The 125,413-nt window shown below is 43.6% G+C and overlaps 3 protein-coding genes across 24 annotated transcripts in view; 1 reads left to right on the top strand and 2 right to left on the bottom strand.

The window, feature by feature from the left end:
• LOC125372576 (fibrinogen-like protein 1) overlaps positions 1–1,208 on the bottom strand; it is a 15,894-nt gene extending 14,686 nt beyond the window's left edge. Inside the window, exon 1 of the mRNA XM_048382994.1 lies at positions 981–1,208. Within this exon, the coding sequence (XP_048238951.1) occupies positions 981–1,208 (228 nt within the window). The remainder of the gene's footprint in view (positions 1–980) is intronic.
• Positions 1,209–14,370: 13,162 nt separating this feature from the next.
• On the bottom strand, positions 14,371–41,925 carry LOC124151157. Of its 18 annotated transcripts, none has more exons than XM_048383038.1 (18): positions 41,837–41,925; positions 38,764–38,849; positions 37,543–37,758; positions 36,786–36,905; positions 35,688–35,912; positions 34,359–34,583; positions 32,961–33,185; positions 31,564–31,788; positions 30,225–30,449; positions 26,277–26,501; positions 23,774–24,103; positions 23,334–23,439; positions 20,712–20,830; positions 20,153–20,377; positions 19,270–19,485; positions 17,877–18,101; positions 16,004–16,219; positions 14,371–14,818 (listed from the first exon to the last, which is right to left on the bottom strand). In XM_048383038.1, exons 2-18 carry the CDS (start codon positions 38,827–38,829, stop codon positions 14,762–14,764), a joined length of 3,246 nt encoding a protein of 1,081 aa, XP_048238995.1. In that variant the 5' UTR covers positions 38,830–38,849; positions 41,837–41,925; the 3' UTR covers positions 14,371–14,761. The 18 variants fall into 18 exon arrangements, with proteins under 18 accessions (XP_048238995.1, XP_048238982.1, XP_048238980.1 ...); XM_048383025.1 differs by having other exon boundaries at positions 19,270–19,389; positions 20,712–21,041; positions 23,215–23,439; XM_048383023.1 differs by having other exon boundaries at positions 20,712–21,041; positions 23,215–23,439.
• Positions 41,926–43,751: 1,826 nt separating this feature from the next.
• Positions 43,752–116,723, top strand: LOC124151156 (telomerase reverse transcriptase-like). Of its 5 annotated transcripts, none has more exons than XM_048383009.1 (34): positions 43,752–43,856; positions 47,780–47,909; positions 65,142–65,251; positions 66,538–66,655; positions 67,672–67,722; positions 68,307–68,419; positions 71,737–71,822; positions 72,582–72,698; positions 73,143–73,308; positions 74,328–74,398; positions 75,181–75,355; positions 76,846–76,961; positions 77,484–77,584; positions 80,360–80,447; positions 86,121–86,194; positions 86,771–86,884; positions 87,736–87,832; positions 89,182–89,219; positions 91,092–91,220; positions 92,290–92,346; positions 93,701–93,804; positions 96,707–96,797; positions 98,533–98,703; positions 99,485–99,559; positions 100,663–100,873; positions 102,001–102,102; positions 103,473–103,550; positions 104,333–104,402; positions 105,744–105,786; positions 110,745–110,871; positions 111,426–111,481; positions 113,002–113,057; positions 114,267–114,372; positions 116,497–116,723. In XM_048383009.1, the coding sequence occupies exons 2-34, from the start codon at positions 47,853–47,855 to the stop codon at positions 116,575–116,577; spliced, it is 3,249 nt and encodes a 1,082-aa protein (XP_048238966.1). In that variant the 5' UTR covers positions 43,752–43,856; positions 47,780–47,852; the 3' UTR covers positions 116,578–116,723. The 5 variants fall into 5 exon arrangements, with proteins under 5 accessions (XP_048238966.1, XP_048238967.1, XP_048238968.1 ...); XM_048383010.1 differs by having other exon boundaries at positions 86,124–86,194; XM_048383011.1 differs by having other exon boundaries at positions 73,152–73,308.
• Positions 116,724–125,413: the final 8,690 nt, after the last annotated feature.

Raw genomic sequence — 125,413 nt, forward strand, 5'->3', positions numbered from 1 at the left:
CCGACCGTCCGAGACGGGTTGATTTCAACTCGGGCTGTCAGATTATCAAATCCCCCTGCCCGACGGTCGGGTTATATTTCATAGGTGAAAATATTCTAAATATTTCTCGATGATAATCATTAATTCACATGTAAAGATGAATGATAAAATGTAACCAAAAAGAAACCCCGTTAGCTTTTAGACAACCTAACATTTAGCGATGCGCTTATGCTACAAGCAATCAGTTTTCATATTTTTAATTAAATTATCCTGAGAAACATATGATTATAGTGGGCAGGCAGGTTTTGGTCAGGGCTGGCAAGCATTTCAGCTAGCCAGTCCCGTGGTCTGGCTGAATCTTTTTGGAGTTTCATACCCTGAGAAAAAATTCATTCGCCTCCATGGTAATCTTCTCCAACTATATCTGCTCCTTCCTTTCTCAAACAATAAAATACAACCTTACTTTTAAAACTTTGACAAAACATTTCTTTGTGTAAAATAGCTGGGGGGAATACAGAACATTTTGTAGTCTGTATTTTTCCTGTATGTGTCTGTCACGTGAAATGTGTTCTCCTCAGGTATGGCACATGCATCAAAGTACGATGCGTGCTCGAGCCTGGCTGGCCCCAAACAAACATTTCATCAAACAAAATTTCAAATCATTCACTTGATTGTCAAAATAGTTGTGTCACAAGTGTGCATTAATTGAAATGGGGGTTCAAACGATAATGAAGGCATAAAAAACTGACAGCCTTTTGTCCAATCGAGGAAATTAGATTGACACAACAGAACGTCACATATGTGTTTCGATGTCCTGGTAAAACCTCGAACAGGTATCTGATCCACGCAAATCCACGAGACTAATCACGATGACAGCCCCATGGCTGAAACTTATGTTTTTCCTTTCCTGTGTTGATTGACCAATGATTGAGCAATACCAATAAATCGACTGAAAGAAGACTTAGGGGAAAATACATTGGAGACATTTAACAGTTACTCACCGGCTCCAGATGGACACACAAAACGGCGGCCTGCAGATTGGAACACGACCCGTTTGACGTCTCAGGTAGTCTGTGACACACCTGTCCACTCTGGGGATCCTCACAGAGGTTGACGGACACGCATCTGGAATCTTCAAGACAGTTTGCCAAACATTGAATTGAAGATGCCACAACATCAGAGTCGACAGGAGTCACCGGAAGCATGAAACCTTCAATACATCCGCGCATAACTGTGAACAGTTCACTTCGGAAATAACCTGAACAGGCACAATAACTGATAAATAGCAAAATGACAGATATATAAAGTTGCATTCTGTCCTTGTTTCCAAATCACCGTCAACTGTACAAGAAAAGGCTTCTGAACTACTTCACTCTCCTCTTGTTGCAACTGACACCAAATTCTTCTCCGACCATGTCTCTGTTGAATCACAGTTACTCTCTGATCATATGAATCCAGCTCGTAACTATTGGTCCAATCACAGAGTCAAACAAACACCCTGATGGAAACCAATGGGAACTATCATAGAATACCTTTTGACGTCCGTTGCCAACACAATTAAGTTCTCTGATTCAAAGGAATATTGGAAAGAAAATAATAAAATCTCCTGTTCTAAGTATGGGTGATTGATGTAATTGTGATGTAAATGTGATTTTTGAAAATAGTTTGTATACATCAATCAAGTTTCAAACGGACTTTGAAAGACGGTTTGATGAATGTGTAGTACTAATAGAACGGAGTTGTATAATTTAACAATTTAACAACATTGTGTCATGAGACATGTCCTTCCATTGGTTGGAGGCATCTAAGTATTCGACGGCGTTAGAAAGTCACACCAGCGGCCGTATGCAGATTGGCCCACGCTCCATTTGATGTCTCAGGTAGCCTGTGATCCACCTGTCCACAGTAAGGATCATCACACAGTTTTACGGGGGCACGGGTGGCCCAGTCGTCTAAGGCGCCGCAATTCGCTGTGCAGGGTTCCGTCCCTTGGGCACGCCAGAAACCTATGATTGTGGGTTCGAATCCCGGTTCGCCCCGATTATGTTTCTAGGTTTGTCAGCACCATACCCGTGCTCGTGGCTTTCACCGAAGTGGTAAACGTCTGAGACCTGCATTACTTCGGGCTTTCCTCCCACATTAAGCTGACACGCCGTGATATAACTGGAATACTGTTAAAAGCGGCGTTAAACCCAACTCACACACTCACTCACTCACACAGTTTTACGGACTTGAAGCTAGAATCTCCAAGACATTTTGACAAACCTCAGGATGCCACACCGAGGTTAACCCTGAAATATGTTGGCCAGAACTGAATTATATAATTAGTAAATGACCACTCAATATCAGTGAATGATCAATAAATTATATTCAAACAAAATTTTGGCACTGTCGAAGGTTGTGAAACAGTCATGATCTACACAATCAATCATGACCCCCTTGAATGGCTCTTCAAACGCTAGGTATTGTCTGATTATGTTTTCGAACCACATGATCTTCAAAACAAGCCCTTGGTGTCTACATTTCACAACTTTTGAGGTACAATCAAGCATGCTCAATCTACCAATATTTCAGAGAGCATCATACAACTCTTGCTCAAAAGTTGTTTGATCAAGGATACAACATTCAAGGCCTCGTCAAAGCTTTCAAAACATTCAAAAAGTTCTATGGTAGGTATGTGGAGCACCTTTCCAAATTTGACGCATCAGCGACAAAACTTATGCCCGATGCATTCCCTATTTTGACTTGTACCACGTGTTCCCGTTTTTTTTAGGTGAACATTTGACTTGCCTTTGTATGTGTTTGTGATAAGTGACGGGTTGCACCGGTTGGGCAGGAAACGCTCACCTTTTCTTGAAGTCTTGGTATCATCACTTTTTGGTAGTGATTCATGCTAATGAATCGACCAATTAACTGCTTTAAGGAGAAATTTCTTATGATTCGAGAAAGGGTTTCGTCTCTTTTGCTTTAGTGAGTTTTTAACTTTAGGCATGGTATTCATTTAGAAATATTAATAACTATTTGACATAATGAAACAGAACCTGTACTAAACGAAGTGTATAGAGGGGGGGGGGGGGGGGGGGGGGGGGGGGAACTATTCTTTTACCAGCGACAAACACTATTATCTCCAAATAGTCACAAAGTATTTATTTGAAGTTTTTTTAAACCGATACTATAAATTAATTAATTAATTGTTTCATAAACGGAATACTTATCATTGCGCTGTTTGTAACGGGAGATGGATGACGAGCGCCACTGGTGGGGCAGGATACGCTAACCTTTTTGTTCACACCTGGTATCATTACTATTTGATAGTGATTCATGAACACATGCTCGTGATATGTTGGAATCGTACAATCGACTCTGTTTTGGGCAGATGTTTCTTATGAATATGGAAAGGGTTTTCTCGCTTTTATTTACAAAACTGTGACACATCCTGACACGACATCTATGGGGAACCAAAATTTGGTGAAATACTTTCCACTTATTTTCATAAAAAACTTCTGGATGTCTCTATTTTCTCATCAAAACAACGTCTTGGTAGTCGCGTTGGAAGAAAGTGCTCGTCAAGCATATACTTTAATTTCAGGATTGTCAACATACAAAGAAATGAGATACGTTGAACGTGTTCAGAGCAAGGAAACCTCGAAACAAAATGACTGAGCGTCTCATTTTAAGTGAAAGTATCCTTAAGAGAATCCTGATGGACCCGAAACCCAGTCACGCTGTAGTCGCATGTGTTTGTGACGGGTGCTACTGGTGGGATCGGATACGCTCAACGTTCCGCGAAATCATCACTGGTTGAGAGTGATTCCTAAACACATGCTCATGATAATGTCAGAATCGTACAATCGACTCTGTTTTTGGCAGGGATTTCTTATGAATATGGAAAGGGTTATTCACACGATGGTGCATTTTCAATTACGTCTGATGGCACTTTCTTACCGATGTATTCTTCTATTTAACTGATTTTGCTGGGACCATATGGTCGTACTAACATGTGGCACACAGTTAGAAGTGTCAGAGATATTTATAAACTGACCTCCAAAAGAAACTTTACCAGAGTTTGAAATCACTCTTGCGCTAAAACAACAAAACATACATGCATGAAGTAAAGTGTATTGAGAAGATCAATATATCAACACTTAAAATGACAATCATACCGGGGCCGAGAATGACGTCAGAGCCCCCCAAAGTTGGGTGTGGTGCAAAACTCGAGCTTTCAGAATCATAGACAATAGGCAGAGTACATAAAAAAATCGCTCACGTTCAATAAAAAGTCATCAGTAGCGTGTGTGACCACTAAATGCCTCAATACACGCAAAAAACGCAAAAAAGTTAGTCGTCTGATGAGGTCACGTGGGATTTGACGCCATTCTTTTTGGTGGGCCAAGATCAGTTCTTGCCGGTTGGCTGGAGAGTGCGGTCGTTGTCGAACACGACGATCCATCAAGTCCCAGAGTTGTTCTTTGGGGGACATGTCGGGTGAGCGCGCAGGCCACGGCAGGACGTTGACGTTGTTGGCTGCGAGGAAGTTAGTGACAATTCTGGCTGTATGGGCTCTAGCGTTGTCATGCTGATAAATGACACAACGTGGTTGCTATTGGAGAAATGGTAGGACAACTGGACGAAGAATGTTATCCATGTAACGCTGAGCTGTCAAGTTTCCTTCAACGATGACCAGCGGTGTCCTCTCCTGCCGACAGATCGCTCCCCACACCATGACACTCCCTCAACCATATGGTACGGCCTCCTGCACGCAATACGCCGCCGTTCGTTCACCCCTTCGGCGGTAAACACGTTGTCTTCCATCAGCCCTAAACATACAGAATCGACTTTCGTCGTTGCAAACGTCGTACAGTCCGGGCCCATCTCAATCGCAGACGACGATGTTGCGCTGTCAATAGCTGTCTTCTGTATGGTCTAAAAGCCCTGTTTTCATTAGCCCTGAGTCTCCTCGCCACTGTCTGTCGACTAACCCTGTGACCTAAGGCCTTTGTTGCCCATGACGTCACTGTCAGGAAGCGATTTCGGAGGTGCAAGGTACGCAAGTACCGGTCATCAAGGGGCGTGGTCACCCTGGGTCTGCCTGTTCTTGGCCTGTCAGCGGTCCGCCCTGTCTGTCTGTAACGTTGCATCAAGTTGGTAACGGCAACACGGGAGCAACCGAAGGTTCGTGGAATATGGGCGTGGGTGGCTCCCATCTGTACCATACCCAAGGCTCGTTCACGTTGTTCGACTGTGAGTCGTGGCATTTCTTTTGTGTTTTTTTATCACTGTTGATGACTGACTTGCCGTTGCAATCGTTTTATACCCTTACCCGCACGTGCATTTGCAGTTGTCCGTGCTGCACGTGTTTTTCACTTTTTCGCGTGTTATCTCGCAAACATGTAACAGACGATTAACATTTTCTGCATACACTATTGTTGTATTTAGGTTATGTGTTTTAGATAGACTTCATCGAAAAAAAATTCTTTTGGACGTTAGTTTATATAGCTCAGACCGTTCGGATGAGATGTTTAAGCGTTTCACTCACTCTGCTCTGAGTGGTCTTCAAGTGGCACGTGCATTACTCATGGGCGACTCCCACAGGTAACAATGGAGTTCTTTTTAAATGGGGTAAAAACAACATAGATTTAACATTTTTATGCTAGTGTTCTTTGAATGAATGTTGGCCATGGTTCCAATTGATAAGACCGAGTCGGATCGGATCCGATATACCATCGTTGAAATGTTCAGTTAAACCCCTTTGCGCCTTGATGTTAAACTGAAAATTTCAAAAATTAAACATCAGAATGGAGTGGTCTAACCTATACATAATATTTAAACAATCGTTTCACACTTCACTCGCATGAAAAAACAACAACTAATGATAAAATATATAAATTATAAATAGCCACACCATACATTCACACGATAGTTTAGTTGTAATCGTTTAATATTCAGCAATTGCATTTTCAAGGGTCCTCTACAGTGATGATAAAGACCATTCGTCTCTGTAAACGACTCAGAATGATTCGGGTTATAATTGGTCTTCACCAACCCATGTTTTTCGAAAGAGGCGACTAAGGGGAGATCAGGCTCGCTGGCGTGTTTGTCATCGTATCCCAATTGACTAGATCGATGTTGATGATGTCAATCGTTTTGTCCAGACTCGATTATTTACAGGCCGCCGTTATATAGCTGGAATGTTGCATTAACAAAACCATACACGTTTCTTTAAACACACTTTGAATGCAAACTTCAAAATCTTCACATTGTTTTCATCCTCTGAACTACGAGCAAACAGAAAACAACATTCGTTGAAGTTGTGATTGATTGGTTTGAAAGGTACTTGTTAGATGGTTCGTCAGTTACGTTTGATTGCTAAGTCACTTTTACATCAAAACTGTTTGTATAAAATGAGGCGCACTGGTCTGTAGAAAGTTCAGCGTGATGCAATTGAAATCATGTGACTTCACCAAGTGTCTTTACTGTTTCAGAAAAAAGTTCTTATGGGTATTTAAATGTAACTAGTCCTATGCGTTTACTACTTCACAGGGGAGAAGAAGAAGAAGAAGATACGTCGAGTGTAAATATTTGTATTCAATAATATTGCCAGTATTTTTAGAAAGACCTGATTTGATGCTTCGAGGCATCTATCGACAAAACTAAGCAAAGATTCAGACAGTACTTGTCGTGACATCCATTTATATCGTAAAACAGATGTAGCGTGTGTCGTCATTTTATTGGTTGAAAAACGTTGTAAAAGGGATTTCAAACTTTGGACAAAGTACAATTCTTCAACAATATATCTTTTGAAGTTGTTATGGTTAAGGTTGTGATTCAAATATTGTATTCATTATGTATTCAGTTTTGTTGATCTTTGAAACAACTTTTCCTGTATTTTTTTGTCTGCTTACCAGAAGATTTGGTTGTCAAGGGAACACGATAAGTCATCAATTGTTTGACAGTGTCACTGCATTTCAGGGGTGACGGATTAATGAGTATTTTAGAGGAATTTCGGTCATACAGGTTTAGAAATAGAGCGCATTCGCATAAAGACACCACTTGTGAATTTTATTTAGACATAATAATAACTGCCTTTCTATGATTTGGATATTTTTACCATGAAAAGATATATTAAAATCATCCAGTAAAAGTTATCCATCTATTGAATTAGTTAACACTTTTGACAAACTGTTAATTTTAATACTAAATAAAAGACTGTCTTGTGGATCAAGCTGATCCTGATTTTAATGATCAGACAGGGAAGAATCCACTCGGACTTGAAATTGCCTATCTGTTAAAAACTTAGATATAAAATGGACAGACGGCCTCTTAATCCAAAGTCATGAAGATCTTTTAAAACACTTTGATTCCATGTTTCATCTAAGTCGAAAAAGGTCGATACAGCTTGTTGTCTATTCACAATGAATTTTTTAATGAACGATTCTAAACGCACTAATATAAATGATCGATAGTATTCCTGGGTTTTTTTAGGAAACCGCATTGTGAATTGGAGATAAGATCATGTGTTTCCAAGTACCACACTAATCGATTATTTACCATGCGTTCCATAGTTTTACAAACACAGCTAGTGAGAGATATAGGTCGGTAATTTGATGGATCAGAATGATCCCGCCCAGGTTTTGGTATGGGGATAACAATGGCATTATGCCATGAAGGTGGAAAGGTCCCTGATGTCCAAATATCATCGAATATTATTCAACATAGTATCAAGACATGATTCGGCAAGTGTTTGAGTAGCTGATAATGAAAATTATCAGCGCCTGCTGCTGTATCATGAACTTGCCCTAAGACGGTATATAGCTCATGTAGTACTTCATTGTAATCTTCACCATTATCAGGTGTATTGTTTCTTCTTATCCTGTTGGAGATATTTTTTTATAATTCAGGAACGTAAATAGATGAAGATGAATGTTGAGATAAAGTTTTCCGAATTCTATTGCCAATATCAGATTTATCAGTTAGCAAAGTATCGCCATCCTCTAGATAGTTAACTGTAGACTCCCTTGCCTTTGATCATTTTAATCATGTTCCATACCTTGGACATTGGGGTACGCGAGTTTATTTTTAAGACATAATTATTCCATGATTAAAACAGTTTGGATTTTGCCGAAATATGTACGAATTGTTACACTGTTTCCTTTTGTCGCTGTGTGTACATTTGACTGCACTTCGTAACGTTATGACAGGACAGGACGGGCAGACCCTACACAAACGTGACGTCTCATAGACTAGGATTAGAGTAACTTCCTTTTGATAAAGGGCAGTTACTCTAATGGACTGATGGATTGCCGCGAAAGGTTAGCACAAACAATTTGTGTAGACAAGTGTTGTTTTGCCCATATGTTGCTACGCTGCTGTATAAGAAACAGGTTTCAGATGGAACGATATTGACTGTTGTCACTGTCCGACGGACTCGTAACCTACCTTCTGTTGTATCATACATACTGAACAACAAAAGTTCCTGTGACATTGAATAAGATTTAATGCAAAGTTATGTTTTTTACCAAATCTGAAACAATTTCGGTTTGCAACAGATAAAAGACTCCTGTAAGTGTTCAAGTGGTTTAATTTGCCATACAGAAAATGCGTGATTTCATTAAAAAAAACATGCCAAAATGTCAAATTACAAATCAATAGCGTGTGTGTCCACCTCTGGTTGCGATGCAAGCAACACATCTTCGTCTCATGGAATGGACCAGGCGTCGCACAAAGTCCTGTGGGATATCTGTCCATATCTGCTGGAGCATGTTTCGAAGTTCCTGGTCGCTTGGTTGGTTGCGTTGTTGTTTTACGCCGCACTCAGCAATATTCCAGCTATATAACGGCGGTCTGTAAATAATCGAGTATGGACCAGACAAATCAGTGATTAATATCATGAGCATCGATCCACGCAATTGGGATCGATGACATGCATCAACCAAGTCAGTGCGCCTGACCACCCGATCCCGTTAGTCGCCTTTTACGACAAGCAGAGTCACCTTTTACGGCAAGCATCGAAGTTCCTGGAGTGTCTATGGAACACGTGGTCGACGTCGAAGGCGCCGATCCATCTCATCCCGCATGTGCTCGATTGGTGAGAGATCAGGGGAGCGAGTCGGCCAGGGGATAACATTCACGTTGTTTTGTTGAAGAGATCTTCTTCCATGACACAATGATTGAGGTAACGTTCACCTCGACGTTAGTAGACTCGAATCCGTCCATCGCTGTGGCTGAGGTGAAAACGAGACTCGTCAGTGAATAGAACTTGTCCCCACTGCATGGCCGTTCAGCGTAGACGCTGTCTGCACCACTGTAGAAGTGCTTGATGGAGGTTTCCTGTCAAAATGGGACGTCTGGCGGGTCTTCTGGCGACAATCCCTGCACATCTGAGGCGGCGACGTACGGTGTGTGTAGATATTCGTCGAAAGCCAGGGATGCTTCTTGCAGGCACTGTTGCTGGCTGGAATCGATTTCGCAGGTGTGTTGTTCGAATCCAGTTGTCTTGTCGATTATTGTTTACCCGTGGCCTGCCACTCCGAGGATGGTCTCTGACTGCATTCGTCTGTTGCCAACGTTGCCATAAAAACCAAATGGTGTTTCTGTGGACGTTAAATTGTCTTGCAACATCACGTTACCTCGATCCTGCTTCAAGCATACCAATGGCTCGCAGACGCTCATTTTCGGACAGGCGTGGCATTTCGTTATGGTTGTCAGCACGATGCTCACCAATGCATATGGAATCCCGTTAACGCACATGTTTTTATTCTTGGGTAGTGAAATGCATAAAAGTCAACTTTTGCATGGAATGCATGCTTTTCTATAGCAGTTGCGTTTTTGTGACTTGATTCCATACATGTACTACAATATTGAAAACCAAACTTTACTTGATTGAAAAATACACTAAAATATTGGTGTCAGAGGAACTTTTGTTTTTGAGTATATATACTGGTAATACAATCATATTTTCTAAAGGAGTGAGCAAATTGTTCCCATTTCAGGGACACATTTCAGCCATCAAGTGCTGCATAACCTGTTGGTATTGAATGTTCCAGTACTTTGGTATAAATAAAAGCAACAAGACACTTTCCTTAATTATAAGATAGTGTATGATTCTGACTATATCATAAGCATGTGTTTATGTTTCACTCTCAATGATGGTACCAGGTTAGCCGAAAGAGGGGTATATCCTGCCATCACCATTTCCCCATCCACAGAAACAAAGACACCATTTTCCTGCACCATCTTGTACAGCCTAGGCTTACTTTCTCTCCCACAGGAGTCAAATCATTAAGATCCCTTGATATTTCATCCATCATTGCTCTCTGTTGTCCGAAGCCTCTTTGGTAACTTTAGATGTTTAACCTTTTTCTCCAGCCGTTAAGGGGCTCCTTTCTTGGCCGCCATGACTTGCAAAAAACGTATTCAAGGTGAAATTTTAAAATTGTCATAACGACTTGAAACTCGCCATGCGGGTCGGCCTTGACCCTCCCACCATGTTGGCAGTCGAATTTTAGTTGTCTCCCCTTTTTCTCCAGGGGTTAGGGGGCTGCGTTCTTGGAAGCCATGACTTGCAAAAACGTATTTAAGGTGAAATGTACTATTTAATGGCTATCGATTTACAAGTTAAACTTCTTGCCCTAATTACCTTGTTTTGACTTTGTCAATCCGAGCAGAAAGTCCGATTCATATGCACAAAGAAACGGATGAGCAAGCAAGGGGGGCACAATCGGTAACCATGGGGATGTCTAATGCCTAAATGTCTCACCCCAAATAATTACATAGATGTTGTCAATGAGGAAGTCCAGCATTTCAAATATTGTTTTCTCAGTAATCTTCAGGTTGAATTTGCTTTATTTCTTGACAAAATTACTTAAACCTCTGAAGATAGATATGTATAGTTCGTTTGCTGCAAAATCGTACAGATGAAATGCAAAATACATATATACCCGAAGTAACAATTCGTCTGAAATGGCTTTAGAGTTATTTATTTGTTCATACCAACTAGAAAAGGTTGTTTACCAAACTCTCATGTAATTGTTGGTGTTTTAACGCTTGTTGTTACAAGGGGGTCTGCGCAATACACATAGCAGATGAAGGGCCTCGCGGACGACAGTCACCATGTTTTTTAACAAAAGCCCCATTGGATCAAGGAATGAAGTTTTTCCTTAAGTGCGTCATGTGGGATAGTTGTGACAGACTTTAACATTGTTCTTTTCTGAGGTTTTAAAAATTCAAGCATACCCTTTGAGTCTTTGAGAATCTACATGGAATTAATTTGACTTGTGTCAACTACTTTCTGTGAATATATAGAAAACCGTTTCTTGATTGTAGTAGTGTTAATCTTTGAGACAGGGATTTGGTGGTATATTTGTTGAACCCAGCAACATATCTCTTTTTGTAAGAATGTTTATGGAGCTTTGGAATCTAGTACAAAGGAGAAATGTACATGTCAAGCCACAGGTTGATGAAACTGATGCTTGGTTTGGGCAGAGTTCTTCCTTAGGTAACATACTGGCCTTCCACGTGGCATTATGTGATATATCATTCATACCAAGTTGTTTTTTCAAACTGTTGGGTTTACTCCAATTCTGATTCCTCTTGTCCAGGTTGTGCATTCTACCAATGACTCATTGTTTGGCATATGCTTCGACAGCATCCATAATGATTTTAAAGTCATGTTAAAGTGATTTTAAATCCCATTTCGTAGGAGGCTGCTCGCAATATTTTGGTCCCAGAATGAACATTTACAATTATAGCTTAAAATGTGTTAAATGTAGACACCAAAAGCTTGGGCTGCTGTAATTTTGTTCGACATTAAGGGAAATGTGATTTAATTATAAAAAACCTTTTCCGACAATATACGTCCAGATAGAGTGATGTCCAGACCAACGGGTTGTCCGGATAGAGAGGTGTCAAGTCTAGCGATATTTGTATTTTACTTCTGTGTTAAATTAACAGAACTGACTTACAAACTGCGGCTTTGCTGGGAAACTCTCCTTTCTAAATACGTCTATTCTACATATGATTTGTTTGTTTGTTGGTTTGTTGTGTAACGCCGCACTCAGCAATATTCCAGCTATATGACGGCGGTCTGTTAATAATCGAGTATGGACCAGACAATCCAGTGATATCAGGAGCATCGATCCACGCAATTGGGATCAATGACATGCATCAACCAAGTCAGCGAGCCTGACCACCCGATCCCGTTAGTCGCCTTTTACGACAAGCATAGTCACCTTTTACGGCAAGCATGGGTTGCTGAAGACCTATTCTACCCCGGGTCTTCACGGGTCTCATCCATGGTGGTAATCTCCATTTGAGGTTTTGGCTTCGAACACCCGCTCGTGTCCCAGCTTGATCACACGATTACCTTTCCCTGCCGGTGACTGATTTAGTACTTTACCCTGGTGTCATCACTGTGGAACCCAAGACTATTACACTCCTTAATTGATTGGAGGTGAAGTGGTCTCAGAAGAAAAATGGAAAAGTTAGTAGAAGTAGTAGTAGTAGTAGTAGTAGTATCAGTAATAATAATAGCAGTAGTAGTAGGAATAGTACAAGTCGTAGTAGTTATAGTTGTAACAGTTATAGTGGGAATAGTAGTAGTAGTAGTAGTAGTGGGTATAGTAGCAGTAGTGGTAGCAACAGAAGTAGAAGTTGTAGTAACAGTAGCAGTTGTAGTAGAAGTTGTAGTAGTAGCAGCAGTAATAGCAGTAGTAGTAGTAGTTGTAGTAGTAGCAGCAGTTGTAGTAGTAGTAGTAGCAGTAGTAGTAGTTGTAGTAGCAGCAGTAGTAGTAGGAATAGTACAAGTCGTAGTAGTTATAGTTGTAACAGTTATAGTAGGAATAGTAGTAGGAATAGTAGTAGTAGTAGTAGTAGTAGTAGTAGTAGTAGCAGTAGTAGTTGTACTAGTAGCAGCAGTAGCAGTAGTAGTAGAAGCAGTAGTAGTAGAAGCTGCAGTAGTGGTAGTTGTAGTAGAAGTAGCAGTAGTAGTAGCTGTAGTATCAGCAGTTGTAGTTTGTTTGTTTGTTTGTTTGTTTGTTTGTTTGTTTGTTTGTTTGTTTGTATGTTTGTTGTTTAACGCCGCACCGCCTCCGTGGTTTAGAGGTACTTGTTGATACCCTGTCTGGCGCTCGGCATTAAGGGGCTCAAACAAGGACTGGTCGGCTCGGAGTCGGCATACTGTGTCTGAGTGGTGTGTTCATGTTAAACTGCGGCATGGTACCTCAGTGAGCTAGCACGATAAATTGGCATCAGTCCGGAACACACACACACACACACGCACACACGCACGCACGCACGCACGCACGCACGCACGCACGCACGCACGCGCGCGCGTCGCTATTTAAGTGCAATAATCATGGACGCGATGTTAAACCCAATTTCACCTCACCTCACCAACGCCGCACTCAACAATATTCCAGCTATATGACGACAGTCTGTAAATAATCGAGTTTGGACCAGACAGTCCAGTGATTGATAACATGAGCATCGATCATCACAATTTGGATACGATGACAAGCATCAACCAAGTCAGCGAGACTGACCACCCGATCCCGTTAGTCGCCTCTTACAACAAGCATAGCCACCTTTGACAAGCATAGGTTTCTGAAGACCTATTCTATCCCGGATCATAGCAGTTGTAGAAGGAATACAGTAGCAGCAGCAGTAGTTGTTGTAGCAGTAGTAGTAGTAGCAGCCGTAGTTGTAGTCGTAGTTATTGAACTGTCTCTGGGTTGACCTGCGGTGTTTGGTAAATATACACCATTAGAAGTGATGTAAGTAGAAGCGCTGGCGTCTGCCGTAGTCGCAGTAGCTGTAGTTGTTGATGTAAAAGTAATACTTAGATATACGGTCGTCCAAGAATACTCTAAAACGTATGTCTTCATCAGGGTTAAAAGATCACGGAGAGATGCTGTGATACAATTATGTTTAATCCGCTGAGAAAGTTGTGATACAATTATGTTTAATCCGCTGAGAAAGTTGTGATACAATTATGTTTAATCAACCGAAAAAGGGATTCCATTGAAGAGAAAGCTGTTCTGAATACAGAGTGAGCTACATGTAAATCGCCTACTTTTCACCCTTGTATTCAAACATATTATTTTTTTAAAAACAGTCCATCGTTAAGTCTAACCATAGTCCGATGACTTGACTGTTATGCAGAAATGAATCAAGTTAAAGGTCGTGTAAAATAGAATACCTTTTAAACCTCAAGCTTATGCTTTTGTCAATCCACCATGCATGTTCAGAAGGGGTATATCTCCTCTGAACTATATCGATCTTTTGCAAGTGACATCTCCTGTGGAAGTCGGTTTTGGATATTAAATGGCTCAGCAAGCCCCTTAACCATAAGAGAAAAACTTAGGTTTAACCGCTGCTAAATTCATTACACAGTACTAAAACCAACACCGTGATCTGTGAGTTTATTGCGATATAGCGTGAATCATAATTACAGTTCCTTCAAAATAAAATTTAGAAGCATGAATTGTACTTATATATCAGAGTAGTTTTGCAGTGTCCATGTTGTTCCCCTTAACTGCCAGAAAATGCCGGCTGATAACGGCTTCTATTGACCAACAAATAGGTCATACAATCACACAAACATAAAACGTACAGTGTTGTTCTTGACTGGCGTGGGCACTCGGCTACCTGTATGAATAAAAACTTATAAACGATCTGACGTCAAACAAGCTATGCATAATTTTGGTGGAGGTTATCGTAACAGCGTGGAGATATAGATCGATTCCCCGTGCGTTGGGGCAGTCCCCCCGGGGTGTCAGTTCGTCCATCATTCCAGTGTGTATACCACGGGTGGACCACTTTGGTCAGCTGCGTGTCCAATGCCCTGAAAATATTTTTTTTAAAGTTGTATATATTATGACACCACGCACATGAGAACTGTTCATGTTCCTAAATTCGAGACATTAGCGCAGCCGTTAAAAATCAACTCTATCAGGAACATTCAACTTTGTCAGGTCACATTAGCGCAGCCGGGAGTTAAAAATCAACTCTATCAGGAACATTCAACTTTGTCAGGTCACATTAGCGCAGCCGGGAGTTAAAAATCAACTCTATCAGGAACATTCAACTTTGTCAGGTCACATTAGCGCAGCCGGGAGTTAAAAATCACTCTATCAGGAACATTCAACTTTGTCAGGTCACATTAGCGCAGCCGGGAGTTAAATATCAACTCTATCAGGAACATTCATCTTTGTCAGGTCACATTAGCGCAGCCGGGAGTTAAATATCAACTCTATCAGGAACATTCAACTTTGTCAGGTCACATTAGCGCAGCCGGGAGTTAAATATCAACTCTATCAGAAACATTCAACTTTGTCAGGTCACATTAGCGCAGCCGGGAGTTAAAAATCAACTCTATCAGGAACATTCAACTTTGTCAGGTCACATTAGCGCAGCCGGGAGTTAAATATCAACTCTATCAGGAACATTCATCTTTGTCAGGTCACATTAGCGCAGCCGGGAGTTAAATATCAACTCTATCAGGAACATTCAACTTTGTCAGGTCACATTAGCGCAGCCGGGAGTTAAAAATCAACTCTATCAGGAACATTCAACTTTGTCAGGTCACATTAGCGCAGCCGGGAGTTAAATATCAACTCTATCAGGAACATTCAACTTTGTCAGGTCACATTAGCGCAGCCGGGAGTTAAAAATCAACTCTATCAGGAACATTCAACTTTGTCAGGTCACATTAGCGCAGCCGGGAGTTAAATATCAACTCTATCAGGAACATTCAACTTTGTCAGGTCACATTAGCGCAGCCGGGAGTTAAAATTCAACTCTATCAGGAACATTCAACTTTGTCAGGTCACATTAGCGCAGCCGGGAGTTAAATATCAACTCTATCAGGAACATTCAACTTTGTCAGGTCACATTAGCGCAGCCGGGAGTTAAAAATCAACTCTATCAGGAACATTCAACTTTGCCAGGTCACTTTGTTATTTGACAAGAAGAGACATACTGTGTGTACCCGGCCGTGAAGGGCTGTCTTAATATTCAGTATACCAACCTGAGGCACCTCAACCGTCTTCACAATCCCAACACCCTGTGGTGCTACCGATGTACACTCCTTGACAACCACATCTCCAACAGCATTGACAGCGACAACTTCAACAGCATCCTGAGGCGCTGATATGATTCCGCCTCCTTTCACGCAAGAAGCTTTGATCTCCTCAACAATGACATTGCCCGTGGTGACTTCTACAACAGCGACTTCAACGGCGTCCTGAACACAACAGAGCTCCAGATAAGCTTTTGGTGTTGTGGGTATTTTACGCATGCATTTTAAAATCATTGGGTATCAGTAATTCTATCTGCGTATTCAAATTTCTGTTACCCACTAGTTTTTACACATCTGGGTATTGAAGTTAAATATTTAAAAACACTATTCATCTAGTCCCTGCAAACTGGTGTCGTGTGGGTTCGAGAGCTTTATAGGACTCAAAAATACCACGATACTTCCACAAGAAAGTGTGATGGCAAATGATCATGATGTGACTGTCATCGTGGAGTTTGGCAAGGTTGACGGAATGCCCGTTTATGATTTCAAAATAAGTTGCTGATTTGCTAATCGAATACGCAGGGTTACTTCACAATATTTTGATGATACGCACAAGTTTGATTTTTGTAGCGTATCTGTAATGTTCGTTGCGTATTTGATACGCTTGGATTATTTTTTACTGCGTATTTCTGAATTTCTGATGCGTATTTCACGCAGATACGCAGCTTATCTGGAGCTCTGCACAATATGTCTTCCATTAGTATGCAGGATTAAATTCAATCTGGGTTAATTATATTAGTGAATTTGATGTCTTTTCAACAATTACCAGCATCCGCCATCTCCTCCATCATCGTAACTCGCGGAAACAAAACCATCATTTTATCTTTGTGATAATGTGATTGACAAGTATGAAGGCAGCATGATTTATTACTCAATACCCTAAATCTAAATAAGTTGTTCTAAACATAGAAAGATAAAAGTTGTTTCAATTCAGAGGGTATCCTGAAGTTGTCATATTTACCAAGTGCTCTGGTGTCAATGAAGCAAGCCCTATAGTCTATGGTTTAGGATGAATGGTTGTCTGACACAGTAACATCGCATTATTCTTAACCCTGTTAGTCCGCACACTCGGCCTTTGGACGATTACTGGTAGGAACATGTATATACATACGTCTACTAATAACAATATTCCCTATCCAGCATCGTTAATCCAGACATTTGTTAATCAGGGTGATTCTTGTGTGTGTAGTTATTGTACCATACCTTTGGTTCCAGATAAGTCCGGTTGTCTTTCACAGCATGGAAATAGATATCAGTACATAGCTAACATTAGAGAAACCCAGTTGTCTTCCGGATTATTACATGCATGCGGTTCTAGAGAAATCCTTTGTTTTCCAGTGCCTAAATTAGGTTCTTCCCAACTTGTTTTACCATTACCACATTACCACCGAGAAATTCGGTTGTCCTCCAGGGCGTGGACATACTTATTATCACATACCTTTGGTTCCGGATAAGTCCGGTTGTCTTTCACAGCATGGAAATAGATATCATTACATAGCTATCATTAGAGAAACCCAGTTGTCTTCCAGATTCTGGATATACCTATTATTACATGTATGCGGTTCCAGAGAAATCCTTTGTTTTCCAGTGCGTAAATTAGGTTTGTCCCAACTTGTTTTACCATTACCACATGGGGTTCTAGAGAAATTCGGTTGTCGTCCAGGGCGTGGATACAGCTATCATTACATAACAGTACCGTCCAGATTAACGGGGTTTCACGAGATTTTAAATTGGTATGTTTGGTATAGCTGTAGGTAAATACCTGTGGTCCTATTGAAACCAGGTTGTCATCCAGAGAATGGATATAGCTATTGGTACATACCTGTGGTTCCAGAGCATTGACCAGGTTCATTCCAGCACGTTTTCCAATACTCCTCCCAGCTACCCTCCCAATGCTTTTTCTTCCACCGATGTCCTTTACAACGGCAACTTCAACGGCATCTTGTGGCGCTGATTTGATTCCACATCCTTTTACGCCAGCAACAGTGATCTCCTCGACAGCGACATTTCCCACTACATCCTTGACAACGGTAACTTCAACGGCATCCTGTATAAATGTTCAATAATTTTTTTTATGTCTTTCCATTGGCAATACATGGATGGATTTAATATGGGATCATTAATATACGTTGCGTACATCGAGTAAGAGAAAGGATGCCTTGGACAACAAGAGCATCGATCTCTGCATTTGGCATACGGTGACACGTTGCATAAAACCAGGTCAGCTGATCCAGTAAGTCACCTCGTGCGACAGTTGTGGGTTCGTGACCCGGATCTTCTTAGGAAATGTGTAAGATGTAGTAAACGATTATAGTAATTTCAACCCAAGTGTGAGCCTTAAAGTTACTCTGAGATTTTGTTTGAAAAAAATGTTAAACCCTGAGCGAGAGTTTTACATTTTCAACAAAACCGAGGAAGATCGTTTTATCCAAGTTATGAACCGTCTCAATGCAAGAAATACTGGCAAAAATAAGACAACGTGAAGTATGCATACAACTGAAGTCATGACATGCAAAATTGAACAACCTGTCATCACCTGCCCCGGTGGCTCAGTTAGAAAACATAGGGTTTTACAGCTTCTTTCCCACACCTTTGGTTCTGGAGAAGCTCTACTATTCTGCTATTCGAAATAGCCATTAATTTATACGTACAGCGAACACCATTCCTTACCCAACGATCATTAATCCTGAAACTTCTTAAACAGGACGATTTTTACAAGGAACAGTACCGTCCAGATTAACGAGGTTTCACGAGATTATTTTTTTTATGTGGTATAGCTGTGAGCAAATACCTGTGGTCCTATTGAAGCCAGGTTGTCATCCAGAGCGTGGATATAGCTATTATTACATACCTGTGGTTATAGATAAACTCGGTTGTCTTCCACAGCATTGACTAGATTCTTCCAAGCCTGTTTGGGCGGTCGGGTAGCCTAGTGGTTAAAGCGTTCGCTCGTCGCGCCGAGACCCGGGTTCGATTCCCGACATGATTACAATGTGTGAAGCCCATTTCTGGTTTCCCCCGCCGTGATATTGCTGGAATATTGCTAAAAGCGGCGTAAAACCATACTCACTCACTCACTCCAAGCCTGTTTTATCATTACATGCATTTGGTTCTAGAGAAATCCTGATGTCGTTCAGAGAGTGGATATAGCTATTATCACATACATGTGATTCTGGAGAATCCCGGTTGTCAACCAGGACGCGGATGTGGCATACCTGTGGTTCCAGAGCATTGACCAGGTTCATTCCAGCACGTTTTCCAATACTCCTCCCAGCTACCCTCCCAACACTTTTTCTTCCGCTGATGTCCTTCACAACGGCAACTTCAACGGCATCCTGAGGCGCTGATTTGATTCCACAGCCAGCGCCCTTGATCTCCTCAACAACGACATTCCCCACGGCATCCTTTATAATAGCAACTTCGACAGCATCCTGAATAAAAGTTCAACTTTATAAGTCTATAATAGCTAATGCCCCCCAACAGGAAACGTATGGTTAATTTTCAATCTGGGATAATTAATATGAAATGCATACATCTATCAAAAGAAATTAAGAAAGTTGGATATTTAATCAGGAAATTGTTTGTTTCAACCACCTGATACTTTGGCTCATTCTTAGTGTTAAATGTGCAAGTGGGATGCCAACTTTATCGTACTTATTGAAGCAGGTATGACACACGATAAAATTATTTATCACTGCATAATTGGAAGAAACATGTCAATCTTTACACGTTTGTCATGATTTGAAATCTGATTCCTAAATTACGATTAAACTTCCATGTTTTCTAGATCTTCTGGATGCAAGAGATGTAAAATGTACCACAATTTCAATTCATTATGGCGCTTGAAGTTTCGAAGCCTAAAGGGCTTACTTTTTATACAACAACATGTTGTGCGACCAATGTGGTAAACTTAGCTTCTTAACTATTGTGCAACACCATGAAACCTTTTTAATTGTGGAAACTCTGTTTTTGTGATTTTTTCTATAGTCTACATATCTACAGGTAATGTACAAATGTACATTTTCCATTATTTCTCTATACAGAATCTAATAAGACTTGCTGTACAGTATGCCCAATGTGCGTGTGAAAAAGATGTACCTGTGGTTCCAGAGCATTGACCAGGTTCATTCCAGCACGTTTTCCAATACTCCTCCCAGCTACCCTCCCAATGCTTTTTCTTCCACCAATGTCCTTTACAACGGCAACTTCAACGGCATCTTGTGGCGCTGATTTGATTCCACATCCTTTCACGCCAGCAACAGTGATCTCCTCGACAGCAACATTTTCCACTTCATCCTTTATAACGGTAACCTCAACGGCATCCTGTATAAAGGTTCCATACATTTTTTTATGTCTTTCCATTGGCAATACATGGTTAGACTTAATTTGGGACAATTAATATACGTTGCGTACATTGATATTATTGACAGGAATTTCATTTCAACGGTAAAGTCGTCGCCCGCTGCTCACGTTCGGCACACACTACCGACTGACAAAACATGCATTTTGTATAGCCTGATAGGTGGCTTGTTTCCACTACGTAACAACTTCCGGTGTCTCTAACTGCTGCTGTACCGATGAAATCAGATATGATTAAACATAGTCCCTGCCTTACCCAGTTGTCGTCCAGGGTGTGAATATAGCTGTTAGTACATACCTGTGTTTCCAGAGCATTGACCAGGTTCATTCCAGCACGTTTTCCAATACTCCTCCCAGCTACCCTCCCAATGCTTTTTCTTCCACCGATGTCCTTTACAACGGCAACTTCAACGGCATCTTGTGGCGCTGATTTGATTCCACAGCATTTGATACCGGCACCCTTGATCTCCTCAACTACAACATTCCTGACGCCATCTTCGACAACTACAACTTCAACAGCATCCTGAGGCGCTGATTTGATTCCACATCCTTTCACGCCAGCAACAGTGATCTCCTCGACAGCGACATTTCCCACGACATCCGTTTGAACGGCAACTTCAATGGCATCCTGTAAAAAGGAAACAATACTCTGCCTTACTGACAAAATAAACAACTTTGCCCTACTGAGTGAAACAACACCAATCGACCCCAATCAACTTGTCGAATTCTGATGACACAAATGTTCCACAATCATTTGGGCAGTCGATGTCACAGGACGTATTTTTAAATTGTATTATATACGGTGAAATGTTAATACTCCTGACGTGTGCTGGTACAAACGACAACATGCAGAGCTGATATTGCTCCCTCCAGGCAACGTCCGGAATTACAGACTTTTGCTGACCTTTTACTTTGTGTGTGATATATAGCTTCTATCCCATACCTGTGGTTCTGGAGAAGCTCCTCTATATTGCAGTTAAAAACGTCCTGTATTTACACGTATAGCGAACACAACTCCTTATTCAGCACTAATTAATCCTGAAACTTACTGTTAATCAGGACGATGTTATAAGTGACAGTACCGTCACAATTGTATGTGGTATTGCTATTACTTAAATACTTGTGGTCCCATTGAAACCAGGTTGTCTTCTCAGAGCGTGGACATACACTCTTCAAAAAGAGTTCATTTAACCTGACTACACAAACAAACTGGTATATTAATTGGATATATCTTATTGGAAAATGTTGCTAGCCTAATATTCGACAAACGGTGCGACAAAACGCGGCCATTGTCGATTTCCAATGTCTTAAACGGCATTGTTTTCACACTTGTTCAAAAATTTCATGGAGGAAAACAGTAAAGCAAAATGTGCGTGCAAGTTATGGTATTCATAACTCGTGGTAGTGGCTATAGAAAGGAAAGCATAAGCCAATAATTTGTCATTCAACTGTCAACAATTTTCAAGTCCGAAAATGCCGAGACTCAGCGATGCCGATCGGAACATCGCCATAGGATGTATCCAAAGAGGGGAATGGCAGTCTTCTGTTGCACGCCACTTCAACGTCCACCACAGCACCATTTGCCGCCTTTGGGACCGATACACACAGTTCAATTCCAGTGCAGACCGCCCAAGAACCGGCCGACCAAGAGTTACCACCCCTGCACAGGATCCCTACATTCGACTGTTCCACCTATGTCATCGCAATGCCACAGCTTCGGAGACTGCATGAAGCATCCCTGGTTTAAGGAGAATATCAGACCAGACTGTCAGGAACCATCTTCGCGAGGCTGGAATCCGACCCAGAAGACCAGTTATATTCCTTGTTTTGCACACAGATCCATCGACAGCAACGATTGCGTTGGTGCCATTCCTTACAACCTTGGAATTTGAGAAACTGCAGACGAGTGTGGTTCGGCGATAAATCAGGATTTCTTCTTCACCGGCGAGATAGAAGACAATGTGTTTATCGTCGTCGAAATGAGCGTTTTGCCCTTCATTGTGTACGTGAATTGGACAGATTCGGTGGCGGTGGTGTCATGGTATGGGAGGTATATCCTACACCACGAGATATGACTTGATTGTGGTTAAGGGAAATTTGACAGCAAAAACACTACATGAATCAAATTCCTTAACCTCACCTTCTTCCAATCATTGACCGCCAGAGGGAGTTGTTTCAACAGGACAATACTCCACCGCACACAGCTAGTGTCACGGTAGACTACCTTCATAATATCAACAACAACGTTTTGCCCTGGCCGTCGAGATCTCCAGATCTCAACCCAATCGAACACCTCTGGGATCAACTCGATTTACGTGTACGTCAACGTCAGACCTCACCGCAGGACAGAAATCGTACACTTATCCAGTCAGTGCCGAGGAGATGCAGAGCCGTGATTGCTGCCCGGGGCGGTCACAGGAGATACTGAGTTTAGCGCAACCTTGTGGCCTTATGTGACATGACAATGACCAGTTTTCAATGCCTTTGAACAACGACTACATGTGACTATCGAGCTCCAAAATTTCTTATATGATATTAAATTAAATATATCGACTTTATAAGGTACAATAAATTTACTAACAATCTACCTGTCGTTTCCTTTTTTTGAAGAGTGTACGTAGTATCACATACTTGAGGTTCCAGAGAAACCCGGCTGTCTGCCAGACAGGTTGTCACAAACCTGCTGTGCCAGAGACGTCTGCTTATCTTCTCAGAAAGTGGATATACCTATTATCACATACCCGTGGTTCTTGAGAAACCCGGTTGTCGTCCAGGGTGTGGATATAGCTGTCAGTACATACCTGTGGTTCCAGAGCATTGACCAGGTTCATTCCAGCACGTTTTCCAATACTCTTCCCAGCTACCCTCCCAATGCTTTTTCTTCCACCGATGTCCTTTACAACGGCAACTTCAACGGCATCTTGTGGCGCTGATTTGATTCCACATCCTTTCACGCCAGCAACAGTGATCTCCTCGACAGCAACATTTCCCACTGCATCCTTGACAACGGTAACCTCAACGGCATCCTGTATAAAGGTTCCATACATTTTTTTATGTCTTTCTATTGGCAATACATGGTTAGACTTAATTTGGGACAATTAATATACGTTGCGTACATTGATATTATTGACAGGAATTTCATTTCAACGGTAAAGTCGTCGCCCGCTGCTCACGTTCGGCACACACTACCGACTGACAAAACATGCATTTTGTATAGCCTGATAGGTGGCTTGTTTCCACTACGTAACAACTTCCGGTGTCTCTAACTGCTGCTGTACCGATGAAATCAGATATGATTAAACATAGTCCCTGCCTTACCCAGTTGTCGTCCAGGGTGTGAATATAGCTGTTAGTACATACCTGTGTTTCCAGAGCATTGACCAGGTTCATTCCAGCACGTTTTCCAATACTCCTCCCAGCTACCCTCCCAATGCTTTTTCTTCCACCGATGTCCTTTACAACGGCAACTTCAACGGCATCTTGTGGCGCTGATTTGATTCCACAGCATTTGATACCGGCACCCTTGATCTCCTCAACTACAACATTCCTGACGCCATCTTCGACAACTACAACTTCAACAGCATCCTGAGGCGCTGATTTGATTCCACATCCTTTCACGCCAGCAACAGTGATCTCCTCGACAGCGACATTTCCCACGACATCCGTTTGAACGGCAACTTCAATGGCATCCTGTAAAAAGGAAACAATACTCTGCCTTACTGACAAAATAAACAACTTTGCCCTACTGAGTGAAACAACACCAATCGACCCCAATCAACTTGTCGAATTCTGATGACACAAATGTTCCACAATCATTTGGGCAGTCGATGTCACAGGACGTATTTTTAAATTGTATTATATACGGTGAAATGTTAATACTCCTGACGTGTGCTGGTACAAACGACAACATGCAGAGCTGATATTGCTCCCTCCAGGCAACGTCCGGAATTACAGACTTTTGCTGACCTTTTACTTTGTGTGTGATATATAGCTTCTATCCCATACCTGTGGTTCTGGAGAAGCTCCTCTATATTGCAGTTAAAAACGTCCTGTATTTACACGTATAGCGAACACAACTCCTTATTCAGCACTAATTAATCCTGAAACTTACTGTTAATCAGGACGATGTTATAAGTGACAGTACCGTCACAATTGTATGTGGTATTGCTATTACTTAAATACTTGTGGTCCCATTGAAACCAGGTTGTCTTCTCAGAGCGTGGACATACACTCTTCAAAAAGAGTTCATTTAACCTGACTACACAAACAAACTGGTATATTAATTGGATATATCTTATTGGAAAATGTTGCTAGCCTAATATTCGACAAACGGTGCGACAAAACGCGGCCATTGTCGTTTTCCAATGTCTTAAACGGCATTGTTTTCACACTTGTTCAAAAATTTCATGGAGGAAAACAGTAAAGCAAAATGTGCGTGCAAGTTATGGTATTCATAACTCGTGGTAGTGGCTATAGAAAGGAAAGCATAAGCCAATAATTTGTCATTCAACTGTCAACAATTTTCAAGTCCGAAAATGCCGAGACTCAGCGATGCCGATCGGAACATCGCCATAGGATGTATCCAAAGAGGGGAATGGCAGTCTTCTGTTGCACGCCACTTCAACGTCCACCACAGCACCATTTGCCGCCTTTGGGACCGATACACACAGTTCAATTCCAGTGCAGACCGCCCAAGAACCGGCCGACCAAGAGTTACCACCCCTGCACAGGATCCCTACATTCGACTGTTCCACCTATGTCATCGCAATGCCACAGCTTCGGAGACTGCATGAAGCATCCCTGGTTTAAGGAGAATATCAGACCAGACTGTCAGGAACCATCTTCGCGAGGCTGGAATCCGACCCAGAAGACCAGTTATATTCCTTGTTTTGCACACAGATCCATCGACAGCAACGATTGCGTTGGTGCCATTCCTTACAACCTTGGAATTTGAGAAACTGCAGACGAGTGTGGTTCGGCGATAAATCAGGATTTCTTCTTCACCGGCGAGATAGAAGACAATGTGTTTATCGTCGTCGAAATGAGCGTTTTGCCCTTCATTGTGTACGTGAATTGGACAGATTCGGTGGCGGTGGTGTCATGGTATGGGAGGTATATCCTACACCACGAGATATGACTTGATTGTGGTTAAGGGAAATTTGACAGCAAAAACACTACATGAATCAAATTCCTTAACCTCACCTTCTTCCAATCATTGACCGCCAGAGGGAGCTGTTTCAACAAGACAATACTCCACCGCACACAGCTAGTGTCACGGTAGACTACCTTCATAATATCAACAACAACGTTTTGCCCTGGCCGTCGAGATCTCCAGATCTCAACCCAATCGAACACCTCTGGGATCAACTCGATTTACGTGTACGTCAACGTCAGACCTCACCGCAGGACAGAAATCGTACACTTATCCAGTCAGTGCCGAGGAGATGCAGAGCCGTGATTGCTGCCCGGGGCGGTCACAGGAGATACTGAGTTTAGCGCAACCTTGTGGCCTTATGTGACATGACAATGACCAGTTTTCAATGCCTTTGAACAACGACTACATGTGACTATCGAGCTCCAAAATTTCTTATATGATATTAAATTAAATATATCGACTTTATAAGGTACAATAAATTTACTAACAATCTACCTGTCGTTTCCTTTTTTTGAAGAGTGTACGTAGTATCACATACTTGAGGTTCCAAAGAAACCCGGCTGTCTGCCAGACAGGTTGTCACAAACCTGCTGTGCCAGAGACGTCTGCTTATCTTCTCAGAAAGTGGATATACCTATTATCACATACCCGTGGTTCTTGAGAAACCCGGTTGTCGTCCAGGGTGTGGATATAGCTGTCAGTACATACCTGTGGTTCCAGAGCATTGACCAGGTTCATTCCAGCACGTTTTCCAATACTCTTCCCAGCTACCCTCCCAATGCTTTTTCTTCCACCGATGTCCTTTACAACGGCAACTTCAACGGCATCTTGTGGCGCTGATTTGATTCCACATCCTTTCACGCCAGCAACAGTGATCTCCTCGACAGCAACATTTCCCACTGCATCCTTGACAACGGTAACCTCAACGGCATCCTGTATAAAGGTTCCATACATTTTTTTATGTCTTTCTATTGGCAATACATGGTTAGACTTAATTTGGGACAATTAATATACGTTGCGTACATTGATATTATTGACAGGAATTTCATTTCAACGGTAAAAACGTCGCCCACTGCTCACGTTCGACACACACTACCGACTGAAAAAACACGCATTTTGTATAGCCCGAAAGGTGGCTTGTTTCCACTACGTAACAACTTCCGGTGTGTCTCACTGCTGCCGTACCGATGAAATCAGACATGATTAAATATAGTCCCTGCCTTACTGACGGAAACAACACTGTCTTACTGACGGAAACAACACTGTCTTACTGACGAAAACAATGCTGCTTAACTGACGGAAATAATACTGTCTTTGACGGAAACAACACTGTCTTACTGACGAAAACAACACTGTCTTACTGACGAAAACAACAATGTCTTACTGAAGGAAACAAAACTGTCTTACTGACGGAAACAACACTGTCTTACTGACGAAAACAACAATGTCTTACTGAAGGAAACAACAATGTCTTACTGACGGAAACAACACTGCCTTACTGACGGAAACAACAATGTCTTACTCACGGAAACAACAATGTTTTACTCACGAAAACAACAATGTCTTACTGAAGGAAACAAAACTGTCTTACTGACGGAAACAACAATGTCTTACTGACGGAAACAACAATGTCTTACTCACGGAAACAACAATGTCTTACTGACGGAAACAACAATGTTTTACTCACGGAAACAACAATGTCTTACTGACGGAAACAACACTGTCTTACTGGCGGAAACAACAATGTCTTACTCACGGAAACAATGCTGCTTAACTGACGGAAACAACACTGTCTTACTGGCGGAAACAACAATGTCTTACTGACGGAAACAACAATGTCTTACTCACGGAAACAACAATGTCTTACTGACGGAAACAACACTGTCTTACTGGCGGAAACAACAGTGTCTTACTGGCGGAAACAATGCTGCTTAACTGACGGAAACAACACTGTGTTACTGACGGAAACAACACTGTCTTACTCACGGAAACAACAATGTCTTACTTGCGGAAACAACACTGTGTTACTCACGGAAACAACACTGTCTTACTGACGGAAACAACAATGTCTTACTGAAGGAAACAACACTGTCTTACTGACGGAAACAACACTGTCTTACTCACGGAAACAACACTGTCTTACTGACGGAAACAACACTGTCTTACTGACGATACAACAATGTCTTACTGACGATACAACAATGTCTTACTGACGGAAACAACACTGTGTTACTGACGGAAACAATGCTGCTTAACTGACGGAAATAATACTGTCTTTGACGGAAACAACACTGTGTTACTCACGGAAACAACACTGTCTTACTGACGAAAACAACAATGTCTTACTGAAGGAAACAACACCGTCTTACTGACGGAAACAACACTGTCTTACTGACGGAAACAATGCTGCTTTACTGACGGAAATAATACTGTCTTTGACGGAAACAACACTGTGTTACTGACGGAAACAACACTGTCTTACTGACGAAACAGCGTTGCCTTACTAGTGGAAATATAACCATGTCTTTGACGGAAACAACACTGTCTTACTGATAGAAGCAACACCGCCTTCCTGACGGAAACATAACTGCCTTAATGACGGAAAGAAATGCTTCAGTAAATGTTGTCTTGTGTAAAAGCTTAACGCCGCACTTAGCTGTATTCCAGCTTTATGACGGCAGTCTGTAAGAAATCGAGTCTGGGCCAAGACTGTCCATTGAGTAACCACAAGCGCATCGTTGTATACATTTGACATCAACCAAATCAGCAACCCTGATCACCTGATCCAGTTAGTCGCCTCGTACGAAAGGCATGGGTTACTGAGGATATATTCTAACCCGGATCTTAAGGGGGGATTGAGTCGGATTTGGGAAATGTGTGAGATGTAGAAAACGATTATTGTTATCACAACTCGGTGTGAGCCTTGACGTGCGATGGCGATATCGAGGCGTCACCCAATCCACAATCTATCAAATTCTGATGACACAAAATGTTCTGCAATCATGTGGGCAGTCGACATCACATGACATATGTTTTTAAGTTTTCTTATATGTGGTGAAACGTCGTTAATATTGACGTATGCTGTTACAAACGTGAACATGCAGAGCTGATATAGCTCCCTTCCCAGCAACGTCTGGAATTACAGACTTTTGTTGACCTTATAATTTGTATGTGATATATAGCTTCTATTCAAAACCGACCGCCTCCGTGGTCTAATGGTAGAGCGTCTGCCCAGAGTGCGGAAGGTCCGGGGTTCGCGTCATACCAAAAGACGTTAAAAAATGGTACTTGTTGTTACCCTTTCTGGCGCTCGGCATTAAGGGGCTAAAACAAGGACTGGTCGGCTCGGAGTCAGTATACTGTGTCTGAGCGGGGTATTCATGTTAAACTGCGCCATGGTATCTCAGTGAGCTAGCACTATGAATCGGCATCAGTCCGGACTAGTACAAGCAGCCACACACACAAACACACACGTACATCCTGCATAAAAAGTTCAATAATAATTGTATGCCTTTCCATTGGCAATACATGGATGGATTTAATATGGGACAATTAAAATACGTCGCATACATCTAGTAAGAGGAAGGATGCCATTGACAACAAGAACATTGATCTGTGCATTTGGCATACGGTGACATGCATAAAACCAGGTCCGCTGACCAAAGTAGTCACCTCGTGCGACAAGTATGGGTTGCTTACCTGGATCTTCTTGGGAAATGTGTAAGACTGTTGTACACGATTATAGTAATTTCAACCCAGTGTGCGCTTTGAAGTTACTCCGATATTTTGTTTTAAAAAATGGAAAATCCTGAGCAAGAGTTTAACATTTTTCAACAAAAGCGAGGAGGATCGTTTTTTCCAACTTATGAACCGTCCAAATGCAAGATATACCGGAAAAAATAAGACCACGTGAAGCATGCACACAACTGAAGTCATGACAGGCAAAGTTGAGCAACCTGTCACCACCTGCACAAATGGCTCAGTTAGAAAACAGAGGGTTTTATAGCTTATTTCCAACACCTGTGGTTCTGGAGAAGCTCTACTATATTGCTGTTAGAAACGGCCATTACTTTATACGTACAGCGAACACAATTCCTTACCCAGCACTCATTTATCCAAACACTTGTAAAACAAGACGATTTTACAAGGAACAGTACCGTCCAGATTAATGGGGTTTCACGAGATTTTAAATTGGTATGTGGTACAGCTGTAGGTAAATACCTGTGGTCCTATAGAAACCAGGTTGTCATCCAGAACGTGGATATAGCTATTATTACATACCTGTGGTTCCAGAGAAATTCGGTTGCCTTTCCAAAATGACGATATACTTAATTTCTCAGATATATGGTTCTAGAGAAGTCTGATTGTCTTCTCAGAGCGTGGATATACCTATCACCACATACCTGTGCTTCTAGAGAAATCTGATTGTCGTCCAGGGCATACATATAGCTATGTATAGTATATACCTGTGGTTCTATAAAAACCTGGTTGCCGTTCTAAACGTGGATATAGCTATTATCACATACCTGTGGTTCTATAAAAAGATGGTTGCCGTTCAGTGCATGGATACAGTTTATTATCACATACCTGTACTTTATGTGGTTCTAGAGAAACACGGCTGTCGTTCAGAGTGTGGACAAAGCTATTAGTACATACCTGTGGTTCCAGAGCATTGACCAGACTCATTCCAGCACGTTTTCCAATACTCCTTCCAGCTACCCTCCCAATGCTTTTTCTTCCACCGATGTCCTTTACAACGGCAACTTCAACGGCATCTTGTGGCGCTGATTTGATTCCACATCCTTTTACGCCAGCAACAGTGATCTCCTCGACAGCAACATTTCCTACTGCATCCTTTACAACGGTCACTTCAACGGCATCCTGCATAAAAGTTCAATAATAATTGTATGTCTTTCCATTGGCAATACATGGATGGATTTAATATGGGACAATTAATATACGCCGCATACATCTAGTAAGAGGAAGGATGCCATTGACAACAGAAAATTGATCTGTGCATTTGGCATACGGTGACATGCATAAAACCAGGTCCGCTGATGCAGTAAGTCACCTCGTGCGACAGGTATGGGTTGCTTACCTGGATCTTCTTTGGAAATGTGTAAGACTGTTGTAAACGATTATAGTAATTTCAACCCAGTGTGAGCTTTGAAGTCACTCCGATATTTTGTTTTAAAAAATGGAAAACCCTGAGCAAGAGTTTTACATTTTCAACAAAACCGAGGAGGATCGTTTTATCCAATTTATAAACCGTCTTATTGCAAGATATACGGGGGAAATTAAAACCGCTTGAAGCATGCACACAACTGAAGTCATGACAGGCAAAATTGAACAACCTGTCACCATCTGCACAAGTTAGAATATATAGGGTTTTAAAGCTTCTTTCCCGCACCTGTGGTTCTGGAGAAGCTCTACTATATTGCTGTTAGAAACGGCCATTACTTTATACGTACAGCGAACACAATTCCGTACCCAGCACTCATTTATCCAAACACTTGTTAAACAAGACGATTTTACAAGGAACAGTACCGTCCAGATTAATGGAGTTTCACGAGATTGTAAATTGGTATTTGGTATAGCTGTAAGTAAATACCTGTGGTCCTATAGAAACCAGGTTGTCATCCAGAACGTGGATATAGCTATTATTATATTTATTACAAACCTGTGGTTCCAGAGAAACCCAATTGTCTTTCCCAAAGGTGGATATACTTATTATCTCAAATCTGTGGTTCTAGAGAAGTCTGATTGTCTTCTAAGAGCGTGGATATACCTATCATCACATACCTGTGCTTCTAGAGAAATCCGATTGTCGTCCAGGGCATACATATAGCTATTTATAGTATATACCTGTGGATCTATAAAAAGCTGGTTGCCGTTCAGTGCATGGATACAGTTTATTATCACATATCTGTACTTTATGTGGTTCTAGAGAAACACGGCTCTCGCCCATGGTGTTGATTAAGCTATTAGTACATACCTGTGGTTCCAGAGCATTGACCAGGTTCATTCCAGCACGTTTTCCAATACTCCTTCCAGCTACCCTCCCAATGCTTTTTCTTCCACCGATGTCCTTTACAACGGCAACTTCAACGGCATCTTGTGGCGCTGATTTGATTCCACATCCTTTCACGCCAGCAACAGTGATCTCCTCGACAGCAACATTTCCCACTACTTCCTTTAAAACGGTAACTTCAACGGCATCCTGCATAAAAGTTCAATAATAATTGTATGTCTTTCTATTGGCAATACATGGATGGATTTAATATGGGACAATTAAAATACATCTAGTAAGAGGAAGGATGCCATTGACAACAAGAACATTGATCTGTGCATTTGGCATACGATGACATGCATAAAACCAGGTCCGCTGATGCAGTAAGTCACCTCGTGCGACAGGTATGGGTTGCTTACCTGGATCTTCTTGGGAAATGTGTAAGACTGTTGTACACGATTATAGTAATTTCAACCCAGTGTGAGCTTTGAAGTAATTCCGATATTTTGTTTTAAAAAATTGAAACCCTGAGCGAGAGTTTTACATTTTTCAACAAAACCGAGGAGGATCGTTTTATCCAACTTATGAACCGTCCAAATGCAAGAAATACCGGAAAAAATAAGACCACGTGAAGCATGCACACAACTGAAGTCATGACATGCAAAGATGAGCAACCTGTCACCACCTGCACAAATGGCTCAGTTAGAAAACAGAGGGTTTTATAGCTTCTTTCCCACACCTGTGGTTCTGGAGAAGCTCTACTATATTGCTGTTAGAAACGGTCATTACTTTATACGTACATCGAACACAATTCCGTACCTAGCACTCATTTATCCAAACACTTGTAAAACAAGACGATTTTACAAGGAACAGTACCGTCCAGATTAATGGGGTTTCACGAGATTGTAAATTGGTATGTGGTACAGCTGTAAGTAAATACCTGAAGTCCTATAGAAACCAGGTTGTCATCCAGAACGTGGATATAGCTATTATTATATTTATTACATACCTGTGGTTCCAGAGAAACCCAATTGTCTTTCCCAAATGTGGATATATTTAGTATCTCAAATCTGTGGTTCTAGAGAAGTCTGATTGTCTTCTCAGAGCGTGGATATACCTATCATCACATACCTGTGCTTCTAGAGAAATCCGATTGTCATCCAGGGCATACATATAGCTATTTATAGTATACCTGTGGTTCTATAAAAACCTGGTTGCCGTTCTAAACGTGGATATAGCTATTATCACATACCTGTGGTTCTATAAGAAGCTAGTTGCCGTTCAGTGCATGGATACAGTTTATTACCACATACCTGTACTTTATGTGGTTCTAGAGAAACACGGCTGTCGTTCAGAGTGTGGACAAAGCTATTAGTACATACCTGTGGTTCCAGAGCATTGACCAGGTTCATTCCAGCACGTTTTCCAATACTCCTTCCAGCTACCCTCCCAATGCTTTTTCTTCCACCGATGTCCTTTACAACGGCAACTTCAACGGCATCTTGTGGCGCTGATTTGATTCCACATCCTTTTACGCCAGCAACAGTGATCTCCTCGACAGCAACATTTCCTACTACATCCTTTACAACGGTCACTTCAACGGCATCCTGCATAAAAGTTCAATAATAATTGTATGTCTTTCCATTGGCAACATGGATGGATTTAATATGGGACAATTAATATACGCCGCATACATCTAGTAAGAGGAAGGATGCCATTGACAACAGAAAATTGATCTGTGCATTTGGCATACGATGACATGCATAAAACCAGGTCCGCTGATGCAGTAAGTCACCTCGTGCGACAGGTATGGGTTGCTTACCCGGATCTTCTTTGGAAACGTGTAAGACTGTTGTAAACGATTATAGTAATTTCAACCCAGTGTGAGCTTTGAAGTTACTCCGATATTTTGTTTTAAACAATGGAAAACCCTGAGCGAGAGTTTTACATTTTTCAACAAAACCGAGGAGGATCGTTTTATCCAATTTATGAACCGTCTTATTGCAAGATATACCGGAAAAAATAAAACCGCTTGAAGCATGCACACAACTGAAGTCATGACAGGCAAAATTGAACAACCTGTCACCATCTGCACAAGTTAGAATACAGAGGGTTTTATAGCGTCTTTCCCGCACCTGTGGTTCTGGAGAAGCTCTACTATATTGCTGTTAGAAACGGCCATTACTTTATACGTACAGCGAACACAATTCCGTACCTAGCACTCATTTATCCAAACACTTCTAAAACAAGACGGTTTTACAAGGAACAGTACCGTCCAGATTAATGGGGTTTCACGAGATTGTAAATTGGTATGTGGTACAGCTGTAAGTAAATACCTGAAGTCCTATAGAAACCAGGTTGTCATCCAGAACGTGGATATAGCTATTATTATATTTATTACATACCTGTGGTTCCAGAGAAACCCAATTGTCTTTCCCAAATGTGGATATATTTATTATCTCAAATCTGTGGTTCTAGAGAAGTCTGATTGTCTTCTCAGAGCGTGGATATACCTATCATCACATACCTGTGCTTCTAGAGAAATCTGATTGTCATCCAGGGCATACATATAGCTATTTATAGTATATACCTGTGGTTCTATAAAAACCTGGTTGCCGTTCTAAACGTGGATATAGCTATTATCACATACCTGTGGTTCTATAAAAAGATGGTTGCCGTTCAGTGCATGGATACAGTTTATTATCACATACCTGTACTTTATGTGGTTCTAGAGAAACACGGCTGTCGTTCAGAGTGTGGACAAAGCTATTAGTACATACCTGTGGTTCCAGAGCATTGACCAGGTTCATTCCAGCACGTTTTCCAATACTCCTTCCAGCTACCCTCCCAATGCTTTTTCTTCCACCGATGTCCTTTACAACGGCAACTTCAACGGCATCTTGTGGCGCTGATTTGATTCCACATCCTTTTACGCCAGCAACAGTGATCTCCTCGACAGCAACATTTCCTACTGCATCCTTGACAACGGTAACTTCAACGGCATCCTGCATAAAAGTTCAATAATAATTGTATGTCTTTCCATTGGCAACATGGATGGATTTAATATGGGACAATTAATATACGCCGCATACATCTAGTAAGAGGAAGGATGCCATTGACAACAGAAAATTGATCTGTGCATTTGGCATACGGTGACATGCATAAAACCAGGTCCGCTGATGCAGTAAGTCACCTCGTGCGACAGGTATGGGTTGCTTACCTGGATCTTCTTTGGAAACGTGTAAGACTGTTGTAAACGATTAAAGTAATTTCAACCCAGTGTGAGCTTTGAAGTTACTCCGATATTTTGTTTTAAACAATGGAAAACCCTGAGCGAGAGTTTTACATTTTTCAACAAAACCGAGGAGGATCGTTTTATCCAATTAATGAACCGTCGTATTGCAAGATATACCGGAAAAAATAAAACCGCTTGAAGCATGCACACAACTGAAGTCATGACAGGCAAAATTGAACAACCTGTCACCATCTGCACAAGTTAGAATACAGAGGGTTTTATAGCGTCTTTCCCGCACCTGTGGTTCTGGAGAAGCTCTACTATATTGCTGTTAGAAACGGCCATTACTTTATACGTACAGCGAACACAATTCCGTACCTAGCACTCATTTATCCAAACACTTGTTAAACAAGACGATTTTACAAGGAACAGTACCGTCCAGATTAATGGGGTTTCACGAGATTGTAAATTGGTATGTGGTATAGCTGTTCGTAAATACCTGAAGTCCTATAGAAACCAGGTTGTTACCCAGAACGTGGATATAGCTATTATTACATACCTGTGGTTCCAGAGAAACCCGGTTGTCCTTCCCAAATGTGGATATACTTATTATCTCAAATCTGTGGTTCTTGAGAAGTCTGATTGTCTTCTAAGAGCGTGGATATACCTGTCATCACATACCTGTGCTTCTAGAGAAATCCGATTGTCGTACAGGGCATACATATAGCTATGTTTAGTATATACCTGTGGTTCTATAAAAAGCTGGTTGCCGTTCAGTGCATGGATACAGTTTATTACCACATACCTGTACTTTATGTGGTTCTTGAGAAACACGGCTGTCGTCCATGGTGTGGATATAGCAATTAGTACATACCTGTGGTTCCAGAGCGTTGACCAGGTTCATTCCAGCACGTTTTCCAATACTCCTCCCAGCTACCCTCCCAATGCTTTTTCTTCCACCGATGTCCTTTACAACGGCAACTTCAACGGCATCTTGTGGCGCTGATTTGATTCCACATCCTTTTACGCCAGCAACAGTGATCTCCTCGACAGCAACATTTCCTACTGCATCCTTTACAACGGTCACTTCAACGGCATCCTGCATAAAAGTTCAATAATAATTGTATGTCTTTCCATTGGCAATACATGGATGGATTTAATATGGGACAATTAAAAAATACGTTGCATACATCTAGTAAGAGGAAGGATGCCATGACAACAAGAACATTGATCTGTGCATTTGGCATACGGTGACATGCATAAAACCAGGTCCACTGATCCAGTAAGTCACCTCGTGCGACAGGTATGGGTTGCTTACCTGGATCTTCTTTGGAAATGTGTAAGACTGTTGTACACGATTATAGTTATTTCAACCCAGTGTGAGCTTTGAAGTTTCTCCGATATTTTGTTTAAAAAAACGTAAAACCCTGAGCGAGAGTTTTACATTTTTTTTAAACAAAACCGAGGAGGATCGTTTTATCCAATTAATGAACCGTCTAATTGCAAGATATACGGGGAAAAATAAAACCGCTTGAAGCATGCACACAACTGAAGTAATGACAGGCAAAATTGAACAATCTGTAACCACCTGCACAAGTGGCTCAGTTAGAATACAGAGGGTTTTATAGCTTCTTTCCCGCACCTGTGGTTCTGGAGAAGCTCTACTATATTGCTGTTAGAAACGGCCATTACTTTATACGTACAGCGAACACAATTCCGTACCCAGCACTCATTTATCCAAACACTTGTTAAACAAGACGATTTTACAAGGAACAGTACCGTCCAGATTAATGGGGTTTCACGAGATTAAAAATGTGTATGTGGTATAGCTGTTCGTAAATACCTGAAGTCCTATAGAAACCAGGTTGTCATCCAGTGCATGTATATAGCTATTATTATATTTATTACATACCTGTGGTTCTAGAGAAACCTGGTTGTCATCCAGGGTGTGGATTAAGCCATTATTACATACCTGTGGTTCAAGAGCATTGACCAGGTTCATTCCAGCACGTTTTCCAATACTCCTTCCAGCTACCCTCCCAATGCTTTTTCTTCCACTGATGTCCTTTACAACGGCAACTTCAACGGCATCCTGCATAAAAGTTCAATAATAATTTTTTATATTTCCATAAGCCATCTGGCGTTCTTTATTGTCAACGGCCTTTCGTGCTCACTGACGTTTTTTCGAAAACATTGTTCTTTCTTTTCTTATGACGTCTTTTCGTAACATTTGACTATTAATATTAATACTTTCGACCTTCGTTACAACTTTGTATTTGTTTAACCGGCGTCTGTTTGTTTTGTATTTTGACCTTTATTAGTAACATTTAATTCTTCATTCGAAATATATGACCTTTATTGTGTACATTTGTCCTTTTTTTCAACTTTGTATTTTTTTACCGAATGGCCGCCAATACACGTGGTTTGATACACTTCTGGATGTAAGACCCGTTTTATCACAATATAGATCTTGAGTATCGATCAGATCGTCTTGACTGGGCGCCGCCATTTTGTTTAAAACAAATGCAAGTGATACGAGAGGTGGAATCTGATTGGTCCATAGGAGAGGCTTATAAGGGACATAACTCGCAAGAACCACTGGTGGCGCTACGGTCGAGCTCAGGAATTCTAACTTAGTTTGACAAGGGTGGAAACTGGACTTTTATAGTCAGTTAACTCCCTTGGCTCGGGAAGATGTCCAGAGCGTGCATATAGCTATCATTGCATACCTGTGGTTCCAGAGCATTAACCAGGTTCATTCCAGCTCGTTTTCCAATACTCCTCCCAGCTACCCTCCCAATGCTTTTTCTTCCGCTCATGTCTTTCACAACGGCAACTTCAACGGCATCCTGAGGCGCTGATTTGATTCCACAGCCAGCACCCTTGATTTCCTCGACCACGACATTCCCGACGGCGTCTTTTACTATAGCAACTTCAACAGCATCCTGAATAAGAATTCAAATCTATAATTGCCGAATGTCTCTACACAGGGAATGGATGGTTAATTGTCAATCAGAAACTATTACTATTAGCAGCGTTCGAAATACCTGCCTGCCCGACCGTCCGAGACGGGTTGATTTCAACTCGGGCTGTCAGATTATCAAATCCCCCTGCCCGACGGTCGGGTTATATTTCATAGGTGAAAATATTCTAAATATTTCTCGATGATAAGCATTAATTCACATGTAAAGATGAATGATAAAATGTAACCAAAAAAAAACCCGTTAGCTTTTAGACAACCTAACATTTAGCGATGCGCTTATGCTACAAGCAATCAGTTTTCATATTTTTAATTAAATTATCCTGAGAAACATATGATTTGGTGGGCAGGCAGGTTTTGGTCAGGGCTGGCAAGTATTTCAGCTAGCCAGTCCTGTGGTCTGGCTGATTCTTTTGGGAGTTTCATACGCTGCTATTAGACGAATCTATTGAGATTTCAAGAAAGGTTGTTATTTTAGTGAGGAATGTGTCATCATTTCAGCAATCAAATTCGTTTTCAGCTACTCATTTCAACATATATATTACCGAAATAAACATATGATTAACCCATACACTACGAACATTATTCTGTTAACAACATTTTTTTATCTCGAAACTTGTTGCTCCAGACAGTACAATATATGTCCCATGTGTATGTGATACAGCTCTTCTCACGTACCGGGGGCACGGGTGGCCCAGTCGTCTAAGGCGCCGCGATTCGCTGTGCAGAGTTGCGTCCCTTGGGCACATCAGAAACCTATGATTGTGGGTTCGAATCCCGGTTCGCCCCGATTATGTTTCTAGGTTTGTCAGCACCATACCCGTGCTCGTGGGTTTCACCGAAGTGGTAAACGTCTGAGACCAGCATCACTTCGGGCTTTCCTCCCACATTAAGCTGACACGCCGTGATATAACTGGAAAACTGTTAAAAGCGGCGTTAAACCCAACTCACTCACTCACTTCTCACGTACCTGTGGCTCCAGAGCGCTGACTAGGCTTATCCCTGCTTGTTTCCCAATGCTTTTTCTCCCGATCATGGTGATAGAATTTCAATTGCCTATAGAAGAAGAAAAAAATTAATTTGATTTGCTTTTTTTCTCTGAAATGTATTCATTTGAATTCTGAAGGGTGGGGTGGGGGGGGGGGGGGGGGTGGGGGGGTGGGGGGCTGTTTTCAACAGCTCATATACAAGCCCCCGGGGTCTGTATGTACACAGCTGGAACGCACCGAACTATAATCTGAGGTCTGAATCATTTCCTGTATTCAAATGCCAGTGTGCAAAATATTAACAAAACCATTTTATCAATCATAGAACAAGATAAAAGCGGAAATGTTTTAATATACTGAAAGAGAAAAATTATTAAAATTGGTAAAAAGAATTTTCGGTTGAATAAAAAGAATATTTTGAAACACATCCTGTACAATAATGTGTCAAATATCTGAAATATTTAGTCCTCCCACTGTTTCGTTTGGAAGCGCATTAGTGAGTGACACATTCTAATATATATTATCTTCCTAGTCGATGATACTTTATCTGAAAGATGATGCTTTTATCTACGTAGAAGATATTCTTTTTTAGAATACAGCACTAACACGCTCACGAAGTTTGGCTGCCAATCACAATATGTAAGAACAGACTATTATAATTAATATTGTTTACTGATTATCATTGATAATGTTATGAAATAAGAACACAGTAAACTACGGTTATAACGAACACGCTTATAACGAACTAACGGATATAACGAACTAACTTTTTATTCCCGACTATGTGCTGTAGTTATGCTGTATATATGCTTATAACGAATTACGGTTATAACGTACTAAAATTAGTAGTCCCTTTGAGTTCGTTATAACCGTAGTTTGCTGTAATATTACTGTATTCGACGTCCCGCCCCGCTCTAATAAGCGCCCATGGCGATATTTGCTAATATATTGGCTAGTGAACAATCCCAATTAGCACCCCTTCCAATTGATCAATGTACACAAGACTTATTTATTCGCGTATAATACACACTCCCCTTAATTATGGGGAATTTAATTCTGGAAAAATATATCTGTCGTACATAAACATTTCAGGCTGTCAGCATAAACCACGAAATTTATCTTTCAACACTGTTTTTTTCACCAAAATAATATTCTAATAAGAGCCCCCTATTCCTAATTTTTAGAGCGCCCTGGGCGCTTATTACGTCGAATGCGGTATCGATAATAATATGAAAACATCAGACATGGCAGTGAAGACAGCTGAGGCTACACACAGCGCACCTGCCACATCAAGACGTGGAAAACAAAAAAGAAGCGACTGTCCCTAAAATGGCTACTGAGGCTGTAAATCATTATGGCATAAAATCTTCATTCTATTTGAGGTCAGATCTCGGTTCTCGCTGCGATAATTAAAATCTGACTTTAATGAGATGGTAAACTCCATATCGTCAGTGTTCTATGCAGCATGGAAAATGTGTGTAAATGCCGAGAGAATGTAGAGGTATGAACTGTTTGTCGATATTTTCATACTTTCATAATTTCACTGGCTTAGTGGGGGCATGTTTAAGTGTTTCTGGGAATTTTCCATTTCAGGGGTCACGGAAAGTGTGTTAGGGTGGTTGGTTTAACCCAAGTATTTTTTACTTACAGCGCGGCTTGTCAGATGTGGTGAATTTGGTGAAACTCACGAGCGTGGTGATGGCAAACTTTAAAAACGTAATATTGGTGAACTTTGGAATCGAACCCGCAAACCTAGGTCCCTTGTATGTCTAAAGGAAGCAAGTCTGCACAGCAATGTGAACCGGTCACGGATATATCACGCCCAGTGTGTGTCATGTAGACGTAGTCTGAGCACGCGCAGTTGATATGTATATATATATACTGCTGATTCAGTAGAATCCTATTGCATACTAATGCCATGGACATTTTCATAGACAAATATTTTTAGTCTCTGAATAAGGGTCGTGTGGACAAAAATGCGTTTCGACTGAATATGGGATCTCTGTTTGAGACAGCGTTTCAAGACATACATTTTTGTCTTTGATCGGATGTGCCAAACTATATATTAGGGTGGTGGGGGGTGGGACAAATTCCAAGCTCCCTGTTGTCAATATATTCTCTTTCTTTCTTTCTATCGTGTTTGCCACACTTCCTTTGAATACTGTAGTAACCGGTTTATTGTGATTTAATAGCCTCTGATTGACCAATCAGAGACGAGTAATTTCCAAATTCATGGTAGAATGGTGTTTATATTTGTAAATTAATTTTCTCCATCATCCCTGATATCATCACTATTTGATGGTGATTCCTAAACACCTGATATCGTTGGAATCGTACAGTGGACTCTGCTTTCAGCAGAAATTTCATATGTTTAGGGACAGGTTTTCGTCGCTTTCATTATAGTGAGTTTTAAACTTTAGGCAACGTATTCATTCACATTTGGTAATGAAATATTAATAACTATTTGACATAATTCAGCATTTAAACAGAACATGTACTGAACGAAGTGTATAGGGGGGAAACTATTCTTTACCAGCAACAAACACTATTATCTCCAATTTTCTAGCCTTCCGTCTCATCATGATAACAGTCACACATTATTTGTTTGATATTTTTAGACCGATATGACAAATTTATTCATTCCTTATTGCTAATGTTATTGTTTTAATCAACGGAAAATAATTAGTATTCAACAATATTCCTGAAAAGATGCTTGCCAAGCATATTTTTCGCTGAATCAGCAATTCTGTGAGTTACTCTAGCCCGAATTGCATGGTCATCGAAAATATTACGGCGCTAGATTTTACCAAATCTAAATACATCCAAATATATCTACGGCTACTTCCGAACATAATGGGAACACAAAATATAGATGACAAAATTGCAGAAATTAATAATGAAAATCTAAACATGCCCAATTTGCAAATCAGAATCAAAAGAAATAAATTCTTAAGATTACAAAACCAGACTGCCTGTGAGGAAAAGAACAAAATGAAAATAACCGGTTTTAATATCGGTAGAAACAAAACGTACCGTGTCCAACTACGGCCAACCTACCTTGCGTGTGGACAGTGCCGCTCGTTGCGAGGATGAACAACGTTGATGTGTCCCTATCAGTATCCTCAGCACGTTATATACGCACCGAGTACCACGCCTATACGACAAACATATCAACTCATATATATTCTATAGGGTAACCATGGCAATGTTGTAGAATATTTGCAAGGTAAGCTATGCGAATAGGCTCAATTCTCATAACTTCCAACACTATAGACTGCGAAAATGCCGATGAACGAGTGTGTGTTTTCCTCAATGACGCAGTTTATTTTCCAGATACATGTATATTGTTATTTAGTACTAAATAATAATAAATAATTTGTGTGTGTGTGTGTGGGGGGGGGGGGGGGGGGGGGGGGGCAGTGATATGAATCAGTATTTACTGTCGACCAGAATTTTTAATCAAGTTGGAACAAATATATTATTGTCTGGATTGTCTGGTCCAGATTCGATTATCAGTACTTACTGTCGACCAGAATTTGTAATCAATTTTGAATTAATAAAATAACTGGAGTGTCATTTATCGAAGGGTGTGAGCTAGACTGTATCGAGTTTCTTGTCAAGAGCTTGCAAAAAGGATTTCCCTCCTCAAATGTGACCCTGTTTTTTACAACCGTTACAAGTCCGTGTCTCCTGCTTCATACACCTCTCATAGAAAAAACCGGTGGAAATGTTTTATGATAATCATCCAAATAATATTAATATTTTAACCATAATATATACAATGTACTTATATATTTTCTATCACCTGGAACAGCCTGTATTTTTTATTTCTTCCACATTTATATTTTGGTCAGGGTGTGTGTGTTCTGGAGGTCTACTCCAACACACATTGTTTTTATCCTGACGAATAGAGGTGGAAACGTTTTTTTGGGTTTTCTTTTAAGGAATCTGCTGATTAATTTCGCTTTGAACGCATCGTGCAGAACGATTGGGACGTCTGGGTGGTTGTGAACGTTGTCATTGAGTCTGTGGCATCTGCCCTCCGTTTGGAACCCCGAGAACATCCGGGTTAGACCTGGTCTTCTTCAGTAACCCATGTTTGTCGCAAGAGAGGACTAACGGGATCGGGTGATCAGACTCAGTGATGGTTGATTCATGGCATCGTGTTCCAAAGGCGTAGATCGATGCTCATGATGTCAATCACTGGATTGTTTGGTCCAGATTCGATTATTTACAGACCGACGTGATATAGCTGGAATACTAGTGCTGAGTGCAGCGTTAAACAACAAACAAACAAACCACTAGTTTGGGTGAATGTGTTACACTGTGCATCAACATGATCAACGTACCTCCAGCACCCACTGTCTTGTCTCCCCCTATTCCCAGTGCACATAGTTGTGTGGCCGTCAAAGTACAGGCATCAACCTAAGACATCCTCAATATATGCAACCTGGACTAGTGTTGACGTCAACAGTAACATGTAACACAGACGGGAATAATCACGCGACATCAAAGACTAATATTACCAAGATTAAACTGTCTCCACTGTTGCCATGCGCCGCAAGCTTAATTCGTGTAGGCGCCCAGTCAATATCAAGAACGCGTTGAGCATTATCCTAAATACATGTAGAATCAAGTCACTACTGATATTAGTTTACTAAAATCAATAAACAAATAAATGTGGTGTATCTGAGTTCAATATAAATCTATCCGGTTCAAATACTATATTATTATTATTATTATTATTATTATTATTATTATAAACGGCCGTATGCTGACCGTTTTGAAAATTCAAAGCATATGTCTGTGCTTCGGTGTCTGCAGTTAGCGCTGCCTGCTATTTAGTGTTTGTTTTCAATTCGTAAGTAATAAAAGACTATACGTCTTTGTTCCGTTCTCTCACTAAAAGTTAAAGGAGTCATAATTATATAACTTTTTTTCTATGGGGAACAAATTACAAAATCACCGGTATAGAAGAGTTACCTCCCTTGCAGTATTTTACTATGGTGAAAGTTTGATGTCAACAGCTTATCAGCAAGTGCCCTATCGACAATCTCGGTAGCTCGGTTTCTGAAAGGTTCGTTCATACTGCTTGTTGTATTAGAAACGGCGATATGCTGACAAATTACTTGCAATATTTTAATGAATGCATCCACTCACACTTTTCATTGGCGGAATATTGCAAGTGGCGGTAATTTTAAATGGTTCTAATCTCGGATCTTGGCAAAACGTCAAGGCCTCGAAACCGAAGACACTTTTGTTATTTCTATTTATGAAAATTGGGTTTTTTTACGTTTTAATCCGTTTGTGAACATAGTAATTCATATCCTACATATGTAAAATTGTTGGCAATGAAATACCATATTTCACAATCATTGTTACTCTGTGTCAAATGACATGGATCACGTATTTATTCACATTCACAACTTGCCCGATGGAGTTATCTAGCATCGCAGGTTGGTTGGTTGGTTGGTTTGTTGTTTAACGCCGCACTCAGCAATATTCCAGCTATATGACGGCAGTCTGTAAATAATCGAGTCTGGACCAGACAATCCAGTGATTGATATAATGAGCATCGATCCACGCAATTGGGATCGATGACATGCATCAACCAAGTCAGCGAGCCTGACCACCCGATCCCGTTAGTCGCCTTTTACGACAAGCATAGTCACCTTTTACGGCAAGCATGGGTTGCTGAAGACCTATTCTACCCTGGAATCTTCACGGGTCCCTTCGCAGGTTGAATGTGGGTGTTTTGCTTCATTTTCCGTCCTTGTGTTCTGTCATCAGCTTGTCATTGGTTTTATTTTCCAGACTTGTATAAGAGCAGTTGACTAACATAAATACTCTCTAAAATGAAAATATATTTAAGAAAAAATAAGCAGTTGTTAAATTATCGAATAGAATTCAGTAAAAAGGATCCAAGACTTTCTTCATTTTCCAGACTTGCCTAGGCAATATTAGATACCTTATTCGACTTAATAAGTGCCCCGCTCTAATAAGTGCCCCGCTCTAATAAATGCCCCGCTCTAATAAGCGCCCTGCTCTAATAAGCGCCCCGCTCTTATAAGTGCCCCGCTCTAATAAGCGCCCCGCTCTAATAAGCGCCCCGCTCTAATAAGTGCCCCGCTCTAATAAGCGCCCCGCTCTAATAAGCGCCCCGCTCTAATAAGTGCCCCGCTCTAATAAGCGCCCCGCTCTAATAAGTGCCCCGCTCTAATAAGCGCCCTGCTCTAATAAGTGCCCCACTCTAATAAGTGCCCCGCTCTAATAAGTGCCCCGCTCTAATAAGTGCCCCACTCTAATAAGCGCCCATGTAGAGATTTGCTAATATATTGGCTGGCGAACAATCTCCATTAGCACCCCTTCCAACCCCTATTCGCATATAATACGCACCGCTTCCTTCCCCTATTCGCGTATAATACACACTCATGTTTTATATGCACCCTTTATTATTGGCAATTGAATTCTGGAAAAATAGATCTGTCGTACGTAAACATTTCAGGCTGTCAGCATAAACCACGATATTTTTCTTTCAACTCTGGTTTTTTTTCACCAAAATTATATTCTAATAAGAGCCCCCATTTCTAATTTTGAGAGCGCCCTGGAAATGTTTATGTATGACAGATATATTTTTCTAGAATTTAATAGCCCATAATTAAGGGTGCATATAACACACGAGTGTGTATTATACGCGAGTGAGTGAGTGAGTATGGTTTTACGCCGCTTTTAGCAATAGTCCAGCAATATCACGGCGGGGGACACCAGAAATGGGCTTCACTCATTGTACCCATGTCGGGGATCGAACCGAGTGAACGCTTTAACCACTAGGCTACCTGACCGCCCCGTACTACACGCGAATAAATAAGTCTTGTGTACATTGATCAATCCGAAGGGGTGCTAATTGGGGTTGTTCACTAGCCAATATATCAGCAAATATCCCCGTGGGCGCTTATTAGAGTGGGACGCTTTTTACATCGAATACGGTAATTCTAAATGTTGATACAGTATCAATACAAAACTATGAATATTGATACCAAATTAATATGTTCACTTGTATCAAGATTACCATGGTTACGATGGAAAATAAGAAGGCAGAAAAGTTAACTTACAACATTTAATTAGTCAGTCTAGTTCATAATTATCTTTAGATTGATTAAAAGTCTACATATGGATGTTTATCTATACACTGGGGCACGGATGGCCCAGTCGTCTAAAGCGCCCCGATTTGTTGTGCAGAGTTGCATCCCTTCGGCACGCCAGAAACCTATGATTGTGGGTTCGAATCCCAATTCGCACTGATTTTGTTTCTAAGTTTGTCAGCACCATACCCGTGCTCGTGGGCTTCACTGAAGTGGTAAACGTCTGAGACCTGCATCATTTCAGGCTTTTCTCACACGTTAAGCTGACACGCCACGATATAAGTGGAATAATGTTAAAAGCGGTGTTAAACCCAACTCACTCACTCACTCATTATCTATACACATATGTCAGTGTGTCAATACCTAACCTTCCAACCAATGACAACTCTGGAGATAGACATACTGTTTGAGATAGTAGTTTATCAGTAAGTTATTGAATAGTAAATCAGTGATTGGCGTTGGTGATGTCCTCTCCACATTTGTGATAAAAACATTAAAGAGTTTGGAAGTGTTTGTCATGTCACGAGTCTTGATGCAGGGTTGTGATTCACCTGCAAAAAAAAAAAATTTTAACTTATGAAATAAAAGAAATAAAAGTATTGTATCTGGATACGAATCGCATCACACCCTTAGTATGGGGATAGGTATTGTATTGCAACCCCACCGTATCAATACACCTTTACTGTTTTTAGTTTAGTGCAATGGTACCTGTAGGTTTGTATCTAAAATTTGTGATACAGAACTCTTCCTAAAATTTGTGATGCAGAGCTCTACCTAAAATTTGTAATCGAGAGCTCTTCCTAAAATTTGTAATCGAGAGCTTGTCCCTAAAATTTTATAATTTTGAGCTCTTCCTAAAATTTGTAATGCAGAGCTCTGCCTAAAACTTGTAATCGAGAGCTCTTCCTAAAATTTGTAATCAAGAGCTCTTCCTAAAATTTGTAATCAAGAGCTCTTCCTAAAATTTGTGATACAGAGCTGTGCCTAAAATTTGTGATGCAGAGCTCTACCGTAAATTTGTGATGTAGAGCTCAGCCAAAAATTTGTAATCGAGAGCTCTTCCTAAAATTTGTAATGTAGAGCTCTTCCTAAAATTTGCGATTTTGAGCTCTTCCTAACATTTGTAATCTAGAGCTCTTCCTAAAATTTGCAATTAGAGCTCTTGCTGAAATTTATGATGCAGAGCTCTACCTAAAATTTCAGATCCAGAGCACTACCTAAACTTGTGATGCAGAGCTCTTCCTAGAATTTGTAATCGAGACCTTTTTTCTAAAATTTGTAATCAGGAGCTCCTCCCTAAAATTTGCGATTAAGAGCTCTTCCTCTACTTCTACCTAAAATTTGTGATGCAGATCTCTACCTAAAATTTCTGATGCAGAGCTCTACCTAAAATTTGTAATCGAGAGCTCTTCCTAAAATTTGTAATCGAGAACTCCTCCCTAAAATTTGCGATTTTGAGCACTTCCTAAAATTTGTGATGCAGAGCTCTTCCAAAAATTTGTAATCGAGCTCCTTCCTAAAATTTGTGATTTAGAGCTCTTCCTCTACCTCTTCCTAAAATTTGCGATTTAGAGCTCTTCCTAAAATTTGCAATGCAGAGCTGAACATCCCTATGAGTGCCCCGCGGCATATATTTCTATCCCTGCACTTGTTCCAAAAAAGCTGATACGAGCAATCATGTCTACCCCTAACATCACAACCCAAACTGAGACAAAAGTACTTCCTTATGATTATTAACTTCTGCATCAAACATTTGTAAAACCAGTTATTTTGTTATCAGACTCACGACAACTGTCATTTGAAATTGTCAAATGTTCCTTATCGATCATTTGATAAAATTAATTCCACTATGTTTCAGGATGGAAGCTGTGTGAGCACAAGGACAAGAAGAGAGTTTATGACACTGAGTCTGTGCATAAGTTGCCAAGATCATGAGCTCTGTGAACATCGAGTCGCAACCATGCCCTCAGCGGGATGTGTCATCTAAGGTATTTCTCAGCACTGCGATTCAGCATTGCATCAGTGCACAAGGGGGCCAAGTCATCTGAGGCCCTAGTGGTGTTTTCATTGAAATAATTGAAGATTAATCGAAAAGGTCCATACGATTGAATGCAATTTTTCATAATCGAATTTGTCCCTTCTGTCAAGTTTTCAACTAACTCTCTCAAGTTATCATTAAAAATAATAAGTTATACAGTATATTGTGTTGGTATTTTCAAACCAGCGATAGTTTTGTGTGCCAAAAAATGTATTCATTACTTACTTTAAGAATTGTTTCAGAAAGCATGAGGCCAACACCTATTTTTAATAATAAAATAGTGAAGTATGTATTCTTGTTTGTTTTTGTTAGGTTTGATACAGTTTGTGAGGTTTTAACATTGAAAAACAGAAAAAAGACGCCAACTGATTAACTTCAATGATCAGTCAGTTGGGATGATCAGAACCCCTTGCCCAGAGCTATAAGGCACCAGCATTCGCTGTCCTGCACTTGCCAGAGCTATAAGGCACCACCATTCGCTGTCCACCACTTGCCAGAGCTATAAGGTGCCACCATTCGCTGTCCACCACTTGCCAGAGCTATAAGGCACCACCATTCGCTGTCCACCACTTGCCAGAGCTATAAGGCACCACCATTCGCTGTCCACCACTTGCCAGACCTGTAAGGCACCACCATTCTCTGTCCACCACTTGCCAGAGCTATAAGGTGCCACCATTCGCTGTCCACCACTTGCCAGAGCTATAAGGCACCACCATTCGCTGTCCACCACTTGCCAGAGCTATAAGGTGCCACCATTTGCTGTCCACCACTTGCCAGAGCAATAAGGCACCACCATTCGCTGTCCACCACTTGCCAGAGCTATAAGGTGCCACCATTCCCTGTCCACCACTTGCCAGAACAATAAGGCACCACCATTCCCTGTCCACCACTTGCCAGAGCTATAGGTGCCACCATTCGCTGTCCACCACTTGCCAGAACAATAAGGCACCACCATTCGCTGTCCACCACTTGCCAGAGCTATAAGGCACCACCATTCGCTGTCCACCACTTGCCAGAGCTATAAGGCACCACCATTCGCTGTCCACCACTTGCCAGAGCTATAAGGTGCCACCATTCGCTGTCCACCACTTGCAAGAGCTTTAAGGCACCACCATTCGCTGTCCACCACTTGCCAGAGCTATAAGGCACCACCATTCGCTGTCCACCACTTGCCAGAGCTATAAGGCACCACCATTCCCTGTCCACCACTTGCCAGAGCTATAAGGTGCCACCATTCGCTGTCCACCACTTGCCAGAGCTATAAGGCACCACCATTCGCTGTCCACCACTTGCCAGAGCTATAAGGCACCACCATTCGCTGTCCACCACTTGCCAGAGCTATAAGGCACCACCATTCGCTGTCCACCACTTGCCAGAGCTATAAGGTACCACCATTCGCTGTCCACCACTTGCAAGAGCTATAAGGTGCCACCATTCGCTGTCCACCACTTGCCAGAGCTATAAGGCACCACCATTCGCTGTCCACCACTTGCCAGAGCTATAAGGCACCACCATTCGCTGTCCACCACTTGCCAGAGCTATAAGGTGCCACCATTTGCTGTCCAGCACTTGCCAGAGCTATAAGGTGCCACCATTCGCTGTCCACCACTTGCCAGAGCAATAAGGCACCACCATTCGCTGTCCACCACTTGCAAGAGCTATAAGGCACCACCATTCGCTGTCCACCACTTGCCAGAGCAATAAGGTGCCACCATTCGCTGTCCGCCACTTGCCAGAGCTATAAGGCACCACCATTCGCTGTCCACCACTTGCAAGAGCTATAAGGTGCCACCATTCGCTGTCCACCACTTGCCAGAGCTATAAGGCACCACCATTCGCTGTCCACCACTTGCAAGAGCTATAAGGTGCCACCATTCGCTGTCCACCACCTTCCAGAGCTATAAGGCACCACCATTCGCTGTCCACCACTTGCCAGAGTTCAGTTTAGTTTTGTGTCTTTTAGTAGAATGTTCAAGGCCAAGGCCTGTGGGTTTAAGACAGAGAAATTGTCAAAATGTCAGAACATGTGGAAGACAAGCTTGTTATAGTCATATAAGGTGAGGTGAAATGGCGCTTAGCGTCACATTCAAGATCGTTGCACCTATATCAGAATTGTATTAGTCCAGACTAATGCCGATTGTAGCCAGCTGAGATACCATGCCGTCATTTAACATGAATACCCAACCAAGACACAGCTTACTGACTCTGAGCAGACCAGTCCTTGTTTTAGCCCCTTTATGACGAGCGCCCGGCAGGGTAACAACAAGTACCATCTTTTGATGTCTTTTGGTATGACGCGGCCGGGGATTGAACACCCGACCTTCCGCTCTCCGGATTGATCAGTGAGAGGTTTGACAATGTGGCACACATGTTCTTGTTCAGTTCTTGCAATTTAAAGGCATATATCTTTGGGCTACGTTTGAGTCCGTTTATGAACAGTTTTCATGGGTTTCAGGTTCTCATCCAAGTTCTCTGAATACTAGGGATGGGTATTGGAGGTTTAAAGTGTATCACAATATTTTGCAATGCACAAGGACTTATTGCGATACATGTCACGATATATTGTATAATTCTAAAAAATCTGTTCTGAAGTAATCTGATACATTAAGGTATGAACTGAAGCTCATAAAAGGAACAGCACAAGATGGGGGGGGGGGTAGTCTAGTGGTCTAAGCGTTCGCTCGTCACACCGAAGGCCCCGGTTCGATTCCCCACATGGGTACAATGTGTGAAGCCCATTTCTGGTGTCCCCTGCCGTGATATTGCTGGAATATTGCTAAAAGGGGCGTAAAACCATACTCACTCACTCACTGATGCTCCAGGTTAGGGAAGGCACTTGGCAAGTATATAACTTTAAAGATGATAAAAATCCGAATTTGAAATCACCCGATATATCAAACATGAAAAAGTGATATTGTGATACATATCATGGAAAGAATGAACCTCAATTTACAGATATACTGGTAATACCTCACACTCTTACTGAATACACAATCATATTTTCCAAATAAGTGAGCAAATTGTTTCCAGTTCAGGGAGACATTTCAGCCCTCAAGTGCTGCATCACATGTTGGTATTGAATGTTCCAGTACTTATAAATAAAAGCGACATTAATTATAAGATAGTGTATGATTCTACACTATCATCTATATCATAAGCATGTGTTTATGTTTCACTCTCAGATAATGATGGTACCAGGTTAGCGAAAAGAGGGCCATATCCTGCCATCACCATTTCCCCATCCACGGAAACAAAGCCACCATTTTCCTGCACCATCTTGTACAGCCTAGGCTTACTTTCTCTCCCACAGGAGACAAATTATTAAGGTCCCTTGCTATTTCATCCATCATTGCTCTCTGTTGTCCGAAGCCTCTTTGGTAACTTTTACTGGGAGAGTAGCAATGGCATGTGTGTTTTCGATAATAGGTGGGAATGTCCCAACCGCTGATCCAGCTGCCAGTTCCATTCCTGTGTTGGGCAGGTTTGTCAAATGAAGACAATCTTCATTCTTCTGAAGCTCAATCTCCAACACACATCTTCAACCATCACCAACCCTCTCACATCCAACACACGTCCTCAACCATCACCAACCCTTTCACATCCAACACTGGTCATCTACCATCACCAACCCTCTCACATCCACCACACGTCCTCTACCATCAACAACACTCTCACATCCACCACACGTCCTCTACCATCAACAACACTCTCACATCCAACACACGTCCTCAACCATCACCAACACTCTCACATCCAACACACGTCATCTACTATCACCAACCCTCTCACATCCAACACACGTCCTCAACCATCACCAACCCTCTCACATCCAACACTCGTCCTCAACCATCGCCAACCCTCTCACATCCAACACACATCCTCTACCATCACCAACACTCCCACATCCAACACTCAGCCTCAACCATCAACCATCCCACATCCAACACACGTCTTCAACCATCACCAACACTCTCACATCCAACACTCGTCCTCAACCATCGCCAACCCTCTCACATCCAACACACATCCTCTACCATCACCAACACTCCCACATCCAACACTCAGCCTCAACCATCAACCATCCCACATCCAACACACGTCTTCAACCATCACCAACCCTCTCACATCCAACACTCATCATCTACCATCACCAACACTCTCACATCCAACACACGTCCTCAACCATCACCAACCCTTTCACATCCAACACTGGTCATCTACCATCACCAACCCTCTCACATCCACCACACCTCCTCAACCATCAACAACACTCTCACATCCACCACACGTCCTCTACCATCAACAACACTCTCACATCCAACACACGTCCTCAACCATCACCAACACTCTCACATCCAACACACGTCATCTACTATCACCAACCCTCTCACATCCAACACACGTCCTCAACCATCACCAACCCTCTCACATCCAACACTCGTCCTCAACCATCGCCAACCCTCTCACATCCAACACACATCCTCTACCATCACCAACACTCCCACATCCAACACTCAGCCTCAACCATCAACCATCCCACATCCAACACACGTCTTCAACCATCACCAACCCTCTCACATCCAACACTCGTCATCTACCATCACCAACACTCTCACATCCAACACTCGTCCTCTACCATCACCAACCCTCTCACATCCAACACTCGTCCTCAACCATCACCAACACTCTCACATCCAACACACGTCTTCAACCATCACCAACCCTCTCACATCCAACACTCGTCCTCTACCATCACCAACCCTCTCACATCCAACACTCGTCCTCTACCATCACCAACCCTCTCACATCCAACACTCGTCCTCAACCATCACCAACACTCTCACATCCAACACACGTCTTCAACCATCACCAACCCTCTCACATCCAACACACGTCCTCAACCATCACCAACACTCTCACATCCAACACACGTCCTCTACCATCAACAACACTCTCACATCCAACACACGTCCTCAACCATCACCAACACTCTCACATCCAACACACGTCATCTACTATCACCAACCCTCTCACATCCAACACACGTCCTCAACCATCACCAACCCTCTCACATCCAACACTCGTCCTCAACCATCGCCAACCCTCTCACATCCAACACACATCCTCTACCATCACCAACACTCCCACATCCAACACTCAGCCTCAACCATCAACCATCCCACATCCAACACACGTCTTCAACCATCACCAACCCTCTCACATCCAACACTCGTCCTCAACCATCACCAACACTCTCACATCCAACACACGTCATCTACCATCACCAACCCTCTCACATCCAACACTCGTCATCTACCATCACCAACACTCTCACATCCCACACTCATCCTCTACCATCACCAACACTCCCACATCCAACACTCAGCCTCAACCATCAACCATCCCACATCCAACACACGTCTTCAACCATCACCAACCCTCTCACATCCAACACTCGTCATCTACCATCACCAACACTCTCACATCCAACACACGTCTTCAACCATCACCAACCCTCTCACATCCAACACTCGTCATCTACCATCACCAACCCTCTCACATCCAACACTCGTCATCTACCATCATCAACCCTCTCACATCCAACACTCGTCATCTACCATCACCAACACTCTCACATCCAACACACGTCTTCAACCATCACCAACCCTCTCACATCCAACACTCGTCATCTACCATCACCAACCCTCTCACATCCAACACTCATCCTCTACCATCACCAACCCTCTCACATCCAACACACGTCCTCAACCATCACCAACACTCTCACATCCAACACACGTCCTCTACCATCAACAACACTCTCACATCCAACACACGTCATCTACTATCACCAACCCTCTCACATCCAACACACGTCCTCAACCATCACCAACCCTCTCACATCCAACACTCGTCCTCAACCATCGCCAACCCTCTCACATCCAACACACATCCTCTACCATCACCAACACTCCCACATCCAACACTCAGCCTCAACCATCAACCATCCCACATCCAACACACGTCTTCAACCATCACCAACCCTCTCACATCCAACACTCGTCCTCAACCATCACCAACACTCTCACATCCAACACACGTCATCTACCATCACCAACCCTCTCACATCCAACACTCGTCATCTACCATCACCAACACTCTCACATCCCACACTCATCCTCTACCATCACCAACACTCCCACATCCAACACTCAGCCTCAACCATCAACCATCCCACATCCAACACACGTCTTCAACCATCACCAACCCTCTCACATCCAACACTCGTCATCTACCATCACCAACACTCTCACATCCAACACACGTCTTCAACCATCACCAACCCTCTCACATCCAACACTCGTCATCTACCATCACCAACCCTCTCACATCCAACACTCGTCATCTACCATCACCAACCCTCTCACATCCAATACTCGTCATCTACCATCACCAACACTCTCACATCCAACACACGTCCTCAACCATCACCAACCCTCTCACATCCAACACTCGTCATCTACCATCACCAACCCTCTCACATCCAACACTCGTCATCTACCATCACCAACCCTCTCACATCCAACACTCGTCCTCTACCATCACCAACCCTCTCACATCCAACACTCGTCATCTACCATCACCAACCCTCTCACATCCAACACTCGTCATCTACCATCACCAACCCTCTCACATCCAACACTCGTCATCTACCATCACCAACCCTCTCACATCCAACACTCGTCATCTACCATCACCAACCCTCACACATCCAACACTCGTCCTCTACCATCACCAACCCTCTCACATCCAACACTCGTCATCTACCATCACCAACCCTCTCACATCCAACACACATCCTCTACCATCACCAACACTCCCACATCCAACACTCAGCCTCAACCATCAACCATCCCACATCCAACACACGTCTTCAACCATCACCAACCCTCTCACATCCAACACTCGTCCTCAACCATCACCAACACTCTCACATCCAACACATGTCATCTACCATCACCAACCCTCTCACATCCAACACTCGTCATCTACCATCACCAACACTCTCACATCCAACACACGTCCTCAACCATCACCAACACTCTCACATCCCACACTCATCCTCTACCATCACCAACACTCCCACATCCAACACTCAGCCTCAACCATCAACCATCCCACATCCAACACACCTCTTCAACCATCACCAACCCTCTCACATCCAACACTCGTCATCTACCATCACCAACACTCTCACATCCAACACACGTCTTCAACCATCACCAACCCTCTCACATCCAACACTCGTCAGCTACCATCACCAACCCTCTCACATCCAACACTCGTCATCTACCATCACCAACCCTCTCACATCCAACACTCGTCATCTACCATCACCAACACTCTCACATCCAACACACGTCTTCAACCATCACCAACCCTCTCACATCCAACACTCGTCATCTACCATCACCAACCCTCTCACATCCAACACTCGTCATCTACCATCACCAACCCTCTCACATCCAACACTCATCCTCTACCATCACCAACCCTCTCACATCCAACACTCGTCATCTACCATCACCAACCCTCTCACATCCAACACTCGTCATCTACCATCACCAAACCTCTCACATCCAACACACGTCATCTACCATCACCAACCCTCTCACATCCAACACACGTCCTCAACCATCACCAACCCTCTCACATCCAACACACGTCATCTACCATCACCAACCCTCTCACATCCAACACACGTCCTCTACCATCACCAACACTCTCACATCCAACACACGTCCTCAACCATCACCAACACTCTCACATCCAACACATGTCCTCAACCATCACCAACACTCCCACATCCAACACTCAGCCTCAACTATCACCAACCCTCTCACATCCAACACAAATCCTCAACCATCACCAACCCTCCCACATCCCAACACCCTGATTGTTCAGTGATGGCTGTCAAGCCTGGTTGCACTGGTACTGACACAGTACCTTGAATTCCATTCATGCTTTGACACTTTGAAAGTGTCCATGTGTATTTATGCATATTTTAACAGTGTTGCCATACAAGAAAGTTCTTGAAAGTTTTCATGTATGAATTAAACAGAATTTCACATGATGTTGTCATACAAAAAATGTCCATGTATGTTTGTATGCAAACAACTAACACAAACACTTTTGAGGGGTTTTACTCAAAGACCTAACCTTATCTCGACTATTTGACAGGCCTAGATTAGTGATATTGACTGACGTTATATTGACTGGCGTAATACTGACTGGCGTTATTCTGACTGGCGTTATACTGACTGGCGTTATTCTGACTGGCGTTAAACTGACTGGCGTTATACTGACTGGCGTTATACTGACTGGCGTTATACTGACTGGCGTTAAACTGACTGGCGTTCTACTGACTGACGTTAAACTGACTGGCGTTCTACTGACTGGCGTTCTACTGACTGGCATTATATGGACTGGCATTATATGGACTGGTGTTATATGGACTGGCGTTACATTGACTGGCGTTAAACTGACTGGCGTTATATGGACTGGTGTTATATGGACTGGCGTTAAACTGACTGGCGTTAAACTGACTGGCGTTATACTGACTGGCGTTATATTGACTGGCGTTAAACTGACTGGCGTTCTACTGACTGGCGTTATATGGACTGGCGTTATATGGACTGGTGTTATATGGACTGGCGTTATATGGACTGGTGTTAAACTGACTGGCGTTCTACTGACTGGTGTTATATGGACTGGCGTTATATGGACTGGCGTTATATGGACTGGTGTTATATGGACTGGCGTTAAACTGACTGGCATTATACTGACTGGCATTATACTGACTGGCGTTATATGGACTGGCGTTATATGGACTGGCGTTATACTGACTGGCGTTATCCTGACTGACGTTATACTGACTGGCATTATATTGACTGGCGTTATATGGACTGGTGTTATATGGACTGGCGTTAAACTGACTGACATTATATTGACTGGCGTTATACTGACTGGTGTTAAACTGACTGGCGTTCTACTGACTGGTGTTATATGGACTGGTGTTATATGGACTGGTGTTATATGGACTGGTGTTATATGGACTGGCGTTATATGGACTGGCATTATATGGACTGGCATTATATTGACTGGCGTTCTACTGACTGGCGTTCTACTGACTGGCGTTATACTGACTGGCGTTATATTGACTGGCATTATATGGACTGGCGTTATACTGACTGGCGTTCTACTGACTGGCATTATACTGACTGGCGTTCTACTGACTGGCGTTATATGGACTGGCGTTATACTGACTGGCGTTCTACTGACTGGCGTTATATTGACTGGCATTATATTGACTGGCGTTATACTGACTGGCATTATACTGACTGGCGTTATACTGACTGGCGTTCTACTGACTGGCATTATATGGACTGGCGTTATACTGACTGGCGTTCTACTGACTGGCGTTATATTGACTGGCATTATATTGACTGGTGTTATACTGACTGGCGTTCTACTGACTGGCGTTATACTGACTGGCATTATATGGACTGGCATTATACTGACTGGCATTATACTGACTGGCGTTATATGGGCTGGCGTTATATTGACTGGCGTTATACTGACTGGCATATGGACTGGCGTTATATTGAATGGTGTTATATTGACTGATATACATTCTCTTGTTTGAGTGGGCCAAAAATGAGATCATGTCCTGATGTCTGGAAATGTCAATTTGACAAAATCGTACAAACTGTTTGCAATCTGAGCACGCCTCTATCGTAGTTGTAGATACAGGTCAGGTGGGAGACTAGTATATGCCGAGTAAGCATGACAGCTCAATATTCCTATGACAGGGAGTGGAGTTGGACAGGGGTGTGATGTGCATATAGTGTACATATATCAGTATATCAAAACTGTATCACTCAAATGTGCAAATTTAAGCTGATTTGAGTGTAAAACGGACTCATTAATGTAACATGTAATCAAACTGGACAACTTGTAAATATGAACACACAATGCCATTTAGAAAGTGGTCAAATGTAACAAATGTTATGTTTGGGATAACACCAGCAGTAGAAATTGGCACAAGTCCTGTAGTTCTTGACAAACTGACCAATAGTTAAGGTATCATGAGGACTAGTAGAAATTTGCCATTTTTAAGGGTTTTGCTATATGTTATCATTATAAGGACTAGTGGACTAAAACTGTTAGTTTCTACTGCTGATAACACTTTCTTAGTAAAGTACAGATTCTCGTACAGAGCCACTTTCTAAATGGCATTGAGTGTTCATAGCTTTCGGCCAATTTTCACTTGTCAGAGGGGTACACAAAGTACGTGATCTAGACTACCAGATGTCGGACTTCCAGATTAGATTTCTGACTTTGTGTGCTGGCAATTAGGTGCCTGACTCTGGCAGTGTGGGTTCGAATCCCGGACAGGACTCAACCCCTCTAAAAGAACGAGAATGTGTACTTTACTAAGAAAGTGTTATCCCAAATATAACATTTGTTAAACTTATAAATAGTTGTGTATTTGGCTTACGAAAATAAAGATAATATTAGACACCCAAACCTGTCTCTTCAAGAGAACCTTTGTCTCGATCAATCATGGTCTAAGTGCATTTGGGCAGTTGTTAATTGGAAAATGCTATATACAATTAATTTGATTTAATTAATTTGAAAAAGAGAATGTGTGTATGACAAAAGTGTGTCAGTGGAAGGGGTTATTTTTATGTGGACGTAAACAGGGACAATAATGATAGGCCATTTATATTGCGCATATTTCCACCCCCTGGGTCATGGTCAAAGTGCTATTTTTTCCCCAGGCATTCTCAGCTCTTTGGGGAGTATACAACCCAATCTGTCTGTTAGGCGTTAATAGGTAAACAACCACATTGCCATCTCAGCCTACCGGGTACCCATTCACTGCTGGTTTCGAAAAAAGTCACTTGCCTTAGGAGACACCCCATGTGTCACATGTGCGTCAGTGTGGGGCAGGGATTGGCCCAGGTGTGTCTAATTGTGGTCCCTGGTTGACCTCTGTGCCCTACTTGATGCCTGCAGTGGATCACGGGGACACACTTAGCTTTATGACTGTCATGTATGTTACATTATGCCTTCCCTGAAACCCTGGGGAAAGGCAGCTATAAGTGGTGCACTGGTGCCCAATCCCCTTGTCTTTTTGGACAATAAAATATGTGTAACACTAGGGGTGTCACAATAAATCGAAATATCGGTTTTGGTTTGGTTTGTTGTTTCACGACGCACTCAGCAATATTCCAGCTATATGACGGCGGTCTGTCAATAATCGAGTCTGGACCAGACAATCCAGTGATTTACATCATGAACATCGATCCACGCAATTGGAATCGATGACATGCATCAACCAAGTCAGCGAGCCTGACCACCCCATCCCGTTAGTCGCCTTTTACGACAAGCATAGTCGCCTTTTACGGCAAGCATGGGTTCGAAATATTGATATATTGCTATTGGTAAGCACTTAAAGTCAATTAAATCAATAAATCAGTTTCTGATCAATAGTGTCGATTTCAGTTAGGGATATCAATAGTTTTACAGTTTCAATAAAATACATGCAATGCTGTTCAAATTTGTTTTTCTTTTGATCATGAGTGGTAGTAATTTACATATGGTAATGTGGAAGTTTCTTTTTCTTACATTATTATGGTAAAGAAAAAAAAAATCAGTAATATCTCAAACGAAATTTTGATGTCATCTGCCTTCAAGATATCCATATAGATAAAAATCAAGTGAACATTTTTAGGAATGACTGGGGCCTTGAGTGTATTTCCGCTCCCTTTAAGTCTTATGCCCGAGGGTGGCTATTTTCTTTAATTCCGTTGAAATGTCTATTCATAAGGTTATGAAAGATGATGGTGGAAATTTTATAATTGCAGATTTAACCATTAAAGGAATAAATTTGACCTTAGCTACTATATATGGGCCTAATTCTGATCTCCCAAAATTTTATCATGATATCTTTAATGCCATTGATGGACTTGATAATGAAGCGATTATAATTTGTGGGGATTGGAACCTCATTCTTGATCAATCCCTAGATCTGGAAAACTATAAAAATATTAACAACCCAAATGCTAGAAAAACGGTTCTAGACTATTTATCTCAGTTTGACCTGTATGATGTTTGGCGTGAACAGAATGCAGCTGTTGGAAAACTTACATGGTGGAAACATAAACCCAGACAGCAAGCTAGGCTAGACTTTTTTCTGGTTAGTGAAGATATTTTAAACCTATCCTCTGCTGCTGACATTCTCCCAGGTTATAAATCTGACCATTCGGCTATTTCTTTATGCCTAAATGATTCTCTGATAAATAATAGGGGCCGTGGATATTTTAAATTTAACACTTCCCTTTTAAGAAATAAACAATATGTGGATATGGTTACGACTGTTTTAGATGAAACAAAACAACAATATGTGCATCCATCTTATAGATCAGACCATTCTGCTCCTTTTGATGATTTGGATTTAAAACTGAATATACCTGATTCCCTATTCTTGGAAACCTTTTTAATGAATTTGCGAGGTAAAACAATCTCTTTTTCCTCATATTTGAAAAAGAAAAGAGGAAAGAAATTGGGCGATTTAGAAAAAGAAATAAACCAATATGAAAATAAAATTAGAGAGGATTTTCAAAATATTTCTGAAGAAGCTTTAAGTAAATTATCTGAATCAAAAAAGGATTATGAAAAAATTAAAGATGAAGAAAGCAAGATAAATGTTTTTAATAAGAGATTACAATGGTATGAGGAGGGAGAGAAACCAACTAAATACTTTTGTCATCTTGAAAATAGAATTTTTACAAATAATATCATCTCCTCCTTGATTAATAGTGAAGGTGAGGAACTGAATGATACAACTCTCATCATTAAAGAACAAGAATCATTTTATAGAAACTTGTACCAAAAAAATAGTTCAGTAGATACTGATCCAAGACCGATGTTAAACAATATTCCAATTCCAAAACTAGAGAATGATATGCAACAGGTCTTTGTACAGCCGTTATCCTTAAACGAAATTGGTAAAGCTACACTTGCAATGAAAAATAATAAGAGCCCAGGTCTTGATGGCTTCGCAATTGACTTCTTTAAATTTTTCTGGAAAGATTTAAGAGTCTGGATATGGAGATACTTTAATCACGCTTACCACTCTAACTCTTTGACTTCTACTATGAACTGGGGCGTGATTACTTGCATTCCAAAAGCAAATAAAGATAGAAAAAGATTAAAAAATTGTCGTCCCATTACTTTATTAAATGCTGTATATAAGATTTTAAGCTCTTGTATTACTAATAGAATCAAGCAATCTTTAAACAAATTAATTCATTGTAATCAATCAGGATTTATCCCTGGGAGATGTTTAAGTGAAAATACTAGATTACTTTACGATATCATTTTTGAAACTAAGAGACTTGACAAAAAAGGTACGTTGATACTCATTGATTTTGAGAAAGTGTTCGACGCCGTGAATAAAGATTTTATTTTCCTCGTTCAGGAAAAATTTGGCTTTGGGCCAAATATGATTAAATGGATACATATACTCATATCTAATGCCTCTTCTTGTATTGTCCAAAATGGCCACCTCTCTAAATTTTTCATGAATGAAAGAGGTTGCAGACAGGGTGACCCAATTTCCCCCTATTTGTTTCTTTTCGTAGCTGAAATTCTCGGTATCATGATTCGTAATAATGAAGATATAAAAGGTATACTTCTACACGATATTGAACACACATTGGGCCAATATGCTGACGACACCCAACTTTTTTTAGATGGCTCGGAAAAATCATTAAAATCAGCCATGGATACACTTGAAACTATTTACAAAATCTCAGGATTAAAAATGAACTTTGAAAAAACCAAAGCAATATGGATAGGCAGTATGGCTGGTAGTAAAGTCCGATTTTGTCCTAACTTAAAGCTAGATTGGCATGATGGCAACTTTGAAGTTTTGGGCATATGTTTTAATGTTGACTTAAAAGACCTTTGGGTAATCAACACTAAAAAACGACTGGATAATATCTATGGTATTATAAGCAAATGGAAAAAAAGTAATTTGACTTTGATGGGTAAAATAACAGTTGTTAATACTTTAATTCTCTCTACCCTTGTACATATTTTTTCCGCTCTCCCAAATCCATCAAAAGCTTTTATTGATCAATTGAATAGAATTCTTTTTAACTTTATTTGGAGTGGCAAAAGAAATAAGATTAAGAGGGATTATTTGAAAAGGAATTACAGTCAAGGTGGATTGAAAATGACTGATATACCCAAATTTATATCATCTTTGAAAATTTCATGTTTAAAAAGATGTTGCGAAAAAAACATTAATCATGACCTTGCTAGTTTTCAGCTGGCTCATATCTACACTTTAGGTGCCAGTTTGCACAAGAATTGGGAAATTGTAAATCCTTTCTGGAAAGATACCCTTATAACCTGGAGTGACTTTATGCATTCATATGACTTAGAAAAAGCAGAAATTGCTTCCCAACCCATATGGTTAAACCATTATTTTAGAGAACCAGTATTAATTTTTAATGACTGGTTTAAAAAAAAATATAGTTACAATAAAAGACTTGTATGATGAAAACGGATGGATCCCTTTCCCACGTTTACAACAACTTTATGATCTTAAAGGAACTTTTCTCGACTATAACCGTATGCTTTTTAATATTCAAAGAAGTTGGAGACAAAATATTGATAAAAATCTACATTCCTCTTCTAATCTCACAGTATCTCCTTGGATTTATGATCTTACACGTTCTATTAAAGGAACAAAAGTGTTTTATAATAAACTGATAGGGAATTCCCTCCCACTCCCCAAATCTTGTTTGAAATGGGAAAATCAGCTGGGATGTTCTTTTCCATGGAATCAAATATTCAGTGTATATTGCCATGGGTTAAGGGACACAAAACTCAGGGATTTCCAGTTTAGATTTATTCATAAAGTAATATTTACTAAACGTGAGTTATTAAGAATGAAACTTATTGATAACGATGAGTGTTCTATGTGTCATACTCACAAAGAAAATGTTTTTCATGTTTATATCAAATGTCATGTTGTTAAGAATTTCTGGTCAGATTTCTGTATTTACTTGACTCATATCTTGCATAGAAAAATCCTTATAACTGACAACGAGCTCCTCTTTGGTACCTCTGATGTATTAACCATTTGATTGTAGCTGCTAAAAGATTTATCTTTGTCCAGTGTATTAAGAATGAAAATGTTGACTTTGTTGCTTTTAAGAACACAATAAGAAGTATCTATGACGTTGAATATCATATTGCACGTAGAAATAACAACTTCTCTGCCTTTAATAGAAAATGGGCTTTGTTTACTCAAACTGCAAAATAACTTATTCACTTGATGTTTGCAACATAATTTGATGTACCATAAATACCGCATCTTCTTAATTGTATACATAAATATGCCTTCATCTGTACCATGATGTGGATTATGCCCTAGGCCTCCTCTGTACCATATCCTTTTGAGAAGTACCTGTATTCATAAAGCTGTATTGCCTTTCGAGTGCATATGTATCCTGTGTATATGACTGAATAAAAATTTATAATAAAAAATAAAAAAAATATCTCAAACTTAACTTTTTATTTGTTGTTGTGGTTATCACATTCAAAGGAAACTTCAGTTACAAGGTTTAATTCAACTCTAAAATCCATCTAAAATGATACACTGAATATTATCGATATTTATAGCAATAGCTTGCAATATTAATAGTTATCGCAATAGTTTCTTTCAGTATCAATAGTTATTGCAATAGTGATTTCCAGACCAATAGTCACCCCTATTTAACACAACCCTGCACTATTAAGGCACTGTCCTTGTTTCAAACCTCGGTGATTGAGTGAAGAAATCAGGAATTGACAGTCTGAACTTTGATTCTTACAAAAATATAATGTCAGGTGAAAATAACTTTCATGCTACAAAAAAAACTCATTGGACTTACAGTACATAACATTTGCATCCACTCTCAATTTCTATGCATACCACCCCTATGCTGTTAGATCCAGAGCGTCTAATCAGAAGGTCGGTCTTTCGGTCCCCCGGCCTTGCAACACTATATCAACTTATTAAGTTGGAAACTGAACCGGTACAGATTTTTCATCCACCATTATGCTCAGCAATGGCAGCTACAAATCCGTAACTTCTTCATTCCAACCCAATAAGTACATAGAAAGTTGCATGATCGAATATATAAGTTCACATATTTGAAGGCATGTGTTTCAGGAAATAAATTGTTCCTTTTTTCATGATATTATGGACCCGTGAAGATCCGGGTAGAATAGGTCTTCAGCAACCCCTTCTTGCCGTAAAAGGCGACTATGACTATGCTTGTCGTTAGAGGCAACTAACGGGATCGGGTGGTCGAGTTCGCAGACTTGGTTGAAGCATGTCATCAATCCCAATTGCGTGGGCTGATGCTCATGATATCGTTCACTGGATTGTCTGGTCCAGATTCGATATTTACAGACCGTCGTCATATAGCTGGAATATTGCTGAGTGCGGCGTAAAACAACCAACCAACCAACCATGATTCCTTTACATTATAGTTGGGATGTTAGTGCGGTATGTTCCGAATCAGGAATCTATGATCGAGGAAACACCATGGAACTGCCCATAGCTCTGTGTAATGACAAGTCAAAATCAAAATGGTTTGTATGGGGCCGCACACACATATGGCTAACGCAGCTAGTGGGATATTAGTGTGAAGTTTAACCGTACCTACTGAGAAACTTAGGACAGAAAATCCAACCACTCTATCCAGTCAGGGAAGGTTGGGGGTTCAATCCGAAATACTAAAATATGTTAAAATATGGTACTTTTTGTTACCCTGCCTGGCACTGACCATCCTCCATCTTAAGATTTGCAGCCTACAGAAGAGAGGAACCACTGTGCCAGGGGAGGTAACTGTAATCGGTGACCTTGTATAGAGCTACCGCTAGTGAAGATGTTTTTGGCACTGTGTTAAAAGATCGTAGTGAAGGAGATTTCACTAATTTGTGCAGTTTTGTGTTGTCAGATAAATGTGAGAATTGTGTGATGTACCCTCACAGTGAGGTTACTGTGACGATGTTGAGATATTCGGATGGCTAGTAGATGATGATGTTGCAGGTGTGGCGGATATTCGAGCATCTGTATCATGGAGTGACCAGCCTCTACACCTGGGTCAGTAGGATGGACATAGATGGACTGGTGCTGGTCCACGATGGCGACCCCCCGGGGTAAGTGTGTTTGACCATCTGGGTCAGTAGGATGGACATAGACAGACTGGTGCTGGTCCACGGTGGCGACCCCTCAGGGTGAGTGTGTTTGACCATCTGGGTCAGTAGGATGGACAAAGACGGACTGGTGCTGGTCCACAATGTCGACCCCCCGGGGTAAGTGTGTTTGACCATCTGGGTCAGTAGGATGGACATAGACAGACTGGTGCTGGTCCACGGTGGCGACCCCTCAGGGTGAGTGTGTTTGACCATCTGGGTCAGTAGGATGGACATAGACAGACTGGTGCTGGTCCACGGTGGCGACCCCTCAGGGTGAGTGTGTTTGACCATCTGGGTCAGTAGGATGGACATAGACAGACTGGTGCTGGTCCACGGTGGCGACCCCTCAGGGTGAGTGTGTTTGACCATCTGGGTCAGTAGGATGGACATAGACAGACTGGTGCTGGTCCACGGTGGCGACCCCTCAGGGTGAGTGTGTTTGACCATCTGGGTCAGTAGGATGGAGATAGACGGACTGGTGCTGGTCAACGATGGCGACCCCCCGGGTGAGTGTGTTTGACCATCTGGGTCAGTAAGATGGACAAAGACGGACTGGTGCTGGTCCATGATGGCGACCGCTCAGGGTGAGTGTGTTTGACCATCTGGATCAGTAGGATGGACATAGACAGACTGGTGCTGGTCCACGGTGGCGACCCCTCAGGGTGAGTGTGTTTGACCATCTGGGTCAGTAGGATGGACATAGACAGACTGGTGCTGGTCCACGGTGGCGACCCCTCAGGGTGAGTGTGTTTGACCATCTGGGTCAGTAGGATGGACATAGACAGACTGGTGCTGGTCCACGGTGGCGACCCCTCAGGGTGAGTGTGTTTGACCATCTGGGTCAGTAGGATGGAGATAGACGGACTGGTGCTGGTCAACGATGGCGACCCCCCGGGTGAGTGTGTTTGACCATCTGGGTCAGTAAGATGGACAAAGACGGACTGGTGCTGGTCCATGATGGCGACCGCTCAGGGTGAGTGTGTTTGACCATCTGGATCAGTAGGATGGACAAAGACGGACTGGTGCTGGTCCACGATGGGGCTATCCCGGGTTAGGATGTTTGATAAGCTGTGTCAAAAGGATTGACATAGTTGGCTTGGTGTCTTTCCACGATGGTGACCACGAGGGTGAATGTGTTTGACTAGCTCCACATCTGGGTCAGTAAGATGGACAAAGATGAATTAGTAAAGTATGAGGAGTGCAAGGATGGAGCAAGTGGTGACAGTGAGTGTCTACTCCTATTTCAGATATGTGAACTTTCTACACAACGCCCTGGTGGCGGAGATGGAGAGTCAGGGGGGACAACTCCCCACCAGCCTCAGTCAAGTCTCACACCAGCGTGAGGTCATCCTCAGGGTCATCGAGGTCAGTTTTACCAAGTAAAGATGTCATGACTGATTCTAATCAGTGATTTATCTGCAATAATTGATCAATTGTAAGACTAGATTAATTTATGTTTTGGTATATGAATTTGAATGACCAGAACAAAAGACCACAATCAGAATGTAAGATTAGTAAACTACTTTTCTTGGACCTACTGGTCCATCGTTGAGCGATTACAACCATGAATACATACAACTTCAAAAATCTAACAAAGAGTGACAGTTAATGTTTTAGATTATTCTTGATCAGTATGTATTAATTTATAGTGCCAGATGATTTGCAGCCATGTTTGTTTACAAAAGAAATTAGTTTATCGAGCAAGGAACATGGCTTTGATGTATGGGTTCGGTGCAAGGTGACCCATGAAGATCCAGGGTAGAATAGGTCTTCAGCAACCAATGCTTGCTGTAAAAGGCAACTATGCTTGTCATAAGAGGCGACTTATCTGATCAGGTGGTGAGTCTCACTGACTTGGTTGATGCATGTCATCGTATCCCAACTGTGTGGATCGATGCTCATGATGTTAATCACTGGATTGAATGGCCAAGATGTGATTATTTACAGACCACTGTCATATGGCTGGAATATTGCTGAGTGCGGCGTTATACAACAAACAAAACAAAATCTGTTCAAGGTAATAATCAGTTGCATAGTTTTCAGATCAGAACGTAAAGTTTATTTAAGTGTCCATTCTGTGATAGACATCATTATATGATAGATATTATCATGTGTTAAACGTTTTGGGTATTCCAGGTTGGAATTGGTGCCTAGCAACCTGTGCTTGTCGTAAGATGTGTCTTAATGGATCGAGTAGTCAGATTCGGTGACTTGGCTGATTGTGTATCATTGTACCCCGACAGCGATGATTGTTGCTCATGATATCAACCACTGGAATGTCTTGTGCAGATTCAGTTATTTACGTGCTGCCATAATATAGCTGGAATATTGCTGGGAGTGGCATTAAACAACAAACACACTCACATATATTCTGGTTGCAGAGGCTGAGACGAAAGAATGTAAACAACGTTCTTACACTTGGATTTGGAGCTGTAAGTAGTTTATTTAGCTCACCTTACTTGGGCTGTTATTGCTACGTTTGTTCTTGTCATTATGTTAATTGATGATGCCCCTAAATCAGTTAAGATTTGGTTTTTACTTCAAATAAGTGGGGGGCAATAGAGGCCCAGTCGTCTAGGGCGCCACAATTCACATGTTTCTAGGTTTGTCAGCACCATACCCATGATCGTGGGTTTCACCAAAGTGGTAAACATCTCAGACCTGCATCACTTGGGGCTTTCCTTCCACATTAAGCTGACACGCCATGATATAACTGGAATACTGTTAAAAGCGTTGTTAAACCCAACTCACTCACTCACTGAAATGAGTGAGTAAGGGACTGACCATTGGACATCTGAGTAAATTCCTCCAGATTTCCAAATTTCCAGTTTGTGAATCGATGTTATAAAGGAGCATTGTCCTTTGTATATGTGTAGACTTTCCTTGATGTGATTGTCTGATTTCGGATTAACAAGAGCCAGACTAATGTGGTTTTACTGTATAACTGTGACTGACTCACAATTGTCACATCTGGGATTAACAAGAGGCAAACGTACAAGGTTTTTCTGTATTGCAGATGTCTGACAACCCGAAGGCACACATCAGTCACATCCCCAGTTTGGAGTACAGGTTCCCGAACAGTGCATTCAACAGACTCCAGTACAGCCCTTGGAAGACACTGCTGTCTAGGTCCGTGAACACAGTACCAGGGTTAGAGTAGGTCCAGTAGCCCCTGGAAGACACTGCTCTCTAGGTCCGTGAACACAGTACCAGAGTTAGAGTAGGTCCAGTAGCCCCTGGAAGACGCTGCTGTCTAGGTCCGTGAACACAGCACCAGGGTTAGAGTAGGTCCGTGGACACAGTACCAGGGTTAGAGTAGGTCCAGTAGCCCCTGGAAGACACTGCTGTCTAGGTCCGTGAACACAGCACCGGGGTTAGAGTAGGTCCAGTAGCCCCTGGAAGACACTGCTCTCTAGGTCCGTGAACACAGTACCAGGGTAAGAGTAGGTCCAGTAGCCCCTGGAAGACACTGCTCTCTAGGTCCGTGAACACAGTACCAGGGTAAGAGTAGGTCCAGTAGCCCCTGGAAGACGCTGCTGTCTAGGTCCGTGAACACAGCACCAGGGTTAGAGTAGGTCCAGTAGCCCCTGGAAGACACTGCTGTCTAGGTCCGTGAACACAGTACCAGGGTTAGAGTAGGTCCAGTAGCCCCTGGAAGACGCTGCTGTCTAGGTCCCTGAACACAGCACCAGGGTTAGAGTAGGTCCAGTAGCCCCTGGAAGACACTGCTGTCTGGGTCCGTGAACACAGCACCAGGGTTAGAGTAGGTCCAGTAGCCCCTGGAAGACACTGCTCTCTAGGTCCGTGAACACAGCACCAGGGTTAGAGTAGGTCCAGTAGCCCCTGGAAGACACTGCTGTCTAGGTCCGTGAACACAGTACCAGGGGTAGAATAGGTCCAGTAGCCCCTGGAAGACACTGCTGTCTAGGTCCGTGAACACAGTACCAGGGTTAGAGTAGGTCCAGTAGCCCCTGGAAGACACTGCTGTCTCGGTCCGTGAACACAGTACCAGGGTTAGAGTAGGTCCAGTAGCCCCTGGAAGACGCTGCTGTCTAGGTCCGTGAACACAGCACCAGGGTTAGAGTAGGTCCGTGAACACAGTACCAGGGTTAGACTAGGTCCAGTAGCCCCTGGAAGACACTTCTGTCTAGGTTCGTGAACACAGTACAGGGGTTTAGGAGTAGGTCTGTGAACACAGTACCAGGGTTAGAGTAGGTCGAATAGCCCCTGGAAGATGCTGCTGTCTAGGTCCGTGAACACAGTACCAGGGTTAGAGTAGGTCCAGTAGCCCCTGGAAGACACTGCTGTCTAGGTCCGCCAACACAGTACCAGGGTTAGAGTAGGTCCAGTAGCCCCTGGAAGACACTGCTGTCTGGGTCCGTGAACACAGTACCAGGGTTAGAGAAGGTCCAGTAGCCCCTGGAAGACACTGCTGTCTGGGTCCGTGAACACAGTACCAGGGTTAGAGTAGGTCCAGTAGCCCCTGGAAGACACTGCTGTCTAGGTCCGTGAACACAGCACCAGGGTTAGAGTAGGTCCAGTAGCCCCTGGAAGACACTGCTGTCTGGGTCCGTGAACACAGTACCAGGGTTAGAGTAGGTCCAGTAGCCCCTGGAAGACACTGCTGTCTGGGTCCGTGAACACAGTACCAGGGTTAGAGTAGGTCCGTGAACACAGTACCAGGGGTAGAGTAGGTCCAGTAGCCCCTGGAAGACGCTGCTGTCTGGGTCCGTGAACACAGTACCAGGTTTAGAGTAGGTCCAGTAGCCCCTGGAAGACACTGCTGTCTAGGTCCGTGAACACAGCACCAGGGTTATAGTAGGTCCAGTAGCCCCTGGAAGACACTGCTGTCTAGGTCCGTGAACACAGTACCAGGGTTAGAGTAGGTCCAGTAGCCCCTGGAAGACGCTGCTGTCTAGGTCCGTGAACACAGCACCAGGGTTAGAGTAGGTCCAGTAGCCCCTGGAAGACACTGCTGTCTGGGTCCGTGAACACAGTACCAGGGTTAGAGTAGGTCCAGTAGCCCCTGGAAGACACTGCTCTCTAGGTCCGTGAACACAGTACCAGAGTTAGAGTAGGTCCAGTAGACCCTGGAAGACACTGCTGTCTAGGTCCTTGAACACAGTACCAGGGGTAGAGTAGGTCCGTGGACACAGTACCAGGGTTAGAGTAGGTCCGTGAACACAGCACCAGGGTTATAGTAGGTCCGTGGACACAGTACCAGGGTTAGAGTAGGTCCGTGGACACAGTACCAGGGTTAGAGTAGGTCCGTGAACACAGCACCAGGGTTTTAGTAGGTCCAGTAGCCCCTGGAAGACACTGCTGTCTAGGTCCGTGAACACAGCACCAGGGTTAGAGTAGGTCCGTGAACACAGCACCAGGGTTAGAGTAGGTCTGTGAACACAGTACCAGGGTTAGAGTAGGTCCAGTAGCCCCTTGAAGACACTACTCTCTAGGTCCTTGAACACAGTACCAGGGGTAGAGTAGGTCCAGTAGCCCCTGGAAGACACTACTGTCTAGGTCCGTGAACACAGTACCAGGGTTAGAGTAGGTCCAGTAGCCCCTGGAAGACACTGCTCTCTAGGTCCGTGCAGGTACCAGGGTTAGAGTAGGTCCAGTAGCCCCTGGAAGACACTACTGTCTAGGTCCGTAAACACAGTACCAGGGTTAGAGTAGGTCCAGTAGCCCCTGGAAGACACTGCTGTCTCGGTCCGTGAACACAGTACCAGGGTCAGAATAGGTCCAGTAGCCCCTGGAAGACACTGCTGTCTAGGTCCGTGAACACAGTACCAGGGTCAGAAGAGGTCCAGTAGCCCCTGGAAGACACTGCTGTCTAGGTCCGTGATCACAGTACCAGGGTTAGAGTAGGTCTGTGAACACAGTACCAGGGTTAGAGTAGGTCCAGTAGCCCCTGGAAGACACTGCTGTCTAGGTCTGTGAACACAATACCAGGGTTAGAATAGGTCCAGTAGCCCCTGGAAGACGCTGCTGTCTAGGTCCGTGATCACAGTACCAGGGTTAGAGTAGGTCCAGTAGCCCCTGGAAGATTCTGCTGTCTGGGTCCGTGAACACAGCACCAGGGTTAGAGTAGGTCCAGTAGCCCCTGGAAGACGCTGCTGTCTGGGTCCGTGAACACAGCACCAGGGTTAGAGTAGGTCCAGTAGCCCCTGGAAGACACTGCTGTCTAGGTCCGTGAACACAGTACCAGGGTTAGAGTAGGTCTGTGAACACAGTACCAGGGTTAGAGTAGGTCTGTGAACACAGTACCAGGGTTAGAGTAGGTCCAGTAGCCCCTGGAAGACACTGCTGTCTGGGTCCGTGAACACAATACCAGGTTTAGAGGTTGACCTTATTTTTAACCAAAAACATCTGTAAAACCAACTACTACATGTTTGCCTACAGCAACTAGCAGGTTGTGGTGGCTTTAAGACGACTGTGTGTTGCAGGATCGGAGACCAGCTGATGTCACTGCTCCTGGAGCGTACCAGTGTGTTCTACCTTGTCCCACCCTCCAACTACGTCCAGCTGACAGGTGCTTGCTGTGATTTCTACCCAGTTTTATACCAGGGACTGGCCTGTGTTCACTATACGTCCTGGGATGACAGTGACACTAACACTAGATCTGTTGGCCAAGTCCAGAAATTTTCCTCAGGACTCGGTTGAATTAATTAATTTGTGGACTGGTGTTGGGTTATGTTTAGGTTATTCTCCCTGATGATTTGTACACTGTCAACTGGTTGGCTTGCTCTGAATCTCGTTAATCATGTCTCATCATTGGTGACTATATGTGGGAAACTTGTAACACACATTAGGAATAAATGACAAGTAGGTGTTGTTTGTCGTACAATAGAACATTGCAGGGAGGGTCAACTATTATGGGCATGGACCAGAGTTAATTATTCTCCCTACGGTGTTTTATTGTATGATAATCGTTTATTTCTAATATGAGATATCAACATTATGTACAGCCTCTTAAAAGATGTTGATAAAATGTACAAACTTTAAAAATATTACCTAAAAACCTCGGAAATGTCCATTTTACGAACAGGTGGGTTAAGTTTAGTATTTCCTGCATATTTTCACAATCCTCAGAATTGGTCCTCTAAACCTCACACTTGTCCTAAGAGACGACACAGGCTTATTGTGTGTAATCGTACCCATAGCCTGGATCGTTGTTCATGCTGTCAACCACCGCTTGATTTCTGCTGCTTATGGTGTATAACGTTATTAATATATTCACCATTTGTCGAAATTTTGAAAACTTAAGGACCCAAGTTCCCTTCTCTCCTAGGTGTGCCTGTGTATGAGCTGTGGCCCAGTGACAGCGGGAAGTCTTTGATTATTAAACCAGTCTGCCGGAAGAACAAAGTTACAAAGAATCATCACTTTCCAAAGAAAACAAAATCAGGTAAAACCATAATTCAGACATGCCTTAAGACTTCAAGGGACACTGCGTTCGCTTGTCACGCCGAAGACCCTGGTTCGATTCCCCACATGGGTACATTGGGTGAAGCCCATTTCTGGTGCCCCGAGCCCGGATATTGCTGGAATATTGCTAAAAGCGGCGTAAAACCATACTCACTCACTAAAGGGCTGTGAGGTGGCCCAGTGGGTAAAGCTAAGACCAGGGTTTGATTCCCCACATGTGCTGCCCATTCTTTCCAAATAACATGTTATTCTCAACTTGCAACCTGACAAAGTTTGTACTGTCATGCCTGGCTGGGTATCTGTCTTGTTAATCCACCCAGTGAGACACACATGTCATTTGACAAAATCAGCAGAATACCTCCTACAAATATTTAACAGTAGTAATCTCACATTGTTTTCTTGAGCCTAACTAATCATGTTGAAGAAATTACAGATTTGGGAACTCCCAAGAAGCGTCATGTCCCGACCACACCTGGTGTAAAGAGACAGACTGGGTTGAAGAGAAAGAGAGACGAGGGAAGTAATGATGGGAAGAAGGCCCGACGGAGAGGTGAAAACACGGGGGGATCGAAGACGTTCAACCCCTTTGAGTGAGTCTCAGGTTCCCTGGCTTTGTTGGAAGGCTTCTACGTTTGGGTAGCAAATAAGGAGACAAACGGAGAATCTCACCTGAGTGTCTTCTGAGATCAAATATGTCAAGATGAGTTGATAAAAGTTGAAAATATCCAAGTCTTGACAAGGAAATTTGACATTTATCAGCGAGTCTTGATGTATTTCATCTCAGAAGACGCTCAGGTGAGATTCCATTTATCCTTTAGCCTCCCAACTTTTTAAGTTTGTGAACATTAATAACAAGTTTCTTGAGTTTGAAACCTACTGCTAACAAGCTTCAGTGGCAGAGATGTTGATGTCATGGTAACCAGTGATGTCACAATGGCCTGCAAATCATTGTGATGCAATTTCATTGTAGCGATATCTCCTAGGAGAAAGCTGTAGATCTCACCCAAGTGACATATCCGGTGTAAGCAAGTTTTGAATGATAAATAAGCTTGTCAATATTGATCTACAAGCTCCAGGTATGACAGTTCTGATTTGAAATTTGAATTGTTGAATGTGGCTTGTTCTAATGGCAGTATCTAATAAATTTCAACATTTTGTTTTATGATAAGCAGTAAGGTAACACTAGTCTGAGTAGTTTCAAGTCCGGGTTATTCCAAGAAATCATTAATATTTCTTTATGAAAAATATAACATAATTACAATATGAATCGATACGTAATGTGATACATTGATAATCAATCATACTCACTTATTTACTCTCCAGGTTTGGATGGTCAGATTCGCTGACTTGGTTGATGCATGTCATTGTATCCCAATTGCGTGGATCGATGCTCATGATGTCAATCACTGGATTGTCTGGTCCAGACTCAATTATTTACAGATCCCGTCATATAGCTGTAATATTGCTGAGTGGGGCGTTAAAAAACAAACAAACAACATTTACTCTCACTCACTCACTCACACACTCACTCACTCACTCACTCTCTCACTCACTCACTCACTCACTCCATCACTTTGGTTAGTAGTGTCTTCAAATGATTGTGTTTCAGTTTCCACATGACGACCCCTCGCCATATCATGATGTACAGTAAAGATCTTCGAGAACATCTTCCCAAGTCTTGTAAGCTAAAACTCATGTCCTGATTGGTCAGATGTATAGTGGACACCAGGTGGTCAGTGGTCTGCTGCCACAATTCCTTCTTTCTCCGTACCTGCATGGATGCCCAAGGGTCACAGTTGGAATTAGTTGTAAAGCATCGTCAATACTTCCGGAGTTTGTGTCCACTTCATTCCTCCACCACCCATACATACTTACATAGAATATCATGCTTACTTCATAAATTTGATACGTTATCAATGTTACAAATTAGGGCTGGGACAGGTATCTCGGGTCGGATGGGTCCTGAATAGGACCCGGGTACCCACAGGACTACCTGGACCTGTGGTTAGTCACGTGATAATTGTTTAATGACAAAAACTCACTGTAGCTCAGTGGTTACACTACAAGTCGCTAATGTTCACATTTCTTTCTGGGAATGCACACATTCCTTTTGACTTGTATATGTTGAGTAAAGATAACGCTTCAGTCAACTTCAATGTACACATGATCTGATCGTTTTATACATGTATCGGAATAGTTTTTGCCAGGGCTGCGGTAAAACTATTCCCGAATAGACAAAAAAAATCCCAACTCTTGAGACCTAAAACGGGTACCCTGGTAGGGTCGGGTAACAGGGGGTCTGGTACCCGGGTAGGGTCGGGTAATAGAGGGGTAGGGTACCCAGGTAGTAAATTTGGACTTGTCACAGCCCTATTACAAATGTATTGAGTAAACCAAGTTACGGTAATAGCACGATGCTGTAACATTGAATGATGTGAGTGTCAGTGATGTACCTGCTGCAGTCTGTCTGAGTGGCCTGGAGCCGTCTGTGGTGGGGGGCACCTGCCTCAGTGGCCAGATCCTCCATCACATCCGTGTCGTCCCCTGTGTCCCGGAGAGGACGGAGTTGGAGGACACAGCTGACACACACACAACACACATTGGTCCTCTGTGTCAGCAGATCCTACAGAACCACAGGTAAGGGATTCTTACATACACAGCTTTATGGATGGACCATTTATTATTTTGGGAGGTTGGGGATTTTGGTTAGCGACAATATTTGTTCGCTGCTGCCTGATGGCAATTTTTTTTCTCTGAAAGGAGGAGCTAAACAAATATTTTGGGACCGACAAGAAAGGACATCCACCAAAAAAGTTAAAATGAATCTATTTTTAGAAGATAACCCAGATGTGATTGCCCTTATTTACCAGTAATCCCTGTATCTTCTCATGAAGAATGACCTCACACTGCTCGGTGATGAATGACCTCACACTGCTCGGTGATGAATGACCTCACACTGCTCGGTGATGAATGACCTCACACTGCTAGGTGATGAATGACCTCACACTGCTAGGTGATGAATGACCTCACACTGCTAGGTGATGAATGACCTCACACTGCCTGGAGATGAATGACCTCACCCTGCTCGGTGATGAATGACCTCACACTGCTAGGTGATGAATGACCTCACACTGCCTGGAGATGAATGACCTCACCCTGCTCGGTGATGAATGACCTCACACTGCTCGGTGATAAATGACCTCACACTGCCCGGTGATGAATGACCTCACACTGCCCGGTGATGAATGACCTCACACTGCTAGGTGATGTGGACGGTAGCTTCAAGGGTTGGGGGGCAGTTCATATTTCAGGGGTTGTTGGTGGTCGTCCATGTGACCCGGGAGGACGAAGATGGAGGACATAGCTGACACACACTCAGCACAAATTGATCCTCTGTGTCAGCAGATCATACAGAACTACAGAACTACAGAACCACAGGCAAAGGTTGGGGGGCAGTTTATATTTCAGGGTTGTGGTTAGCCAAGTTCTCAGAGCTTTAATTGTCCCTCTCCCCCATAGCTACCTACGCTGGTCGTACTAGGCAACATGACAAGTTTGGGGGTTATTGTTCGCTGACTTGGTTTGTTTGTTTGTTTGTTTGTCTGTTGTTTAACGCCGCCAAAAGCAATTTTCCAGCTATATGACGGCGGTCTGTAAATAATCAAGTTTGGACCAGACAATCCAGTGATTGACAGCATGAGCATCGTTCCACGCAGTTAGGATCGATGACATGCATCAACCAAGTCTCGCTAGCGAGCCTGACTACCCGATCCCGTTAGTCGCCTTTTACGGCAAGCATTGGTAGCTGAAGACCTATTCTACCCCGGATCTTCATGGGTCTCGCTGACTTGGTTGCGTGTGTAACCATACGCCATAATACCCTGACCCTGTGGCTCATTGTTCATCACATCAATCACTGGATTATCTGGTTCAGACTTGACTATTTACAGACCGCCTCATTTAGCTTGATTGTTGCTTAATTTGACTTTAAACCACAAATACGGGAGACACCATCGCGATTCCTATTGTTATGACTTTATGATTGTGTTATGTTATGGCAAATGTTCATCAAATTGTGCTACCTCTCCGCAATGATTAAAGACAACGACTGAATATTCTCGCTCCAGGAAATGTCGATACAGATCACTGCTCAACCACTACTGTAGAACAAAGTCACAAATGGTTAAAAGGTCAAGGTCATCTGACAGAATACCCAGGTTGTCAGCTCCTGTCTTCAAGAGAGGTATGAATCTCAGTTTGGAGAAGTGGAGAAAATCGGAGCAAAGGTTTAATTTTCCTTTTTTTAACTCAGATTGGCGAGGATGTTGTATGTGGTTTTAACTTTTGGTCCAGTTCTGCAGATTACTTGCTTACTGCAGGGACACAATCTGCAATCTGCATATTCACACCCAACCACCACCCTTCCACCCACCAACCACTCACTAAACCCACTTGCTTGCTCACTCACTCACTCACTCACTCACTCACTCACTCACTCACTCACTCACTGAAAAGCTCACTCACTCACTCGCTCACACACTTACCAAAAAACTCACCCACTCACTCGCTTACACACTCACCGGAAAGCTCACTCACTCACCTAAAAGCTCACTCACTCATTCACCACAAAGCTCACTCACCAGAAAGCTCACTCACCAAAAAGCTCGCTCACTCAGTCACTCACTGACTAACTCACTCAGCGAAAAGCTCACTCACTCACTCACTCACTCACTCACTCACTCACTCACTCACTCACTCACTCCAGGTGCTGCAGGGACAAGGTCAGACGTCCCATCCCTGAAGAGGTCAGGCTGCAGGAAGCTGACCACAGGCCAACTGCTGGACGACTTCACCCCTCACAGACAGGTGACTGCTTCTGTGTTCCATTGTCTGTACCCAGTCGGTGCACATCTTGATTGTCTTATTGTTATAGTGTTACCCTAGTCAGCTCCCTGTTACCACTCCAGCTTCCACAGAATGGAAGACCGACAACTGGTCGTCTACATCACATTTTCAGATTTCCATTTTGTGGAAGCCTCGGTGGCTGAGTGGGCTAGATCGCTGTCATTGTGTGGACGTCTCGGTGGCTGAGTGGGCTAGGTCACTGACATTGTGTGGAAGCCTCGGTGGCTGAGTGGGCTAGATCGCTGACATTATGTGGAAGCCTCGGTGGCTGAGTGGGCTAGATCGCTGACATTGTGTGGAAGCCTAGGTGGCTGAGTGGGCTAGGTCGCTGACATTGTGTGGAAGCCTCGGTGTCTGAGTGGGCTAGGTCGCTGACATTGTGTGGAAGCCTCGGTGGCTGAGTGGGCTAGATCGCTGACATTGTGTGGAAGCCTCGGTGGCTGAGTGGGCTAGATCGCTGACATTGTGTGGAAGCCTAGGTGGCTGAGTGGGCTAGGTCGCTGACATTGTGTGGAAGCCTCGGTGGCTGAGTGGGCTAGATCGCTGACATTGTGTGGAAGCCTCGGTGGCTGAGTGGGCTAGATCGCAGACATTGTGTGGGAGCCTCGGTGGCTGAGTGGGCTAGATCGCTGACATTGTGTGGAAGCCTCGGTGGCTGAGTGGGCTAGATCGCTGACATTGTGTGGAAGCCTCGGTGGCTGAGTGGGCTAGATCGCTGACATTGTGTGGAAGCCTCGGTGGCTGAGTGGGCTAGATCGCTGACATTGTGTGGAAGCCTCGGTGGCTGAGTGGGCTAGATCGCTGACATTGTGTGGAAGCCTCGGTGGCTGAGTGGGCTAGATCGCTGACATTGTGTGGAAGCCTCGGTGGCTGAGTGGGCTAGATCGCTGACATTGTGTGGAAGCCTCGGTGGCTGAGTGGGCTAGATCGCTGACATTGTGTGGAAGCCTCGGTGGCTGAGTGGGCTAGATCGCTGACATTGTGTGGAAGCCTCGGTGGCTGAGTGGGCTAGATCGCTGACATTGTGTGGAAGCCTCGGTGGCTGAGTGGGCTAGATCGCTGACATTGTGTGGAAGCCTCGGTGGCTGAGTGGGCTAGATCGCTGACATTGTGTGGGAGCCTCGGTGGCTGAGTGGGCTAGATCGCTGACATTGTGTGGAAGCCTCGGTGGCTGAGTGGGCTAGGTCGCTGACATTGTATGGGAGCCTCGGTGGCTGAGTGGGCTAGATCGCTGACATTGTGTGGAAGCCTCGGTGGCTGAGTGGGCTAGATCGCTGACATTGTGTGGAAGCCTCGGTGGCTGAGTGGGCTAGATCGCTGACATTGTGTGGAAGCCTCGGTGGCTGAGTGGGCTAGATCGCTGACATTGTGTGGAAGCCTCGGTGGCTGAGTGGGCTAGATCGCTGACATTGTGTGGAAGCCTCGGTGGCTGAGTGGGCTAGATCGCTGACATTGTGTGGAAGCCTCGGTGGCTGAGTGGGCTAGATCGCTGACATTGTGTGGAAGCCTCGGTGGCTGAGTGGGCTAGATCGCTGACATTGTGTGGAAGCCTCGGTGGCTGAGTGGGCTAGATCGCTGACATTGTGTGGAAGCCTCGGTGGCTGAGTGGGCTAGATCGCTGACATTGTGTGGAAGCCTCGGTGGCTGAGTGGGCTAGATCGCTGACATTGTGTGGAAGCCTCGGTGGCTGAGTGGGCTAGATCGCTGACATTGTGTGGAAGCCTCGGTGGCTGAGTGGGCTAGATCGCTGACATTGTGTGGAAGCCTCGGTGGCTGAGTGGGCTAGATCGCTGACATTGTGTGGAAGCCTCGGTGGCTGAGTGGGCTAGATCGCTGACATTGTGTGGAAGCCTCGGTGGCTGAGTGGGCTAGATCGCTGACATTGTGTGGAAGCCTCGGTGGCTGAGTGGGCTAGATCGCTGACATTGTGTGGAAGCCTCGGTGTCTGAGTGGGCTAGATCGCTGACATTGTGTGGAAGCCTCGGTGGCTGAGTGGGCTAGATCGCTGACATTGTGTGGAAGCCTCGGTGGCTGAGTGGGCTAGATCGCTGACATTGTGTGGAAGCCTCGGTGGCTGAGTGGGCTAGATCGCTGACATTGTGTGGAAGCCTCGGTGGCTGAGTGGGCTAGATCGCTGACATTGTGTGGAAGCCTCGGTGGCTGAGTGGGCTAGATCGCTGACATTGTGTGGAAGCCTCGGTGGCTGAGTGGGCTAGATCGCTGACATTGTGTGGAAGCCTCGGTGGCTGAGTGGGCTAGATCGCTGACATTGTGTGGAAGCCTCGGTGGCTGAGTGGGCTAGATCGCTGACATTGTGTGGAAGCCTCGGTGGCTGAGTGGGCTAGATCGCTGACATTGTGTGGAAGCCTCGGTGGCTGAGTGGGCTAGATCGCTGACATTGTGTGGAAGCCTCGGTGGCTGAGTGGGCTAGATCGCTGACATTGTGTGGAAGCCTCGGTGGCTGAGTGGGCTAGATCGCTGACATTGTGTGCTGGCGATTAGGTGCCTCACTCTGGCAGTGTGGTTTCGAATCCTGATGAGTGAGTGAGTGAGTATGGTTTTACGCCGCTTTTAGCAATATTCCAGCAATATCACGGCGGGGACACCAGAAATGGGCCGAATCCTGATGACTTGGTATAAATGATTGGCAAAAGAAACAAAGAATGCACGTTCATTGAAGTTGATGTTTTTTTCTGAAAACAAGCCTGCATGATATTTTTTGGTTATTCATTTCAGGTGTTCCTCTTCTTGCGGGCACTTTGTATCAAGGTCATTCCGCTGGAGATGTTCGGGGATGATCGCAACAGAAAGGTTTTCTTCAAGCGTATCCTTGTCTTCTGAGGTGGCATTCTGGGTGTCCATTGTCCATAGTACATTGTATCTCCAGCTTGTCTCACCCATTGTTGTTCCAGAGCTGAATAGATCACCAGTATTTCATGATAGGGACAGAATAGATCACCAGTATTTCATGATGGGGACAGAATAGATCACAAGTATTTCATGATGGGGACAGAATAGATCACCAGTATTTCATGATGGGGACAGAATGAGTTTCCAGTATTTCATGATGGGTACAGAATAGATCACCAGTATTTCATGATTGGGACAGAATAGATCACCAGTATTTCATGATTGGGACAGAATAGATCACCAGTATTTCATGATGGGAACAGAAGAGATCAGCAGTATTTCATGATGGGGACAGAATGGGTTTCCAATATTTCATGATGGGGACAGAATAGATCATCAGTATTTCATGATGGGGACAGAATAGATCACCAGTACTTCATGATCAGGACAGAATGGGTGTCCAGTATTTCATGATTGGGACAGAATGGATCACCAGTATTTCATGATTGGGACAGAATAGATCAGCAGTATTTCATGATTGGGACAGAATGGGTTTCCAGTATTTCATGATGGGGACAGAATAGATCACCAGTATTTCATGATGGGGACAGAAAAGATCACCAGTATTTCATGATGGGGACAGAATGGGTTTCCAGTATTTCATGATGGGGACAGAATGGATCACCAGTATTTCATGATTGGGACAGAATAGATCAGCAGTATTTCATGATGGGGACAGAATAGATCACCAGTATTTCATGATGGGGACAGAATAGATCACCAGTATTTCATGATGGGGACAGAATAGATCACCGGTATTTCATGATGGGGACAGAATAGATCAGCAGTATTTCATGATGGGGACAGAATAGATCACCAGTATTTCATGATGGGGACAGAATGGGTTTCCAGTATTTCATGATGGGGACAGAATGGATCAGCAGTATTTCATGATGGGGACAGAATGGGTTTCCAGTATTTCATGATGGGGACAGAATGGATCACCAGTATTTCATGATTGGGACAGAATAGATCAGCAGTATTTCATGATGGGGACAGAATGGGTTTCCAGTATTTCATGATGGGGACAGAATAGATCACCAGTATTTCATGATGGGGACAGAATAGATCACCAGTATTTCATGATGGGGACAGAATGGGTTTCCAGTATTTCATGATGGGGACAGAATGGATCACCAGTATTTCATGATTGGGACAGAATAGATCAGCAGTATTTCATGATGGGGACAGAATAGATCAGCAGTATTTCATGATGGGGACAGAATAGATCAGCAGTATTTCATGATGGGGACAGAATAGATCACCAGTATTTCATGATGGGGACAGAATAGATCACCAGTATTTCATGATGGGGACAGAATGGGTTTCCAATATTTCATGATGGGGACAGAATAGATCACCAGTAATTCAGGATGGGGACAGAATAGGTCACCAGTATTTCATGATGGGGACAGAATGGATCACCAATATATCATGATGGGGACAGAATAGATCACCAGTATTTCATGATGGGGACAGAATGGATCACCAGTATTTCATGATGGGGACAGAATGGATCACCAATATATCATGATGGGGACAGAATAGATCACCAGTATTTCATGATTGGGACAGAATGGATCACCAGTATTTCATGATGGGGACAGAATGGGTTTCCAGTATTGCATGATGGGGACAGAATGGGTTTCCAGTATTGCATGATGGGGACAGAATGGGTTTCCAGCAGTCCAAGCTTCCCTCCTGTGATCCTGTAGTTCCTGAAACAATCCATATGTAGGTGTAACCATCACTCCGTCCTCCACATAGATGTACCGTATATCGCTGTGTATAAGGTGTAACCATCACTCCGTCCTCCACATAGATGTACCGTATACCGCTGTGTATAAGGTGTAACCATCACTCCGTCCTCCACATAGATGTACCGTATACCGCTGTGTATAAGGTGTAACCATCACTCCGTCCTCCACAAAGATGTACCGTATATCGCTGTGTATAAGGTGTAACCATCACTCCGTCCTCCACATAGATGTACCGTATATCGCTGTGTATAAGGTGTCACCATCACTCCGTCCTCCACATAGATGTACCGTATACCGCTGTGTATAAGGTGTAACCATCACTCCGTCCTCCACATAGATGTACCGTATACCGCTGTGTATAAGGTGTAACCATCACTCCGTCCTCCACATAGATGTACCGTATATCGCTGTGTATAAGGTGTAACCATCACTCCGTCCTCCACATAGATGTACCGTATACCGCTGTGTATAAGGTGTAACCATCACTCCGTCCTCCACATAGATGTACCGTATATCGCTGTGTATAAGGTGTAACCATCACTCCGTCCTCCACATAGATGTACCGTATACCGCTGTGTATAAGGTGTAACCATCACTCCGTCCTCCACATAGATGTACCGTATACCGCTGTGTATAAGGTGTAACCATCACTCCGTCCTCCACATAGATGTACCGTATATCGCTGTGTATAAGGTGTAACCATCACTCCGTCCTCCACATAGATGTACCGTATACCGCTGTGTATAAGGTGTAACCATCACTCCGTCCTCCACATAGATGTACCGTATATCGCTGTGTATAAGGTGTAACCATCACTCCGTCCTCCACATAGATGTACCGTATATCGCTGTGTATAAGGTGTAACCATCACTCCGTCCTCCACATAGATGTACCGTATACCGCTGTGTATAAGGTGTAACCATCACTCCGTCCTCCACATAGATGTACCGTATACCGCTGTGTATAAGGTGTAACCATCACTCCGTCCTCCACATAGATGTACCGTATATCGCTGTGTATAAGGCGACCCCCCGTATAAGACGACCCCCCGTACACGCCTTCAAAATCAACCCAAAATCCTATACTCCGTGTATAAGGCGACCTGGAATGAAGCACATCACAAATGCACACACAAACCTTATAAACTGACGTCCAAAAGAAACTTTACCAGAGTTTGAAATCACTCTTGCGCAAAAACAACAAAACATACATGCATGAAGTAAGTGTATTGAGAAGATCAATATATCAATATAATCAACACTGAAAATGACGTCAGAGCCCCCCAAAGTTGGGTGTGGTACAAAACTCGAGCTTTAAGAATCATGGACAATAGGCAGACTACATAAACAATCGCTCACGTTCAATAACAAGTCATAAGTAGCGTGTGTGACCACGAAATGCCTCAATACACTCAAAAACTCTTCGACGCACAGAAAAAGTCAGTCGTCTGATGAGGTCACGTGGGATTTGACGCCATTCTTTTTGGAGGGCCAAGATCAGTTCTTGCCGGTTGGCTGGAGAGTGTGGTCGTTGTTGAACACGACGATCCATCAAGTCCCAGAGGTGTTCTATCGGGGATATGTCGGGTGAGCGTGCAGGCCACGGCAGGACGTTGACGGCTGCGAGGAAGTTAGTGACAATTCTGGCTGTATGGGCACTAGCGTTGTCATGCTGATAAATGACACCACGTGGCTGCTGTTGGAGAAATGGTAGGACAACTGGACAAAGAATGTTATCCATGTAACGCTGAGCTGTCAAGTTTCCGTCAACGATGACCAGCGGTGTCCTCTCCTGCCCACAGATCCCTCCCCACACCATGACACTCCCTCCACCATATGGTACGACCTCCTGCACGCAACACGCCGCCATTCGTTCACCCCTTAGGCGGTAAACACGCTGTCTTCCATCAGCCCTAAACATACAGAATCAACTTTCGTCAGTGAAGACAACCCTCTGCCAGTCACGTCGTTGCCAACGTTGTACAGTCCGGACCCAATGTTGCGCTGTCAATAGCTGTCCTCTGTGTGGTCTAAAAGCCCTGATTCCATGAGCCCTGGGTCTCCTGGCCACTGTCTGTTGACTAACCCTGTGACCTAAGGCATTTGTCGCCGATGACATCACTGTCAGGAAGCGATTTCGGAGGTGCAAGGTACGCAAGTAACGGTCATCATGGGGCGTGGTCACCCTGGGTCTGCCTGTTCTTGGCCTGTCAGCGGTCCGCCCTGTCTGTCTGTAACGTTGCATCAAGTTGGTAACGGCAACACGGGAGCAACCGAAGGTTCGTGCAATATGGGCGTGGGTTGGCTCCCATCTGTGGCTCGTTCACGTTCAACTGTGAGTCTTGGCATTTCTTTTGTGTTTTTTTATCACTGTGGATGTCTGACTTGCCGTTGCAATTGTTTTATACCCTTACCCGCACGTGCATTTGCAGTTGTCCGTGGTGCACGTGTTTTTCACTTTTTCGCGTGTTATCTCGCAAACATGTAACAGACGATTAACATTTTCTGCATACACTATTGTTGTATATAGGTTATTATGTGTTTTAGATAGACTTCATTGAAAAAAAAATTATACTTTGTCTGAAATTTATATTTTCAGTTGGTAAAGTTTCTTTTGGACGTCAGTTTATATGCAATAAAAATATGTTTATCTTGCGTTGTTTTTTCTACGATGATTGGTCGTGTGTGTAACTCCAGCACATGTTGCCATTTTGTGTTTACACGGTACGACACCATATTGGTGCCCGTAAAATAATATTCATTTATGAAGTAATAACAATAATACGGTAACTGAGGGTTAGAAGGACTATCCAGAGAAGTGTAACTGTCACAAGAGTATTGCAATAGTCACAAACACTATTACTCCCATTTTGGATTCCGAGTTAGAAGTAGTCCTGAGCATCAGGTGACTAAATAGATCGGGTGTTCAGGTGACTAAATAGATCGGGTGTTCAGGTGACTAAATAGATCGGGTGTTCAGGTGACTAAATAGATCGGGTGTTCAGGTGACTAAATAGATCGGGTGTTCAGGTGACTAAATAGATCGGGTGTTCAGGTGACTAAATAGATCGGGTGGTCAGGTGACTTAATGGATCCGGTGGTCAGGTGACTAAATAGTTCGGGTGGTCAGGTGACTTAATGGATCCGGTGGTCAGGTGACTAAATAGATCGGGTGGTCAGGTGACTTAATAGATCGGGTGGTCAGGTGACTTAATGGATCGGGTGTTCAGGTGACTAAATAGATCGGGTGTTCAGGTGACTAAATAGATCGGGTGGTCAGGTGACTAAATAGATCGGGTGGTCAGGTGACTTAATGGATCGGGTGGTCAGGTGACTTAATGGATCCGGTGGTCAGTAGACTTAATGGATCGGGTGGTCAGGTGACTTAATGGATCGGGTGGTCAGGTGACTTAACGGATCGGGTGGTCAGGTGACTTAATGGATCGGGTGGTCAGGTGACTTAACGGATCGGGTGACTAAATAGATTGGGTGGTCAGGTGACTAAATAGATTGGGTGGTCAGGTGACTAAATAGATCGGGTGGTCAGGTGACTTAATGGATCGGGTGGTCAGGGGACTAAATAGATCGGGTGGTCAGGTGACTTAATGGATCGGGTGGTCAGGTGACTTAATGGATCGGGTGGTCAGGTGACTTAACGGATCGGGTGGTCAGGTGACTTAACGGATCGGGTGGTCTGGTGACTTTATGGATCGGGTGGTCATCTCCCGATGACTCTTGTTTACATCTGACATAGAGTAGTGCTGAGTCAACTTTGAAGAAGCCACACGGCAGTTCTGTATAAGAAGAGAACCCTCCTTGACATGTGAGCAGATCTCGGGGACGCTGTGTCACTGGGGCAGCATGAGAAGTACTGCCTGGGACAGCTCATGAAGGACGTGAAGGTGGACCTCTTTGTCACAGCCGCCAAGTATCATGCTTGCTATATCTTGTGTTACTTTTACATCCAGTTACAGAGGTCAGTTCCCCTGTGGGGGCAGTCGGGTAGCCTAGTGGTCAAAGTGTTCGCTTGTCACGTCGGAGACCCAGGTTCGAATCCCAACATGTGTACAATGTGTGAAGCCCATTTCTGGTGTCCCCTGCTGTGATATTACTTGCATATTGCTTAAAGCAGCGTAAAAAACAGTCGACCATTACCTTGTTGTTTTCCTGTACGATAAGGGAAGAGTAGTCTTGGTGTCCTCAGTGATGTAGGTGGAGTGAAGACTCATTCACTATCACTCACCCACTGAAATATCCATCAACTCACTCACCCACTGAAATATCCATCAACTCACTCACTCACTGAAATACCCACCCACCCACTCACTCACTCACTCACTCAGTGAAATATCCACCTACTCACTCACTCAGTGAAATGCCCATCCATCTACCCGACCATCCATCCATCCATCTATCCACTCACTCACTCACTCACTCACTCACTCACTCACCACTCACTCACCACTCACTCACTCCAGGTGAAGTCCTACAAGTGTCTACAGCGTGAGCCCGGCGGACATCCCTGCCAAGTGCGTCGAGTGGCCCAGATACTGTGGTGGCTGCTCAACTATTTCATCTGTCCTGTCATCAAGGTGGGCAGATGGATGGCCCAGTGGTTACAGTGTTTGCTTGTCCAGTTAAATAACTGGTTCTATTCCCACATAGGACTGCTACAATATATAACACCCACACGACATTTTCACCTGACCCATTGTATGTAGTTTCACTGAAAACATCAGTTTAGTATAGGTTGTTTCAACCTGAAGATTTGACGTGGATAGGTGCTCTGAAGTAGTGGGCGGCATGGGTTGCCCAGTCATCTACGGCGCTGTGATTCACTGTGCAGAGCTGCATCCCTTGGGCACACGAGAAACCTATGATTGTGGGTTCGAATCCCGGTTTGCCCCGATTATGTTTCTAGGTTTGTCAGCACCATATCTGTGCTCCTGGGTTTCACCGAAGTGGTTAACATCTGAGACCTGCATCACTTGGGGCTTTCCTCCCACATTAAGCTGACACGCCGTGATATAACTGGAATACTGTTAAAAGCGGTGTTAACCCCAACTCACTCACTCACTCACTCACTCACTCACTCACTCACTCACTCACTCACTCACTCACTCACTCACTCACACACTCACTCACTCTGTCCTTGTTAAAGTATATTTGGAATTGATGCATATTATGGAATAATTCATCCTGAGTGGGGACGGTCGGGAAGCCTGGTGGTTAAAGCGTTCACTCGTCACGCCAAAGACCCGGGTTCGATTTTCCACATGGGTACAATGTGTGAAGCCCATTTCCGGAGTCCCCCGCCATGATACTGCTGGAATATTGCTAAAAACAGCGTAAAACCATTCTCACTCACTCACTCACTCACTCACTCACTCACTCACTCACTCACTCACTCACTCACTAATCCGGAGTGTTGCCTGTTTTTCAGGCATTCTTCTATGTGACAAACACCAACATCTACAGGAACCGGGTTGTGTACTACAGGAAGAGTGTATGGATTCAGCTCCACACCAGGACTCTCACAGGTAACCATGGTAACCTTGTTTTCTGCTCTTGTAGTACACCAAGGTCATGTCATGTAGGTTCTGTCAAGTTGCAGTGTTCTAGGAGACTGTCATAACACCAAGGTTGTGTCATCACATAGGTTCTGGCAAGGTGACCACCTCCGTGGCCTAGTGGAAGAGCGTCCGCCCGGAGAGCAGAAGGTCCAGGGTTCGATCCCCGCCTGCTTCATACCTCAAGACGTTAAAAGATGGTACTTGTTAGTATCCTGTCTGGCGCTCGGCATTAAGGGGCTAAAACAAGGACTGGTCGGATCAGAGTCAGTATACTGTGTCTGAGTTGTGTCTGCGGCATGGTATCTCAGTGAGCTAGCACTATAAATCGGCATCAGTCCAGACTAGCACAAGCAGCCACACGTACGCATGCACGCACGCACCCACGCATGCACACATGCACGCACGCACGCACGCACACACACACACACACACGTGCATGAACGTCGCAATATAAGTGCAATAATCTTGGACGCGATGTTAAACCCAATTTCACCTCACGTTACCTTCTGACAAGGTTGCAGTGTTCTACGAGACTGTCCTGTTCTACGAGACTGTCCTGTTCTACTAGACTGTCCTGTTCTACTAGACTGTCCTGTTCTACTAGACTGTCCTGTTCTACTAGACTGTCCTGTTCTACGAGACTCCTGTTCTACTAGACTGTCCTGTTCTACTAGACTGTCCTGTTCTACTAGACTGTCCTGTTCTACTAGACTGCCCTGTTCTACTAGACTGTCCTGTTCTACGAGACTCCTGTTCTACTAGACTGTCCTGTTCTACTAGACTGTCCTGTTCTACTAGACTGCCCTGTTCTACTAGACTGTCCTGTTCTACGAGACTGTCCTGTTCTACTAGACTGTCCTGTTCTACTAGACTGTCCTGTTCTACTAGACTGTCCTGTTCTACTAGACTGTCGTGACACTAAGGCCCTTTCAGAAGCTGCTTTTTAGTATTTTTTGCTGTTGAATTGTTCAAGGCATCAGTGTACATAAGCTGTTGATGGATGTGATTCACATGAAGCAGGGATGTTTAATAGGACGGGTATGTAGTCTGTTTCATCAAGTATAGAAAGAAGGAAACACACATCCCATCTTTGATGTGAGCTGGGTGAGGAATGAAATCTAAAAGAAAAACAAGTTGAAAATGCTATACCTCTACCATTTCCACGATTACCTACTTTGAATTGTTTTCATGGCTAAGAACAGACTCGACAGGAAGGAAATTTTTTAGCTCTTTTCGACATTTGTGAAGTTTTAGGTTGATTGATCTGTTATTTGTGGTGAGACTCACTCTCTGTGTACTTGTCTGTTGACATTCAGCTCTGCGACAGAGGAAGATGATGTCCCCCGTTACACAGGTAAACGCTATCCTACTCCTCGTTAATGTACCCCCGTTACACAGGTAAACGACATCCTACACCTCGTTAATGTACCCCCGTTACACAGGTAAATGCTATCCTACTCCTCGTTAATGTACCCCCATTACACAGGTAAACGACATCCTACACCTCGTTAATGTACCCCCGTTACACAGGTAAACAACATCTCACGCCTCGTTAATGTACCCCCGTTACACAGGTAAACGACATCCCACGCCTCGTTAATGTACCCCAGTTACACAGGTAAACGACATCTCACGCCTCATGATGTACCCCGTTACACAGGTAAACGACATCCTACTCCTCGTTAATGTACCACAGGTAAACGACATCCTACTCCTCGTTAATGTACCCCCGTTACACAGGTAAACGACATCCCACGCCTCGTTAATGTACCCCGTTACACAGGTAAACGACATCTCACGCCTCGTTAATGTACCCCGTTACACAGGTAAACGACATCCTACTCCTCGTTAATGTACCCCCGTTACACAGGTAAACGACATCTCACGCCTCGTTAATGTACCCCCGTTACACAGGTAAACGACATCCTACTCCTCGTTAATGTACCCCCGTTACACAGGTAAACGACATCCTACGCCTCGTTAATGTACCCCGTTACACAGGTAAACGACATCCTACGCCTCGTTAATGTACCCCCGTTACACAGGTAAACGACATCTCACACCTCGTTAATGTACCCCCGTTACACAGGTAAACGACATCCTACTCCTCGTTAATGTACCCCCGTTACACAGGTAAACGACATCTCACGCCTCGTTAATGTACCCCCGTTACACAGGTAAACGACATCCTACTCCTCGTTAATGTACCCCCGTTACACAGGTAAATGACATCTCACGCCTCATTAATATCCCTCATAATACAGGTAAAAGACATCCTGCCCCTCATTAATATCCCTCATAATACAGGTAAAAGACATCCTGCCCCTCGTTAATATCCCTCATAATACAGGTAAAAGACATCGTGCTCCTCGTTAATATCCCTCATAATACAGGTAAAAGACATCCTGCCCCTCGTTAGTGTCCCTCATAATACAGGTAAAAGGCATCGTGCTCCTCGTTAATATCCCTCATAATACAGGTAAAAGACACTGTGTCCCTCGTTAATATCCCTCATAATACAGGTAAAAGACATCCTGCCCCTCGTTAGTGTCCCTCATAATACAGGTAAAAGGCATCGTGCTCCTCGTTAGTGTCCTCTATTACACAGGCAACATCCTGCCGTTCCCAGCTCCTCGTTTACATGCATGTATAGAACACTGATTAAGATTTGTCTTCAGCAACCCGATCAACCCATGCTTGTTGAATACAACAGCTAACGGGATCAGGCGGTTTACAACAAGTAAAGAAACATTTGTTTTGCGCAAAGATCACTTTCTTAGACCTGGGACTAGAATTGGTCGCCAGCATTATATTCTGTTCGTAAGATGCGTCTGGTTTTGGGTGATTCGGGTGGTTTTGGAAGACTGCTTGTCATTGTGTCCCATGGCTTGCATCGTCTGGTCCAGACTCGGCTCTTTAAAGGCTGGGATCACATGGCTGCAGTATTGCTGAGTGGCGTTAAGCAGCAAGCAAACTTTGTACGATGTTGCTCTAGGCTCTTTACTGATTTCTAGAGGCACAACATCAGCTCCCAAATTTCCAGAAATTATTTTCCACATTTCACATGCCTAGAATTGCCCAAATAAATATTTGTTATTTCCCTTGATCGCTGTAATAAGAATAGCAACTCAGGAAACGTGAAATTATTCCATAAGATAAATATATGAACGACATGTATATCTGAGTGTTAGATAAACTCTGCACTCACTCACTCACTCTGATACAGACGAAGGTGGAGCACCTACTTGATAGCGGCCATGCCCTAGGGATCTCCTACCTGCGCTTCCTGCCTAAATTGACGTCACTGAGACCTGTCGTCAACATGGGCAGGAAACCTGAGCCGTGGACCAAGAAGGTGAGAACTGGCAAAACGAGGGTTACGAATAGCCAGGTGTCACATGACTTCATCTACCATCTTCCGGAGGCAAGGGAGTTAACTGACTGCAAAAGTCCAGTTTCCACTCATGCCGAACTAGGTCGGAATTTCTTGGTTCGATTGTAGTGTCACCAGTGGCTATTACGAGTTATGTCCCTTGTATGTCCCTCCTATGGACCAATCAGATTCCACCTCTCGTATCACTTGCATTTGCTTCAAATAAAATGGCTGCGCCCAGTGAAGATGATCTGATGGATAATCAAGATATATGTTGTAATAAAACGGGTCTTACTCGCGAAATGCATCAAATCACATCATTTCCTTGTTTGAATTTATGAAAATGTCTGTTCACGCTAATCCTGCAATCGACCAAAATCTGGTAGTTCAAAAACCAGATGTCCAATTTGTTAAGCGATGTTGATTAGACTATGCATAGACTCGTTAGTCCAGCCAAAATATAACTCCATAATACTAGCCTAGTTCGGCAAGGGTGGAAACTGGACTTATACAGTCAGTGAACTCCCTTGCCTCAGGAAGATGCCATCGACGGACAATTGGAGCAGTCACGATGCCATCTGGCGCACTCATCTGTTCAGTAAGCTATAAGACCAGGATTGGTAGGGAACGAGCCAACTGAAAATGGCTCCAGGTGTAAGACATTGTTTTCACAAGTACAAATGAATGACAATATTTGATCATTCGTCGGGGGATTTTATGACATAAAAGTGTGGGAGGGAATACTGTAATGATAACGTGGATCCTAGTAAGGAACTGGGAAGGCAGGGGCATGGCCACTGACGCCATGTGGGTGAGTCAGCTTTTATTTCATATCCAGCTGGTGAAAGTGGCTTGGGTGGAAAGTTCAAACCACTTCATCCTCATCTCTCGACATTTTATGTGTGGAGAATAAATGCATCAACCACTGGTCCCAACTTGATAACCAACAGGCCACTAAAAGCACCACATTCAGGAAGCAGTAGTGGCTGGTATCCCAAAGTGGATTCCAGATATTTCAAGATAAATGTGTATAATAATGTTCTTATTTCAGAAACTGTCCATCAACTCCCAACTACGGACCTGTTTGAGTATCCTTCAGTATCACGTGGTCAGTACACAAGTATTTCTCTGAGTCTGTTAATTATTTGCTGTGCAGAAGGTAGGAAGACACGAGGCTGTTTGTTTCTTGTGACATTTGGAACACAGGATCCGAATACAAAGGGATAAAAAAAACTACTTTTGCAATTTGAAATTCAGAGTTAAACCAGAAATCGGTTCATCTCAATTGCGAAATCAGTAAATGGCCATGATCAAAGAATATTTGACACATTATGAAACACACAGTTCTAGGTGTACAATCAACACAGGGTCAAGTATGTGGCAGCAGAAGTAAGTATAGACCCTAGAATATGTCCGTGCCCTCACAGATGTCCAGAATGTGTCACTCTTAAATGTCTTGAAAGAGGCCTGTGCTCCGTTCTTGAATCTGGAATGGTGTTGAAAGCTGGCTGGAAATGTTTTCAGATAAATTTCCTTGCCCTTGGCAAGTAGAAAAAACGCAAGTCCAATCATAAAAGGCCTTAAACTGACCGCATGTCCCAGCCTTCTAGAAACTGTCCCATTCTGTAATTTCTCGAATGATCAAGTGTGTTGTTCGTCAACAACAAACAAGGGAGGTAACTCAAAATCACACTCACTCTTACAGTCTGACCACTGCAGCACATTTTATGAGGGTTTCAGTCATCTGCTGCTACTCAGACTTAAACATTCTCTGCTGCCATATGACACTCATGAAGAAGTAATATTTCTCAAATCCTGTGACACTGATCACAGGTATGTACATTTGTAACAATGTGTCAGACTATGCTTGTCGTAAGAGGCGACCAACGAGATCGGGTGGTCAGGCTCACTGACTTGGTTGACGCATGTCTTCGAATCCCAATTCTATGAATCGATGCTCATGATGTCAATCACTGGATTGTCTGGTCCAGACTCAATTATTTACAGAATGCCGTCATATAGCTGGAATATTGCTGAGTGCAGCCTTAAACAACAACAGACAAACAAACAACGTGTCAGTGGCACAAATAATATTGTCAGTATTTGTGCAGAAATATTTGAATATCAATGCTGGAAGCAACTTTTGTTGTATGGCTGTCTTTGTTGGCATCTGGGGCGGTCGGGTAGCCTAGTGGTTAAAGCATTTGCTCGTCACGCCAAAAACCTGGGTTTGATTCTGTACATGAGTACAATGTGTGAAGACCATTTCTGGTGTCCCCTGCCGTGATATTGCTGAAATATTGCTAAAAGCAGCATAAAACCACACTCACTCACTCACTCACTCACTCACTCACTCACTCACTCACTCACTCACTCACTCACTCACTTTGATGGCATCTTGAACTGTGGACTACCTATCCAGGTGAGCTACAGTGCCGTACAGTGTTTTCTGTTTGATTCAGCACAGAAGACCGGAACTGCTGCAGAGCTCCAAGTTTGGTTTCCAAGACATCTATGAGGCATTCAGGGAGTTTGTTGTAAAGAGGCGGGCACGGCAGGACACGCGGTAGGTGATGTTGCTGCCAGTCCTGGCTCGACTGGACTGTATGTTTAAGCTGGTTTCACGATCAGCCTGCTCTAAGAATATGGAAAATGGAAGAAAAACAGGAAAAGCACACTTTTGTTATTCCAACTTCCAAATTCACCCAAAATACAGAGCTATAAAACAGCAAACAAAAAAACTTTACTGAGGTCATCTAGGTTTTTTCACATAGATAATTTTCAAATCTTTATACTTTTTACTCACTTTATTGAAAATGTTAGTGTGTATTGAACATTAAAAAATCATACTGGCAGACATCCTTCAATATGTTCTTGGTGCTGGTGCCTGAAAACCATGATTTGGCTGATTTAGTTGTTGGAGGTCTCTCTGATGTTCCGGAGAGTGGAAGGTCTGGGGTTCGATCCCTGGCCAGTCATACCAAAAGACGTTAAAAGATGGTACTTGTTGTTACCCTGTCTGGCTCTCGGCATTAAGGGGCTAAAACAAGGACTGGTCGGCTCGGAGTCAGTATACTGTGTCTGAGTGGGGTATTCATGTGAAACTGCTGCATAGCATCTCACTGGGCTTGCACTATAATATCCGCATTAAATCACGTTGCTGTATAAGTGCAGAAATCTGGATGCGATGTTAAACCCCATTTCACCTCAACTCGCTTTAACTGTCTTGTTACAGGCCACATTGTTCCACAGGCCAGCATGTTGGTTACAGAATACTGTCTGTGGCTGACATCTGTAACGTGTTACTGACGGATGTCTTGTTACAGACCAGCATGTTGGTTACAGAATACTGTCTGTGGCTGACATCTGTAACGTGTTACTGACGGATGTCTTGTTACAGACCACATTGTACCACAGACCAGCATGTTGGTTACAGAATACTGTCTGTGGCTGACATCTGTAACGTGTTACTGACTGATGTCTTGTTACAGACCAGCATGTTGGTTACAGAATACTGTCTGTGGCTGACATCTGTAACGTGTTACTGACTGATGTCTTGTTACAGACCAGCATGTTGGTTACAGAATACTGTCTGTGGCTGACATCTGTAACGTGTTACTGACTGATGTCTTGTTACAGGCCAGCATGTTGGTTACAGAATACTGTCTGTGGCTGACATCTGTAACGTGTTACTGACTGATGTCTTGTTACAGACCAGCATGTTGGTTACAGAATACTGTCTGTGGCTGACATCTGTAACGTGTTACTGACTGATGTCTTGTTACAGACCAGCATGTTGGTTACAGAATACTGTCTGTGGCTGACATCTGTAACATGTTACTGACGGATGTCTTGTTACAGACCAGTATGTTGGTTACAGAATACTGTCTGTGGCTGACATCTGTAACATGTTACTGACGGATGTCTTGTTACAGACCAGCATGTTGGTTACAGAATACTGTCTGTGGCTGACATCTGTAACGTGTTACTGACTGATGTCTTGTTACAGGCCAGCATGTTGGTTACAGAATACTGTCTGTGGCTGACATCTGTAACGTGTTACTGACTGATGTCTTGTTACAGGCCAGCATGTTGGTTACAGAATACTGTCTGTGGCTGACATCTGTAACGTGTTACTGACGGATGTCTTGTTACAGACCACATTGTACCACAGACCAGCATGTTGGTTACAGAATACTGTCTGTGGCTGACATCTGTAACGTGTTACTGACTGATGTCTTGTTACAGACCAGCATGTTGGTTACAGAATACTGTCTGTGGCTGACATCTGTAACGTGTTACTGACTGATGTCTTGTTACAGGCCAGCATGTTGGTTACAGAATACTGTCTGTGGCTGACATCTGTAACGTGTTACTGACTGATGTCTTGTTACAGGCCAGCATGTTGGTTACAGAATACTGTCTGTGGCTGACATCTGTAACGTGTTACTGACTGATGTCTTGTTACAGACCAGCATGTTGGTTACAGAATACTGTCTGTGCCTGACATCTGTAACGTGTTACTGACTGATGTCTTGTTACAGGCCACATTGTTCCACAGACCAGCATGTTGGTTACAGAATACTGTCTGTGCCTGACATCTGTAACGTGTTACTGACTGATGTCTTGTTACAGACCAGCATGTTGGTTACAGAATACTGTCTGTGGCTGACATCTGTAACGTGTTACTGACTGATGTCTTGTTACAGACCAGTATGTTGGTTACAGAATACTGTCTGTGCCTGACATCTGTAACGTGGTACTGACTGATGTCTTGTTACAGACCAGTATGTTGGTTACAGAATACTGCCTGTGGCTGACATCTGTAACGTGTTACTGACTGATGTCTTGTTACAGGCCAGTATGTTGGTTACAGAATACTGTCTGTGGCTGACATCTGTAACGTGTTACTGACTGATGTCTTGTTACAGACCAGCATGTTGGTTACAGAATACTGTCTGTGGCTGACATCTGTAACGTGTTACTGACTGATGTCTTGTTACAGACCAGTATGTTGGTTACAGAATACTGTCTGTGGCTGACATCTGTAACGTGTTACTGACTGATGTCTTGTTACAAACCACATTGTTCCACAGACCAGCATGTTGGTTACAGAATACTGTCTGTGGCTGACATCTGTAACGTGTTACTGACTGATGTCTTGTTACAGACCAGCATGTTGGTTACAGAATACTGTCTGTGCCTGACATCTGTAACGTGTTACTGACTGATGTCTTGTTACAGACCAGCATGTTGGTTACAGAATACTGTCTGTGGCTGACATCTGTAACGTGTTACTGACTGATGTCTTGTTACAGACCAGCCTGTTGGTTACAGAATACTGTCTGTGGCTGACATCTGTAACGTGTTACTGACTGATGTCTTGTTACAGGCCACATTTTTCCACAGGCCAGCATGTTGGTTACAGAATACTGTCTGTGCCTGACATCTGCTATTTCTTGTTACAGGCCTCTCTACTTCGTGAAGACTGACATCAACAAGTGCTTTGACACTATAGTACAAGAGAAACTATACTTCATTGTCAAGGCTATCTTAGAGGTATGGTACTGTATTTGGAGACTTGTTACAGGTGAAGACTAATCACGGGTGATGTGTTTTTGTTTGTACCAAACTCAGCAATATTCCAGGTATATTATGGCGGTCTGTAAATAGTCAGATCTTGACCAGACAATCCAGTGATTGACATCATGAGAATCTATCTAAAAAATTGAGATACGATGACATTCAACAATTAATCCTGTTCTGTTAATCACCTCTTACGACAAGAATGGTTTCAGAAGACCATTTCTTACCCTGATCTTCACCTGATGAGCCCAGGTTCTAGTGGAGGTATGGATAGCCAAAGCCATCTTAATCACCTCGTTTCACTGTGCATGTGGAGTTGCTTCCCTTAGCCGTGTCAGAATCCAATTAACAACGCGTGTGGTCTGATGTTGATTAATAAATAATTTGCATACTCGTATATGCAAGGGGCTGACGTATGGTTCCTGTAGGAAGTGACAACTTGGAGATGATGGCTTGCGGTATATACAGTTTTACTTTATACATGTAGATATATACATACAAAAGACACTATGTGCCAGGTCAGCACATAGTGGTAGTTGTTGTTGTCTAGGTGCCCTGGAGCACCTAGCCTAACCCTAGCTAGGCTAAGGGTAAGACCTTTCTTTCTCCTCCCAGTCTCTCTCGACCAAGGCTTATATAGCCAAGGTCACCTGACATTTAGTAAGTAATAAATATAAATGTAAACAGTAATTCATCAGCAGGATGGCAGACGGTCAGGTACACAAAAATGGGGATTAACAAATAGGATTAGCATCTAATAAATAACAGCAATTAAGTGTTTCAAGGCATATAGATGTCATGGCTCCAGAGTAATGAGCCTTTGCAATCAAATGTTCTTCAGACAATGGGTGTTGTAAATCAGTTGCTATGACACTATAATCATGGGTTCATGTTGTAGAATAGCCCTGATTATGGTTCTTGTTATGTAGGCACAATGTCAATGCTCGGGGTTTCACCAAAGTGGTTTCACCAAAGTGGTTTCACCATGTGATCTGGCTGAAAGGATGGGACTAAATACTGTTGAAAGCATCTTACAACCCTGCCCACTCACTCACTCACTCACAGACCATATTTTCTATGAAGTTTAAATTAAGGAAACCCGGCAATGAAGGTGCAAACTGTGCTATTGAGTGACTTTACTTTTTACAGTGGACAATTACAGTGGACTGGTGGTCAGGAGTGATGTTATGAGTCGTAACACCCTGATTGTGTGTGACTTTTTTCATGATATCATCCACTGGTTTCTCCAGCACAGATTTTGGGGCACGGGTGGCCCAGTCGTCTAAGGCGCCGCGATTCGCTGTGCAGAGTTGTGTCCCTTGGGCACGCCAGAAACCTATGATTGTGTGTTCGAATCCCGGTTCGCCCCGATTATGTTTCTAGGTTTGTCTGCACCATACCCGTGCTCGTGGGTTTCACCGAAGTGGTTAACGTCTGAGACCTGCATCACTTCGGGCTTTCCTCCCACATTAAGCTGACACGCCGCAATATAACTGGAATACTGTTAAAAGCGGCGTTAAACCCAACTCACTCACTCACTCACTCACTCACTCACTCACTCACTCACTCACTCACTCCAGCACAGATTTAATTATTCAAATGTTGCTGTGCATTAAAGGAACAAACAAAAAAATAATTAAACAAGCAGACTCTCAATTTGTTGTTTACTGTGGTATTTAATTCCTTTGTTCCCTCGTGTAATACCCAGTCCGAAGATGAATACATAACGCGAAGATGGGCAAGTGTTTTCCTGGCCGGGGACCGACTCAGACGTACCTACCATCGGGAGACCTTCACCCTCGGGGAATACGAACCGGACTTCATCCGGTACATGCGGAGTCGCTCCGAGCAGCTGACCGACTGTCTCCTGGTGGACCAGGTGAGTCTTGGGAAGCCCCCTGAGGTTCCGGGTTTCAAAAGGTCCCCAGCAACCTGTGCTGGTCATAAGACTAGGCCGAATAGAATTTTCTTTTTCACATTTACTACATATAATTTTTTCTCAGAATGTGACTTGTTTAATAAGGAAAGAGACATTTTACTTAGAAACCTAAGCTGTATAGTCGAAGATACACCAGCTAATCTCAATTTGTTATTCAATGGAATTGGGGACTTACCTGAACAAGATAACATAACAGTTTTCAATTATGCACAGTGTTATATACGTAACACAAAGACATTTATGTAAACTGTATTGTTCCCACTGTTCACTTATCTTTCCTATTCTTTTTTTTTCTGGTCCATTCATGTTTAGCTCAAGCTGTAAATCAATTCTGGGAGAAGTGTTGGACTTGGAGAACTTGTACCCAATCCCATTCCCCTTTTTTAAATAAAATATGTTTAAATCAATAGATTTTTTTCTACAAACCTATCAACTGTTGGGCTTGTATCAAACAGATGCTGTATTTGTGTTGTCTATGGAATAGAATGCGCATCTGATCAGCATTGGTTTGTAGGGACGTCGTTGGCCAAGTGTCTCTGGCACCGGATTCTCTGTTCACCCTGATTGTGTTTGTCAGTGCCATACCCATGCCTGTGGGTTTTACCAGACTGAGAAACGTCTCAGACATTCTTCCTCCCACATGAGGCAGACATGCCATGATATGATTGAAATACAATCAAACCCAACTCACTCACTCACTCACTCTCTCACTTCCTCCCAGGTGATGCACCCACACCTCACAGCCGACCACCTAGTGTCTGTGGTGAAGAGCCATCTCTTTAACAACATAGTCAAGGTACGTCTCATACTCAACTCATAGGTAGTCAAGGTAGGTCTCATACTCAACTCATACGTAGTCAAGGTACGTCTCATACTCAACTCATACGTAGTCTAGGTAGGTCTCATACTCAACTCATACGTAGTCAAGGTAGGTCTCATACTCAACTCATACGTAGTCTAGGTACGTCTCATACTCAACTCATACGTAGTCTAGGTACGTCTCATACTCAACTCATACGTAGTCAAGGTACGTCTCATACTCAACTCATACGTAGTCTAGGTACGTCTCATACTCAACTCATACGTAGTCAAGGTACGTCTCATACTCAACCCATATGTAGTCTAGGTAGGTCTCATACTCAACTCATACGTAGTCAAGGTACGTCTCATACTCAACTCATACGTAGTCAAGGTACGTTTCCTTTTCAACTCATACGTAGTCAAGGTACGTTTCATGTTCAACTCATACGTAGTCAAGGTATGTTTCATGTTCAACTCATACGTAGTCTAGGTACGTCTCATACTCAACTCATACGTAGTCAAGGTACGTTTCATGTTCAGCTCATACGTCGTCTAGGTACGTCTCATACTCAACTCATACGTAGTCTTGGTAGGTCTCTTCTTTGTGTGTCATTTAGAAGTTGATATGATGAATGAAGACACACAACATACACGCGATCAAGGTAGGTTTCTTACACAATTTGGTTATGAGAGGTCTGATGCCAAGTGGTGTTTTAGTACCGTTTAGTTAGTTTGTTTGTTTGTTTGTTTGAATGGAGGTATAATACCCTGGATAATGGAGGATGTCTAAAAGCCACTTTTAAGTTAGGTCCCATACACGACGTACACTTGGTCAAGGTAGGTCTCGTACGATGTACAAGTTGTCAAGGTAGGTCTCGTACACTACGTACATGTTGTCAAGGTAGGTCTCGTACTCTACGCACATGTTGTCAAGGTAGGTCTCGTACATGCCGTTCATGTCAAGGTAGGTCTCCTACACGACTTACATGTAGACAAGATAGGTCTCATATACGATCTACAAGTTGTCAAGGAAGGTCTCGTACACCACATACATAATGCTGGATAATCATTGAAGTTTTAACTCCTATTTTGCTGCAGATTGGCCGGGGGTACTTTCAGCAGACGGTGGGGATCGGGCAGGGGTCTGTCCTGTCCACCATGTTGTGCAGCTTGTACACCGCACACCTGGAGCAGCTCACGCTTGGCGCCGCTCAGGAGGACGAGCTGCGGATGCGCCTCGTGGATGACAATCTCTACATCACCCCCCACAGGGACAAGGCTGTGCACTTCCTCAATATTGCTCTACAGGGTAAGAATACACCATGCTTCAGTACTGCTCTACAGGGTAAGAATACACCATGCTTCAATACTGCTCTACAGGGTGAGCATGCATCTCACCATGCTTCAGTACTGCTCTACAGGGTAAGCATACATCGCACCATGCTTCAGTACTGCGCTACAGGGTAAGCAGACATCGCACCATGCTTCAGTACTGCTCTACAGGGTAAGCATACATCGCACCATGCTTCAGTACTGCTCTACAGGGTAAGTAGACAATGCTTCAGTACTGCTCTACAGGGTAAGCATACATGCCACCATGCTTCAGTACTCCTCTACAGGGTAAGCATACATTGCACCATGCTTCAATACTGCTCTACAGGGTAAGCATACATCGCACCATGCTTCAATACTGCTCTACAGGGTAAGCATACATCACACCATGCTTCAATACTGCTCTACAGGGTAAGCATACATCACACCATGCTTCAATACTGCTCTACAGGGTAAGTAGACAATGCTTCAGTACTGCTCTACAGGGTAAGCAGACATCACACCATGCTTCAGTACTGCTCTACAGGGTGAGTAGACAATGCTTCAGTACTGCTCTACAGGGTAAGCAGACATCACATCATGCTTCAGTACTGCTCTACAGGGTAAGTAGACAATGCTTCAGTACTGCTCTACAGGGTAAGTAGACATCACACCATGCTTCAAAACTGCTCGACAGGGTAAGTAGACAATGCTTCAGTACTGCTCTACAGGGTAAGTAGACAATGCTTCACTACTGCTCGACAGGGTAAGTAGACAATGCTTCAGTACTGCTCTACAGGGTAAGTAGACAATGCTTCAATACTGCTCGACAGGGTAAGTAGACAATGCTTCAGTACTGCTCTACAGGGTAAGTAGACAATGCTTCAGTACTGCTCGACAGGGTAAGTAGACAATGCTTCAGTACTGCTCTACAGGGTGAGCAGACATCACACCATGCTTCAATACTGCTCTACAGGGTAAGTAGACAATGCTTCAGTACTGCTCTACAGGGTGAGCAGACATCACACCATGCTTCAGTACTGCTCTACAGGGTAAGCAGTCATCACACCAGGGACAAGACTGTCCAGCTTCTTGGATATTTAAGTTTGCTGCTTTTCCTTTCAGGCAACAAGGAGTACAACTTTACATCCAACATGGACAAGGTCCTTCTCAACTTTGAGGTGTTCCATCCTGAGCAAGGTCTAGTTCCTTCTGTAGACAGTGAGGGTAGGTGGCCTATTGAACATAGAGATGTTCCATCCTGAGCAAGGCCTAGTTTCTTCTGTAGACAGTGAGGGTAGATGGCCTATTGGACATTGAGATGCTCCATCCTGAGCGAGGTCTTGTTCCTTCTGTAGACAGTGAGGATAGATGGCCTATTGAACATAGAGGTGTTCCATCCTGAGCAAGGCCTAGTTCCTTCTGTAGACAGTGAGGGTAGGTGGCCTATTGAACATAGAGGTGTTCCATCCTGAGCAAGGCCTAGTTCCTTCTGTAGACAGTGAGGGTAGATGGCCTATTGAACATAGAGGTGTTCCATCCTGAGCAAGGTCTTGTTCCTTATGTAGACAGTGAGGGTAGGTGGCCTATTGAACATAGAGGTGTTCCATCCTGAGCAAGGTCTTGTTCCTTCTGTAGACAGTGAGGGTAGGTGGCCTATTGAACATAGAGGTGTTCCATCCTGAGCAAGGTCTAGTTCCTTCTGTAGACAGTGAGGGTAGGTGGCCTACTAAACATTGAGGTGTTCCATCCTGAGCAAGATCTTGTTCCTTCTGTAGACAGTGAGGGTAGGTGACCTATTGAACATTGAGATGCTCCATCCTGAGCAAGGCCTAGTTCCTTCTGTAGACAGTGAGGGTAGGTGGCCTATTGAACATAGAGACGCTCCATCCTGAGCAAGGTCTAGTTCCTTCTGTAGACAGTGAGGGTAGGTGGCCTATTGAACATATAGGTGTTCCATCCTGAGCAAGGTCTTGTTCCTTCTGTAGACAGTGAGGGTAGGTGGCCTATTGAACATAGAGACGCTCCATCCTGAGCAAGGTCTTGTTCCTTCTGTAGACAGTGAGGGTAGGTGGCCTATTGAACATAGAGACGCTCCATCCTGAGCAAGGCCTAGTTCCTTCTGTAGACAGTGAGGGTAGGTGGCCTATTGAACATAGAGACGCTCCATCCTGAGCAAGGTATAGTTCCTTCTGTAGACAGTGAGGGTAGGTGGTCTATTGAACATAGAGATGCTCCATCCTGAGCAAGGTCTAGTTCCTTCTGTAGACAGTGAGGGTAGGTGGTCTACTAAACATTGAGGTGTTCCATCCTGAGAGAATAAGGCCGCCCAAATATAGAATTGTTTTCCTATCTGTTTTTTACACTTTCATGCTAAAGATTGCTCCAGTTTACAACATTAGGAGTAAGTAATCACTTCTGAATGCTATGTACATGCTACACTTGTGTTTCTTACTTCAAATTATTTGCCCTTTGGTCATCGTTTTGAAATATTTGTTTTCTGAACCGCGTTAGTTGATTTTCATCCTATCTAAAGTATGTAGAAGAGGTGTATCACAAAGCAGACAACAATAACAGTTTGAGAGACTTGTCTGCAGAGTTCCCGTGGTGTGGGATGCTGTTCAACACGCACAGCCTGGAGGTGATGGTGGACTACGACAGATACGCTGGGCAAGGTGGGCGCTCACCAATACTCAGTCTCAAGCTGTTTATGTGAAGATTGTCTGATTTGTACTGTTGCTCCCCCGTGGGTATCCTGGCATGGAATGCTTCCGAAATAACTTATGCTTGTCTTAGGAGGCAACTAAGTGTGCCAGAACGTGTGAAGCCCTTTTCTGGTGTCCCCAGACAGACATTTGTAAAGAAATGTTAAACATAAAGCACTCACTCACTCACTCACTCAAACACTCACTCAAACACTCACTTAAACACTCACTCAAACACTGAATCAAACACTCACTCAAACACACACTCAAACACTCACTCAAACACTCACTCACTCACTCACTCAAACACTCACTCAAACACTCACTCACTCACTCACTCAAACACTCACTCACTCACTCACTCAAACACTCACTCAAACACTCACTCACTCACTCACTCACTCACTCACCCACCCACTTACCCACCCACTTACTCACTCATTCATCCAATCAACCAACCACCCATGGTGGCCTAGTTGTCTAGGGTGCCACAATTCAATGTACAGAGTTGCATCCCTTAGGGCTGCCAGTAACCTAAGATCATGAGTTCCAATCCCAGATTCGTCTTGGATGTTTTCTGGTCTGTCTGCACCACACCCATGATTGTGGGTTTCACCAAAGTGGTGGACGTCTTAGACCTGCCTCACTTCAGGCTTCTATCTCCCACATTAAGCTGACCAAGCTGTGAAGGAACTGGAATACCATTCAAAGCAGATTCGAATCCAACTCACTCACTCAATTATATTTTCCAGCCATCCGAGACACAATCACGATAGAATTCTCTACTCAACCCGGTGTCTCCATGAAGAACAAGCTGCTTATGTGAGGACGTCAGCAAACAGTAACATTGAATAAAATAAATGAAAAGCTGGAAAATAAATAATAATAATAATAATAATAGGCCATATATGTTCATATTTCCACACAAGGGCATGCTCTAAGTGCTACTATTACCCATCACTGGATCAGTGTGCACTCAACAGTAAATTCTGACCACTAAAGGGGCGTCGGGTAGCCTAGTGGTTAAAGCGTTCACTCATCACGCCCAAGACCCGGGTTCGATTCCCAACATGGGTACAATGTGTGTAGCCAATTTCTGGTGTCCCCCACTGTGATATTGCTGGAATATTGCTTAAATGGGCGTAAAACCATACTCACTCTCTCACTCAGACCACTGATATTCTTGGGGAGCAAGGATATATGTTTGGGTGTTTGTCTGAATGCCCCTAGCAGGCAAATTGGGGAAAATTTGTTCAAAATCTTGGATTCTAAATTGAGAGGTAGATAAACATTGAATTTAATGCTATAATGTTGATCTAAACATTGAAGCCACTTATTCTATAGACCTGTGAAGATCCAGGTGAAGAAATAATCTTCAGCAACACATGCTAGCCGTAAGTTTGTTTGTTGTTGTTGTTTAATGCCGCACTCATCAATATTCCAGTTATATGACGGCGGTCTGTAAATAATTGAGTCTTGATCAGACAACCCAGTGACAGATATCATGAGCACCGATCCACGCAAGTGGGATACAAAGACATGCATCAACTAAGTCAGCGAGCCTGACCAACTCATCCTGTTAGTCGCCTCTTACGACAAGCATAGTCGCCTTTTACAGCAAGCAGGGGTTGCTGAAGACCTATTCTACCCTGGCTCTTCACGGGTCTAATTCCAGCTATATGACGACAGTCTGTAAATAATCATTTGTGAACCATACAATCCAGTAATTGGTTGCTGAAGACCTCTACCCTGGGTCTTCAAGGGGTCTGCTTGCAGTAAGAGGCAATTATGCTTGTCGAAAGGGAGGTCTAACGGGATAAGGTGGTCTTAGTTGACTAAGTTGATGTATGTCATCATATCCCAATTGTGTAGATAAAAACTCATTATGTCATGCTGCTGGAATATTGTGCAGCGTTAAACAACAAACAAACAAACACTTCTTCTATAGTGGTCCTGTTATCAGTGAAATGCAAGTCACCTCTACACAGCCTAACATTATGTAATTGGTTCAGCTGTGAGGAGGCCGAGATCTGATAAATACTGGAAATATTATCCAGGTGTTTACCTTGACTGTAATATAGCTGGAATACCACAACAGCAAGTACACAAAGCGTATTACATCAGAACATGAGAAGCACTGACCATGGGTCTGTTTGTTGTCAGGTTCTTGAGGTACAAATGTCACGGGATGTACATGGACCCACAGGTGAGTGTCTGCGTGCTCTGTGTCTGTGTCTGCATGCTCTGTGTCTGTGTCTGTGTCTGCATGCTCTGTGTCTGTGTCTGTGTCTGTGTCTGCATGCTCTGTGTCTGTGTCTGTGTCTGCATGCTCTGTGTCTGTGTCTGTGTCTGCATGCTCTGTGTCTGTGTCTGTGTCTGTGTCTGCATGCTCTGTGTCTGTGTCTGTGTCTGCATGCTCTGTGTCTGTGTCTGTGTCTGCACGCTCTGTGTCTGTGTCTGTGTCTGCATGCTCTGTGTCTGTGTCTGTGTCTGCACGCTCTGTGTCTGCACGCTCTGTGTCTGTGTCTGTGTCTGCACGCTCTGTGTCTGCATGCTCTGTGTCTGTGTCTGCATGCTCTGTGTCTGTGTCTGTGTCTGTGTCTGCATGCTCTGTGTCTGTGTCTGTGTCTGTGTCTGCATGCTCTGTGTCTGTGTCTGTGTCTGCATGCTCTGTGTCTGTGTCTGTGTCTGCATGCTCTGTGTCTGTGTCTGTGTCTGCATGCTCTGTGTCTGTGTCTGTGTCTGCACGCTCTGTGTCTGCACGCTCTGTGTCTGTGTGCTCTGTGTCTGTGTGCTCTGTGTCTGTGTCTGCATGCTCTGTGTCTGTGTCTGTGTCTGCACGCTCTGTGTCTGCGTGCTGTGTCTGCATGCTCTGTGTCTGTGTCTGTGTCTGCATGCTCTGTGTCTGTGTCTGTGTCTGCATGCTCTGTGTCTGTGTCTGTGTCTGTGTCTGCATGCTCTGTGTCTGTGTCTGTGTCTGCATGCTCTGTGTCTGTGTCTGTGTCTGCACGCTCTGTGTCTGCATGCTCTGTGTCTGTGTCTGTGTCTGCATGCTCTGTGTCTGTGTCTGTGTCTGCACGCTCTGTGTCTGCATGCTCTGTGTCTGTGTCTGTGTCTGCACGCTCTGTGTCTGCACGCTCTGTGTCTGTGTCTGTGTCTGCACGCTCTGTGTCTGCATGCTCTGTGTCTGTGTCTGTGTCTGCACGCTCTGTGTCTGCATGCTCTGTGTCTGTGTCTGTGTCTGCACGCTCTGTGTCTGCATGCTCTGTGTCTGTGTCTGTGTCTGCATGCTCTGTGTCTGCACGCTCTGTGTCTGCATGCTCTGTGTCTGTGTCTGTGTCTGCATGCTCTGTGTCTGTGTCTGTGTCTGCACGCTCTGTGTCTGCATGCTCTGTGTCTGTGTCTGTGTCTGCACGCTCTGTGTCTGTGTCTGTGTCTGCACGCTCTGTGTCTGTGTCTGTGTCTGTGTCTGCACGCTCTGTGTCTGCATGCTCTGTGTCTGTGTCTGTGTCTGTGTCTGCATGCTCTGTGTCTGCACGCTCTGTGTCTGCGTGCTATGTGTCTGTGTGCTCTGTGTCTGTGTGCTCTGTGTCTGTGTGTCTGCGTGCTCTGTGTCTGTGTGCTCTGTGTCTGTGTGTCTGCGTGCTCTGTGTCTGTGTGCTCTGTGTCTGTGTGTCTGCGTGCTCTGTGTCTGTGTCTGTGTCTGCACGCTCTGTGTCTGTGTGTCTGCGTGCTCTGTGTCTGTGTCTGTGTCTGCATGCTCTGTGTCTGTGTGCTCTGTGTCTGTGTGTCTGCATGCTCTGTGTCTGTGTCTGTGTCTGCACGCTCTGTGTCTGCATGCTCTGTGTCTGCGTGCTCTGTCTGTGTGCTATGTGTCTGTGTGCTCTGTGTCTGCGTGCTCTGTCTGTGTGCTATGTGTCTGCGTGCTCTGTGTCTTCATGCTGTGTCTGCGTGCTTTGTGTTTGCATGCTCTGTGTCTGTGTCTGCGTGCTCTGTGTCTGCGTGCTCTGTGTGTGCGTGCTCTGTGTCTGCGTGCTCTGTGTCTGCGTGCTCTGTGTCTGTGTGCTATGTGTCTGCGTGCTCTGTCTGTGTGCTAGGTGTCTGTGTGCTATGTGTCTGCGTGCTCTGTCTGTGTGCTCTGTGTCTGCGTGCTCTGTCTGCGTGCTTTGTGTTTGCATGCTCTGTGTCTGCGTGCTATGTGTCTGCGTGCTCTTTGTCTGTGTGCTCTGTGTCTGCATGCTCTGTGTCTGCGTGCTCTGTGTCTGTGTCCTATGTGTCTGCGTGCTCTGTCTGTGTGCTATGTGTCTGTGTGCTATGTGTCTATGTGCTCTGTCTGTGTGCTCTGTGTCTGCGTGCTCTGTGTCTTCATGCTCTGTGTCTGTGTGCTATGTGTCTATGTGCTCTGTCTGCGTGCTTTGTGTTTGCATGCTCTGTGTCTGCGTGCTCTGTGTCTGTGTGCTCTGTGTCTGCATGCTCTGTGTGCTCTGTGTCTGCATGCTCTGTGTCTGCATGCTCTGTGTCTGCATGCTCTGTCTGCGTGCTCTGTGTCTGTGTGCTCTGTGTCTGCATGCTCTGTGTCTGCATGCTGTGTCTGCGTGCTTTGTGTTTGCATGCTCTGTGTCTGTGTCTGCGTGCTCTGTGTCTGCGTGCTCTATGTGTGCGTGCTCTGTGTCTGCTAGCTCTGTGTCTGCGTGCTCTGTGTCTGTGTGCTATGTGTCTGCGTGCTCTGTCTGTGTGCTAGGTGTCTGTGTGCTATGTGTCTGCGTGCTCTGTCTGTGTGCTCTGTGTCTGCGTGCTCTGTCTGCGTGCTTTGTGTTTGCATGCTCTGTGTCTGCGTGCTATGTGTCTGCGTGCTCTTTGTCTGCGTGCTCTGTGTCTGTGTCCTATGTGTCTGCGTGCTCTGTCTGTGTGCTATGTGTCTGTGTGCTATGTGTCTATGTGCTCTGTCTGTGTGCTCTGTGTCTGCGTGCTCTGTGTCTTCATGCTCTGTGTCTGCGTGCTTTGTGTTTGCATGCTCTGTGTCTGCGTGCTCTGTGTCTGTGTGCTCTGTGTCTGCATGCTCTGTGTGCTCTGTGTCTGCATGCTCTGTGTCTCCATGCTCTGTGTCTGCATGCTCTGTGTCTGCGTGCTCTGTGTCTGTGTGCTGTGTCTGCATGCTCTGTGTCTGCATGCTCTGTGTCTGCATGCTCTGTGCCTGCGTGCTCTGTGTCTGTGTGCTCTGTGTTTGCATGCTCTGTGTCTGCGTCCTCTGTCTGCGTGCTCTGTGTCTGCATGCTGTGTGTCTGCGTGCTCTGTGTCTGCGTGCTCTGTGTTTGCATGCTCTGTGTTTGCATGCTCTGTGTCTGCGTCCTCTGTCTGCATGCTCTGTGTCTGCATGCTCTGTGTCTGCATGCTCTGTGTCTGCATGCTCTGTGCCTGCGTGCTCTGTGTCTGCGTGCTCTGTGTCTGCATGCTCTGTGTCTGCATGCTCTGTGTCTGCGTGCTCTGTGTCTGCATGCTCTGTGCCTGCGTGCTCTGTGTCTGTGTGCTCTGTGTTTGCATGCTCTGTGTCTGCGTCCTCTGTCTGCGTGCTCTGTGTCTGCATGCTCTGTGTCTGCGTGCTCTGTGTCTGCGTGCTCTGTGTTTGCATGCTCTGTGTTTGCATGCTCTGTGTCTGCGTCCTCTGTCTGCATGCTCTGTGTCTGCATGCTCTGTGTCTGCATGCTCTGTGTCTGCATGCTCTGTGCCTGCGTGCTCTGTGTCTGTGTGCTCTGTGTTTGCATGCTCTGTGTCTGCGTCCTCTGTCTGCGTGCTCTGTGTCTGCATGCTATGTGTCTGCATGCTCTGTGTCTGCGTGCTCTGTGTCTGCGTGCTCTGTGTTTGCATGCTCTGTGTTTGCATGCTCTTTGTCTGCGTCCTCTGTCTGCATGCTCTGTGTTTGCATGCTCTGTGTCTGCGTGCTCTGTGTTTGCATGCTCTGTGTCTGCGTCCTCTGTCTGCGTGCTCTGTGTCTGCATGCTCTGTGTCTGCATGCTCTGTGTCTGCGTGCTGTGTCTGCGTGCTCTGTGTTTGCGTGCTCTGTGTTTGCGTGCTTTGTGTCTGCGTGCTTTGTGTTTGCGTGCTTTGTGTCTGCGTGCTTTGTGTGCGTGCTGTGTGTGTGTGCTATGTGTCTGCGTGCTCTGTGTCTGCATGCTCTGTGTTTGCGTGCGTTGTGTCTGCGGCTTTGTGTGCGTGCTGTGTCTGCATGCTCTGTGTCTGCGTGCTCTGTGTTTGCATGCTATGTGTCTGCGTGCTCTGTGTTTGCGTGCTCTGTGTTTGCGTGCTTTGTGTCTGCGTGCTTTGTGTGCGTGCTGTGTCTGTGTGCTATGTGTCTGCGTGCTCTGTGTCTGCGTCCTCTGTCTGCGTGCTCTGTGTTTGCATGCTATGTGTCTGCATGCTATATGTCTGCATGCTGTGTCTGCATGCTATGTGTCTGCATGCTATGTGTCTGCGTGCTATGTCTGCATGTGATGTGTCTGCGTGCTCTGTGTTCACCAGTGTCGTAGTTGGTGTTCAGTGTCGCAGTAGGTGTTCACTAGTGTTGTAGGTGTTCACCAATGTCGTAGTAGATGTTCACCAGTGTCGTAGTAGGTGTTCACCAGTGTCATAGGTGTTCACCAATGTCATAGTAGGTGTTCACCAGTGTCGTAGTAGGCGTTCACCAGTGTCGTAGTAGGTGTTCACCAGTGTCAAAGTAGGTGTTCACTAGACTCACAGTCGGTGTTCACTAGTGTCACAGTCGGTGTTCAGTGTCATAGTAGGTGTTCACTAGTGTCGGTGTTCAGTGTCATAGTAGGTGTTCACTAGTGTCGGTGTTCAGTGTCATAGTAGGTGTTCACTAGTGTCGGTGTTCAGTGTCATAGTAGGTGTTCACTAGTGTAGGTGTTCAGTGTCATAGTAGGTGTTCACTAGTGTCGGTGTTCAGTGTCATAGTAGGTGTTCACTAGTGTCGGTGTTCAGTGTCATAGTAGGTGTTCACTAGTGTCACAGTCGGTGTTCAGTGTCATAGTAGGTGTTCACTAGTGTCACAGTCGGTGTTCAGTGTCATAGTGGGTGTTCACCAGTGTCGTAGTCTGTGTTAACCAGTGGGTGTTCACTCAAGTATTCCAAGCCTGCTCCTGTTGCTGACCCCTGTCTCTGTGGCAGATCAACAGCGTGGCCAGGAGGATCGTCAGCACGTACCGAGTGTTCCTGCTGGCGGCCTACAAGCTCCACTGCTTCGTCCTCAACTCCTGGCCGGCCTCACGCAGGAACAACCATCGCTTCCTGATAGGTGAGTCCTGCTGGACATGAGAGGAATGTATTGGACAGACCCTGACTTGGTTGACAGCGTGTCATCACACCCTAATGATGTGGACTGCTGCTCATGATATCAATAGCTTGTCGTAAGAGGCGACTATGCTTGTCGTAAGAGGTGACTATGCTTGTCGTAAGAGGCGACTATGTTTGTCGTAAGAAAGGGACTATGCTTGTCGTAAGGGGTGACTATGCTTGTCGTAACGGGCGACTAACGGGATAAGGTGGTCTTAGTTGATGCGTGTCATCGTATACCAATTGTGTAATTAAATGCTCATTATGTCATACAGCTGGAATATTCTGCATATTTGTAGATGCAACAATCATATTAAAAATGGGCTGCTTTGAGCAATAGATAGCACTTAGACATGCATTTATTACTAAGTGATCTGTACCTTACGCAAACAATCCGAAAATGGTACTCATCTCCAATATACTCTGTTGCAATACTAACTGATGAATAGAAAATAATTCTCCACATCAAACACAGCTACTCCGCCTGAATCGGATAATGCCATGTTCATATTTCAGAGGTCATCCTCAACCTTGCCAGCTACCTTCACTTCAAGGTCAAGGCCAATGTGAAGGTTTGTTTCACAATATGTAATCTTGATAGGATGTTTTTTCCCATTATATCTAGGTTTCCTGATTTGCCCAGCCCTAAGTTTACAAATAGAAAGTAATTCTATCAACCCCAAGTGGCTAATGTGTCATGTCTCTAGTCTTTTATGAATGAGATTGTATTATACTACCCACAAGAAGTGATATGAAAGAATTTATTTCTTTTCAGTAGTATATATTATGTTTTATATCTTGGAACCATTTGCCACTGTTTGTTTCGAAAAGTGAAGTCATCAGATTCATCTCTCTTATCAATAACTTCCATCGCTCAACAAAATGCAAGTTAGTGTACATCACCATATATTTTATCGAATCAGCAGGCTGTTACGAATAAACCTTCATCATCCAAAACTGGCTTGCGTGAGATCAAGGGATACTGGGGTATCTACATTGTAGATATCGCTGCAATGAAATTGCAATACAATGCTTTGCAGACCATTTTGACATCATTGGTTACCATGACGTCACAATCAAATGACGTCACTAATGGCTCTGCTACTGAAGCTGTTAGCAGTACTTTTTACACTTAGGACACTGAGATTCTCTATTTAGCTGGAAAAGATGTTGTCCCAAGTCCTGAAGCTACTGAACAGTCCAGTTGTATTTGAGACAGGTTTGGTCGAGTACTGTTGATATAACCTCTTGTTTCACTCATGAAAGGTCTTTGTCATTTGATTGGACTTTTATTTATCATGTCACTCAAACCAGACTTAAACCCGCGAAGATCTGGCGTAGAATAGGTCTTCAGCAACCCATGCTTGCCGTAAAAGGCGACTATGCTTGTCGTAAGAGGTGACTAACGGGATCAGGTGGTCAGGCTAGCTGACTTGGTTGATGCATGTCATTGACCCCAATTGCGTGGATCAATGCTCATGATGTCAATCACTGGATTGTCTGGTCCAGACTCAATTATTTACAGACGGCCTTCAAATATATGGAATATTGCTGAGTGCGGCGTTGAACAACAAACAAACAACCAACCAAACCAGACTTAAAACATGGTGTCTCATGGTTCCAGGGTATCTATCTTAATAGAATGGAGATTTGATACACTGGATTAACGAAGATGCTTTTAAATGTCCCCTCCTGACTTAATTCAGTCATGGGGGGCACAGGTGGCCCAGTCGTCTAAGGCGCCGCGATACGCTGTGCAGAGTTGCGTCCCTTGGGCACGCCAGAAACCTATGATTGTGGGTTCGAATCCCGGTTCGCCCCGATTATGTTTCTAGGTTTGTCAGCACCATACCCGTGCTCGTGGGTTTCACAGAAGTGGTAAACGTCTGAGACCTGCATCACTTCGGGCTTTCCTCCCACATTAAGCTGACACGCCGCGATATAACTGGAATACTGTTAAAAGCAGTGTTAAACCCAACTCACTCACTCATTAATTCAGTCATGGAAAAAGCTTGAAAGTATAACTGCTATGAGAGGTAAGTGATGTTCTCCAACAGGACATTTCATCCTGAACCTGATGTGTGTGTTCCAGCAAGCCGTTGATGAGGATGGAGGCTCGTCTCTGTTGCCGTTACCTCTTGTCAAATGGTAAGGAAACCTGGTCATTAGAATCATAGATAAACGTATTGAAAAAACAACGAGTTGTGCTGCAACCTGAGTGGTTGAAATGTTTGGATAGTTGAAATTTGATGTTTATCCCTCATGAAGATTCTGGTTTAGATTAGGTCCCCAGCAGACTTTGCTTGTCATCAGAGACGGAAAAAGTGATGTCGTGATCAGACTCAGTGACTTGGTTGATTGTCTCATCACACCCTGACGGTGTGGGGAGTTTGCTCATGATATCAACCACTGGTTTTCCAGGTCTTGATTATATACAGGCTGCCTCTATTGTATAGAGGATAGATTGTCTGCCCAGACAGCGGAAGTCTTGCGTCTGATCCCCGGACATGTTTTATAACAAAAGACGTTTAAAGATGCTTGTTGTTACCTGTCTCGACTAAAACTAAGGAGAGGTCAGTATACTGTGTCCTTGTATATATATATATGTATATACATACTGCTGAGTGCCACAGTAAACAAACAAGATCTAGAACAGGTCCCGTCCATATACGTCCCGACTATGTGGATTAGATGGTCAGTCTTGGTGAATTGGTTGATTGTATGTCATCAAACCCCAGCAGCATGGACATTGCTCATTATATCAATCACTAGTCCAGACTCACTTATTTACAGACCGTTGTGTTTTTGCTTGAATATTTCTTAATGTGGCAATTATTAACAAAAAACTGCCAGTCCCCCATCCGGAGTAGAACAGGTCTTCAGCAACCCATTCTTTCCGTAAAAGGCGGGATCGGGTGGTCAGGCTTGGTGACTTGATTGACGCATGTCATCGTATCCCTTTTGAGTAGATTGATGCTCATGATGTCAGTCACTGGATTGTCTGGTCAAGAATCGATTATTTTCATACTGCCATCATTTAGCTGGAATATTACTGAGTGTGGCGTTAAACAACAAACAAACAAACACTCACTCAGACTCATTTACTTTGAGGACATAGGATGTGGCTGGAATATTGTCGAGTGTGGCGTTAAACAACAAACAAACAAACACTCACTCAGACTCATTTACTTTGAGGACATAGGATGTGGCTGGAATATTGTCGAGTGTGGCGTTAAACAACAAACAAACAAACAAACACTCAGACTCTTTTATTTGGAGGACATAGGATGCGTCTGGAATATTGTGGAGTGTGGCGTGAAACAAGAAACCAACTGATACCTGTCTGTTCCTTGGCAGGCTGTGTGTGCAGGCCCACCTGGTGAAACTCCAGCAGCACCACTCCATGTACAGTCCGCTGCTGTCTGCACTCAAGGCCTACAGGAAGGGCTTCTGGAGGAGGATGGTAGTGTATTACTTCAGTCAGGGCAGACACCAGCTCTCTGAGTGTTCCCCTATTACATGCCCTATTCACTGTAATATGCGCCCCTGAAACCTAACAAAGGTGACCTAACAAACTATAGAGTGAAATTTGTTTGAGCAATCAAGCTTTTGTGAACTTAGTTCAAAAGTCAATGAACTAAAATTTGTTCCATATACAGTAATTTACAGTTATAAGGAACTCAAAGGAACCAGTCATTTTAGATCTTTATAATTGTAGTTTGTTATTAGCTTTTCAACTGTCAGACATCTTGGATCAAGTCATGTGACTCTTCAGCTGGAGACGTCAATGTCTGAATCTTTCCGCTTGCGAGGTGTGTCTGACAATGTATTTATATGAATACAGAATTTCCTCACTTTGGTCATGGCATGTTAGACAGAATGTACCCACTCCAAGGGTTAGAGCCTAATCACTGTATTACTATTGTTAATTGAGGACTATAAGGTGAGGACAGGGTGTCAGTACTTAATCCAGTTGATGTCTTGCCTCTAATTCTTATTGGTCGCTTTGAACAACTGCTCATAGCTGTTGATGTTTTGATAGGCTGTTTGTTGACATCAGTTTAATGTGATATACAGTAATGTCTGGGACCAAACAAACATTTTGTTATATCTGCTTGTTCATTATAAGTATGTTCGTCACTAATGTAGTTTACTGTGGTTACAAGGCAATTGTATTCCCTTCTGCACTGCGACACACTGAAACATGGGGACTGTCGTGCAAAGTTTCAGTCTGTGTACACTTATAAAGATCACTTACAGATTGGTCAAGAAGTAGGTCAGAGGGACGCTTATTACCGGAGGGTACTTAATACAGCGAATATAATAATAATAATAATCATCATCATCATCATCATCATCATAATGATAATAATAACAACAATATTTGATTTGCCCAAAAGGGTATTTGTTATACATTTGCCACTATTTCACTGGTACCCGGTTAACATGGGTGGTACTGTTCCAAGTGAATTTACCCACATTGACAAATGAGCAGAGAAACAAATTACTGTTTCAGAGTAATGTCCTTTGAACATGTATATCCTCTGATATCCTCTGTTGTCCTCTGATATCCTCTGTTATCCTCTGTTATCGTCTTTTATCCTCTGTTGTCCTCTGGTGTCCTGTTATCCACTTTTATCCTCTGTTATCCTCTGGTGTCCTCTGTTATCCTCTGGTGTCCTCTGATATCCTCTGTTATCCCCTGTTATCCTCTGGTGTCCTCTGTATCCTCTTTTATCCTCCGTTATCCTCTTTTATCCTCCGTTATCCTCTGGTGTCCTCTGTTATCCTATTTTATCCTCTGTTATCCTCTGGTGTCCTCTGTTATCCTCTGGTGTCCTCTTTTATCCTCCGATATCCTCTGGTGTCCTCTGTTATCCTCTTTTATCCTCTTTTATCCTCTGGTGTCCTCTGTTATCCTGTTATCCTCTGGTGTCCTCTGTAATCCTGTTATCCTCTGGTGTCCTCTGTAATCCTGTTATCCTCTTGTGTCCTCTGTAATCCTGTTATCCTCTTGTGTCCTCTGTTATCCTCTGGTGTCCTCTGTTATCCTCTGGTGTCCTCTGTAATCCTGTTATCCTCTGGTGTCCTCTGTTATCCTCTGGTGTCCTCTGTTATCCTGTTATCCCCTGTTATCCTCTTTTATCCCCTGTTATCCTCTTTTATCCTCTGTTATCCTCTGGTGTCCTCTGTTATCCTCTGTTTCCAGCAGAATTGCTGGTTTTTCATTCTTCACTGAGTCTAAAACTGGGCAAAACAGTAGGTAAGACTGGTGACTTGGTTCGTTGCCTGCCATCATGATCTGATGGAGGTCCTGCTGCTCTTCTTGGCCATTAGTTGCTGGGCCCAGACTTGACTCGGGTTATTTAAAGGCCCCCATGATGTAGCTGGAATATAGCTGACTGTTTGCTTCCTGACATGCTGTAGTGTAACTGGTGTTATACACCTGCCTCTCACACTCACTCACTCACTACCTCACTCTCACTACCTCACTAACTCCATGTACACCATTTAGTGATTGTACAAATTTGTCCTGTCAGTACCCTGTCTGTCATTTGGTTGGATGAAACCATCTGTCCACTTCCAGATTCCCCAGCACAGGTGTGAGGTGGAGTTCCTCAAGAAGAATCGCATCCCTGTACAGTTCCAGCAGATCCTGGAGAGGTGATGGGCCTCGTCGTGTCTGTAGACACTGGAGAGTTGATCAGCCAATTCATGTCTGTAGATACTGGATTCATGTCACCCATTTCATGCCATTTCACCTGTTGCTCGCTTTGTTATCCTCATGTAGAGGAATAAATCTGTTTACATCGATTCCATCTTTCTGTGTTGTGTGTAACTTTGAGATGTCGACATCTGTGCAAGGTGGCCGGGTGGTCTGAGCCCCGTCCAATAGTCATGAGACGGCCTCCAAGGTCTGGTGGTAGAGCGTCCGCCCGGAGAGCGGAAGGTCCGGGGTTCGATCCCCGGCCGCGTCATACCAAAAGACGTTAAAAGATGGTACTTGTTGTTACCCTGTCTGGCGCTTGGCATTAAGGGGCTAAAACAAGGACTGTGTCTGAGAGGGGTATTCATGTAAAGTGCGGCATGGTATCTCAGTGAGCTAGCACTATAAATCGGCATCAGTCCGGACTAGTACAAGCAGCCACACAAACACACACACGTACATGCACGTCGCTCTGTATGTGCAATAATCTTGGACGCGATGTTAAACCCCATTTCCCCTTTTCACCAATAGTCATGCCAGAAACTCATGATCATGGGTTCGAATCCAGGTTCGCCCTGACTGTATATCTAGGTTCGTCAGCACCCATGCTTGTTCTTCAAACAGATGATAGTTGGCATTGGACTCTGCTTTATGATTATGGAACGTTTGATCATGGAAAGGGTTTGTTTTTAATTTACGACACATCATCGGTCACTGTCTCACTGCAAAGGTTCTACAAAACATAGGAAATATTGCACAACATTTATTGTTTGTCAAAGTGAATTCCTCACGTGAACAGAACAAGTGTGTCCAGTCGGGCATCCCCCATTGTCCAGTGTATTATGTCTTCGAGTTACTCGTCTCTTCTGAAACGAAGCTATGTTTGTGAATAGGTACAGGGTATATGTCATCACAGAATAGAGTTACAATTCTCTGGATGATCAGGGGTGCCTGATTGGGGATTTGTTGGTTTCTATACATACTATGAACATGTTTATTTTCATTTTAAGAAGAGGATGATTAGAATTGTTATTTATTGATTAAGGCGCTGTGATATTAAAAAATAAAATAATTGTTTTTTGACAAAAATATTTATTTTGTGTATTTATATTGTGCTAGAGTCTACACACTAGTATGCTTAAAACTATTATTATCCCAGTCAATGGATCAGTGTGCTCTAAAATGTCTCACCTCCCTGGAGAATATACAACCCAAGCTGTGCAAGAAGTTTACCTTCTCGTTCGAATTTCACACCACCTGTAAGATGTGTTTCAGCTGGGTCAGGGTGGGAGCCCTAGAAACGTTAAAGAGTTGGGTGTAAACCGGTCACCAATTCACCAACTCTACCCAACCTGTGAGTGAGTGGTGAGTGAGTATGGTTTTACGCCGCTTTTAGCAATTTCCCAGCAATATCACTGCGGGGGACACCAAAAATGGGCTCGCACATTGTACCCATGTCGGGAATCGAACCCTTGTCTTCGTCGTGACGAGCGAACGCTTTAACCACTAGGCTACCCGACCGCCCCCCGACCTGTGAAGATCAGGGGTAGAATAGGTTTTCAGCAAACCATGCTTGCCGTAAAAGGCGACTATGATTGTCTTAAGAGGCGACTAATGGGATCAGGTGGTCTGGCTCGCTGACTTGGTTGATGCATGTCATCGTATCCCAATGGTGTGGATTGATGTTCATGATGTCAATCACTGGATTGTCTGGTCCAGACTCGATTATTTCCAGCATGCCGTCATATTGCTGGAATATTGCTGAGTGTGGCGATAAACAACAACAACAAAAGCATTTTGGTTTGCACTTTGCTTTTGTTCCACAGCGCCATCTGGGAGCCTACTACACTGCCGTTCAAAAGAAAGTATACACCCAAGTTTGATGGTGGCTAAATACGGGTATCATAGGCAATATTACATGCACCATATCAATGAGTGTCTCACAACAAGCCCTTGTTTTCAGTCTCGTAACCTTTGTCATTTGTTGGTCAAATCCAATTTATCTTTAGCCCTGCAGTTTATCAACAAACCTCATTGTCTGGGAAAGGTTAAATTGTATAAACAATGTGCGTGCGTCGTTGTACAAGAAAAAACAAACTGAACCTATCCTAGACACATTCTTCCTTTGAAAAGGAAAAGTGTAAAATTGAATATGTAGAAACAATGAAAATATATAGCAGAATCACTTAAATGGAGATAAGATGATCATAATGGCCTCAGATCACTGATATTACTTGAATTGGCCACCGCTAGTTGCTCTCGGTCCTTCACTGTCAAACTGTTATTCGCTCTATAAGTCAAGCCGCGTCCTTGTTTCACTGAGATCACTGTCAATCTCTTCCTCCGTACATCTCAATCTCTACCTTCACTGTCAATCTCTTCCTCCGTACATGTCAATCTCTACCTTCATTGTCAATCTCTTCCTCCGTACATCTCAATCTCTACCTTCACTGTCAATCTCTTCCTCCGTACATCTCAATGTTACCTTCACTGTCAATCTCTTCCTCTGTACATCTCAATCTCTACCTTCCCTGTCAATCTCTTCCTCGGTACATCTCAATGTTACCTTCACTGTCAATCTCTTCCTCTGTACATCTCAATCTCTACCTTCACTGTCAATCTCTTCCTCCGTACATCTCAATCTCTACCTTCCCTTTCAATCTCTTCCTCTGTACATCTCTATCTCTACCTTCACTGTCAATCTCTTCCTCTGTACATCTCTATCATCCCTGTCAATCTCTTCCTCTGTACATCTCAATCTCTACCTTCACTGTCAATCTCTTCCTCTGTACATCTCAATCTCTACCTTCACTGTCAATCTCTTCCTCTGTACATCTCTATCTCTACCTTCACTGTCAATCTCTTCCTCTGTACATCTCAATCTCTACCTTCCCTGTCAATCTCTTCCTCTGTACATCTCTATCTCTACCTTCACTGTCAATCTCTTCCTCCGTACATCTCTACCTTCCCTGTCAATCTCTTCCTCTGTACATCTCAATCTCTACCTTCACTGTCAATCTCTTCCTCCGTACATCTCAATCTCTACCTTCCCTGTCAATCTCTTCCTCTGTACATCTCAATCTCTACCTTCCCTGTCAATCTCTTCCTCCGTACATCTATACCTTCCCTGACAATCTCTTCCTCTGTACATCTCAATCTCTACCTTCCCTGTCAATCTCTTCCTCTGTACATCTCAATCTCTACCTTCACCGTCAATCTCTTCCTCTGTACATCTCAATCTCTACCTTCACTGTCAATCTCTTCCTCTGTACATCTCAATCTCTAACTTCACTGTCAATCTCTTCCTCTGTACATCTAAATCTCTACCTTCACTGTCAGTCTCTTCCTCTGTACATCTCAATCTCTACCTTCACTGTCAGTCTCTTCCTCTGTACATCTCAATGTTACCTTCACTGTCAATCTCTTCCTCTGTACATCTCAATCTCTACCTTCACTGTCAATCTCTTCCTCCGTACATCTCAATCTCTACCTTCCCTTTCAATCTCTTCCTCTGTACATCTCTATCTCTACCTTCACTGTCAATCTCTTCCTCCGTACATCTCTATCATCCCTGTCAATCTCTTCCTCTGTACATCTCAATCTCTAACTTCACTGTCAATCTCTTCCTCTGTACATCTAAATCTCTACCTTCACTGTCAGTCTCTTCCTCTGTACATCTCAATCTCTACCTTCACTGTCAGTCTCTTCCTCTGTACATCTCAATCTCTACCTTCACCGTCAATCTCTTCCTCTGTACATCTCGATCTCTACCTTCACTGACAATCTCTTCTTTTCTCCTTCAAGATCACTGTCAATCTCTTCCTCTGTACATCTCAATCTCTACCTTCCCTGTCAATCTCTTCCTCTGTACATCTAAATCTCTACCTTCACTGTCAATCTCTTCCTCTGTACATCTCAATCTCTACCTTCACTGTCAATCTCTTCCTCTGTACATCTAAATCTCTACCTTCACTGTCAATCTCTTCCTCTGTACATCTAAATCTCTACCTTCACTGTCAGTCTCTTCCTCTGTACATCTCAATCTCTACCTTCCCTGTCAATCTCTTCCTCTGTACATCTCAATCTCTACCTTCACTGTCAAACTCTTCTCTCTAGAACTCACCTGACTCGTGAAGATCTGGGTTCGGATAGGTCTTCAGCAATCCATGATTGTCGTTTAAGGCGACTGCGAGGATCGGGTGGTGAGGCTCGCTAACTGGCCGTATTGATGGATGTCATTGCGTAAGATGGCAATCACTGGATTGTCTGGTCCGGACTCGATTTTTTTTCAGATCGCCGTCATATAACTGGAATATTGCTGAGAGCGGCGTTAAACCAAAAGCAAACAAACAAAACATGCAATTAATCAACTTGTATCTCACAATAGGCGGCGTGCACGTGACGTGACGAGGAACATCGGATTTTTTTAAAGCGTAAATACTCTTTTGCCCGGCAGTATATTTAGTTCCATTCTCTGGCATTCTTGTACAGTTCCATCATAGAGTACACAATCAAAACGCTGCGAAAACCTTTCACTGAAGTTTCAACAACACGTGAAACATGAATTGAATGTGAAATATATACACTTTGTTATTATTATTTATTATGTGAAAGCGCACCGTCTCATTATGCTGCATATTTTGATTTATGACATTTTGAGTATGATTAAATTGAACTTAATTTCAAATAATATGATCCTCGATGATGTCATCGTAACAGAAGATTCAGTTCGCTTCAGATCTCTGCCCATTGAAACAGAACAATCAGTCCATGGTATTTATAATACAGTAAACTACGTTTATAACGAACACGCTTATAACGAACTGGCGGATATAACGTATTGTTTTGGGGCTCCAGCCATTTGCTGTATATGTGCTGTATATATGTTTATAACGAATTACGGTTATAACGAACTAAAATAAGGTGTCCCTTTGAGTTCGTTTTAAACGTAGTTTACGGTATAAGCAATAGATACACTGAATTCATGCCTGGTTTACAGCATGATGCGTCGTTGCCCTATTTAAGCATGCAGACATGACCACCATACTCTAAATGTCAGTTATATCCTGGAGGCAACACATCATAAAAGTCACTCGTGCGATATGGATGATTTCACACTCAATTCAGTGCAATAAGTTCTAATTTTAAAATATTTTAGTGAACGCAAGGCGAAGACCTGATTCGTCATCATAATTATTTTGACCATAATCATCATAATTATAAAGCACAGTACTGTGTGTGATATGTAGGATCTCTGTGAGAGGGGAGAGACGCTGGGTGCCGTTGTACAGAGGATCTTAGCGCTGGGGGGACCCTAACTCTCTCTTTGAGAGGGGAGAGAGGGAGAGGGTTATGACGCTGGGTGCCGTTGTACAGAGGATCTTAGCGCTGAGGGGACCGTAACTCTCTCTTTGAGAGGGGAGAGAGGGAGAGGGTTATGACGCTGGGTGCCGTTGTACAGAGGATCTTAGCGCTGGGGGGGACCCTAACTCTCTCTTTGAGAGGGGAGAGAGGGAGAGGGTTATGACGCTGGGTGCCGTTGTACAGAGGATCTTAGCGCTGGGGGGACCCTAACTCTCTCTTTGAGAGGGGAGAGAGGGAGAGGGTTATGACGCTGGGTGCCGTTGTACAGAGGATCTTAGCGCTGGGGGGGACCCTAACTCTCTCTTTGAGAGGGGAGAGAGGGAGAGGGTTATGACGCTGGGTGCCGTTGTACAGAGGATCTTAGCGCTGGGGGGACCCTAACTCTCTCTTTGAGAGGGGAGAGAGGGAGAGGGTTATGACGCTGGGTGCCGTTGTACAGAGGATCTTAGCGCTGGGGGGGACCCTAACTCTCTCTTTGAGAGGGGAGAGAGGGAGAGGGTTATGACGCTGGGTGCCGTTGTACAGAGGATCTTAGCGCTGGGGGGGGGGGGGGGGGGGGGGGGCCTAACTCTCTCTTTGAGAGGGGAGAGAGGGTTATGACGCTGGGTGCCGTTGTACAGAGCGATCTTAGCGCTGAGGGGACCGTAACTCCCAGATCTTAACACAGACTACAGTCGTAGCGCTAAAGTTGTTTTCTACAACGGCACCCTGATCTTTTGTGTTTGTAATTCCAGAATTTGCTATATAACACAGCTGTCACATTTAAACTGCTATTTCACTCTTTGTTATCATTTTTCAATTTACTGCAGCTACCTCACTAGTCCCGTGTGGTGTGTTGTGACATTTTCCACAACTTCCGTCTTTGCCCTTCGTGTCCCTCTGTGGCTGCCAACAGTTCGACAGTAGTGATGACTAACATAAGTTTGGCGCTCTGCATAGAGCCAGTTATACATGCACCACTGTGTACTTTAATTCACATGCATTGATAGGGGCTGTTTAGAATATATCTATTTCGTTTGCATATACATCTATTCCACTTGTATGATTTTAACGCCGCACTCCCATATTCGCAATATTCCAGCTATATGACGGCGGTCTGTAAATAATAGGGGCTGGACCAGACAATCCAGGGATTGGCATCATGAGTATCGATCCACGCAATTGCCACTTGTATGACCTTCCTGACCCAATTATTATATTCAAGAATAATGCATTAAGCAACAAATCCATGTGATTATTTACAGTTGAGTCGGAGGTGTTTTCGATGTGAATTGATGTAGCCCAAGTTGTGGCGAATCCAGAGTTTTACCCGATATATTTCTACATGAATGTATGAATACATGATGCCACTAAGTCCACTTCAGAATCAAATAATCAAACCGTCGAAAAAATATGGCCACGCTTTAACAACGGAGATGCGTACATGATAATTACCCCATTCGCCAATCACGGCACACCTAGTGCAGCTGTACCGTGTTCACTACAATAGGCGGCACATAGGAACTGTCCCTTTGCTTGAGAGTAAGCGCCACATGACTTGCCCACTTCATGGCGTTGCTTTGACAACCGGTGAGATAAAGCATCATCACCATAAGTAAGTTTGGTTTTACGCCGCTTTTAGCAATATTCCAGCAATATCACATCTTCCCCAGGCAAGGGCGTTAACTGACTATAAAAGTCCAGTTTCCACCCTTGCCTAACTAGACTGGAATTTGAAGGCTCGTCGTAGCACCACCAGTGGCTGTTAAGTTTTATGTCCCTTCTATGTCCCTCCTATTGACCAATCAATTTCCATCTCTCATATCACTTGCATTTGCTTCAAAACAAAATGGCGGCGCCCAATCAAGACCATCTGGTCGATAATCAAGATCTGTATTATAATAAAACGGGTCTTACATCGTGAAGTGCATCAAATAACTTGAGCTTCTTGATTGAAAACATGAACAGATTTGGAAAATATCTGTCAACGCCTAGTTGACGGTAAACATGCTTTGCAAATCCTGCAGTCGACCGAAAGAACCGGATGTCTAGTTCCTTTTTCCTTCTTTAGTTCTAGTTCGATTTTTATTGGACTATACATAGACTCGTTCATCTTCCCGAGGCAAGAGAGTTAACTGACTTTAAAAGTCCAGTTCCCCCCCTTGCCGAACTAGGCTGGAATTCCTGGGCTCGATCGTAGCGCCACCAGTGGCTATTACGAGTTATGTCCTTTCTATGCCTCTCCTATTGACCAATCAGATTCAACCTCTCGTATCACTTGCATTTGCTTCAAACAAAACGGTGGCGCCCAGTCAAGACGATCTGATCGATAATCAAGATCTATATTGTTAAACAAGTCTTACATCGCGAAGTGCATCGAATCACGTGAGCACCTTGATTAAAAACATGATAAGATATAGAAAATATCTGTTGACAATTATTTAGCGGTGCACATGCTTTGCAAATCCTGCAGTCGACCGAAATCTGCATGACACTTTACGAACCGGATTTCGATTTCGGTGCGCGATTTTGATTGGACTATGCATAGACTCGTTAGTGCAGCCAAAATGTAACTCCATAATACCAGCCTAGTTCGGCAAGGGTGGAAACTGGACTTTTATAGTCAGTTAACTCACTTGCCTTGAGAAGATGAGACTCGTTAGATCAGCCAAAATGTAACTCCGGAATTCAAGCTTAGTTCGGCAAGGGTGGAAACTGGCCTCGGAAAGCTGGCGATATCACGGCGGGAGGCACCAGAAATTGGCTTCACACATTGTACCCATGTGGGGAATCGACCCGACCGCCCTTCAATATACCGACGGAAGGTCCTTGTAGATGGTGCTCACATCATTTTTTGATCTTTGCCTTATTTTGATGTGAGGTGGTCGTGATATTTCATTGGAACCAAGATATCTCTTTTGAAACCAATTACCTTTTATGCTCATGTGTGGTATACACACCCTGTCACCATTATGTGGACGACTACGGTAGTTATGAGCATCTATAACAATGCAGGTCGTGTTGCTTGATCGTAGATATAGGTATATATATGACGGGTTACACGTGACCAGACTGCACGGGAAACACGTGCAGGGCGTGCTGATGTCGCGCATGTCATGTAGTTAAAGTTTCCCTTCCCGTCGTCGCCATCTGGCTCAGTGCTAAGGTAAGTCTGCTTGTTGGTGTGGGTAGTTCGCTCTTGTCTTTAATGTGGCAAAACCTAAGTAGTGACTAATAGGGTATTCCGACAGTGTGAAATACATGTAAATAAACACATTTGCGCTCTCAAACTAGTGTATCTTTCACAACTGAAGATGTAAATGTTCAAATTACCAACATCAGTTACCAGATCTGTTAAACAATTTCAAGTCGGGTGCAATCCAAAGAAATATTTCAAGCTATTCAATGTCTGTGTATTCGTTTTGACGCGATTTCGCTCATTGTCTGTTGGGTG

Source organism: Haliotis rufescens, unplaced genomic scaffold (assembly GCF_023055435.1).
Source record: "Haliotis rufescens isolate VD_foot unplaced genomic scaffold, xgHalRufe1.0.p SCAF_43, whole genome shotgun sequence".
NCBI lineage: Eukaryota > Metazoa > Mollusca > Gastropoda > Lepetellida > Haliotidae > Haliotis > Haliotis rufescens.

Coding starts and splice junctions, on each gene's coding strand:
- LOC124151157 (XM_048383023.1), bottom strand. CDS start 38,829: ATGATCGGGAGAAAAAGCATTGGGAAACAAGCAGGGATAAGCCTAGTC. Junction 21,042..23,214: donor TCAATGCTCTGGAACCACAG/GTATGTACTGAC, acceptor TCCTTTTTACAG/GATGCCATTGAAGTTGCCGT. Junction 19,486..20,152: donor TCAATGCTCTGGAACCACAG/GTACATCTTTTT, acceptor ACTTTTATTCAG/GATGCTGTCGAAGTTGCTAT.
- LOC124151156 (XM_048383009.1), top strand. CDS start 47,853: ATGAGCTCTGTGAACATCGAGTCGCAACCATGCCCTCAGCGGGATGTG. Junction 113,058..114,266: donor CCGTTACCTCTTGTCAAATG/GTAAGGAAACCT, acceptor GTTCCTTGGCAG/GCTGTGTGTGCAGGCCCACC. Junction 114,373..116,496: donor AGGGCTTCTGGAGGAGGATG/GTAGTGTATTAC, acceptor GTCCACTTCCAG/ATTCCCCAGCACAGGTGTGA.